Source organism: Bombina bombina, chromosome 7, assembly GCF_027579735.1.
Source record: "Bombina bombina isolate aBomBom1 chromosome 7, aBomBom1.pri, whole genome shotgun sequence".
In the NCBI taxonomy this organism is placed as follows: domain Eukaryota; kingdom Metazoa; phylum Chordata; class Amphibia; order Anura; family Bombinatoridae; genus Bombina; species Bombina bombina.
Genome location: NC_069505.1, coordinates 509927304 through 510071482, shown reverse-complemented (window position 1 = coordinate 510071482; position 144179 = coordinate 509927304). Strand labels below are relative to the sequence as shown.

Sequence of the window (144179 nt, the reverse complement as noted above, 5' to 3'; positions counted from 1 at the left end):
GAGCAAAAGAGGGGGAGAGAGAGCAAAAGAGGGAGGAGAGAGCAAAATAGGGGAGAGAGAGAGCAAAAGAGGGGGAGAGAGCAAAAGAGGGTGAGAGAGAGAGCGCAAAAGAGAGGGGGGAGAGAGTGCAAAAGAGAGGGGGGAGAGAGTGCAAAAGAGAGGGAGGAGAGAGCGCAAAAGAGAGGGGGAGAGAGAGCAAAAGAGAGGGGGAGAGAGAGAGAGCGCAAAAGAGGGGGGAGAGAGCAGAAGAGGGGGGAAGAGAGAGAGCGCAAGCAAAAGAGGGGGGAGAGAGAGCAAAAGAGGGGGCAGAGAGAGCAAAAGAGGGAGGAGAGAGCAAAATAGGGGAAACAGAGAGCAAAACAGGGGGAGAGAGAGAGCAAAAGAGGGGGAGAGAGAGCAAAAGAGGGGGAGAGAGAGCAAAAGAGGGGGAGAGAGCAGAAGAGAGCGGAGAGAGCAAAAGAGAGCGGAGATAGAGATCAAAACAGAGGGGGAGAGAGAGAGCAAAAGAGAGGGGGAGAGAGAGCGCAAAAGAGAGGGGGAGAGAGAGCTCAAAAGAGTGGGAGAGAGAGAGCACAAAAGAGGGGGAGAGAGAGAGAGCACAAAAGAGGGGGAGATAGAGCTCAAAAGAGAAGGGGAGAGAGCTCAAAAGAGAGGGGGGAGAGAGCTCAAAAGAGAGGGGGAAGAGAGAGAGCGCAAAAGAGGGAGGGAGAGAGAGTGCAAAAGAGAAGGGGGAGAGAGAGCGCAAAAGAGGGAGAGAGAGAGCGCAAAAGAGTGGGAGAGAGAGAGAGCGCTCAAAAAAGAGGGGGGAGAGAGAGAGCTCAAAGGAGATGGGAGAGAGAGAGCGCAAACAAGAGGGAGAGAGCGCTCAAAAGAGGGGGAAGAGAGAGAGCGCAATAGAGGGGGGAGGGAGAGTGCAAAAGAGGGGGAGAGAGAGTGCAAAAGAGAAGGGGGAGAGAGAGTGCAAAAGAGGGAGAGAGTGCAAAAGAGGGAGAGAGAGCGCAAAAGAGAGCGGGGAGAGAGCGCAAAAGAGAGGGAGGAGAGAGCGCAAAAGAGAGGGGGAGAGAGAGCAAAAGAGAGAGAGAGAGCGCAAAAGAGGGGGGAGAGAGCAGAAGAGGGGGGAAGAGAGAGAGCGCGAGCAAAAGAGGGGGGAGAGAGAGCAAAAGAGGGGGAGAGAGAGCAAATTAGGGGAGAGAGAGAGCAAAAGAGGGGAAGAGAGCAAAAGAGGGGGAGAGAGAGAGCAAAAGAGGGGGGAGAGAGAGCAAAAGAGGGAGGAGAGAGCAAAATAGGGGAGAGAGTGCAAAAGAGGGGGAGAGAACAAAAGAGGGGGGAGAGAGAAAAAGAGGGTGAAAGAGAAAGAGCAAAAGAGGGGGGAGAGAGCAGAAGAGGGGGGAAGAGAGAGTGCGAGCAAAAGAGGGGGGAGAGAGAGAGCAAAAGAGGGGGGAGAGAGCAAAAGAGGTGGAGAGAGCAAAAGAGGGGGGAGAGAGAGAGCGCAAAATAGGGGGGAGAGAGAGCGCAAAAGAGAGGGGGGAGAGAGAGCACAAAAGAGAGTGGGGAGAGAGAGGGAGCAAGGGTTGGAACCATAGTACTTAAAAAAATTGGCCCGTGTACACAGGCTTTAGGACTAGTATCTTATAATTTACTATAAAAAATTATAAAATATGATGAAAAAATGGAAAAAACACACTTTTTCTAACTTTGACTCCAAAATCTGTTACACATCTACAACCACCAAAAAAAAAACATAATTTATGTAAGAACTTACCTGATAAATTAATTTCTTTCATATTGGCAAGAGTCCATGAGCTAGTGACGTATGGGATATACAATCCTACCAGGAGGGGCAAAGTTTCCCAAACCTCAAAATGCCTATAAATACACCCCTCACCACACCCACAATTCAGTTTAACGAATAGCCAAGTAGTGGGATGATAATAAAAGGAGTAAAAAGCATCAACAAAGGAATTTGGAAATAATTGTGCTTTATACAAAAAAATCATAACCACCATAAAAAGGGTGGGCCTCATGGACTCTTGCCAATATGAAAGAAATTAATTTATCAGGTAAGTTCTTACATAAATTATGTTTTTTTTGGTCGTTGTAGATGTGTAACAGATTTTGGGGTCAAAGTTAATTGGCAAGAGTCCATGAGCTAGTGAGGTATGGGATAGCAATACCCAAGAAGTGGAACTCCACGCAAGAGTCACTAGAGAGGGAGGGATAAAATATAAACAGCCATTTTTTGCTGAAAAAAATTAATCCACAACCCAAAATATGAGTTTATTCTCATAAGTGAAAGGAAAAACTTAAATCATAAGCAGAAGAATCAAACTGAAACAGCTGCCTGAAGAACTTTTCTACCAAAAACTGCTTCCGAAGAAGCAAATACATCAAAACTGTAGAATTTAGTAAATGTATGCAAAGAACAAAGACCAAGTTGCTGCTTTGCAAATCTCATCAACTGAAGCTTCATTCTTAAAAGCCCACGAAGTGGAGACTGATCTAGTAGAATGAGCTGTAATTCTCTGAGGCGGGGCTTGACCCGATTCCAAATAAACTTGATGAATCAAAAGCTTTAACCACGATGCCAAGGAAACGGCAGAAGCCTTCTGACCTTTCCTAGAACCAGAAAAGATAACAAGTAGACTAGAAGTCTTCCTGAAATCTTTAGTAGCGTCAACATAATATTTCAGAGCTCTCACCACATCCAAAGAATGTAAAGATCACTCCAAAGAATTCTTAGGATTAGGACACAAGGAAGGGACAGCAATTTCTCTATTAATGTTGTTAGAATTCACAACCTTAGGCAAGAATTTAAATGAAGTCCACAGATAATTCAGAAACTTCTAGCAGAAGAGATGGCCAAAAGAAACAACACTTTCCAAGAAAGTATTTTAATGTCTAAAGAATGCATAGGCTCAAATGGAGGAGCCTGTAAAGCCTTCAAAACCAAATTAAGACTCCAAGAAGGAGAGATTGATTTAATAACAGGCTTGATACGAACCAAAGCCTGAACAAAACAGTGAATGTCAGGAAGCTTAGCAATCTTTCTGTGAAAAAAAACAGAAAGAGCAGAGATTTGTCCTTTCAAGGAACTTGCAGACAAACCCTTATCCAAACCATCCTAAAGAAACTGTAAAATTCTAGGAATTCTAAAAGAATGCCAAGAGAATTTATGAGAAGAACACCATGAAATATAAGTCTTCCAAACTTGATAATAAATCTTTCTAGAAACAGATTTATGAGCCTGTAGAATAGTATTAATCACTGAGTCAGAGAAACCTCTATGACTAAGCACTAGGCGTTCAATTTCCATACCTTCAAATTTAATGATTTGAGATCCTGATGGAAAAACGGACCTTGAGACAGAAGGTCCGGTCTTATTGGAAGCGGCCAAGGTTGGCAACTGGACATCCAAACAAGATCCGCATACCAGAACCTGTGAGGCCATGCTGGAGCCACCAGCAACACAAACGATTGCTCCATGATGATTTTGGAGATAACTCTTGGAAGAAGAACTAGAGGCGGGAAAATATAAGCAGGTTGATAACACCAAGGAAGTGTCAACGCATCCACTGCTTCCGCATGCGGGTCCCTGGACAGGTACCTGGGAAGTTTCTTGTTTAGATGAGAAGCCATCAGATCTATTTCTGGAAGACCCTACATCTGAACAACCTGAGAAAACACATCTGGATGGAGGGACCACTTCTCCGGATGTAAAGTCCGAAGGCTGAGATAATCCGCTTCCCAATTGTCTATACCTGGGATATGAACTGCAGAGATTAGACAGGAGCTGGATTCCACCCAAGCAAGTATCCGGGATACTTCTTTCATAGCTTGGGGACTGTGTGTCCCACCCTGATGATTGACATATGCCACAGTAGTGATATTGTCTCTTCAACAGAGGCCAAATCTGAAGAGCCCTGAAAATCGCACGGAGTTCCAAAATATTGATTGGTAATCTCGCCTCTTGAGATTTCCAAACCCCTTGTGCTGTCAGAGATCCCCAAACAGCTCCCCAACCTGAAAGACTCACATCTGTTGTGATCACAGTCCAGGTTAGACGAACAAAAGGGGCCCCTAGAACTATACGATGGTGATCTAACCACCAAGTCAAAGAGAGTCGAACATTGGGATTTAAGGATATTAATTGTGATATCCTTGTATAATCCCTGGTTCAGCATACAAAGCTGGAGAGGTCTCATATGAAAACAAGCAAAGGGGATCGCGTCCGATGCTGCAGTCATGAGACCTAAAACGTCCATGCACATAGCTACTGAAGGGAATGACTGAGACTGAAGGTTCCGACAAGCTGAAACCAATTTTAAACGTCTCTAGTCTGTTAGAGACAGAGTCATGGACACTGAATCTATCTGGAAACCTAAAAAGGTGACTCTTGTCTGAGGAATCAAATAACGTTTTGGTAAATTGATCCTCCAACCATGTTTTCGAAGAAACAACACTAGTTGATTTGTGTGAGATTCTGCAGAATGTAAAGACTGAGCTAGTACCAAGATATCGTCCAAATAAGGAAACACCGCAATACCCCGCTCTCTGATTACAGAGAGTAGGGCACCGAGAACCTTTGAAAAGATTCTTGGAGCTGTCGCCAGGCCAAAAGGAAGAGCGACAAATTGGTAATGCGTGTCTTGAAAAGAGAATCTCAGAAACTGATAATGATCTGGATGAATCGGAATATGAACATATGCATCCTGTAAGTCTATTGTGGATATATAATGCCCTTGCTGAACAAAAGGCAGAATAGTCCTTATAGTCACCATCTTGAAAGTTGGAACTCTTACATAACGATTCAAAATTTTTAGATCCAGAACTGGTCTGAATGAAATTTCTTTCTTTGGGACAATGAATAGATTTGAATAAAACCCCAGACCCTGTTCCTGAAACGGACCCAGCATGATTACCCCTGAAAGCTCCAGGTCTGAAACACATTTCAGGAAAGCCTGAGCCTTTACTGGATTTGATGAGATGCGTGAGAGAAAATATCTTCTCACAGGAGGTCTTACTCTGAATCCTATTCGATACCCCTGAGAGACAATACTCAGAATCCATTGATTTTGGACAGAATTTGTCCAAACATCCTTGAAAAATCTTAATCTGCCCCCTACCAGCTGAGCTGGAATGAGGGCCGCACCTTCATGCGGACTTGGGGGCTGGCTTTGGTTTCTTAAATGGCTTGGATTTATTCCAATTTGAAGAAGGTTTCCAATTGGAAACAGATTTCTTGGGGGAAGGATTAGGTTTCTGTTCCTTAATTTGCGAAAGGAACGAAAGCGGTTAGAAGATTTAGATTTACCCTTAGGTCTTTTATCCTGAGGCAAAAAAACACCCTTCCCCCCAGTGACAGTTGAAATAATCGAATCCAACTGAGAACCAAATAACTTATTACCTTGGAAAGAAAGAGATAGCAATCTAGACTTAGAAGTCATGTCAGCATTCCAAGATTTAAACCACAAAGCTCTTCTAGCTAAAATAGCTAAAGACATAGATTTAACATCAATTTTGATGATATCAAAAATGGCATCACAAATAAAATGATTAGCATGTTGAAGCAAGCGAACAATGCTAGACAAATCAGAATCCAATTCTTTTTGCTCTAAATGTTCCAACCATAAAGTTGATGCAGCTACAACATCAGCCAAAGAAATTGCAGGCCTTAGAAGATGACCAGAATATAAGAAGGCTTTCCTTAGATAAGATTCACGTTTTCCTATCTAAAGGATCTTTAAAAGAAGTACTATCTTCCGTAGGAATAGTAGTACGTTTAGCAAGAGTAGAGATAGCCCCATCAACTTTGGGGATCTTTTCCCAAAACTCCAATGTAACTGCTGGCAAAGGATTCAATTTTTTAAACCTTGAAGAAGGAATAAAAGATGTACCAGGCCTATTCCATTCCTTAGAAATCATATCAGAAATAGCATCAGGAACTGGAAAAACTTCTGGAGTAACCACAGGAGGTTTATAAACAGAATTTAAACGTTTACTAGTCTTAATATCAAGAGGACTAGTTTCCTCAATATCCAATGTAATCAACACTTCTTTTAACAAAGAACGAATGTACTCTATTTTAAATAAATAAGTAGATTTGTCAGTGTCAATATCTGAAGAAGGATCTTCTGAATCCGATATATCCTTATCAGAGGAGGATAATTCAGTATGTTGTCGGTCATTTGAAATTTCATCAACTTTTTGAGAAGTTTTAAAAGACCTTTTACGTTTATTATCAAAGACACAACCTTGTGAAAGGACTCGGCGTCGACTAAGACGCCGGAAATGACGAATTTGCGTAATCAAACAATTTCGCGCCAAAAATCTTGCGCCAAAAATGACGCAATATAGTTTTGCATGTTGCGCCCTCGCGAGCCTAATTTTGTCTGCGAATTAAAAAGAACAGTCAATTGAAAAAAGACTATACCCCAGGTAAGAAATTTGTTTCCTAAAAAATGCATTTCCCAGATATGAAACTGTCTGTAAAAGGAAATATACTTAAACCTGACTCATGGCAAATATAAGTACAATACATTTAGAACTTTATATAAATACATAAAGTGCCAAACCATAGCTGAGAGTGTCTTAAGTAATGAAAACATACTTACCAAAAGACACCCATCCACATATAGCAGATAGCCAAACCAGTACTGAAACGGTTATCAGTAGAGGTAATGGAATATGAGAGTATATTGTCGATCTGAAAAGGGAGGTAGGAGATGAATCTCTACGACCGATAACAGAGAACCTATGAAATAGATCTCCCGTGAGGAAAACCATTGCATTCAATAGGTGATACTCCCTTCACATCCCTCTGACATTCACTGTACTCTGAGAGGAACCGGGCTTCAAAATGCTGAGAAGCGCATATCAACGTAGAAATCTTAGCACAAACTTACTTCACCACCTCCATAGGAGGCAAAGTTTGTAAAACTGAATTGTGGGTGTGGTGAGGGGTGTATTTATAGGCATTTTGAGGTTTGGGAAACTTTGCCCCTCCTGGTAGGATTGTATATTCCATACGTCACTAGCTCATGGACTCTTGCTAATTACATGAAAGAAAACACCCATGCTAAATAGTTTCTAAATTTTGTCCTCTTATGTGAATGCATTTTGGCAGTTTTTCATCACTAGAGGGCGTTAGTTCATGTGTGTCATATAGATAACATTGTGCTCACGCACGTGAAGTTACCTAGGAGTAAGCACTAATTGGCTAAAATGCAAGTCTATCAAAAGAACTGAAATAGGGGGCAGAATTTGTGTAATCACAGAGGTAAAAAGTGTATTATTATAACTGTGTTGGTTTTGTAAAACTGGGGAATGGGTAAATAGGCTATTGAGCCTAATTAGATATGCTTTTTAACAAAGGATATCAAGAGAATTAATCAAATTAGATAATAAAAGTCAATTGGAAAGTTGTTTAAAATTGAACGCTATTTCTAAATTATGAATGAAAAATTTTGGGTTTCATGTCCCTTTAAATAAATAAAAATAAAAATAAAAGGGTTTACTTTAAAAGGATGAAAAGGTCAAAACTGAAAATGTAATTTGCAATATACTTCAATTAGCAACAATTCTTCTAGTAAAAGTTATTACTGTTTTAACGGCATATGCACATATGCTACATGTGACTAGAGGATCAGGATTCAAAAAACATGCCTGCTCAGAGTGTGTGGTGTTTGTGTGTTATATGAGAGTGTGTGTGTGGTATATGAGAGGGTGTGTGTGGTGTGTGTGTTATATGAGAGTGTGTGTGGTATATGAGAGGGTGTGTGTGGTGTGTGTGTTATATGAGAGTGTGTGTGTGTGTTATATGAGAGTGTGTGTGTGGTGTGTGTGTTATATGACAGTGTGTGTGTTATATGAGAGTGTGTGTGTGGTGTGTGTGTTATATGAGAGTGTGTGTGTGTTATATGAGAGTGTGTGTGGTATATGAGAGTGTGTGTTATATGAGAGTGTGTGGTGTTTGTGTGTGTGTGTTATATGAGAGTGTGTGTGGTATATGAGAGGGTGTGTGTGGTGTGTGTGTTATATGAGAGTGTGTGTGGTATATGAGAGGGTGTGTGTGGTGTGTGTGTTATATGAGAGTGTGTGTGTGTTATATGAGAGTGTGTGTGGTATATGAGAGGGTGTGTGGTGTGTGTGTTATATGAGAGTGTGTGTGGTATATGAGAGGGTGTGTGTGGTGTGTGTGTGTTATATGAGAGTGTGTGTGTTATATGAGAGTGTGTGTGGTATATGAGAGGGTGTGTGTGGTGTGTGTGTGTTATATGAGAGTGTGTGTGTGTTATATGAGAGTGTGTGTGGTGTGTGAGTCATATGAGAGTGTGTGTGTGTTATATGAGAGTGTGTGTTATATGAGAGTGTGTGTTATATGAGAGTGTGTGTGTGTTGCATGAGAGTGTGTGTTATATGAGAGTGTGTGTGGTGTGTGAGTTATATGAGAGTGTGTGTGTTGTATGAGAGTGTGTGTTATATGAGAGTGTGTGTGTTATATGAGAGTGTGTGTGTGTTGCATGAGAGTGTGTGTTATATGAGAGTGTGTGTGTGTTGCATGAGAGTGTGTGTTATATGAGAGTGTGTGTGTTATATGAGAGTGTGTGTGTGTTGCATGAGAGTGTGTGTTATATGAGAGTGTGTGTGGTGTGTGAGTCATATGAGAGTGTGTGTGTGTGTTGTATGAGAGTGTGTGTGGTGTGTGTGTGTTATATGAGAGTGTGTGTGTGTTGCATGAGAGTGTGTGTTCTATGAGAGTGTGTGTGGTGTGTGTGTTATATGAGAGTGTGGTGTGCGTGTTATATGAGAGTATGTGTGTGTTGTATGAGAGTGTGTGTGTGTGGTCTGTGTTGTATGAGTGTGTGCGTGTTATATGAGTGTGTGTGTGTGTCATGTGGTGTGTGTGTTGTATGAGTGTGTGTGGTGTGTGTGTTATTTGAGTGTGTGTGTGTGTTGTATGAGTGTGTGTGGTGTGTGTGTTATTATGTTATATGAGAGTGTGTGTGTGTTATATGAGAGAGTGTGCGTGGTGTATGTGTTATATGAGAGAGTGTGTGTATGTGTGTTATATGAGAGTTTGTGTGGTGTGTGTGTGTTATATGAGTGTGTGTGTTATATGAGAGTGTGTGTGTTATATGAGTGTGTGTGTGTGTGTGGTGTGTGTGTTGTATGAGAGTGTGTGTGTATGCTATATGAGAGAGTGTGTGTTATATGAGTGTGTGTGTGTGTTGTATGAGAGTGTGTGTGTTATATGTGCATATGTGTGTATGCCACTGACAAACAGTAGTAACTTTTACTATGAGCATTTTTTGCCAATGGAAGTAGATTGCCAAAATGCTTCTTTTGGCAGTGATCACATATTAAAAATAAAGTCTACAAATCGGTTCACCCTGTTCATACGGCAACAAATTGTTGTGCTGAATTATCCTGATGTGTAATTAAAGGGTGTGCTGCCTCAATGAGGCATAGAATATTACATAGCCTATGTTATGTTCATGTTGTTATAGTTAAGAAATCATATATTTTTATGCCATTGTTTTCTAGGCTTCCCTGTGTTTGTTCTGTACTGCCATCTAGCGACCCTTTTTGGTAATGCTCCTGTTTTCTAGAATGTCTTACCCCTGACCTTATTATACATTTCCTTTATGTGTATTGCTCTGCCCTTGTAGTTTTATGATGTTTTCCTGTGTCATGGCTGCAGCTAACAGGCCTCATGTAACAAGCACTCATGTTAATTCATTGCAAGCTACGATCAGTATCATCTTTTGACCGCAAAATACTTTAACCATTCATTCATCTGCTGTATTCATTATCTGCTGTAACCTGATATTCAGAATAAAGCAACTTTGTGGATGAACAAAGTATTGGTGAGTTCAGCTATCTGACAAGGATTGTCTGCAGTGATTGTATCTTCTTATACAGGCCAGGCATAGAGGTCTCAGCAAGGGATAGATCATTATTACAACTATCTGAGTCAGAATAGTCAAAAGATGTATAGAATTCCTACAGCCTGCTATGTATATGTGTGTGTTTAATCTGCAATCAAGCTCAGGGTCATCCGCCATCTTGTGAAAGCACATGTCGCACAAGTTTACTGCACTTCATCTGAATGTTAAAAATTGTTTCTCTGAATTGAACTGTTACCCCACCTGTCTAAGCTGCTGTTTGTCTTCTTAAAGAGACAGCACCATTTTTTGCAAAACTTGAAAAAATGTCTAGACAAGGCTCTGAGCACTCTTTTATAGCCGAACCTACGCAGATGCATCATGCCTCTGAACCCACAGACGTACAGGGAGCAGATCCTGCAGATATTGCTGAACAGAGTGTAAGACCCAAACGTACAATAAAACCGACACATAAACTCAGAGAAAACTATGAATTCACTAGAGATGAGTACTCCAGCAATCTGTCAGACCTATGGGACAGAATTTCACAATGCATGTCAGTTTTGTCACACTTTAATGATCAACCAGACAAATTGAGAGACTCTATAGATCACCTATCTGCTGCATATGAACGCTACCAGCGGTTGTCTGCAAAATTCACAGCCTTCTTACAGGACTTTAATATAGAGGACTCTTCAGCAGAACTGACTAGGACTGATGCACTGGACCAACATAGAGATCTCTTAGTGCAAATGGCTAAAGAAAAGGCAGAGTTCCGCATTGCTCAACTGCAGGAGACCAGATCTCATAGATCCACATCAACTAAGCTCACTGCACGTTCTTCTAGATCCTCTCGCTCCAGAAGTACAACATTAAGCGACAAGCTAATAGAGGCCCGTGCTGATGCAGAATCAAAAAAAGTGCAAAGCTCTTTTATCAGAAGGGAAGCAGAAATGGAAGCAGAAATGGCTGCCCAGCAAGCAAAGGTGGATTCCCAAATAAAGGTTCTGCAAATGGAAAAGGAAGAAGCAGCAGCCCTAGCAAGGCTGAAAGTCCTTGAACAAGCAATGGGAGAAAGTACTAATTCAGATTGCCATATCCCAGCAGATCTGGAAGACCCAGTTGAACGCACTAGTAAATACGTGCTAAAGCATAATATTTGCAACGATACAGAGTCAGCTCCTGTGCCTACTACTAACACCATCGTTCTCAATCTCAACACAGAGACCTCTCAGCACCAAATGCCTGAGCCTCTTCAAATCCACAACACAAGTGCATCTAAGCAGCAAACCGCATCACCTCCCGCTGACAATAAGGTGACTTCCAGTGACAAGCCGCAGCTCAAGCCACAGCTAGCAGAAGCCTTAGAGACTACACCACAGTTGAATGCTCTTGCAACATCATTTTATCCTGGTAAACTTCACCCTTCTTCACCAAAGAACTTTCACACCCAAGGGGTTCCTCAAGTTACTTTGGCACCAAAGAGTGAGAGATCAGACTTGACTGACTTTGCCAGATACATGATACACCGTGAGCTCATTAACACAAGCCTCTCAAGGTTTGACGACTGTCCAGAGAGCTACAGGGCCTGGAGAGCAACCTTCAAGGCTGCTACCGCTGATCTCGACCTTACAACCAAGGAGGAACTTGATTTGCTCATAAAGTGGCTGGGGCCGGAATCTGCAGATCGTGTTAAAAGACTGAGAACAGTACATGTTGACCACCCAGATGCAGGCCTTGTTGCTGCATGGGCAAGACTTGAGCAAGCCTATGGTAGCTCTAAAGCCATAGAAAGCGCTCTGTTCAAGAGACTGCAAAACTTCCCAAAAATAGGAAACAAAGACTATCGCAAGCTCCAAGAATTAAGTGACCTCCTCATGGAGCTAGAGTTGGCAAAGACAGACCCACGTCTACCTGGACTAAGCTTTCTGGACACTGCTCATGGTGTCAATCCTGTGGTGTCTAAACTGCCATATAACCTGCAAGAGAAATGGGCACAACAGGGCTCAAGATACAAAAGAGACTATAACGTATCCTTTCCTCCATTTTCATACTTTTGCAGGTACATCAGCGATCAAGCCTGGATGAGAAACGATCCCAGCTTCAGCTTCTGCGAACACAACTTGCCTGCTTCATCATCCTTACCAACATCATCAAGGTATGATAACACGGCAGCTAAACGTAGATACTTTAATAGAGCAATATCTGTTAAAAGGACAGACATCTCATCACCCGTATCCTCTCCTGCAAACCAGAGTGACTCGGACGAGAGAGATAAAGACCCTAATCGTCAGTGCCCTATTCACAGGAAGCCTCACCCTCTTAAGAAATGTTGTGGGCTTAGGGCAAAGACTTTACAAGAGCGCAGGGAGATTCTCCAGAAACTTGGAGTATGCTATAGGTGTTGTGCTTCTTATGGTCACTTTGCTAAAGACTGTAAAGATGTTATAAAGTGCACAGAATGCAGTAGCGACAGACACGTTACAGCTATGCATCCTACTCCACTTCCAGACAACCCACAGCAGCTTACTGACTCCACCCCTGTCTCAATTCATGGCGGGGAGCAACAAAGTCGTGCTCCAGTCACAGCGAGTGTTTCCTCTGCGTGCACAGAAGTCTGTGGAGAAGGCTTAGACTACAAATGCTGTGCCAAGGTATGTCTAGTCAAGATTTACCCACAGGATCAACCTGAGAAAGTTGCTAGGATGTATGCTATAATAGATGAACAGAGCAACAGATCCCTGGTTAAGCCTAAATTCTTTGAGATCTTCGGCATAGAGGGTCATGCAACACTGTATACTCTCAGAACCTGTTCTGGTCGTATAGAGGCCTTTGGCAGAAGGGCCAATGGATTCATGGTCTCTCATATCAAAGGAAATTAAGGCATACCCCTACTAACATTAGTCGAGTGTGACCAGATACCAGGCGAAATGGAAGAGATTCCTACTCCAGAGGCTGCCTATCACCATCCTCACTTAAGGCACCTTGTTGATGAGATTCCGGCAATGGACATGAATGCTGAAATCTTGGTCCTGCTAGGAAGAGACATTCTCAGAGTACATAAAGTACGCGAGCAGTGCAATGGACATGACAATGCCCCTTATGCACAAAGACTTGATCTAGGCTGGGTGATAGTGGGCGATGTAAGCTTGAATAGTATGCGTATGTCATCTGAGATCCACTCCTTCAAAACTTACATATTAGAAAATGGACGTGCATCCCACTTCAAACAGTGCTCTCGCCATCATGAAGTAAGGGAGAAGCCTCCTGACATCATCCAAATACCTGATGTTACTCCTATCCTTTGTGATGACAATCCGGGTACCACAGTGTTTTGTATTACAAGTGATGACAACAAAATAGCCTTGTCAGTTGAAGACAGGAAATCATCTAAGCCCAAACAATGGCATTATGTTCCATCTGAAATTAATCCTGCAGATCATGCCACCAGGCCAGTGTCTGCAAGTGTCTTTGCAAATTCTTCTTGGTTAACAGGCCCTGAATTCCTGCTGGATCATCCAGAAGAAACCACAGCTGATGTCTTCAGTCTTCTAGAACCTGACAACGATCCAGAGATTCTTCCTGAAGTAAAAACCCTTGTCACCAGAACTGAACAAAGACTCGTCTTGGGCTGTCAACGCTTTGAACATTTCTCCAAGTGGACAAGGCTTGTACATACCATTGCAAGGTTAGTCCACATTGCACACTGCTTTCACACAAAGCCCACAGATGCTCACTGTCAAGATTGGCACGTGTGCCAAAGGTTTCTTTCTGCAAAGGATATTGCTGAAAGTGAACTGTTCATAATACGCAGTGTACAACAGGATGTCTTTGGCTCAGAAAGTAAATGTATCTGTGACAAGAGGGTCATTCCAAAAAACAGTCCTATAGCTAACCTGAACCCATTCTTTGACAATGATCATTCCGAGCCAGCTCCACCACTTCAAAAACTCCAAGAGTGCTGGTACCTGCCTTTCTTCGGAGTGTATCATCCACATAAGCCAAAACTAATAAGGGTAGTGTTCAACTCCGGTGGCCAAGCAAATAGCAAACGATGGGCAGTACTGTTCACTTGCATGAGTGTGCGTGCAGTACACATTGAAGTAATAGAATATATGGATTCCTCAAGTTTCATAAATGCTCTAAGGCGATTCCTTGCCATCAGAGGACCAGTCAAAACATTAAGATCTGACTGTGGAACTAATTTCGTTGGAGCCTGTCGAGAGCTACATCTCAACTCTAGGCCAATTCAAGACCTTTTAGCTGAAAAGGGCTGTACATGGATTTTCAATCCTCCTCATTCTTCCCATATGCGTGGCTCCTGGGAGAGAATGATAGGCATCACACGTAAAATACTGGACTCCATGCTTATGGACTTGAAATCCACAAGACTCACCCATGAGATTCTAACCACCTTCCTGGCAGAAGCATCTGCCATAATCAATTCAAGACCACTTGTTCCAGTTTCTGTAGATCTAGAGGCCCCAACTCTCCTTTCTCCAGCTACTCTCCTTACCCAGAAGCTTGGGTCTGTTCCTGTTCCCCCTGGAGACTTTTAAACAGGAAATCTGTGCTACAATCAGTGGAAGCGAGTTCAACACCTTGCCAACTGCTTCTGGAATCGCTGGAAGATGGAGTATCTCTCTACTCTGCAAGGATGCAGGAAATGGCAACGTCTGAACCCTAACATCAAGGTTGGAGATCTTGTTCTCCTCAAGGACCAGCAAGCTGAAAGAATCGAATGGCCCATGGGACTGATTGTAAAGAGCATTCCTAGTGATGATGGAAAGGTGCGTAAGGTGGAGGTGAAAGTTGCAAGACAAGGGACTATAAAAACTTTCATCAGACCGATCACGAAACTTATCTTGCTCTTGCCCCTTGGAGACTGAACTTACTTATGTATGCTGTTGGATTCTTCCTGTGACTTCAAGAAGGAAGAATCTTGAACTTTAATTGACACTACTTGAAGTTTATATTATAGTAGTTGCATTATATGTATGTTCTCCTTATATCTTTTAGGTCTTCAAGCCATCTCTGCAAATTACATTGTTATGCATAACTTCCATTATGATTTAAATAGTGACATTTATTATGCCAGACGGGGAGTGTGCTGCCTCAATGAGGCATAGAATATTACATAGCCTCTGTTATGTTCATGTTGTTATAGTTAAGAAATCATATATTTTTATGCCATTGTTTTCTAGGCTTCCCTGTGTTTGTTCTGTACTGCCATCTAGCGACCCTTTTTGGTAATGCTCCTGTTTTCTAGAATGTCTTACCCCTGACCTTATTATGCATTTCCTTTTTGTGTATTGCTCCGCCCTTGTAGTTTTATGATGTTTTCCTGTGTCATGGCTGCAGCTAACAGGCCTCATGTAACAAGCACTCATGTTAATTCATTGCAAGCTACGATCAGTATCATCTTTTGACCGCAAAATACTTTAACCATTCATTCATCTGCTGTATTCATTATCTGCTGTAACCTGATATTCAGAATAAAGCAACTTTGTGGATGAACAAAGTATTGGTGAGTTCAGCTATCTGACAAGGATTGTCTGCAGTGATTGTATCTTCTTATACAGGCCAGGCATAGAGGTCTCAGCAAGGGATAGATCATTATTACAACTATCTGAGTCATAATAAAGGGACATTATACACTCATTTTTTCTTTGCATAAATGTTTTGTAGATGATCTATTTATATAGCCCATAAAGTTTTTTTTTCTTAAGTGGATAGTTTTGCTAATTTTTAAATAACATTGCTCTGATTTTCAGACTCCTAACCAAGCCCCAAAGTTTTAGGAGAATACCGACGTATACCTAATCCAGCTTGCTTCTGTTTGTGTAAACGGGGGGGGGGGGGTGTCTGATATTTCCCAGTTGCAGTCAGTGTTCCACTAACCTCTCAAACAGAGCTAAACTGGAAGCTTCTATGTAAGTTTTTAAACAGTTTTATACTGGATTTTTATATCAGTATCTGTACATCTTAGTCTGTATAGTAGTGTTTATTACATGCAGTTATATGAAAATTGGTGCATACTGTCCCTTTAATCATCAATGTATGTTCCTCACGCAATACGGTTGCCAGCTGTCCACTATAAAAATACTAGACACTCTCTAGTTGACTGGGCACCATGATCTAAGGCAGGGTTTTTCAAAACAAGGGTCGAGAGTCGAGACCCATTACTGGGTCGCAACACCATGTTTACTGGGTCGCGACTTGTGTGTGTTTTGTAGCAGAGTGTGTGTGATGTGTAAGCTGTATGAGTGTGTGTGGTGTCTGTGTGTGTAGGAGAGTGTGTGTGGTGTGTGTTGTATAAGAGTGTGTGTGTGTTATATAAGAGTGTTTGTGTTGCATGAGTGTGTGTGGTATGTGTTGTTGTATGAGAGTGTGTGTGGAGTAGTGTGTTATATGAAAGTGTGTGTGGTGTATGTGATACATGAGAGTGTGTGTGTTGTATAAGAGTTTGTGTGGTGTGCGTGTGGTGTATAAGAGTTTGTGTGGTGTGCGTGTGGTGTATAAGAGTTTGTGGGGTGTGTGTGTTATATGAGAGTGTGTGTGATGTGTGTCTATTGCATTAAGAAATGATTAGTGTTAACTGAGAAACACGTAGTGATATACATTGTTTTTGATTGTTTTATATTTCATTTATCCGGGACAGCTTCTCAATGGTTCAGCCTGTCTACACAGCACATTCATATGTGCGCATTTATTTGTGAGTATCATACAATATTGTGTAGGGCAAAGATCGATCAGACATATTGCACTATTGAGCGCCCTCTTTTTTTGTTTCCATGAGAGTGTGCATGTGTTGTATGACAGTGTGTGTTATATGCACGTGTGTGTGTTGCATGAGTGTGTGTGCTGTATGAGAGTGAGCGTGGTGTGTGTATTGTATGAGAATGTTTGTGTGTGTGGTATGAGAGTGAGTGTGTGTGTTTGTGTTGTATAAGTGTGGGGTATGAGAGTGTGTGTGTGTTGTATAAGTGTGTGTTATATGAGAGTGTGTGTGGTGTGTGTGTGGTATGAGAGTGTGTGATATGCGTGTTGTATAAGTGTGTGTTGTATAACTGTGTGTGTGTTGTATGAGAGTGTGTGGTGTGTGTTATATTGTGTTATATGAGAGTGTGTGTGTTGCATGAGTGTGTGTTATATGAGAGTGTGTGTTATTTGAGAGTGTGTGTGTTATATGAGAGTGTGTGTGGTGTGTGTTTTGTATGAGAGTGTGCGTGTGTTATATGAGAGTGTGTTTGGTGTGTGTTTTGTATGAGAGAGTGTGTGTGTTGCATAAGTGTGTGTTATATGAGTGTGTGTGTGTGGTATGAGAGTGTGTGGTGTGTGTGTGTTGTATGTAAGTGTGTGTGTTTGTTATATGAGAGTGTGGTGTGTGTTTTGTATGAGAGAGAGTGTGTGTTATATGAGAGTGTGTTTGGTGTGTGTTTTGTATGAGAGAGTGTGTGTTATATGAGAGTGTGTTTGGTGTGTGTTTTGTATGAGAGAGTGTGTGTGTTATATGAGAGTGTGTTTGGTGTGTGTTTTGGATGAGAGAGTGTGTGTGTTGCATGAGTGTGTACTATATCAGAGAGTGTGTGTGTGGTATGAGCGTGTGTGGTGTGTGTGTTGTATATAAGTGTGTGTGTGTTTGTTATATGAGAGTGTCGTGTGTGTTTTGTATGAGAGTGTGTGTGTTGCATGAGTGTGTGTTATATGAGTGTGTGTGTGTGTGTGTGTGGTATGAGAGTGTGTGGTGTGTGTGTTGTATATTTGTGTGTGTGTGTTTGTTATATGAGAGTGTGGTGTGTGTTTTGTATGAGAGAGTGTGTGTGTTGCATGAGTGTGTGTTATATGAGAGTGTGTGTGTGTGGTATGAGAGTGTGTGGTGTGTGTGTTGTATATAAGTGTGTTTGTTATATGGGAGTGTGGTTTGTTTTGTATGAGAGTGTGTGTGTTGCATGAGTGTGTGTTATATGAGAGTGTGGTGTGTGTTTTGTATGAGAGTGTGTGTGTGTTGTATGAGTGTGTGTTATATGAGAGTGTGTGCGTGTTTTATATGAGTGTGTGTTATATGAGAGTGTGTTTGTGGTATGAGAGGCAGGCAATTGCAAGAGCACTGAGAGTCTTTATTCAGTGGAACACAGACAGGTGCTGTGTATGAGACCTCTCAAAAATGATACCCAAAAGACTCCCTTGCCCCCCCCCCCCCCTTAACAATTCTAATAATTAAACCTACAGTTTAGAAGTGTTGTTGGAGATCTTCTTTAGGATCAGGAACCCTTCCCTGCTAATCAGTTACCAACTTGACACAGACACCAGAGAATACAATGTAACACAGCTCTGTATTGGGGTACTGTTCTCTGCTTAGCCTTGGCTACGAGGGGACCACCACAAGATTCTCCGGCGCTTCGGGGACCAGAAACAACTCACACAGACACAGGGAATGTTTCTTACTAGTTCCGTTTTTTATTAGTATACACAGCAGTTATACAGCAGTCTCACATCACATGAGGCTACAGGAAATGCAGTTAGAGGAAGTAACAGAAAATGCCCATAGACGTCTGTCTGAGAAACATGGTAAAGGAAGTTGTGGGTGCTGTCGCTGTATTACAGACAATCATATGAGTTTCACACTACCCTTATGTGTCGGTTACAAGTTACCCAATAACATAATATACCCATCACTCTGTTTATTCTAGTACAAGGGAAGTTTATATAGCATAGGCATATACATTAACCAACATACATTATTATGTATCCTGTAAGTTATACATCAATATGTTTGCTGGTCAGCAGTTAAGGGGGGAGGGAAACATAACTAAGAGAGGGGAGTGGAGGAGGTGTCACTGAATAGGCAGGCTGTATAGCTAAACCCTGAACGGCTTTATCAGAGTAGAAAAAAAAGTCACAAGTTGTCATAAAATGGAGTCAGCAATGTTAAGGTAAATACAGTAGATTTGCATAATAAACAAATGCATGATAAAAATACAATACAATAGCACTTTGTCTAAACTTTAAATGAGTAAAAAAAAATTCTGACAAATTTTAAAGTTATGTCTATTTCCACTCCCCCTGTATCATGTGACAGCTATCAGCCAATCACAAATGGATACATGAATATTTTTGTGAACTCTTGCACATGCTCAGTAGGAGCTGGTGACTCAAAAAGTGTAAATATAAAAAGATCACATTTTAAAATTGCTGCTCTATCTGAATCATTAAAGTTTTATTTTGACTTGAGTGTCCCTTTAACCCCTTAGTGACCAGACCATTTTTCAGTTTTCTTACTGCTGTAATTTTCCTCTTACTCATTTACAGAATAATATTTATGTATTTTATGTGCTCATTAATTGTTTACACTGTATTTGTCTATATATTTGTAATATTGTATTATGCAAAATCATTTTTAAATATTCTGTTCGTTTTGTGCCTCTCGGATTGTGCATTTCTCTGATGTCACGATTACTCATTATTTATCGTTATTCCATTGGTGGCATTGGTGGGAGTGTCAATACACACCTCCTTTAAAGAGGATTGCACCATCCGAGCCTATCACTCTTGAGAAAGTCCCTACGTTGCTGGGACGAAACGCTATAGCCCCGCCCACTTTTTTAGCCAATTGATCCTGTGAGGCCGCCCTTAGTTCCGAGTCTGCAGCTAGGAACTGTGTGGTTTGAGCGCCTAGGATCTCTTCAATTTCATATTACTATATGTTGTGTTATTATTGCACATGTAGTTGGTAGCTTATCACCCTCTCAGTTTTGCAAAACACTCTATATCTTGGAAACGGATTTTTCATTTGATCCTCTGCCAGCCTGGATTCTGGCGTTCGTGGGATTAACACAGCAGTACATCTGTTTTCCTGGAGCTGTCCTGGTGACACACACGCCGAGGGGATAAGTTATATGGTGTATATAATACACGATACGCTGTTTTATCTTGTACATCTTGTGAGTTGCCATTTGTCTGTGTGAATTTTATTAAAACTTTCTATACTCTGCATTTGAGTCTGCGCTCCTCTCCTCTGTCTTTTAGATCTTTTGTTGAAGAAATAGCAATGCACATGAGTGAGCCAAGCACGAGGCATCTATGTGCAGCCACAAATCAGCAGCTACTGAGCCTATCTAGATATGCTTTTCAGCAAAGGATATCAAGACTATGAAGCAAATTAGATAATAGAAGTAAATTAGAAAACTGTTTAAAATGGCATACTCTTTCAAAATCATGAAAGAAAAAAATCGTGTTTCATGTCCCTTTAAGTCTGTCAGTATAAAAATAAAAGTTTTTTTTTGTTTTGGTTTTATATATATATATATATATATATATATATATATATATATTTATATATTTATGCACGGTAGTATCCCCACTTACCTCCCTGACCCCCCTAAGCAGCTCTCTAACCCTCCCCCCTCTAATTGTTAGGCGCCATCTTAGGTACTGGCAGCTGTCTGCCAGTACCCAGTTTCCAGTAAAATTGAGCTAAATAAAAAAAATTAAAAAACTCAACCTGTTTTTTTCCATAGTGTAGCTGCCCCCCCCCTCAATACCCTACCCTTCTCCCCCCTCCCAGATCCCCTTCTCAAATCGTATTACCCTCTCCCTCCACTTATATGTTCCATAGTGTAGCGGTCCCACATGCTCCTGCCCCATCACACATGCGCGCTCCTGCCCCCCTCGCACTTCCGCACGCACTCCCGGACCTCACACCGGAACTTCGCCAGCGATGGGCCACCCACCCGCCTCCCTGCTATCCCTCCCATGCCATCAACGATCAGCACCATCGCTGGCCGATGCAGAGGGCCACAGAGTGGCTCTCTCTGCATCGGATGCTTAAAAAAGGGTATTGCAGGATGCCTCAATATCCAGGCATCCTTGCAATAACCTGAAAGCGGCTGGAAGTGCCTTGAAAACCCTGAGGACGTCAGGGACATACAGGGAACGTCCTTGTTCATTAAACACCAGTCTTTGTAGGACGTACCGTGTATGTCATTGGTCGTTAAGGGGTTATTAGCAGGCTAAGCTAAGTTACGTGTAATGCATTGCATTTATAATATCTTACACGTAGGGTTACCACCTCGGTCATGTTTTCCTGGACACGTATGAGTTATGCATGCTACATGACCTCAGCTGGGTTAGCCCCCCCCCTAAATTATAATTTTAAAACAAACTTCATTCAGTTTGTTAGATCTTTGTTAGATCAGGTTTGATCAATTATTGTTTTAGTTAGATCCAGCATAAAATGTGCGATATTGACTGAAATTTTGATTTGAGGGGCCTGCCCCCCTAATTTTATAAGAAACCACAAAAAAAACTAAAAACTTCTGTGTGAATAAAATGCCAAAAAACCTCCAAATCTGTTAGGTCTGACTAAAAGCAACAGGTAAAACAATCTAAGCAAAAAAAGAGGTTAGCGCTAGAAAGCTTATTCTATTCCCAGTTAAAATATATTTAATACAAATAAAAATACATACAATTAGTTAAAACAGGAAGCATCCATATAAACAGTGAACATGTTATGATATTTAGTACATATAAAACATGGTATCGTCCAATAAAAATACAGAGTAACTACTTGATGAGATATATAATTAATAAAGAACACTGTTCTTAAACTCCCTGTTACAGTGTAGCAAATTACCGTTATTTTCCATCACGGTTTCTTGATCACATGACACTAGAGGACCAATCACTGGTCCGGTTATCCGGCCAATGGCAATGTGTGTTGATCCAAATTCAAATCTTAGTTGTTGTGTTATATTGTTAGAAGAATATAAAGGAACCTTCCATTTGGCCGAAAGTGCATATCCCTAATGCGGAAATATATTACTTATGCTTGTACCAAGTATCTGGGACTATTCCACTTCTGTATAATCTTGTCAGTGTCAACACAAGATACGGGTTGATGACCAGGAAGGCAATATAACAGCTGGATACGTGACTTGGATGTACAGTTGTGTCTTCTTTATACGGCTTACTCGGGAATAGTTGCAAGGATCTCTATGTCCCTTATCCCATCCCGCCTTAATCTTACTCTGTTCGCAGTCGTTTTAACAACACTGCACGAATCCTTCAGCAGCTTCTGCGCGTTTCAGCCCTCAGGCCCTTCCTGGTCATCAAGGAATAAACAGAAGTTGAATAGTCCCAGATACTTGCTACAAGCAAAAGTAATATATTTCCGCATTAAGGATACACACTTTCGGCCAAATCGAAGGTTACTTTATATTCTTCTAACAATATAACCCCCCTAATTTTATACATAATATCTCTGTAATTATGTTAGCTCTAACAAAACAAGTAGCTGATCATACCTAACAAATATCTATCAAATTAAATAAAGTTGTGTCTAATTTTTTGATAAGGGGGGGGGGGCTGATGACGGGTTAGACTCTTCTCCAAATAATTGTTAAAGGGACACTAAACCCAATTTTTTTCTTTCATGATTCAGATAGAGCAGCAATTATAACCAACTTTCTAATTTACTCCTAATATCAAATTTTCTTCGTTCTCTTGCTATCTTTATTTAAAAAGCAGGAATGTAAAGCTTAGGAGCCGACCCATTTTAGGTACAGCACCCTGGCTAGGGATTGCTTATTGGTGACTACATTCAGCCAACCAATAAGCAAGCGTAACCCAGGTTCTGAACCAAAAATGGGCCGGCTCCTAATCTTTATATTCCTGCTTTTTAAATAAAGATAGCAAGAGAACGAAGAAGAAAAAAATGATAATAGGAGTAAATTAGAACATTGTTTAAAATTACTGCTCTATCTGAATTATGAAAGAAAAATTTGGAATTTAGTATCCCTTTAATACTGTTCATTGTATGCTAGATCTAATGGAAACAACAATTGATCAAATCTGATCTAACAAAGATCTAACCAACTGAATGAAGTTTGTTTTAAAATTTTAATTTGAGGGGGGCTATCCTGACTGATAATAAGTTACAAAATTATTGAGCACAAAAATAAGAGCCATGACTGCACCAAACCCACACAATTCCACCTTAAAATGTGGGAAATTGGATGATCAATGAAAATGAGAGGAATATTTAAAAAGTGAGAGGAAGCAGATTAAATGATGTCTTGATAAAGCCCATGAAGCGGTGAAACGCGTTGACGTATCTACATTTAATAGCTGAAAATCATCTTCTCTAACCCTGAGGAGTTTACAAGGTGAACAAAGGGCAAGAGGAAAAGTATCAATTTTGCAACGGCCGTTGCTACATTGTATTCAGCTAATAATTGGATCCTATTACAACTCTCAGCAAAACAGTGATGTCACGAGTCACATGTGATCCCTCGATGCCGATCAAGCAATGCACAGATGACTGTGAACCTGAACTTAACACATTGGGAATACACCAATGAGGTCTTGGTTTGTACCAGATTTCCAGGTTAAATTACAACTAACGAAAGCTTCAGTTGAGCCTCAGAGAGAAAATATGCTGTAAAGGAGCTAAGAAGCGTAAACCTGATGAGAATCGAAACAAAGCACAGCCGGTAAGCTACCTGTATTTCTCTAAGTGCTTCCACGCATTGTTGTTCACATTGACAATACTGAATGAAAGTATTCCTCTACTTTATTTTTATCCTTGCACACAAGCTACTAAACCAAGTAGAACTTTCATTTGAATTGAAACGTGGATTAGCCTAACTCTCAATTTCTATCCATTCAAATCGAGACTCTGTATATATACGTCACTCACTGGATGTCTCTATTGATTCCAGTGTTTAGATTATGGCATCATCGGCTTCACCTAACCAACAGCCCATGCGCAATATGGGCAGACCAAATGCGCATGCGCTACACAACGAAACAGTCTGCTAATTATATTCATCCAAACAGCCACAGATTGGATGATGAAGACAACGATAGTACAGCCCATATTAGTGGGTTGGCTTGAATGACGTCAGGATGAAAAATATAAACTTAATTTTTAACCCATTAGTGACCACAGCACTTTTCCATTTGTTGACCGTTTGGGACCAGGGCTATTTTTACATTTCTGTGGTGTTTATGTTTAGCTGTAATTTTCCTCTTACTCATTTACATATTATATACTGCTTTTCTCGCCATTAAATGGACTTTCTAAAGATACCATTATTTTCATCATATCTTATAAATTACTATAAAAAATATATAAAATATGATGAATAAAAATGGAGATAAACACACTTTTTCTAACTTTGACCTCCAAAATCTGTTACACATCTACAACCACCAAAAAACAACCATGCTAAATAGTTTCTAAATTTTGTCCTGAGTTTAAAAATACCCAATGTTTATATGCCCCTTGCTTTTTTTGCAAGTTATAGGGCAATAAGTACAAGTAGCACTTTTTTTTTAGTGGACAACCCAAAGTATTGATCTAGGCCCATTTTGGTATATTTCATGCCACCATTTCACCGCCAAATGCTATCAAATAAAAAAAATGGTTCCCAAACTTTAGGTTTCTCAATTAAATTATTTACAAACAGCTTGTGCAATTGTGGAACAAATGGTTGTCAATGCTTCTTTGGGATCCCCTTTCTTGAGAAATAGCAGACATTTATGGATTTGGCATTACTTTTTGGTAATTAGAAGGCCGCTAAATGCCGCTGCGCAGCACACGTGTATTATGCCCAGCAGTGAAGGGGTTTATTAGGCAGCTTGTAGGGAGCTTGTAGGGTTAAATTTAGCGTTAGTGTAGTTTAGTAGACAACCCAAAGTATTGATCTAGGCCCATTTTGGTATATTTCATGCCACCATTTCACCGTCAAATGCGATCAAATAAAAAAAATCGTTAACTTTTTCACAATTTTAGGTTTCTCACTGAAATTATTTACAAACAGTTAGAGCGGTCATGGCACAAATGTTTGTAAATGCTTCTCTGGGATCCCCTTTAGAAATAGCAGACATGAATGGCTTTGGCATTGCTTTTTGGTAATTAGAAGTCCACAAAATGCTGCTGTGTGCCACACGTGTATTATACCCAGCAGTTAAGGGGTTAATTAGGTAGCTTGTAGGGTTCATTTTAGCTTTAGTGTAGAGATCAGTCTCCCTCATGACACATCCCACCCCCTGATCCCTTCCTGACCCCCTCAAACAGCTCCCTTCCCTCCCCCACCCCACAATTGTCACCGCCATTTTAAGTACTGGCAGAAACTCTGCCAGTACTAAAATAAAAGGCATTTTTTCATATTTTATTTATTTATTAGTTATTCTTCAGTGTTGGATCCCCCCTTAGCCCCCAACATCCCTGATCCCCCCCCCCAAACAGCTCTCTAACCCCCCCTCTACCTAGTTGCCGACATCTTGGGTACTGGCAACTGTCTGCCAGTACCCAGTTTGCTGAAAAAAAAACTGTTATTTTTATCTTAAAGATAAATTTTCTGTAGTGTAGCTGCCCCCTCAATTTCCCCTCCCAGATCCCTGGCCAAATATTGATTTCCCCCCTCCCACTCCTAGATGATTTTTGTGAAGATTTTATTGGGCTGCCTCTTAAAATACTGGACTGTCCAGTTGAATATTGGACACCTGGCAACCCTATCCAAGAACCCAGAAGCAATTATAGGAATCATTCAGTCCAATTAACAATACGGTTTTCTAGCTATTTAAAAAAAAAAAAAAAAAAATGTTCATGTGAAAACATATCTATTTTTTTTTTAAATAAAGATTTTTATTGAGGTATACAACATATACAGAAATAAATAACAAGATGTTACAGGCTTATGAGTGTTAAACAGATGTTACTCTTAGGTAGCTATAGGAAGTAGCATTTCTAGATCAACATAGGCTAATTATCTATTAAAAGGCAGAGCTGTCTCAAAGAGAGTCCAAGTCCTTCTTAGAAATATAGTAAAAGAAATAGGATAGCTTCTGGAATACTATAAGGAGTGATAGGTAATTAAATCATAGAGCCTGAATGTTTAAAACCTCATTTTTTCTTTAATTTACGAAATATTGGGGTAACTACTATGCGGGTCACAGCTGGACCAGTTAAGTGTAGAAATAAATGTTAAATGTCAGTTACATGAGTAAGATAGGAGTAAGGGAAAAATGCAGCGGGCCAGAGCCGCTCGAGTAGGGGTTTCTGGTATCTAGGGTTATAAAGGCATTAAAATAAAGGAGCAGTAGGAGGGATTAGAGAATTGGGGATAAGTCAGAACGCTGAGATATGTTGTCTAGAGCTATGTATGAGGAAAACCCCTATATCAATTATTAATCTTTGGTAGGAAATGTGCCTTAACTATCTCTAAATGAAGTGGTCCCCTGGGGTGGTGTAATATTGGTTGGTGCCCAAAAATATGTAGTCATAGGGTTATAGGTATAGGTGTGTATAATAGGAGAGCATGAATGGGAAATTTAAAACTCGAGTAACACCCATTAATGAATGAGTAAAGTCACTGATCTAAACTTTGTAGCTGTATGCATGGGATTTGTAAGGAGTCAAGTTTCAACTGTAAGGGGTCATTTCTAGATGAAAATAGCGATTTCAACCATCTCTATTATTTCAGCTAATGTTCTAGGGGCTCTCCTATCTACATAATAGTTGTTACTGTAAGAGTATAGTGTTAGTGGTGTTGAAAGAGCTTTCTGAGTCAAATCTTTAACACTTAAGAACAATTTAAATACTTAAATATCCCCCATCAAGTAATATGTGGAAAAAAAACAGTCATAGCAGACACTGTTAAAACTACAGCCTGTTAAATAAAATAGAAACACACAATATAACTTAACGGTGTTGTTGCCTGTAAGAGACTGGTAGCATAACATAGGAAGGGAAAAGGATTGTTTAAACTTGGAGATAATTAATGTCAAGTACACCACTTAGAAGCAAATATGAGGCTATGAGTTCGTCTAGCCAATACCAGATTTTGAATCCTCTAAGCCAAATCGATGAAGTTTATACATGAGGCTCAGAGTTTGTCCCAGTACCCTTCCGAGTTCAAGCAGAAGGGCAGAGAAGACCCCCGTGGGATGGCGATAGGAGCTGCTAGGTTCATTAAATGAAAAAAAACAGCAAAAAGGCAAAGTACAGTCCAGCTAGAATATGCAGACATTTCGTCAGGAGCTCTGGGAATTCAAGTCCAGGAAAATTCTTAGGGACAAACATGATTATGACCATCATTCTGTTTACAGATGGGATTCTAATGAGAATGGGGATCCTAAAAAGAGAAGGAGGTGGTATAGAAATAAAAGTAAATCTAAAAAGCAGGTCACTTTCTCTGACACTGAGTATGAAATAGAGTCTTCAGACGGTGAGAATTATGTTGAGGAACTCACCCCCACGGTTCTACAAACTACACAAGAAATGCCATCTACCAGTGCCTCAAAAAACGACCAGCGAGAGACTCTACCAGCAGTAAAAAAGAAAACATACATAGAGGCAAAAGGGGGAAAGGCAAAAAAACAGACTGTGGACAAGGGGGGAGAGGAGAATGTAGAAGAGACCCTAAAGAAACAATCGAATCCTTATCAAACGAGAGCAGGAAATCGGCAAAAGAAATATGCATAAAGGACAATAATGTTTTGAATTTGTCTAGTGTACAACTTACTGATATAAAACAAAAAGTATTGTCTAGAGGTTTGAACTTTGTCCCCTCTCAGCATTTTAATTTGTTCAACACAATTGTGGACATTAACAAATTTGTGCGCAAATTAATTTTGCGTAAACATTTTATAGATGCTGAGAGGACACAGGATGAAACCACTAACTTAGTGAGTACACGATCAGAGGGAGCTATTTACCAAGACAACCTGACATTTTCTGATATTTGTTGTGTCACTGATTTACAGGAACTTTTAGATAAAGATGTTGTGAATACTGAAGGTTTAATAACCGAAAAAAATATCAATTTGAGTAAATTTAAGAAAAAAAGTGATTTCTATCCTGTACATTCAAGATCTAATGCAGTGGAAATTTTTCAAAAAGTGGTTGAGGACAAACTAAAGACATTAAATAGTAAACCTAAACACAACAGAATGAATTTGTCCTTTAAGGAAAGAGCTGCCTTAGACAAATTAAATCAAAATGACACCATTACTATTAGACCATCTGATAAGGGGGGCAATGTAGTGGTCCTGGATAGGGTTAACTACATAAAAGAAGCTAACAGCCAGCTACAGGATAGGGATGTGTATATTAAACTAAAGGATAATCCCACTCAAAATTTCAAAAATAAATTGGAAGAGCTAGTTATATACGCAAGGTATAATAACATTATTACTGAGGCCATTAAAGATATGTTGGTTCCTGAACATCCTGTCACTCCTATATATCATTACCTACCCAAGATTCATAAGGACATTGTTAACCCCCTGGACGTCCTATTATAGCCAGCATTAATTCTCTAAACGAACCCCTTTTCGATCTGATTGACAGGTTTCTCCAACCAATTGTAAAAGCACTTCCTAGTTTTATACAGGACACTACCTCTTTACTCTTAAAGCTTAAGACTGTGGAATGGAAATCTAATTATAGATTCCTGGTGGTGGATGTGGCATCTCTATACACCTCAATTACACATGTTAAGGGTCTACAAGCAATAGATTTTTTTCTAAACAACAAAAGTAATTTTAATCCAGCGACTAAACAGTTTTTGCTTAACTCTATTGAATATCTTCTGTCTCACAATTTTTTTATGTTCGATGGGGGTTTCTATCTCCAGAGACGTGGAACTGCTATGGGGGCTAAATTTGCCCCCTGCTACGCCAATCTCTTTATGGGATGGTGGGAGCTTTTCCACTTCTTTGGGGATAGGAACCCCTATCGACATAATATTGTGTTTTTTGCCAGATACATTGACGATCTTATATTTATTTTGGACTGTGCGGAGAGCACAGTGGATGATTTTTGCACATATCTTAATGATAATGACCATAACATCAGATTGGTGGGCGAACAAAGTGAAGACAGAATTAACTTTTTGGATATAACTATCATTGGTAATATAGACACAGGGGTGATAGAAACTGATTTGTACAGGAAGGTAACAGCAGGTAACACTATCCTTGACTTTAACTCTTGTCATCCAAGGCATACATTACAAGGAATCCCTAAAGGTCAATATATTAGGGCCAAGAGGAATTGTACAAACGAAAGTAATTACAAGAGGCAAGCAGACATAATTACACAGAGACTTAAAGAAAGAGGATACAATGAGACTACTTTGGATAAAGCACGAAAAGAGGTAGATACCATACCTAGGGACAAATTACTGCAATATAAGAATAAAAATAGAGATCATCACGAAATTGGCAAACCGAAATTCATCACGACTTATAGTCTTGAATATAATAAAATCTGTAAAATAATTAGGGAATGCCTACCTATTTTACACACAGATCCAATCCTTAAAGGGATAGTCAGTGAAGGTTGCCATTTTATCTCTAAAAAAGGAAAAACTTTGGGCAATTATGTATCTCCTTCTGATTTACCGAGAGCTAATCACAATTGTTGGCTCAAACAGAGGAAAGGCTTTTTTAAATGTAGACACAGAATATGCAAAACTTGTGAATCTGTTAGTGAAGGTGAATTTTTTACCTCTACAAATACTGGAAAAAGTCATCAAATCAAGTTCTACATAACCTGTGTTACTACACATACCATTTATCTTTTGACATGCAGGGGGTGCTCCAAACAGTATGTGGGGAGATCTAAAAGACCCCTAAAAGAACGTTTCCTAGAACATGTGCGTTCAATAGAGGATCCGGAATCTGACACCCCGATTGCGAGACATTTTAAAACATTTCATAATTCTGATGCGTCACTATTGTCCTTGCAAGGTATTGACCATATTCCACGATGGAGAAGAGGGGGCAATAGACAAAATAAACTTAATTTAAGACAGGTATATTGGATATTCACTCTGAATACATCCATGCCTCATGGTCTAAATCTAAGAAGAGACATAGATCTTTGCATATAGGGATTTGTATATATAAATACATTTAATTGGGTTTATTGTGATTAAAGTAATACATTATTAAGTGTAAAGATAAAATAAGTTTAAGAACGATTATTGATATACTAATTGGGATATCCTTTCATAGAATGCAGTGAGGAGCATGAATAGTTGTGGATTCCTTTTGTAAGCTATGTAATTTCATGAATCATAGCTTTCTCTTTACATTCTTTTAAAATCATAATGTAACTATAATTTTCAAATTACATATGCCCTTTACTGCTGTTATTTTATGTTATTTTGCTAGATGTATATACATACAATTTATACACTGTTCAAGAGGGAAATAATTATTTTGAATATTTAAATCTATCTAAGTGTTATATACCTTTAAATTTTAGTTTGTGCTGTGCTCTAGCTGGACTGTACTTTGCCTTTTTGCTGTTTTTATGCATGAAGAATAAAGTTGGAACTTTTTATCCTATACCGGTATTGGAACTACTGTTTGTATTTTGGATCACCTGTTTATCTGGCGTATAGAACGGATACGCCGCTGTTCCTTTACTGGCTCATGTGACTCATACGTCATCCCCACTCTCCTGTGTGCCGAATACCGGAAGTACTATCATATGTGGTGAGGGCAAGAAAGAGCGCACTGCTCGTTTGTTTGTTTGTTTGTTTCATTAAATGAAACCAAGTCCCCAATGAGTATTTTCTCTCCATCACAGCTGAAGATCACTTGAGGAAGGGGAGTATGCGGCTCAATCGTAGTTGTGGGTGTGTGTAGTGTGTCATTTGGCCCGCTATTAGGTATTGTCCCGGTGTCTAGGAACTTAATGTGGGGCAGCTCACCCACAAACTCTGAGGGACTCTGGCCAGTAGATGCTTCACCCTCTCTTGGGGTCCGTATTCTAGTGATCCGGAGGGGGATCTCCAGGCTTCCGTGTTGTAGGGTTGTCTGTGAAGCTTGTGGCAGATGTCTTGCTAGTTCCATTACTGCTAGCAAGCTTTGTCGGAGGTCAGCAAAATGATCATCTAAGCGTTGGAGTATCATGAAATCCCTCTCTTCTCTGCGTTCCATGTGTTTGTTGAGGTATGAGGGACATACAATGCCAGCCATCGACAGGGGTTGCAGAGATCGTTATCTAATATGCTCCGTTAGCAAAGCTGTGGCCCAGATACCAGTAAGGGAAACAAAGAAGGGGGGGGGGTTCGGCGGAAATTTTCTCCCACTAGTCTATCCACCTGTTGCTCGTTTTGCAGCCTTATGCTAAAATATTCCACTTCACTGTGTTGCAGAGAGAGGCTTAAGATGGCGTCTTAATTCTGAGAGCCTCAGAGCTGCTTCATGTAGGAGCCTTGCGTCGGAGCTATGTCCTTAGAGTATCTGTCTAATGAACTGGAGTAGATTCGCAGCAAATACAAGTTGAGGTAGAGCAGGAGTTGGTTATTTTCTGAGTGAAAAAACAGCTTTTTGGTCATTTAATATAACGCTTGGTTCAGGAGCTCTACATGAAAGTGTCTACTCCATTCGGCAGTTGGCTCCGCCCCCCAAAACACATCTATTTTAAAGTGGTTGTATCACATATAATATTCCCATCCTACATTTTAAATCTTTCTTAGAAATCCCTTATGGATAGGAAATTGGTAGCATATAACTCTACTCCAAGTAATGGGAAATTCAATGTGAATAAGAACGTAATAGAGAGGAATATACAATTCTATTATATGGTCTATGTCTCCATCTAGTGGTGATTTATATAACTAATTTTAAAATACATATAGATTACACCAGGTTTTTTGGATTTTGGTAAGTGCTTTTAATTAACAGAAACACTTATTTCATATACAAAAATAAACATAAAGGAACAATTTTCCATACATTTATACTCTGCTGCTTGTATAACAAGTCAATGGAAACCACATTAAAATATGAAACCCAATTTTTTTTCTTACATGATTCAGATAGAGCAGCAATTTTAAGCAATTTTCTAATTTACTCATATAATCATTTTTGTCTTCATTCTCTTGCTATCTTTATTTGAAAAATAAGGCATCTAAGCTAAGGACCCAGCCAATTTTTGGTTCAGACCCTGGACAGCACTTGTTTATTGGTGGGTAAATGTATCCACCAATCAGCAAGAACAACCCAGGTTGTTCACAAAAAAATGGGCCGGCATCTAAACTTACATTTCTTGCTTTTCAAATAAAGATACCAAGAGAATGAAGAAAATGTGATAATAGGTGTAAATTAGAAAGTTGCTTAAAATTGCTGCTCTATCTGAATCATGAAAGAAAAAAATTGGGTTCAGTGTCCCTTTAAGTGGGCGAGCCTCTGTAACAGACGAGGATTTTCAGGCCCAAAGGCAACCATTCAACCCTTTATTGAATTTAATTTGCTTTCCTTAACCAAAGTGTACAGATTATAAACATATTAATTGTGAGGGGGTGGAAGTCTTAGTGAGTTCACACACTTTTTTTTGTAGGACTTGACCCCTAGTTTCTAAGCCGTTGAAAGACGCCTCTTATCTCAGTGCATTTTGACAGTTTTTTCCCAGCTAGAGAGCACTAGTTCATGTGTGTATATAGATTAGATTGTGCTCACTCCTGTAGAGTTATTTATGAGTCAGCACTATTTGGCTAGAATGCAAGCCTGTCAAAAGAACTGAGACAAGGGGCAGTCTGCAGAGGCTTAGATACAAGGTAATAACAAGTATATTAATATAACCGACCCGTGTTGGTTAAGCAAAACTGGGGAAATGGGTAATAAAGGGATTATCTACCTTTAAAAACAATAACAATTTTGGAGTAGACTGTCCCTTTAACACTTACATTTAGGTGTCCAGTATTTTTGTGAAGATTTTACTGGGATGCCTCTTCAAATACTGGACTGTCCGGTTGAATACTGAACACCTGGCAACCCTATTATCCAAGAACCCAGAAGCAATTATAGGAATCATTATGTTGTCCAATTAACAATACAGTTTTCTAGCACAACCAGAAGTGATGTGTGCAATTCAAATCCATGTCAGCTTAGCACAATATCTTTAATAAAATAATATATTCCACCAATTATATTAATATTATGTTTTTACAAGTGAAATAATAGCATAGCCCTGGATGTTAAAACAAATGAATAATTTCACTTATTTTTTGTGTTCATGTGAAAACATTTCTATTTTAAAGTGGTTGTATCACATATAATATTCCCATCCTACATTTTAAATCTTTCTTAGAAATCCCTTACGGATAGGAAATTGGTAGCATATAACTCTACTCCAAATAATGGGAAATTCAATATGAATAAGAATGTAATATAGAGGAATATACAATTCTATTATATGGTCTATGTCTCCATCTAGTGGTGATTTATATAACTACTTTTAAAATACATATAGATTACACCAGGTTTTTTGGATTTTGGTAAGTGCATTTAATTAACAGAAACAATTATTTCATATACAAAAATAAACATAAATGAACAATTTACCATACATTTATACTCTGCTGCTTGTATAACAAGTCAATGGAAACCACATTAAAATATGAAACCCATTTTTTTTCTTTCATGATTCAGATAGAGCAGCAATTTTAAGCGATTTTCTAATTTACTCCTATTATTGATTTTTCTTGGTTCTCTTGCTATCTTTATTTGAAAATCAGGAATATAAGCTTAGAAGCCAGTCCATTTTTGGTTCAGCACCTGGGTACTACTTGCTGATTGGTGGCTAAATGTAGCAAGCGCTACCCAGGGTGCTGAACCAAAAATGGGCCGGCATCTAAACTTACATTCTTGCTTTTTTAAATAAAGATACCAAGAGAATGAAGAAAATTTGATAATATGAGTAAATTAGAAAGTTGCTTAAAATCTGAATCATGTAAGAAAAAATGTGGGTTTTGATATCAATTTACCTATGTGTTTAAACTATTTGCAAGCGTTAAACACATAAATATATGCAACTAATAGTGCAATAATAAAAGGCTATAACTTATTGTCTTTTTGCCCTTTTATGGCATTACATAAAGATTTGCATACAAAATAAATGTTTTGAAGACATTTAAAACTGGAATTTTGTTAGCAAAATCTACATAGTTTTGCAGGTTTGAGGCATAATCTTGAGTATGTTTATTTTATTGCCTCTGTCATAGCAAAATAAGTTATAAATGAGCTTCTGCATTGATCAAGCAATCACTGCGTAGAATGTCCAATTTATCCTAACTCTGCACCTGCCTTAACCACACCCACAACCTCCCATCTATTATTTTTGTATTTCCTGTCATTGCCACACCCATAATTCTCAATCAGCATAGGTCTCTCAGTCCTATGCAGTTTGTATTTAACATGCGGTGAGATGGACTGTTAGCCCTGTTGCACTGTGGGACTGTTAATTTAAACACTTTGCGATGGTAAAATAAAATGAGGATATTAAACACTTTGCGATGGTAAAATAAAATGAGAAACCATACATATATATATATATATATATATATATATATATATATATATATATATAAAAGAAACCTCTGCAATATACTTTTATTTATTATTTTGTCCCCTTTTCCTGTAATTCCATTATGAAACTGTGAGCTTTTCAGTTGCTGTTAGAAATGGAAGTGCAGAACACAGTCATTGGCTGCACACTCTAGTGACCTATTTATAAATGTCTCTAATTGGCCACAGTAGAGAAGGTAACCTAAGTTACAACATGGCTGCTCCCATTGTTTTATAGACACTAACACTTTACACTTATTTTGTCAATATTTAAACAGCTAATGAAACTTTATAAAATACATCTACATGTTATTCTCAGACTAATCTTTTCTTTGAATGCATCATTCCATCTAGCATTTATTTAGTGTTTAATGTCCCTTTAAGTTTGTAAACATATACTGTCTGTAAAAAGTCATATTAGAACATAATAAAGGTCCATGAATGATGCTACTAACACATGAGTTTATTGTGGAAATATAAACTCTATGTGAAAAATGTGTAACCTTGTGCAGGAACATTCTCTTATTTGTTTCACATTTGTCAGAGTGGTCTGTTGCATTGTGGGACTGGTAAGCCGGTAGACAAAGTCTGTCAGTAGAAAGGTCTAATAGAATACAATTAATGCCCATAAGTGATACTAATAATTAGTACTGAGTTCATTGTGCAACTATACACTTTATGTGGAAAGCTTGTAACCCTATGTGCAGTAACAAACTCTTACGCGTTTCACATGAACACACCTATGCTTTGAAAGATCATGTTGTACTGTGGGACTGGTATAGCCTGCGGACGGATCCTGTTATCAGGTTCTAAAAGTATACAATAAATGTTCAGAAGAGATAATAATAATATGTACTGAGTTTATTGTACAACTATACACTTTATGTAGAAAGCTTGTAACCCCATGTGCAGTAACAAACTCTTACGCGTTTCACATGGACATGCCCATGTTTTATGAGAGAGGTCCTGTTGTAGTGTGGGACTGGTAATCCTGTAGACATATGTTGTCAGTAGAAAGGCCTAACAGAATATAATTAATGTCCACAAGTGATACTATTAATATGTACTGATTTTATTGTGCAACTGTACACTTTATTTGGAAAGCTTATAACCACATGTGCAGTAACAACCGCTTACGCGTTTCACATGGTCACGCCCACTCTTTGTCAGAGACGTCCTGCTGTACTGCAGAGGCATCCTGTTAGCAAGTCCTAATAAAATACAATAAATGTTCAGAAGAGATAATAATATGTACTGAGTTTATTGTAGAACTATACGCTTTATGTGGAAAGCTTATAACCCCATGTGCAGTAACAACCGCTTACGCGTTTCACATGGACATGCCCACTCTTTGTCAGAGACGTCCTGCTGTACTGCAGAGGCATCCTGTTAGCAAGTCCTAATAAAATACAATAAATGTTCAGAAGAGATAATAATATGTACTGAGTTTATTGTAGAAATATACACTTTATGTAGAGAGCTGTAACCCCATGTGCAGTAACAACGCCCATGCTTTGTGAGAAAGGTTCTGTTGTACTGTGGGGCTGGCATATATACTTCTGTGGACGCATCCTGTTATCAGGTTCTAATAGAATACAATAAATGTTCAGAAGAGATAATAATAATATGTACTAAGTTTATTGTAAAACCCCAGAGGCAGAACTTATTTTCATTTTCTATGAGATTTTATTTTAGTGAAAATTTTTCTGCAGTGTCTCTAAAGAGCTGGTATTGCTGTGTTTGTTGTCCTTACTCGTGTGCATGAGGACAGGTTCATGTACAGCCTCGCTGATGTCTACTGTACGTTCCCACAGTGTCAGAACCTGCTCTACTGTACTGCTGGGGTCTATATGCTTATTTTGGAGGGGCTGCTGCTCCATGCTTATACTGCTGATGTATATGATTAACACACACACACATTAACACACACACACGCACACATATTCACACACACACATTAACACACACACTCATTAACACACACACATTAACAAACACACACACATTCACACACACACACATACACACATATTCACACACACACACATTAACACACACACACACACACACATATTCACACACAAACACACACATTAACACACACACAGATTAACACACACACACATATTAACACACACATATTAACACACACACACACATTAGCACACACACTAACACACACACACTAACACACACACACACACACACACATATTAACACACACACATAAACACACATTAACACACACACATTAACACACACACATAAATCACACACACAGACATATTAACACACACATTAACATACACACACACATTAACACACACACATTCACACATTAACACACACACACACATATTCACACACACACATTAACACACACATAAATCACACACACACACATACATTAACACACACATATTAACACACACACACACACTTCTATATATTAACACACATTTATTTAAAAAAAAAAAATCTGTCTCCTAAGTATATTGGTTGGCTCCTAGAAAAGATTTGTTAAGCCCTGACTTACCTTTTCTGCAATGTGCTGTTCCTTGTACCGCACTGGAATTCAGGAGTAGTAGGAAATTGAAAAGAGAGGAACGTAGGAAATATTTACACTGTGACAGTAACACCTGCAGGTAAAAATTAAAAGTGCAGGCAATTTTTTTGTTACTGTCACGGCCGGTCTCTTTCTGCAGACACACTGCATTTTCTGCGATGAGATTGCACATTGCACACTGTTCTGCCTTGGGGTGTAAAACTATACACTTTATGTAGAAAGCTTGTAACCCCATGTGCAGTAACAAACTCTTACGTGTTTCACATGGAAACGCCCATGCTTTATGAGAGAGGTCCTGTTGTACTGTGGGACTGGTATAGTCTACGGATGTATCCTGTTATCAGGTTCTAATAGAATACAATAAATGTTCAGAAGAGATAATAATATATACTGAGTTTATTATACAACTATACATTTTATGTAGAAAGCTTATAACCTCATGAGCAGTAACAAACTCTTACGCGTTTCCCATGGACACTCCCATGCATTATGAGAGAGGTCCTGTTGTAGTGGTCAGCCTGTAGACATATTTTGTCAGTAGAAAGCCCTAACAGAATATAATTAATGTCCACAATTGATACTAATAATATGTACTGAGTTCACTGTGCAACTATAATATATATGCAGAAAGCTTGTAACCCCATGTGCAGTAACAAACTCTTACGTGTTTTACATGGACACTCCCATGCTTTATGAGAGAGGTCCTGTTGTACTGGTAAGCCTGTAGACATATTTTGTCAGTAGAAAGGTCTAACAGAATATAATTAATGCCCACAAGTAATACTAATAATATGTACTGAGTTCACTGTGTAACTATACACTTTATGCAGAAAGCTTATAACCCCATGTGCAGTAACAACCTCTTACGCGTTTCACATGAGACGGCCTGTTGTAATGTGGGACTGGTAGCCTGTGGATACATAATGTAAGAAGAAAGTCCTACTAGAATACAATTAATGTTCACATAGAATACAATAAATGTTCACAAGTGATACTAACAATATACACTGTGTTTATTGTGGAACTATTCACTTTATATGGAAAGATTGTAACCCCAAGTGCAGTAACAAACTCGTACGCGTTTCATAGGCACATGCCCAGTCTTTGTCAGAGACGTCCTGTTGTAATGTGGGACTGGTAGAATGTTAAAATGAAACTTTCATGATTCAGATAGGGCATGCAATTTTATATAACTTTCCAATTTACTTTTATCGTCAAATTAGCTTTGTTCTTTTGGTATTCTTTTTTAAAAGCTAAGCCTAGGGAGGCTCATGCTGAAACTGCCTCTTATCCCCTGTGCATTTTGACAGTTTTTAACAGGTAGACAGCGCTAGTTCATGTGTGCCATATAGATAAAATTGTGCTAACGTCGTGGAGTTATTTATGTGTCAGCACTGATTGGCTAAAATGCAAGTCTGTCAAAAGAACTGAAATAAAAAGGGCAGTTTGCAGAGGCTTAGATACAAGGTAATTACAGAGGTAAAATGTGTATTTATATAACAGTGTTGGTTATGCAAAACTGGGGAATGGGTAATAAAGGGATTATCTATCTTTACATATGGAGTTTATTGCGGAACTATTTATATATGTGCAGTAACAACTTTCTAGGATTTTTTACGTGGAAATAAATCCAGTTTGTCAAAGAGGGCCTATGGATAAATCCTGTCAGTAAAATGTCCTACCAAAAACATGTAAAACTTAAAGGGACATGAAACTCAAAATATTTCTTTTACAATTCAGATAGAGAAATACAATTTTAAACAATGTTTCAATTTACTTCTTTTACCTAATTTGCTTCATTATTTAGATATCATTTGTTGAAGAAATAGCAATGCACATGGATGAACCAATCACAAGAAGCATATTTGTGCAGCCATCAATCAGCAGCTACTGAGTCTATTTAGATATCCCAAAGGATATCAGGAGAATGAAACAAATTAGATAATATAAGTAAATTAGATAGTTGTTCGAAATTGTATCCTCTATCTAAATGATGAAAAGAAACAATTTGGGTTTCATGTCCCTTTAATCCCACTTAGTATTCTTACAGCAGTCTATACTCAAGTTATTAACACCAGGCTGCCCCGTCCCTCATTTGAGCCATCCCTATCTGCCCCAACCCTCAAATGACACCCGCTCTTTCAGTCAAACAAGCTATTTTATCCTTTGCCACAAGGTGTAGTTTTAACACCTGCACGGATATTGAACTTATTACCTATGTGTGTGTGGAAAGTAAAAAAAACATAAGACTACAGTTCCCAAAATGCCTTACTCCGACCACCAAAAATAAAGCAGATCAGGAGCGCTGATTGGTGATTTTGATTCGCTGTGTGCGTCACTCTCTGCCCTCTAGTAAGAATCAGTAGCCCCAGTGTAATAAAGCTAACGAAGCAAACTGCCCTTAACAAATATGGCGGGTTCGACACAACTAATTGGAGAAAGTATTTTTTTTTTTTTTACTGCTTTACCCGGAAGTGTTTATCTGAGCTGTCAGAACAACAACTTCCTTGTGGTTTCAAGCGACTGGATAAACTGTGTGATGTGAAAGGTGTGTGTCTCTCATGTACACTGAGGGCGGGGTTATATACAGCGGTATATGAGGGTAAAATCTACTTAGTCCACAGAAGTGTGTGTATATATATATATATATATATATATATATATATATATATCTCTGAAATGGTTCTTCTCTAGTGACTAAAATATGATTACTATTTGGGGTGCAAAATTACACAATTTCAGAGACTGGCTGGTAATCCAATAAAACAAATATAATCAAAACTATTTTTGAATTAAATTTAAAATTCCTGTTTCATGCATTCCCTATCACTCTGGTGTTCTACTGCCTTGCTAAACTGCATACAAATTTGTAAAACTCTGGATCGTCCAATAACTGCAGCCTTAGGAAATTTAACAGAAAAAAATGGGAATGAATAGCTTTACAGGCTAGGAAAGGCTTGGGTTGGGGATGAAAATATCCCTAAAAGCCAGTATCATCAATGCACAGCTTTGCAACACTTTACCATATTTGTTCTCTTAAAACATCACTTTGCTCTGGCTGCACTAAGCAAAATTTATACAGTGCAGCCAGAGCATAGAGCTGTTTAAAGAAAAAAGCCTGCTATGGAGCAGAGCTGTGAAGCAAAAGCACAAACGTTTCCTGCATGTGTCCTGTCCTTTCTGCTGCATTTTCTGCAATTACATCTCAGATCACAGCATGTTCTGCCTTGGGGGGTCAGTACAGAACTGAAAAACTTAAAGGTATAGGGAAGTCAAAATCATACTTTTATGATTCAGATGGAGCATTTCATTTTAAGACACTTTTATTTTTAAATTAGTTTGTTCTTTTTGTATCCTTTGTTTAAAAATAATATGTATATATTTTTCACTACTGGAAGGTAGCTGGTGATTGGTGGCTACATATGTGTCAGTAGTGCATTGCTGCTTTGTAACAGACTTTAACTCTGTGTTTAATCTCTTTGGTTTTCTTTTAGTAAACACGAAAATGTCTGGGAAGAACATAAACCAAACCACAGATTTTCATAATGAATATAAAGGTAAAAAAAAGGTTATAACTTTATTAGCCTATTATCAAACGTGAGCATCAGAAGGAGATGTGATCTGGAATAAAAATTAAAAAAAACAGTAAAAGTAGAAAACTCATTGTGCTGTTTGTGACGGACACCCTGATACCCAGACTGGGTATCTCCGCCAGAGAGATCTTCCTCAATGCTGGAACATTTATAAGTGAAGCTAGCAAGTGATATTAGCAATATTCCACCAAATGACCAGACAAGACCAGTATTAAAGTGAAGGTCAATTTTGATGATTTAGTGCCTGTTTTTTTACAATCCTAATAAAAACAAGGGCACTTTAATCAAAATTGACATTTAATTTGTTTTCTTCAAAAACCTTTTAATCCTGACAGCCGCTGCAGCGCTTCCTCCGCCCGTCGCAAGCCCTCTTTGCGGGTCCAAAATGACGAATCCGGCTTCCTCCAATCAAGGCGTTATTTCAGGCCATGATTCCCCCGGGGGGAAGCCGTGATTGGAGGAAGCCGGATTTGTCATTTCTGACGTATGAAGAGGCTTCCGACGGCTGGGAAATCGCTGGAGCGGCTGTCAGGATTAAAAGGTAAGTTTTTGAAGAGAACTAGTGAAATGTCAATTTTGATGAATTAAAGTGCCCTTGTTTTTAATAGGATTATTAAAAACCGGGAGGTTCATATGCTTATTTCTTAGACCTTGAAGGCTGCCTCTAATCTGAAAGCATTTTGACAGTTTTTCACCACTAGAGAGCGTTAGTTCATGTGTTCATGTGTTTCACATAGATAACATTGTCAGCACTGATTGGCTAAAAATGCAAGTCTGTCAAAAGAACTGAAATAAGGGGGCAGTTTGCAGAGCCATAGATACAAGGTAATCACAGAGTTAAAAAGTATATTATTATAATTGTTGGTTGAGCAAAACTGGGGAATGGGTAATAAAGGGATTATCTACCTTTTTAAACAACAAACATTCTGGTGTTTACTGTCCCTTTAATGACTCAGATAGAGTAGCAATTTTATGCAACTTTTTAATTTACTCCTATTATCAATTTTTCTTCATTCTCTTTCTATCTTTATTTAAAAAGCAGGAATGTAAAGCTTAGGAGCCGGCCCATTTTTGGTTCAGAACCTAGGTTACGCTTGCTTATTGGTGGCTAAATGTAGCCACCAATAAGCAGGCGCTATCTAGGGTGCTGAATCTAAAATGGGCCGGCTTCATTCCTGCTTTTTAAGTAAAGATAGCAAGAGAACAAAGAAAAATTGATAATAGGAGTAAATTAGAAAGTTGCTTAAAATTGCATGCTCTATCTGATTCATGAAAGAAAAAAATTGGGTTTAGTATCTCTAAAAGGAAAGTCTAGTCACAATGAAACTTAGACAGATTATGCAATTTTAAACAACTTTCCAATTTACTTTTATCAAATTTGCTTTGTTCTCTTAGTATTCTTAGTTGAAAGCTAAACCTAGGTAGGCTCATATGCTAATATCTAAGCCCTTGAAGGCCGCCTCTTATCTCAGTGCATTTTGACAGTTTTTCGCAGCCAGACAGTGCTAGTTCATGTATGCCATATAGATAACCTTGTGCGCACTCCCGTGGAGTTATTTATGAGTCAGCACTAATTGTATATAATGCAAGTCTGTCAAAAAGAACTGAGATAAAGGGGCAGTCTTCAGAAGCTTATATAGAAGGTAATCACAGAGGTAAAAAGTGCATTAATATAACAGTGTTGGTTATGCAAAACTGGGGAATGGCTAATAGAATGGCTAATAAAGGGATTATCTGTCTTTTTAAACAATAACAATTATGGAGTAGACTGTCCCTTAAAAGGGATAGTAAACACTTTGTAATTAGAGTTTTCAGCAGTCTAGCCACGGTGGATTTAATGTAAATCAAATTAAAATCACGATTTAGATCACTAGTCAGACTCATGGTTTTCTACGTAAAGACTCATTTTTGCTGGCTATTATAATCCTAATACTTGCAATCAGCTTCTTGGTTCATTTTTAAAATCACTTTTTAGATGAGTTTTACAGTCATATGAAAAGTACTGCTTCATATTAGGACAACGTTTCTGCTGTACTTTATTAGTTGTATTAAACTAAAGCAATAACATACTGTATATATAGGTTTCATTGTCCATCTTGTCCACTTATCTCTTTGTGCAGATCTATTCAATTCCAAGCAATCTTTTCACATATTTGCTATTCATTAAACAGCCACTAAAGTCAAATTAAAGTTTCATGATTTAGATAAAGCATTACATTTAAAAAACAACAACTTTCCAATATGCTTCCTTTATCAAAACGTGCACAACCTTTTTATATGCACACATTTTGAGCCTCCATCTCCTACTGAGCATGTACAAAAAAACTGCACAGTATAAACGTATATATGCATTTTGTGATTGGCTGATGGCTGTCACATGATACTAGGGGACAGAAAATTGGATTAACTTTGAAATTTGCTAGAAAATATTCTACTGCTCATTTTAAATTCAAAGTAAGTGCATTGTCTAGTACCACTTAGTGCAGTAGAATTACACAATTAACAAGTGCGTAATAAAGACAATGATTTAACACCTACTCTGAATTTCAAATAAGAATTAGATTTTTTTCTGACATTTTTATTCTCTCATTTTCCTGCCAGACATCAGCTAATCACAGACTAGTATACGTATGCCCTGTGAGCTTGTGCACATTCTCATTAGGATCTTGTTCCCCAGAAAGTTGTTAATATAAAAAGACTGTGCAACATTTGATAATTGAAGTAAATTGGAAAGGGTCTTAAAACTGTTGCTCTATCTGAATCATAAACGTTTATTTTGACTTGAGTGTCCCTTTAAATGCAGTAGAAATGCATAATCGACAAACACTAGATATTCAAAAGGAAAAGAGCCTTGCTGCATGGAAACTCATGGAAGAATGGGTCAGATTAAAGATGTTATAGTTTACACAACATTTCTGTGAAGTCTTCAGGTGTCTTAAACCCCTTGCAGGATGAAATGGCAACTAGAAGTTCTTTCTCAGAAACAGAAGTTCATAAAGTTTGAATCTGGTCATTATAAAGGGGTGGTAAGTTCAAAGTTGAGCAAAAGGATCTGATGGTTTCGAATGAAGGAAAGGGGGGGGGATCATCTTTTAGATAAAGTAAGGAAGAATCATTTTCTACAAAAGCTTCCCTTGTGTCCACAGGATTACAGAAATTCAGCCCCTTGTAATTCTAAAGAGGGAATTCTTGCTTGAACTACATGACATCATAGTTTACTTGCTTTATTTCCTTTCAAAGTAGCTTCACTCTAATATGAGATCTTATGAGCTCCATTTTTTTTTTTTTTTTACCTTTATTTATTCTCACTCAAGAATCATATACAATAATCATCAAATAAGGAGGTCAACAGCATGATAACAGAACAGAGAGAAAAAGACAAAAAAGGACACAAACATAACTTTGGTGCATATCTTGCAATAATAACATAAAACAAATTTGTCTATATGTCACAATTTGAACTTATTATGAACTATACCTGCTACATGACCTCCTACAATAGCAGTTGAGATATTTTCTAATTCGTAAAACAAATGTAATAAAACAAAACAAATAAACAGACAAAAAAAAAAAAAAAAGGGGAGGGAGTTCCTTCCTCTCACTCAGCAGCCCCCCACCCACCGTCCCCTACCCTACCTCTCTAAAATTTGAAACCCACATCGGTGGAAATTCATTCAAGACTACCAAGTCAGCAAAACATTTGGAGCTAAGAAAAGGGTTAAGAATATGTGTTTGAATCTCTTTAAGGAATGCCCCCATAGAGGGCGCTTCTTGGGCCAGCCAATTTTTAATGATGAGATATCTTACTGTTAAAATAGAGATTTTAACCACATATTGAAAATGCACTGGCATATCCTTGGATAATTCAAAGAAAAATATCTGCTCTGGAGATATTTGCCATGATTCTTTAAATGTCTGGGTAATCCAATACTGGATTTTTTGCCATAACTGAAATATTTTAGGACAAAGCCAAAAGATGTGTAACATATCCGCTTTAGGGTACCGGCAGCGATTACAAACAAAAACCTGGTTAGGGAAGAAACGTGACATCTTGAAAGGTGTCAGATAATAATTATTAACAAGTTTAAAATGTGACTCTTTCCAGCTTGTAGGAATAACACATTTATCCAAAGAATCAAAACTCTGCTTAATGGTGTCTGCCTCGCACCTAGGCAATATCTTCATCCAACTATTACATAAATTCTCTAACACAGGCAAGCTTTGTTTAGCCAACAACAGATCATATAATAAAGAGATAGATGTATTACCATTCCTAAATTTATTAATACAGATGCCAAGGTCTGCCCATTTATCCACTGCGTCCATAGCGAGATTCTGTTTATAGCAAAAATGAGCTAGCTGGAGATATGCAAAATCATTACTCCTATCCAAGCCATATTGACTAAAGAGGGTTTCTCGCGGAAGCATTTCCATGTTTTCATTAAGTGCTTGGATTACATTAATAAGCCCTTTCTCTTCCCATAATCTGAACATTTTATATTGGCACCCTGGCTTAAAGTCTGGATTCCCAATTATAGGTAAGAATTTCGAAAAGTGTGGTTCAATTTGCATGATATTACAGAACCTTTGCCACGCTATAACAATATTTTTAATTGTAATCATTGATCTAACCTTAGATGTAAGTGACTTTAAAGTACAATGTAACAAAGCTTTTAAAGCAAAAGGTTGTATAAGAAAACTTTCTATATCAATAGTTGCAAAATTATTAGAATCTGTAATCCAATCTAACGCTATTTTAGCTAACGTAGCCAAATTATAAAATCGAAGATTGGGAAGAGCTAAGCCTGCCGCGTTACGCTTCTGCATTAGTTTATTTAAAGAAATACGTGGGGTTTTTCCTCCCCATATAAACCTGGATACAGATCTTTGAAAACACTGTATATCTCTATTGGCAAGCAGTAGAGGTAGATTCTGTAATGGATATAAAATACGTGGAAGCATAATTGATTTGATTAAATTGATTCGAGCAGAGATAGATAGAGGAAAGGCGGCCCAGAGCTCTAGATCTTTCTTTGCCTTCTCTAAAATTGGATGAAAATTTAAATTATACAATTTTTGTGGATTTTTATGCAGTATGATACCTAAATATCTAAAGGACTCTACTATTTTAAAAGGATGAGATTGACAGCTCGCCCTAAATTTATTTACCCATAAAAGTTCGCTTTTTTCAAAATTTATTTTATAGCCGGAGATAGAACTGAATTCGGCTAACATGAATTGAATTAGTGGCATAGTTTGTGGGGTATTCTCACAAACTAGTAACAAGTCATCCGCATACAGTAATACTTTCATCGTGTGAGAACCAAAAGAGACCCCCGATAAATTATCCCTCAACCAGATTGCGAGCGGTTCAAGTGCCATATTAAATAGTAGAGGGGATAATGGGCATCCCTGCCTAGTACCCCTTTCGAGTGTTAATTTTGGTGACAAAGTATCATTAACTATAAGATAAGATATCGGGGAATCATATATTTTGCGGACAAAGAGCATAAATTGATCCTTTAAACCGAATTTTTCCATAGCCTGAAATAAATAACACCAGATGATCGAATCAAACGCTTTTTCTGCGTCAAGCGTGAGTAGTGCGAGATCAGTAGACCTCTTGCTCAATTTACTCTTTTCCAAATTCCAGAAATAGTCTAATAATAAAGTAACCTTACGGATATTTTTTAGTGAACTCCTGGCAGTCATAAATCCCGTCTGATCGGGATGTATAATATATTCTAACCCTTTAGCAAGCCTAGTCGCGATAATAGAAGTTAAAATCTTATAATCACTATTCAGTACAGAAATCGGTCTATAAGAGGCCGGATTTTCCGCATCTTTATTTTTTTTCAGGATTAAAGAAATATTAGCCGCCGCGAAATATTTAGACATAGGATTATTAGAGCAGAAATAGTCATTGTATAATTTTTCCAACGAAATTTTAATTTCATCTGCTAAGATTTTATAATATTCTGCGGGTAACATATCCGGGCCCGCCGCTTTACCCTTTTTCATTTTTTCTATTGCTTTGAGAATTTCTTCCCCTGATATCGGCGCATTTAAAATTTTAAGATGTTCAGACGGGATTATAGGCACTTTTATCTTTGTCCAGAATTTTACTAGGTTATCCATATTGATATTGACCTTATTATAAATTTTCTTATAAAATGCATGAAAAACTTGACTAATGTTTTCCGAATCTAAATATCTATTGCCTTCTGTTTTGATTGCGGGTATAAAATTCCGACTCTTTCTATTTTTAACTAACCTAGCTAAGTGTTTGGCTGAGCAGCCGAATGAACCTTTAAATTGAATATTAAGTTTTACCTCCTCCCGATAAGACTTTTGCTTTAACATAATATCACGGTCTTTTCTGGCTGCACAATATATTTCCCAATTTTCTTTGGATCTCTCATTACAAAATTTTCTATAAGCGTTCCTTATCCTATTAGCAGCTTGAATTTCACTTGCCCTATTTTTTTTATTCCAGGCGTATAAATACGCCTTGATTTCCCCTCTTAACACGTCTTTAGAGGCCTCCCAGAAAGTCTCAATTTTATTAAAGCTGGCAATATTAAAGGAGACATAATCTTTCCATTTCTGCTTTAACCAAAGAGTAAATCTAGGATTATTTACCCAGAAACGAGGAAAGACGAAATTTTGAGAGCCATTTTTAGTTCTTATCAGGGCAGGAAAAATTATGTTGAAAATATTTTATTCAAAAATTTTCATATATACAATAAACAATAAACATTGGTCACAAATCTCAGTATTTAAAGGTCATTCGATACATTGAAAAAGCTCTACATTCCCATGTATATAGTTAACAGATTCTAAAGATGTCTCTACACCCCCGAGGGGGTTAATGGTGTTGTTTCTGAAATGCTTTGCTCAGCCCGGTCCACTTCCACCCCTTCCCCTCTCCTCATGGTTTCATAGTAATGTATAAAGGGTTCCCATTGTTGAAGGAATGGTTTTTTATCATCTAGATATTCTGCTGTGGAGCTCGCCATATCAAAATGGAATATCATCTTTTGTTTTATCCTTTCAAAACTAGGGGGAGTTTTTTTCCAAAATTGGGCTATGCCTAGTCTAACAATTGTACATATCCACCTAGCTAACTTATTATTATACTTAGATATGCCAGGGATCGGAAAGTGGAGTAAAGCCTGTTCCATAGTCAAGATGATTGGTTTTTGGAAGATATCGCTCAGAAGAGCAGATGTATGGTTCCAGGTTTCTCTAACGCTTCTGCATTCCCACCACATATGTGGGTATGTCCCAAGTTCGCCACAGCCTCTGTAACAGAGGTTGGATGATGGGTCTCCTCCATTTCCTGATCTAGTTGGGAATAGGTACCATCTGAAAGCTACCTTAAGGAAATTTTCCCTTAGGGTCGCGTTTTGCGAGAAAGATAAGCCATTAGCTAGGGTCTCTCTCCACGTCTTAACTGACCAGGTTTTCCCTGTGTCATTTTCCCATTTTAGCATTATAGGTGGTTTACTGTCTTGAGGTTCGCTGCTGAATAGAGTGTACAAGGTGGATATGCCCCCTCTGATTTGATGATCCGTTAGGCAGAGCCTCTCTAGTGTGGTGTTTGTTGGGACCCTCTCCCCCCCTAAGACTTGCTGTGCTCTAGATTTTAATTGTAGGTAGTGATACCAAATATTCTTGTCTTCGTGATCTAGAGCCTGATATTGTTCATATGTAATCATCCTACCTCCTTTATATATATCTGCAATTCTATAGAGTCCTCTATTACGCCATTTTTGTTGAGTGGTTTTATCAAAAGAGGTATTATTAGTTATCAAAGGGGTGATCATAGATCTCCTATTGAGTAAGGGGAATTTAGAGTTTAATGTTTTCCAAATGTGTAGGGTGTGTTGGATTGTGATATATTCGCATCTTTTGGTGGTAGATGTGGTGTCAGGTGTCCATAAGAGGTTAGATAATGGGATGGTATTCATAACACTTGATTCAATATTTACCCATTGTGAATTATTGTTGATATTGAACCAGTGTAGGGTTTGGGCAGTGCGGGCTGAATAATAATACGATATTAGATTTGGGAGACCTATCCCCCCATCTCCCTTAGCAGTACACATAAGTTTCTTATTGATTCTCGCTCTTTTACCTTGCCACACAAATTTTAAGATGTCCTTCTGGAGTTTTTGCAGGTCTGATAAGGGGAGAGATATGGGTAGGGAGCGGAATAAGTAAAGTAACTTAGGTAATAAGGACATCTTAGTCGAGATAATTCTTCCATAGAATGAGATTTTGAGTTTCATCCATTTTGTAATTAAGGCTCTAATGTTTTTAAACATAGGAAGGTAGTTTAGCTGGTATAGAGAGTGTATGTTATTAGATAAGTTGATTCCTAAGTATTTAATGGATTTCTTTGGCCATTTAAATGAGAAGTTAAGTTCCATTAGTCTTTTAGTGTGGCTTGGGATACTGACTCCAAGGGCTTCGCATTTCTCATCATTTATTTTATATCCCGAAAGGGATCCAAATTGTTGTATTAGTTTATAAACTGGAGGGAGGGAGAGTAAGGGTTTAGTCAATGTCAGGATTATGTCGTCAGCAAATAGGGAGATCTTATGTTCTGTTTGGCCTACCTGTATACCAGAAATATCCTGGTTTTCCCTTATCTTGATAGCTAATGGTTCTATGCTTAAGGCGAATAAAAGCGGGGACAGTGGGCAGCCTTGTCTGGTTCCATTATTAACATGTATGGGGTTCGATTGGTAGCCTGACAATTTGACATAAGCTGTTGGGTGTGAGTATAATGTTTTGATGGCATCGTAGAAGGGACCTGTGATGCCTACTTTTTCTAGAACCGCAAACATATAGTCCCAGTTAATTCTATCGAATGCCTTCTCTGCATCCAACGAGAGGAACAGAGAAGGCATTCTTTCAATCGTGGCTATATTAATCAAATTGATAATTTTCCTCGTGTTATCTGGGGCTTCTCTTTGCGTGATAAAACCTACTTGGTCTGGGTGGATTAATTTAGTAAGAAGTGGGTTGAATCGGTTTGCTAAAATTTTGGTAAATAGTTTAATGTCCTGATTGATAAGAGAGATGGGCCTGTAGTTTTGGCAATGCTGCTTGTTTTTACCCGGTTTTGGGATCACTGTGATTCGAGCCATCAGCATCTCTCTGGGGATGTCCTTACCTTGCATCATAGCATTAAAAACTTTGACTAGTTGGGGTACTAAGATAGGGTGTAATATTTTGTAGAATATGGCAGAAAAGCCATCGGGTCCTGGGGCTTTGGATCGTTTGAGGTTCTTTATATTGAGTATTATCTCTTCTGGGGTTATGGGTTTATTTAGGGAGTCAAGTTCGTCTGTGGTGATGGTTGGTAGAGTGCTATCCCCAAGAAAGGACAATAGATCAAGGGCTCTGTTTCTCTCTGTATGTGTTGTTGTTAAGTTATATAGTTTACCATAGTAGTCTGCGAATAAGTTCGCTATGTCTTGAGGGTCATTGGTGGTCTTGTTATTTGGGGCTTGTATCTGTGGGACTGTCGTGGTTTTCACTATATCTTTCAGTTTGTTAGCTAGCATTCGGTCTGGCTTATTGCCGTAGATGTAATATTGGGTGTCTACTATTTTTATTGATCTAGCTGCCTCTTTGGTTAGAAGTGAGTCTAGCTCTGCATTTTTGGCTTTAAGCTGATTGACTAAAGATCGGGAGGGATTAAGCCCGAGTTGTGATCTCAGCCTGTTAGTTTCTGCTTTTAATTCTAGTGTTTTAGTTTCTCTGAACTTATTTTGTCTTCTGGTTTCGGCCATGAGTAAGCCTCGTGTGTAAGCCTTCAATGCTCCCCATTCAAGGGTAGGGTTTTGTGTGGAGTTATTGTTAATGGTAATGAATTCAACTATTTGCTGTTTTAACTTTTCTAGTTCCGGCCCTTCCCTGAGCAGAGATGCATTTAGGGTCCAAGATTTAGTCCTATGTGGATTAATCAATCCTGCTAGAGTGATTTCCATTATGGAGTGGTCGGACCAGGAGCAGTTTGTGATTGACGCGTTGTTAAGCAGTGGTACTAAAATTTGACTTACTAAGATATAGTCTATTCTGGACTGTGAAGAGTGCATAGGAGAATAGTATGTGTAGTCTCTAGCATCCCTATTCCGGGCTCGCCAGCAATCTATTAAGTTGTGGTCTAATGTAAAGTCTAATAAGATTCTGCTCGGTTTTGTAGGTGTGTTGTGAGATGTGTGTGCTTGTGAGGATCTGTCGATTTTGTCATTCATAGTGATATTAAAATCACCACCTACTATAGTTTTATATCTTTTCCATAGGGTAAGGTGCTTGCTTAGTTTAGAGATAAAGTTAGCCTGCGATTCATTGGGGGCATATACGTTAACTAATAGGAGTGGGGTGTTTTGTATCGAGCCTTGTATTATTAGATATCTCCCTTCTTTGTCTCTTATTACCGATTCTTCTTGGAAATTTAGGGATGAGTGAATTAGTATGGAAACTCCGCATTTTTTTTTTGGGCCTATAGCATGAAATTGCGTGGGGTATGCCTTATCCCAGTAAGTGGGCGTATAAGCTGATGTGAAATGTGTTTCCTGCAACATTATTATCTTAGCCCCCAGTGCCTTATATTCCATGATTGCTTTTTTCCTTTTGATGTTAGAATTTAGCCCTCTGACGTTATGTGATATTATTTTTATGGGCATGTTGTAGTGTCGGGGAGGACTGCTTTAGAAAAGTACCTGTGAGTCTGTGAGAGGAGGATCGTGGTCTCTCTGAATTGGAGGAGGGGTTTCATGGACCAGGCCGAGCTCAGCCTCAGTAGAGGAGTTGTAATCACGCCTTCATGAATGAGAGAAAAGAGGTTTAGCACAACATACATTGTTTCTTCAGGCTTCACAAAATCAACAACAACTTTCTGAACCAACTCACCATAAAGAAGTGACCAAAGGACTAGTGACCAAAATTGAAACATAAATAAAATATAAATAAATGTTAGAGATAAAGACTTATGCATGACTTATCATATAAGTGTTACATCTCATTCTACCTGATCAGGTGCTTAACATGAGCGTGGGAAAGGGAGGGGGAGGAGGGGGGAGACAAAAAAGGGGGGGTCTGGGTGAGGGGGGGTATTGAACATATCCTAAGAGTATATATTATTTGTGTAACAGATGACATTGAACAGTAAAATCCAACGTTTTAGTGAGGGTTAAAGGGTATAAATCCCTGAGGTCCCTTTTGAGGTAGATTGGTAGTTAGGGGTGAGAGGGGCCAGTAATGACTCTTATCTAAAATTTTAGCGTAGGAGTTTCGTAGGGGCAGGACTTAGCTGTGGAAAGCGGGGAGCTGGAAAGGGGGCTTTACCTCACCTTAGCGAGTTATGCCTCAGGGACTTAACTTATGAACATTATAACCTAGAACTGGTTAATAAAACAACTTGAACACAAAACCCAGTAACCATGAGTCTGCCACAGAAAAACATTACCATGTAGGCCTTGTCCCAATTCAATGGGATAGACCTTACATCTTGAGATTTAGTCCTGAAAGACTCACAGCTTCTTATATTAGCATTGGTCTCATGTAGGTGAGTCAGTAGCTTCGTCGGAATCTTCTTCCTCTAGATCTTTGTTAGGGGTAATCTTCTGTTTCTTTGCTTTTCCATTCCTCCCGACTGGTGTCCACTCTTTTTGAAAAGCTTTTCTAGGAGGAACTGAACTTGTGGGAGTAATAGTGATGTCATTTTGAATTTGTAGTCGGTCTAATAGAGCCTTTCCTTCCTCTAGGGTGGTACAGCTGTAATTCCCATTCTGGTGTGTGAAGGTTAATTTAAAGGGAAAGTTCCATCTGTATTTTAAATGTTCCTTTGTGAGAGCGGCAGTGATGGGTTTCAAATCCCTTCTTTTCCTGAGTGTAATTGGAGCAAGATCCGTGTAGATTTGGATATTATGTCCTTCAAATTCTATACATCTTTTGTCTCTTGCAGCTTTCAAAATCCGTTCTTTAACGTGATAGTAATGTAGTTTTAAGATGACATCCCTGTTGTTATTTTGTTGTGGCCTTGTGAGAGCCCTATGGACCCTGTCCATCAGCAGCATGGTTGGTTCTATATCTGGAACTAATTGTACAAATAGCTCAGTAACTGTTTCCTCTAGATTACTATAAGACTCTGGAAGATTTCGGATTCTTAGGTTAGATCTGCGTGATCTGTTTTCCAGATCTTCTATCTGCTCTTCGAGTCTACGGACATATGCAGAGTTATCTTGTATCGAGTTTCTGAGGATGGGGATTTCTTCGGTCACACTGTCCAGTTTTTCTTCCAAATCAGCAGTTCTCCCACCTATCTCTCTGAGGTCTTGTTTGATCTCAGCTAGAGCCATTTTAAATTCTTCTTGAAACAAAGACTTAATTTGGGATAGAAGCTCTTTGTTGGTTTCCTCTGTTCTGGGTTCCCCAGGTTTCTCAGTGCTCTGTGTTGGTGAGCTAGGTGCCACAGGGGAATTACCTTTATCTATACCTTTTTGTTTAGATTGGGATCTCGATAGGCATTCCTTTACTGTTTGTGATTTATTCTTCATTTTGAGAAGTTTGATAGAGGGTATCTCTTGTTTGGGGTTTTCGGTTGTGGGGAACCTAGGTGTTCAGTATGTCTTGCGCTTGTTTACTCTTAGGATTTATAGGGACTTTTTAGGGTTATACGCTCATGTTGATAGGAACCCTCTATTTATAGGGTGCATGTGAATCCAATGTCAGGCAGAATAGATGTTAAGATTGCAGTCTTTATCACATTGTGCTTTTAAGGAGGTGAGATAGATGTGTTAAGTGGTCTCTCTTGTCAGATGACTTAAAGGCTCCTGCAAATTCTCTATAAATATTCCCAAGCCGCTGCTACAAAGTTTCACAGCCCAGGTATAGAGTTTGGAGATAGGGAGCCTTGTAAGGAGACTGTCCATATATAAAGAAGGTTGCACTCACATTAGGTCTTGTTACAAAAAATGGCGACTTTTCCCGCCTGTTAGGTCTTCCTCACTGCAGACCCCTTTACACTCTTGAATATTTCCAAGCTGTCAGCGCTAACTGTGAGAGCTCTTATATGGAAGCTGATGCCTGCATAAATCGTTCTTTCCCAATAATGTCCTTAATGCAATATCTTTCTGTTAGCCAAAGTGCATCGCAATGCCCTGTGCTGTAACGTGCAGGCCGCTGTCTGAGATATGTATTATCGGGTGTGTGAAGGAGTAAAATGTCTTACCCTCTCTCTGTGATTTGATTACTTGAGTAGATTCTTCTCTCTCGTTCCGGTTACAACCGGATTGATATGCCACTGTTCTTTTAGACGATCCGTTCTTATGTTGTCTCAGATGCCGGTATAGGCCGAAGCCCCGGACTTTCCTGTCACCTCCTCCGGTACTTCAGATCGGCCTGGCTCCGGATCCTCTCTTGCAATAAAAATACCTCTCAAGAAAGCTATCTATGGGCTCTCAGATACTTCTCTATTGGCATTGTTGGTATTTTAGCGCTTATTAATGTTGTAATTAATACTTTAAAAGGCTTTTTGTTCACGAGCTCTGTGTTAGCACGTCTGCTCTGCAGCTCACCAAGCTCCGCCCTCCAGGGCAGGAAAAATTAAAGAGATAATGGCATGATCCGATATTTCTATATCATTTATCCGTGGAATTATATTCATGATAGAGAGTGATTCTGAAACAAATAAGAAGTCAATCCGAGAAAACGTTTTATGGGACTTGGATTCGCAAGTGTAGACCTTAGCATCTGGGTTATTAATCCTCCAAATATCAAACATCTTAAGTTTAGAAAGAAAAGATTTAAAAGTTTTTGCAATCCTATTATAATCATGCATCTTTTTCTTTGATAATCTATCCAGCTCCGGAACAGGGGACATGTTAAAATCACCTCCAATTATGAGATTCTGCCCCTTAAAAGGATATAATTTTATTTTTAATTTTTCCCAGAATAGAGGGCTATGTATATTAGGGCCATAGAGATTGCATAGTACAAAGCGAACACCATTAATTAAAACTTGAGCAATAATGTATCTAGCTTCCATATCCAGGTCTGTATTGATGACTTTAACCTCTAGATCTTTATGAAATAGAATTGCCACTCCAGCCTTCCTGTTTCTAACAGGTGTAGCTATTAGATCACCTACCCACTTCATCTTGAGTTTAGGCAATTCCACTTCAGAAAGATGTAGCTCTTGCAGAAATACCACATCCGGTTTATGTTTGGCTAAACATTTAATTATGAGTTTAAACTTTCTTGGCGAAGACACTCCACCAACATTCCATGACAGGAAGTTCACATTTTTACTCTGATTAAAACTCATCATCTCTTCTCTATTTTGAGTAGCATTTTTACTGTCAATATCAAGCCGTTAAATCATGGAGAGGGGGCAGAAGGGGGGCTCCATTTATGAATCTCCGATATGGGCTTCATAGCTTTACTTCTTAACCCACTTCACCACCTGTTATGAGATTATCCCATTCCCCCAGACTTTTCTGACCAGGGAGATTGCCAGCCCTTACTCATGCGTGAGCAGGGGGTGGAGTTACACTCTAGCTGTAGCTTTATTTCTGACTTAAAATGTAATACAATGTTTTCTTAATCGCTAATCTACTTCATTTTATGTTTACTTGTACATTATGTATACATTTTTAGCAGACTGTACTGTATCTTTAATTTCCTGTCTTTATTTACAGGGATTCCTGAGCAAAACTCAGGTACTTCATTATTAAATGTAAAGGAAGAGGTGGAAAAAGGTGAAATGAAAAACTGTAAGAAAGAGCTTCATTCAGATTCCTGTGCCAGTGAGTAATACATTGTCTGTGATATACTGTTAGGTGTGGGCACCATTAGTAAACGTTTTACCATCACATTTTGGTATTTGGTTTTTAACAGTAGTTTGCAACATGAGGTAAAGAGACACTGTACCAAAGGTGAAGGTATGTGTGTGATGTGAAATACACAGGGCACAGTGAGTGTATGTGTGTCGTGTCTGAGGGATACAAGTGAGTGTATGTTTGTCGTGTCTGAGGGATACTAGTGAGTGTATGTGTGTCGTGTCTGAGGGATACAAGTGAGTGTATGTTTGTTGTGTCTGAGGGATACAAGTGAGTGTATGTGTGTCGTGTCTGAGGTGATACAAGTGAGTGTATGTGTGTTGTGTCTGAGGGGCACAAGTGAGTGTATGTGTGTCGTGTCTGAGGGATACACGTGAGTGTATGTGTGTCGCGTCAGAGGGATACAAGTGAGTGTATGTGTGTCATGTCTGAGAGACACAAGTGAGTGTATGTGTGTCGCGTCAGAGGGATACAAGTGAGTGTATGTGTGTCATGTCTGAGAGACACAAGTGAGTGTATGTGTGTCACGTCAGAGGGATACAAGTGAGTGTATGTGTGTCTTGTCTTAAAGACACAAGTGAGTGTATGTGTGTCGTGTCTGAGAGACAAGTGAGTATGTGTGTTGTCTCTGAGAGACACAAGTGAGTGTATGTGTGTCTGAGGGATACAAGTGAGTGTATGTGTGTCTGAGGGATAGAAGTGAGAGTATGTGTGTCGTGTCTGAGGGACACAAGTTAGTGTATTTGTGTCTGAGGGATACAAGTGAGTGTATGTGTGTCGTGTCTGAGAGACACAGGTCACAGGTGAGTGCATATGTGTGGCATTTCTGACAGACACAGCACACCCAAGTGTGTATGTCTGACATGTCTAGAAAGTGAGTGTACATGACTGATGGACATAGGGCACAAGTAAGTGTAATTGTGTGATGTGTCAGGGATGCAGGGCACAGGTGAAGTGTATGTGTGTGATGTGTCTGAGGGATACAGGGTACAGGTGAGTGTATGTGTGTGATGTGTCTGAGGGATACAGGGCACAGGTGAGTGTACGTGTGTGAAGTGTCTGAGGGATGCAGGGTACAGGTGAGTGTACGTGTGTGACGTGTCTGAGGGATGCAGGGTACAGGTGAGTGTACGTGTGTGATGTGTCTGAGGGATACAGGGTACAGGTGAGTGTACGTGTGTGATGTGTCTGAGGGATGCAGGGTACAGGTGAGTGTATGTGTGTGACGTGTCTGAGGGATACAGGGTACAGGTGAGTGTACGTGTGTGATGTGTCTGAGGGATGCAGGGTACAGGTGAGTGTATGTGTGTGACGTGTCTGAGGGATACAGGGTACAGGTGAGTGTACGTGTGTGATGTGTCTGAAGGATACAGGGTACAGGTGAGTGTATGTGTGTGATGTGTCTGAGGGATGCAGGGTACAGGTGAGTGTACGTGTGTCGTGTCTGAGGGACACAAGTGAGTGTATGTGCGTCGTGTCAGAGGGATACAAGTGAGTGTATGTGTGTCATGTCTGAGAGACACAAGTGAGTGTATGTGTGTCGTGTCTGAGGGACACAAGTTAGTGTATGTGTGTCGTGTCTGAGAGACACAGGTCACAGGTGAGTGCATATGTGTGGCATTTCTGACAGACACAGCACACCCAAGTGTGTATGTCTGACATGTCTAGAAAGTGAGTGTACATGACTGATGGACATAGGGCACAAGTAAGTGTGATGTGTCAGGGATGCAGGGCACAGGTGAAGTGTATCTGTGTGATGTGTCTGAGGGATGCAGGGTACAGGTGAGTGTACATGTATGACGTGTCTGAGGGATGCAGGGTACAGGTGAGTGTATGTGTGTGATGTGTCTGAGGGATACAGGGTACAGGTGAGTGTATGTGTGAGATGTGTCTGAGGGATACAGGGTACAAGTGAGTGTATGTGTGTGATGTGTCTGAGGGATACAGGGCACAGGTGAGTGTATGTGTGTGATGTGTCTGAGGGATACAGGGCACAGGTGAGTGTACTTGTGTGATGTGTCTGAGGGATGCAGGGTACAGGTGAGTGTACGTGTGTGACGTGTCTGAGGGATGCAGGGTACAGGTGAGTGTACGTGTGTGATGTGTCTGAGGGATGCAGGGTACAGGTGAGTGTATGTGTGTGACGTGTCTGAGGGATACAGGGTACAGGTGAGTGTATGTGTGTGATGTGTCTGAGGGATACAGGGTACAGGTGAGTGTACGTGTGTGATGTGTCTGAAGGATACAGGGTACAGGTGAGTGTATGTGTGTGATGTGTCTGAGGGATGCAGGGTACAGGTGAGTGTATGTGTGAGATGTGTCTGAGGGATGCAGGGTACAGGTGAGTGTACATGTGTCGTGTCTGAGGGACACAAGTGAGTGTATGTGCATCGCGTCAGAGGGATACAAGTGAGTGTATGTGTGTCATGTCTGAGAGACACAAGTGAGTGTATGTGTGTCGCGTCAGAGGGATACAAGTGAGTGTATGTGTGTCATGTCTGAGAGACACAAGTGAGTGTATGTGTGTGCGTCAGAGGGACACAAGTAAGTGTATGTGTGTCATGTGTGAGACACAAGTGAGTGTATGTGTGTCGCGTCAGAGGGATACAAGTGAGTGTATGTGTGTCATGTCTGAGGGACACAAGTGAGTGTATGTGTGTCGCGTCAGAGGGATACAAGTGAGTGTATGTGTGTCATGTCTGAGAGACACAAGTGAGTGTATGTGTGTGCGTCAGATGGACACAAGTAAGTGTATGTGTGTCATGTGTGAGACACAAGTGAGTGTATGTGTGTCGCGTCAGAGGGATACAAGTGAGTGTATGTGTGTCATGTCTGAGGGACACAAGTGAGTGTATGTGTGTCGCGTCAGGGATACAAGTAAGTGTATTTGTGTCATGTCTGAGAGACACAAGTGAGTGTATGTGTGTCACGTCAGAGGGATACAAGTGAGTGTATGTGTGTCATGTCTGAGAGACACAAGTGAGTGTATGTGTGTCACGTCAGAGGGATACAAGTGAGTGTATGTGTGTCATGTCTGAGAGACACAAGTGAGTGTATGTGTGTCACGTCAGAGGGATACAAGTGAGTGTATGTGTGTCTTGTCTTAGAGACACAAGTGAGTGTTTGTGTGTCGTGTCAGAGGGATACAAGTGAGTGTATGTGTGTCGTGTCTGTGAGACACAAGTGAGTGTATGTGTGTTGTGTCTGAGAGACAAGTGAGTATGTGTGTCGTCTCTGAGAGACACAAGTAAGTGTATGTGTGTTGTGTCTGAGAGACACAAGTGAATGTATGTGTGTTGTGTCTGAGAGACACAAGTGAATGTATGTGTGTCTGAGAGACACAAGTGAATGTATGTGTGTCTGAGAGACACAAGTGAATGTATGTGTGTCTGAGAGACACAAGTGAATGTATGTGTGTCTGAGAGACACAAGTGAATGTATGTGTGTCTGAGGGATACAAGTGAGTGTATGTGTGTCTGAGGGATACAAGTGAGTGTATGTGTGTCGTGTCTGAGGGACACAAGTGAGTGTATGTGTGTCTGAGGGATACAAGTGAGTGTATGTGTGTCTGAGGGATAGAAGTGAGAGTATGTGTGTCGTGTCTGAGGGACACAAGTGAGTGTATGTGTGTCTGAGGGATACAAGTGAGTGTATGTGTGTCGTGTCTGAGAGACACAGGTCACAGGTGAGTGCATATGTGTGGCATTTCTGACAGACACAGCACACCCAAGTGTGTATGTCTGACATGTCTAGAAAGTGAGTGTACATGACTGATGGACATAGGGCACAAGTAAGTGTAATTGTGTGATGTGTCAGAGGGATGCAGGGCACAGGTGAAGTGTATCTGTGTGATGTGTCTGAGGGATGCAGGGTACAGGTGAGTGTATGTGTGAGATGTGTCTGAGGGATACAGGGCACAGGTGAGTGTATGTGTGTGATGTGTCTGAGGGATACAGGGCACAGGTGAGTGTATGTGTGTGATGTGTCTGAGGGATACAGGGCACAGGTGAGTGTACTTGTGTGATGTGTCTGAGGGATGCAGGGTACAGGTGAGTGTACATGTGTGATGTGTCTGAGGGATGCAGGGTACAGGTGAGTGTACGTGTGTGATGTGTCTGAGGGATGCAGGGTACAGGTGAGTGTATGTGTGTGACGTGTCTGAGGGATGCAGGGTACAGGTGAGTGTATGTGTGTGATGTGTCTAAGGGATGCAGGGTACAGGTGAGTGTATGTGTGTGACGTGTCTGAGGGATACAGGGTACAGGTGAGTGTACGTGTGTGATGTGTCTGAGGGATGCAGGGTACAGGTGAGTGTATGTGTGTGACGTGTCTGAGGGATACAGGGCACAAGTGAGTGTACGTGTGTGATGTGTCTGAAGGATACAGGGTACAGGGGAGTGTATGTGTGTGATGTGTCTGAGGGATGCAGGGTACAGGTGAGTGTACGTGTGTCGTGTCTGAGGGACACAAGTGAGTGTATGTGCGTCGCGTCAGAGGGATACAAGTGAGTGTATGTGTGTCATGTCTGAGAGACACAAGTGAGTGTATGTGTGTCATGTCTGAGAGACACAAGTGAGTGTATGTGTGTCGCGTCAGAGGGACACAAGTGAGTGTATGGGTGTCGCGTCAGGGATACAAGTGAGTGTATTTGTGTCATGTCTGAGAGACACAAGTGAGTGTATGTGTGTCACGTCAGAGGGATACAAGTGAGTGTATGTGTGTCGTGTCTGAGAGACAAGTGAGTATGTGTGTCGTCTCTGAGAGACACAAGTAAGTGTATGTGTGTTGTGTCTGAGAGACACAAGTGAATGTATGTGTGTTGTGTCTGAGAGACACAAGTGAGTGTATGTGTGTCGTGTCTGAGAGACAAGTGAGTATGTGTGTTGTAGGGATACAAGTGAGTGTATGTGTGTCTGAGGGATACAAGTGAGTGTATGTGTGTCTGAGGGATAGAAGTGAGAGTATGTGTGTCATGTCTGAGCGACACAAGTGAGTGTATGTGTGTCTGAGGGATACAAGTGAGTGTATGTGTGTGGCATTTCTGATGGACACAGCACACCCAAGTGTGTATGTCTGACATGTCTAGAAAGTGAGTGTACATGACTGATGGACATAGGGCACAAGTAAGTGTAATTGTGTGATGTGTCAGAGAGATGCAGGGCACAGGTGAAGTGTATCTGTGTGATGTGTCTGAGCGATGCAGGGTACAGGTGAGTGTACGTGTGTGACGTGTCTGAGGGATGCAGGGTACAGGTGAGTGTATGTGGGAGATGTGTCTGAGGGATACAGGGTACAGGTGAGTGTACGTGTGAGATGTGTCTGAGGGATACAGGGTATAAGTGAGTGTACGTGTGTGATGTGTCTGAGGGATACAGGGCACAGGTGAGTGTACATGTGTGATGTGTCTGAGGGATGCAGGGTACAAGATGTGTCTGAGGAATGCAGGGTACAGGTGAGTGTATGTGTGTGACGTGTCTGAGGGATACAGGCAGGGCCGCCATCAGGGGGTGACAGGGGTGACTTCTGTCAGGGGCCCAATGAGCCAGGGGGGGCCCAATGAGCCAGGGGGGGGCCCATGAGGCAAGAACTAAAAATAATTTTTTTTTTTTTTTTTTTTTTTTTTAATTTTGGCAGCCACCAGTGGGTACTACAGCAGAGTGCTAATTGATCATGGGAAATGTTATTACAAGTAGTAAAGTATTAGCATTTGAGAGGATTTCTTAGTGTGCACTAAACCACTATGCTCAGTGTGAGACAGACTTGGCACTTTGTACAGTGTGTGCCTGAGTCAGACGGCAGATCACTTTCATTTGAAGAGGAGGTAGAATGTTTTTTATTTCTTTGTGCAATTTTGGATTGTAACTTCAGTGTGGTAGTAGTTGTATGGTGGGGCCAGGGGTCCATAAAAACATTATTTTTTTTTAGCAGCAGTGTATTTATAATTATTTGACAATGCTGTAGAAATTCTATATTTAAAACCATGCAGAAATGTTTCCTCCTCAATACACAAATGGCAGATGCCCTTTTGGCAGATATGCATTTTATATATATATATATATATAAAATATTATATATATATATTACATTCCAGTTTACTGCCCCTTTATGCAAGGACTTTCCAGATGCAAGGAGGCATTTTATCTAAGATTTTTACATCTGCATTAAATGTTATACTCTCAGACTAAGATTGCTCAGTGTTTGAAATGAGACAGATTAACTTAAAACTGTTCAGTTTACACTACAGCTGACTTAGTTTTGAAATACATACCAACAAGCCTAAATCGTGCATTTAACCAGATCTAATGGTATGAGTACCACAGCTTATGGTCTCACCAAGACCATATAGAGTACAGCATTTTCAAAATCCATAAGTACAGCTGACAGATGGGAAAATTTGTACACTATATTTGAAGTGGTGTTCTTGGTTGGGGAAAATGGGGAAAAAAAAAAACCAAACATATATCAACCTTTTAAAGGTACTTTTCTTCATCTAGCCATCTACCCAGCTCATTAATGTACAATTTTGAATTCACAGAATTATTTTTGTTTGCACATTTACAAATATGATTCTTTAAAAAGTGATCTCTTAATTTCTGCATTTTTTTATCATGCATGTCACACACTGTTGATTTAGGGGATGCAAGGTGCATAAATGTTTCCTCCTGTGAGTGTTTCTGTGGGTGTATGTGTTTATGTCTTTGTGCTTTGGTTTATGTCTCTATGTGTATGTATTTTTTATCTGTAGGTCTCTCTGTGAGGGAGGGTGTGTATGTCTTTGAGCATTTTCTGTGGATGTCTGTGAGGGTGTGTGCATATGTCTTTAAACTTTTTCTATGGGTGTTTCTGTGATGGTGTTTGTGTGTATGTATGTATGTCTGTGTTTTCTGTGGATGTCTCAGTGAGGGTGTGTGTATGTACAGGGAGTGCAGAATTATTAGGCAAGTTGTATTTTTGAGGATTAATTTTATTATTGAACAACAACCATGTTCTCAATGAACCCAAAAAACTCATTAATATCAAAGCTGAATAGTTTTGGAAGTAGTTTTTAGTTTGTTTTTAGTTATAGCTATTTTAGGGGGATATCTGTGTGTGCAGGTGACTATTACTGTGCATAATTATTAGGCAACTTAACAAAAAACAAATATATACCCATTTCAATTATTTATTTTTACCAGTGAAACCAATATAACATCTCAACATTCACAAATATACATTTCTGACATTCAAAAACAAAACAAAAACAAATCAGTGACCAATATAGCCACCTTTCTTTGCAAGGACACTCAAAAGCCTGCCATCCATGGATTCTGTCAGTGTTTTGATCTGTTCACCATCAGCATTGCGTGCAGCAGCAACCACAGCCTCCCAGACACTGTTCAGAGAGGTGTACTGTTTTCCCTCCTTGTAAATCTCACATTTGATGATGGACCACAGGTTCTCAATGGGGTTCAGATCAGGTGAACAAGGAGGCCATGTCATTAGATTTTCTTCTTTTATACCCTTTCTTGCCAGCCACGCTGTGGAGTACTTGGACGCGTGTGATGGAGCATTGTCCTGCATGAAATTCATGTTTTTCTTGAAGGATGCAGACTTCTTCCTGTACCACTGCTTGAAGAAGGTGTCTTCCAGAAACTGGCAGTAGGAATGGGAGTTGAGCTTGACTCCATCCTCAACCCGAAAAGGCCCCACAAGCTCATCTTTGATGATACCAGCCCAAACCAGTACTACACCTCCACCTTGCTGGCGTCTGAGTCGGACTGGAGCTCTCTGCCCTTTACCAATCCAGCCACGGGCCCATCCATCTGGCCCATCAAGACTGAATACGACAGGTTGTACAGGTGTCCCGCCAATAGCTTTCAAGGCTTAATTTTCTTTATTCGCATTATTTCTCCATAAAGGCATCAAGTATTGTTCAAGTGCCTTTGTGTGTTGAAATTGATGTGTCCATTTTATTGTCGATATGTGATCGCCAACTTGTGGTCAGAAGGATTGTGATTGCTGAAGCCATTACTGTCCATGCATCATATGGGAACCTGTTAAATCACCATCACCAAGGACCACAACTGATACGTGAGATACATCAGTGAGCTGGACCACTGAGAGGCTCCAGTCTGCTTCAATAGCACCATTGGATGCGTCTCCTTTGTGAGTATCCAATTGCTACCCTGTGAATTGTTATATTTGGTATCTGGCTATACTAGGCCATGTTTGGCGCCTCTGTGTTTTCTTTTTTTCTAGTTACCCATCTTTCAGGAAGACCATCCTAAGACCGAGAGCTGCCTACTACTGTTTTTTTGGACTTACCACTGATTGGGACTATATCTATATCACTTACTGGACTTTATGTTGGTACACTTTTATATATATGTATGTTTCTGTATATATATATCTCTTACAAGTATTAATTTAGTTAACTGATATTGTTTGAACATATGTTTAGTTGTTAGGCTATAGGAGGCGCCCCCTAAGGGCAGTAATACACATTGATGTGTATTACACCCTCATTTCATCCTCTTTTTTTCTAGTGGCCCATCAAGACTCACTCTCATTTCATCAGTCCATAAAACCTTAGAAAAATCAGTCTTGAGATATTTCTTGGCCCAGTCTTGACGTTTCAGCTTGTGTGTCTTGTTCAGTGGTGGTCGTCTTTCAGCCTTTCTTACCTTGGCCATGTCTCTGAGTATTGCACACCTTGTGCTTTTGGGCACTCCAGTGATGTTGCAGCTCTGAAATATGGCCAAACTGGTGGCAAGTGGCATCTTGGCAGCTGCACGCTTGACTTTTCTCAGTTCATGGGCAGTTATTTTGCGCCTTGGTTTTTCCACACGCTTCTTGCGACCCTGTTGACTATTTTGAATGAAACGCTTGATTGTTCGATGATCACGCTTCAGAAGCTTTGCAATTTTAAGAGTGCTGCATCCCTCTGCAAGGTATCTCACTATTTTTGACTTTTCTGAGCCTGTCAAGTCCTTCTTTTGACCCATTTTGCCAAAGGAAAGGAAGTTGCCTAATAATTATGCACACCTGATATAGGGTGTTGATGTCATTAGACCACACCCCTTCTCATTACAGAGATGCACATCACCTAATATGCTTAATTGGTAGTAGGCTTTCGAGCCTATACAGCTTGGAGTAAGACAACATGCATAAAGAGGATGATGTGGTCAAAATACTCATTTGCCTAATAATTCTGCACTCCCTGTATGTCTTTCTGTGTTTTTCATGTGGTTGTCACTGTGTGTGTGTATGTCTTTGTGTGTTTTCTGTGGGTGTCTCTGTGTGTGTATGTGTGTATATGTCTTTGTGTGTTTTCTGAGGCTGTCTCTGTTGGTGTTTCCTTGGGTGTATGTGCAAGTTTGAGTTTGTGTGTGTGTGTGTCCATTGTCTGTTCCTTTTTAGGACATTTTGACCTTACTACTAATTATTCACATCTTTCTACAGACTTTGAGACTAACAAGACCTTTCCGGAAGTAACCACTCCACCATATAACCTTTAAATTATTGTTTAGGCAGTTCAGGGCCCTTCCTTTCGGCCACTGCATGCTGTTTTCATAATTTAGTTGGTATCTTCCTTTACAAAAAGATAATCAGAACTCCATATTTTGTTTTCTAAATCTCCTTTTTTTACAAAACTGTAGTTTGCCTCATTACTTGTCAGGTCAATGTAAACAAGTGCTAAGTGCCTGTTTGGGTTTCTGTGTCTGAGTGTGTTTCTTTGCGTGTCTGCTAGAGTGTCTATATGTAAATCCTTATGTGTGAGTGTGTTTGTGTGTTTCAGTGTATGAGTGTGTCTGTATGTTACTACCTTTACAACATTTCCAAGTTTAAATAGACAATTAAGAATAAAGTGCATATACGTTTTAGTCACTTGGTCAAAAATTGCACATGTCAAGGAGGGGGGGGGGGGGGCCCTGATCAATGGTTGAGTCAGGGGCCCCAAAATTTCTAGTGGCGGCCCTGGATACAGGGTACAGGTGGGTGTACGTGTGTGATGTGTTTGAGAGATACAGGGTACAGGTGAGTGTACGTGTGTGATGTGTCTGAGGGATGCAGGGCACAGGTGAGTGTACGTGTCTGAGGGATACAGGGTACAGGTGAGTGTATGTGTGTGATGTGTCTGAGGGATACAGGGTACAGGTGAGTGTACGTGTATGATGTGTCTGAGGGATACAGGGTACAGGTGAGTGTATGTGTGTGATGTGTCTGAGGGATACAGGGTACAGGTGAGTGTATGTGTGTGACGTGTCTGAGGGATACAGGGTACAGGTGAGTGTAGGTGTGTGACGTGTCTGAGGGATACAGGGTACAGGTGAGTGTACGTGTGTGTGATGTGTCTGAGGGATACAGGGTACAGGTGAGTGTACGTGTGTGTGATGTGTCTGAGGGATACAGGGTACAGGTGAGTGTACGTGTGTGATGTGTCTGAGGGATACAGGGTACAGGTGAGTGTACGTGTGTGATGTGTCTGAGGGATGCAGGGTACAGGTGAGTGTACGTGTGTGATGTGTCTGAGGGATGCAGGGTACAGGTGAGTATATGTGTGTGATGTGTCTGAGGGATACAGGGTACAGGTGAGTGTACGTGTGTGATGTGTCTGAAGGATGCAGGGTACAGGTGAGTGTACGTGTGTGTGATGTGTCTGAGGGATACAGGGCACAGGTGAGTGTATGTGTGTGATGTGTCTGAGGGATGCAGGGTACAGGTGAGTGTACGTGTGAGTCATGTCTGAGGGATGCAGGGCACAGGTGATTATTTGTGTGACATCCCTGCCTGAGTGTCATTTTCATCTATTAGGTTGCAGAGTGAAAGGGACATGAAACCTAAAAAAAATATTTTGTGATTCAGACAGAGCATACAATTTAAAAAAAAAAAAACAGTTTTGCTTCGATTATCAAATTAGCTTTGTTCCCATGGCATTCTTTGTTGAAGAGATACGTGTGGTAAGTGTGGTGCAATACATGGCAAGGAATAGTGCTGCCATCTAGTGGTCTTGCAAATGGATAACATTAAAATTTGCTGCCATATAGTGCTCCAGGCATGTGAACTCTGCTGAGCTTACCTCCCTGCTTTTCAACAAAGGACACCAAGAGAACAACGGGAAAAAAGTTGTTTAAAATTGTATTTTCTGTCTGAATCATGAAAGCAAAAAAAAGAAAATTTATGTTTACCTGATAAATTTATTTCTTTTTTGACATGATCGGTCCACGGATCATCTTAATTACTAATGGGATATTCACCTCCTGGTCAGCAGGGGGCGGCAAAAAGCACCACAGCAAAGCTGTTAAATAGCTCCTCCCTTCCCTCCCACTCCGGTCATTCGACCGAAGTTAAGGAAAGAAAGGAAAAACCAAGGTGCAGAGGTGTCTGAAGTTTATAATAACCAACAACCTGTCTTACAAAAACAGGGCGGGCCCATAGACTCATCGTGTCAAAAAAGAAATAAATTTATCAGGTAAGCATAAATTTTCTTTTCTTTTTTATGACATGATGAGTCCACAGATCATCTTAATTACTAATGGGATTCAATACCCAAGCTAGAGTACACAGATGATACGGGAGGGACAAGACAGGGAACCTAAACGGAAGGCACCACTGCAGGAAGAACCTTTCTCCCAAAAGCGGCCTCAGCTGAGGCAAAAGTGTCAAATTTGCAAATCTGTTCCGCAGAAGCTTCATTTTTGAATTCCCATGAGGAAGCGACAGCCCTTGTGGAATGAGCTGTAACTCTCTCAGGAGGCTGCTTTCCAGCAGTCTCATATGCAAAACGTATGATACTCTTCAGCCAAAAAGAAAGAGAAGTTGCCGTAGCTTTCTGTCCCTTACGTTTTCCTGAAAAAATCACAAACAAGGAAGACGACTGACGAAAGTCCTTAGTCACCTGTAGGTAAAACTTTAAAGCCCGGACCACATCCAAATTGTGCAGAAGACGTTCCTTCTGAAAAGAAGGATTAGGACACAAGGAAGGAACAACAATTTCCTGATTAATGTTCCGATCAGAAACAACTTTAGGAAGGAATCCTAATTTGGTACGTAAAACTACCTTATCCGAATGGAAAATCAGATAAGGAGACTCAAACTGTAATGCCGAGAGCTCTGACACTCTCCGAGCGGAAGAAATAGCAACAAGAAATAAAACTTTTCAAGATAACAACTTAATATCTAAAGAATGCATGGGCTCAAACGGGAGCCCCTTGAAGAACTTTGAGAACTAAATTAAGACTCCATGGAGGAGTAACTGGTTTGAACACAGGCCTGATCTTTACCAAGGCCTGACAAAAAGATTGCACATCTGGGACATCCACCAGACGTTTGTGTAACAAAATAGATAAGGCCGAGATTTGACCCTTTAGGGAACTTGTTGATAATCCCTTCTCCAAACCCTCTTGGAGAAAAGACAAAATTCTACGAATCCTAACTCTACTCTATGAGTAGCCCTTGGATTCACACCAATAGAGATATTTACGCCAAATTTTATGGTAAATTCTTCTAGTTACAGGCTTACGAGCCTGAATCATGGTTTCTATAACAGAGTCAGAAAAGCCCCGCTTGGATAAAATTTAAGCGTTCAATCTCCAAGCAGTCAGCTTCAGAGAAACTAGATTTGTGTGAAGGAAGGGCCCCTAAATCAGAAGGTCCTTCCTCAACGGAAGTCTCCAAGGTGGCAGAGATGCCATCTCCACCAGGTCGACATACCAAATCCTGCGAAGCCAGGCCGGTGCTATGAGGATCACCGAGGCCCTCTCCTGTTTGATTCAAGCAATAGGTATGCTAGACTGAAGGTCCAAGGGACCGCCAGAGCATCTATCAGTTCCGCCTGGGGGTCCCTGGACCTCGACCCGTATCTCGGGAGTTTGGCATTCTGTCGGGATGCCATGAGATCCAATTCCGGCTGGCCCCACCTAAAAATCAGGCTGGAGAACACTTCCGGATGGAGTTCCCACTCCCCCGGATGAAAGGTCTGCCTGCTCAAGAAATCCGCCTCTCAATTGTCCACCCCTGGGATGTGGATAGCCGACAGACAGCAAGAGTGGGTTTCCGCCCACTGGATTATTTTGGTTACTTCGGTCATCGCCAAGGAACTCCTCGTTCCTCCCTGATGATTGATGTAAGCCACAGAAGTTATGTTGTCCGACTGGAACTGGATAAACCGGACCATGGCTAACTGGGGCCAGGCCAGAAGAGCATTGAAAATCGCTCTCAGTTCCAGAATGTTTATAGGAAGAACAGACTCTGACCGAGTCCAAACTCCCTGAGCTTTTAGAGAGCCCCAGAGTGCTCCCCACCCTAGAAGGCTGGCATCTTGTCACAATCTCCCAAGATGGTCTGCGAAAGCAGGTTCCCTGGGAGAGATGCTCCAGAGACAACCACCATTGGAGAGAATCCCTGGTCTCCTGCCCCAGTAGTATTCGAGGAGACAAGTCCGCATAATCTCCGTTCCATTGCCTGAGCATGCTTAACTGCAGAGGTCTGAGATGGAACCGAGCAAACGGGATGATGTCCATTGCTGCTACCATCAGCCCAATTAACTCCATGCACTGAGCCACTGACGGCCGAGGAGTGGACTGAAGGACTCTGCAAGTATTGATAATCTTTGATTTCCTAACTTCTGTCAGAAAAATCTTCATAGACAGGGAGTCTATTATGGTTCCTAAGCAAGTCACCCTTGTATTTGGGACTAAGGAACTCTTTTCCAAATTTACCTTCCACCCGTGAGATTGTAGAAAGGACAACACCAAGTCTGTGTGGGATCTTGCTAGTTGAAAGGATGGTGCCTGGACTAGGATGTCGTCCAGATATGGCACCACTGCAATGCCCCGTGATCGAAGCACCGCCAACAAAGATCGCAGAACCTTTGTGAAAATTCTGGGAGCTGTGGCAAGACCGAAAGGAAGAGCCACGAACTGGAAGTGTCTGTCCAGAAAGGCAAACCTTAGAAACTTGTGATGATCCCTGTGAATGGGAACATGTAGGTACGCGTCCTTTAAATCCACCGTTGTCATAAATTGTCCCTCTTGGATCAAGGGAAGAATGGAACGAATAGTTTCCATCTTGAAGGACGGTACCCTGAGAAACTTGTTTAGACTCTTGAGGTCTAAAATTGGTCTGAAGGTTCCCTCCTTTTTGGGAACCACGAACAGATTGGAATAAAACCCCAGACCCTGTTCCTGTACTGGAACGGAACAATCACTCCCAGGGCGGAGAGGTCTCCTACACAATGTAAGAACGCCTCTCTCTTTGTCTGGTCTGCAGATAATCTTGAAAGTAGAAACCTGCCTCTGGGAGGAAAACTTTTGAACTCCAATTTGTATCCCTGAGACACTATTTCTATTGCCCAGGGATCCTGAACATCCCGCACCCAAGCCTGAGCGAAGAAGGAAAGTCTGCCCCCTAGCAGATCCGGTCCCGGATCGGCGGCATGCCCTTCATGCTGTCTTGGATTCAATAGCAGGCTTCTTGGATTGTTTTCCCTTATTCCAAGACTGGTTGGGTCTCCATGCAGGCTTAGATTGTTCCTGCTTAGAAGAGGAAGAATTTCACTTTTTGTTTGTTTCTCTTATCTTGAGGGAGAAGATGACCCTTACCTCCCGTGATATCAGAGATAATTTCCGTCAGACCAGGTCCAAACAATGTCTTCCCCTTGTAAGGAATCGCTAGAAGCTTAGACTTAGATGACACATCCGCAGACCAAGGCTTTAACCATAAGGCTCTGCAAGCAAGAATAGAGAAACCCGAAACCTTAGCTCCCAGTTTGATAACTTGAAGGGAAGCGTCCGTAATAAAGGCATTAGCTAGTTTAAGAGCCTTTATCCTATCTTGGATCTCATCCAAAGAAGTTTCTGTCCTGAAGGCCTCAGACAGTGCATCAAACCAATAGGCCGCCGCATTAGTGACGGTGGCAATGCACACAGCTGGTTGCCATTGCAGACCCTGGTGTACATATATCTTCTTGAGTGAACCCTCTAACTTTTTATCCATAGGATCTTTGAAGGCACAACTATCCTCTATGGGAATAGTAGTTCTCTTAGCTAAGTTGGAAACGGCCCCTTCCACCTTAGGTACTGTCTGCCAAACCTCCTTGATAGAGTCGGCTACTGGAAACATTTTCTTAAAAATAGGAGAGGGAGAAAAAGGTATGCCCGGTCTCTCCTATTCCTTAGTAATTATCTCAGAAGCTTGGTCGGGGACCGGAAACACGTCTGTCGAGGAATGGACCTCAAAATATTTGTTCAGCTTACTATGTTTTTTAGGGACAACCACTATTGTGGAGTCACTGTCGTCCAAAGTAGCTAAAACCTCCCTAAGTAACAGACGGAGGTGATCTAATTTAAATCTAAAAGATACAACTTCAGTATCAGCAAGAGGAATTACACTTTCTGAATCAGAAATTTCACCTTCAGATGCTACAGCAGTATCCTCCTCTTCAGGCCTCTGGTAGGGGACCTCCGAAATTGCAACAATTGCGTCAGAAACCTCACTTACTGAATGTTTTGCTTTTTCTCTTACGCTTTCCCTGCAACATTGGCAAAGCAGACAACGCATCAGAAATAGTAGAAGACATGAGAGAAGGGACTATAGCTGAAGCGCAGGGCACTGCTTGTGAGGGCGGTAAAATTTGGGACGCTTGAGGAGAAAGCTGCGGCATATATTGAACCTCATCATTAGACTCTTGGACAACATCCGCCTTAGAGGAGATTGGCTCAGAAAAATCCTTTCCCTATAATTCAAAGTCCTCTCAATACATGAGGGACAGAAAGGGATTGGTGGTTCCACATTGGCGTCAAAACATAAGGAGCAAGTAACATCTTGCAAATCCCCTTGGTCCATGCTCGTTCTGCAAATATTAAAAAGAGAAACTGTTACTGTCTCTTTAAATTCAAAACGGTTTATTTTTTACTGCAAACTGTTCCGCTTAGCAAACTACGCTGAAGTAAAATGGCACACCTCAGCTACTCTGCTGAGGTGCTCCTACCTGACTGAAGACCAGAAAATTTTCCCCTGTAATCAGCTCCAGATGATCCGTTTAGCGCTGCTGAAGAGGAAATACCGCTCCAATACTAGAAACGCATGCTCTGCACGGACCATGCGTCTCTAGAACAGACCGGATGAATCCTTCCTAATGTCTCTCAAAAACTGAAACGCAGCTAAAGTGGCGCGCAAACCAGGAAGATCTGCCCATCGTGTGCATTAACATATGCCAAAAACTACCCGTTCGTCACATAGTCAGTAAAAAGTGTGAAACCACCAGAGCCATAACAGCCTTACTACAGCCCCAGTGCCTGCCAAGTAACGCTGCCAAAAGTACTCTCCACCCCAGGAAAGATTGTAATGTCCCTAACATAAAGAGCGACCTTCCTTTTCACTGCCCCTTATGTTCAGAGTGTGCTTACTTTTTTTTTCTAAGTCTCCTTACTGTTTCAATGTGCCCCAGAAAATTAAAGTGGCAGCAAGGCAGCTCCCAGGCTTGAGAGGTCCTCTCCCTCACATCAACCTGAGGAGAATAAAATGCTGAGTAAATGTTTACCTCAGACTAAAGGATATAGGGCAGCAAGAAAACATGGGAGGTGCAGTGAGAATTATGTCCCACAAATTCCCATTTCTCTAAAGCCACCAATGCTCTACTGAAGAGACTGATATGGACTACGGCTACACCCTAGGGCAAAGCAGCACAATCCTGTACCACTTTAAAAATAATAAACTCTTGGTTGAAGAATTCTAACTAACACCTCACTTTACCACTTCCTATCACTAACGTAGGCAAAGAGGATGACTGGAGTGGGAGGCAAGGGAGGAGCTATTTAACAGTTTCTTACTAGTTCCTTACTAGAGCTATTTAACTAGTTTCTTACTAGTTCTGTTTATTATTAGTATACACAGCAGTTATATAGCAGACTCACATCACATGAGGCTACAGGAAATGCAGTTAGAGGAAGTAACAGAAAATGCCCATATACGTCTGTCTTAGAAACATGGTAAAGGAAGTTGTGGGTGCTGTATTACAGACAATCATATGAGTTTCAAACTACCCTTATGTGTCGGTTACAAGTTACCCAATAACATAATATACCCATCACAGTGCTTGCTGGTCTGACTGCTAGAGCAACAGTAAGCAGATAGGTGAAAACGTAACAGTTCTTTAACCCTTTGAGTACTAACGACGGCTCTGAGCCCACGCAAATTTTCCCAGTCAGGTGCTGACGACGGCTCTGAGCCGTCGCTAGCACTCACCCACCTTGAGGGCAATTTGGGGGCTCCTATCGACTCCCATCCTGGCGATCGGGCCTGTATAGTGAGAGGCATCGCCAGGGCTTCACGTTTTGCTCGGTGACGTCACATGCAATGACGTGATGACGTCACTGCGCAACTTTATTGAAAATTTAGAATGGACAGTATAGGGAAATGGGGCATGCTGCTTAGTGTAATGATTCGTGATAATATGTAAAGCTCTGTGATATGCAGCAAGTATTTAAGTAAACTTTTAAGACCTCTAAACAGGATAAATAATTGTGGAGTGTTACAAGTTACTAAGTGTGCTTGCTAGTAAGATAAACACTAACTTAATCACTTGTTTTAATTTAGCCTGAGGGATAAGACCCAATAATATGAGTAGTACTAATGAGCTTTATCTTAGGCAGGTCTTATATAGTGCAACAGGAAGCGTTAGGGTTAAACATAAATAGTATAAGTCTGTAAAGACAGATTCACTGGTGACAGGTGAAATATGGAACCCAGACTGCACAGACACAAACAGGAGTTTTACCTTCAATTCAACTGTTGTTTAAAGAGTAATGTCAAATGAGTAAACAGACTTAAGCACTCTATATACAGAACCTTAATTCAGAAGCTGAGCCTGAGAGAGGAATCCCAGGTGCGGGTAGGTAGAATACTTGCAGGGATTAGTGAGCGTGCAGCGTGGTAATGGCTCCGTGTAGCTGGGATTCTGTATGCAGTCTGTTTAGACAAGGAGAGTGTGTCAGAGCGGTAGCGTGAATCGGCGCTGCGGTGACGTCAGCGGCTGTGGCAGCTTGAAGCAGGAGCTGCTTGTAACGGCAAAAGGTTTCTCTGATCAGGAGAATCTTGTTTTGGTACTCTAGGTAAGGAGTTGAGCTGCTTTACTTTGGCAATAAACTTCAATAAACCAGCAATGCATCTTGGTTACAAGGAGATTAAATAAGGAACCCTGATCAGCTTAATTGAAATAAAAGGTGGTATGACAGGTTAGATACACTGTGTAAGGTGGAATGGATTTAGACATGACATATCCCCCCTGCAAAGGAACCCCAAAGGTGTCAAGGCGCGGGTCTTTCTGGATGGCGCCTATGGAAAAGGGACACCAGACGGGGTGCAGAGAGATTGGAGGCCGGCTCCCAAGAATCCTCAGAAGAATCGAATCCAGCCCAATGCACTAGGTACTCAAGTTGACCATGGCAACGCCTAGAGTCCAAGATAGAGTGGACTTCATACTCAGGATCGGGTGCCGGGGAAGACGGTGGAGGGAGAGGCAGACATCGGGAGGTGTCACAAGGCTTGATGAGGGAGATGTGGAACGTTGGATGGATGCGGTAGGAAGAGGGCAACTGCAGAGTGACCGTGAGAGGGCTGCTGATGGAGATGATGGGAAAAGGCCCCACAAAAAGGTTGTTGAATTTCCTACAAGGAGTAGGTATCCTGAGATTTTTAGTGGCTAACCAGACCAGGTCACCAACCTTGTATACGGGAGGAGCCCGATGTCGGAGGTCATAGGAGCGTTTCTGGGTGGCTTGAGCTTGCTGAATGTTATCTTTGATTACGGTAAATGTTTGTTTGATAGAATTGATCAGGTCATTAACCTGCGGACAAGGAGTATCAGTTGGAGGTAACGGATGAAAACGTGGGTGGAGTCCGTTGTTGGCATAAAAGGGTGAATACCCCGTAGAGGTGTTGGTAGTGTTATTAAAGGCGAATTCAGCGTGTGGAAGGAAAGATAGCCAAGAGTCCTGTTTGTTGGAGCAAAAGCATCTCAAATATTGTTCCAACCACTGATTGGTTCTCTCACATAACCCATTAGATTGCGGATGGTATGCGGTGGTAAGATGTTGTTGGATAGAAAGAGATTGACAAAGATATTTCCAAAACTTGGAGGTGAATTGTGACCCTCTGTCACTGAGGACGGATGTTGGGAGTCCATGTAGTCTAACAACCTCTTTGATGAACAGTTCTGCAGTTTTTTGAGCAGTCGGTAGTGATTCAATTGGAATAAAATGTGCCATTCGTGAGAATAAATCAACAACGACGAAGATAAGTCATGCCGTCGGATTTTGGAAGGTCCACTATGAAGTCCATGGACACACTAGCCCAAGGGCGTTCAGGAATAGGTAAATTCTGTAATAGCCCCAGAGGCAGTTGATGTGACGGTTTACAAGTCTGGCATGTGGTCAAGACTTGACATAATTGTTAACAGACATTCTCATAGATGGCCACCAGAAATATCTGCGAAGTAGATCTAGGGTCTTGTGTATACCCAAGTGACCAGCTAAGGAAGAGTCATGGGAGAGCGATAGGGCTTTATTGCGGAGCGAAGGAGGTATATAAAGTTTGGAGTGGTTGCGGAGAAGTCCGTTGTCATCAGGTAAGAGAGGGTAAGAAGATTTTGTTGTATCCATCTGTTGTTGCGTTTTTAGTTCAGCAAAATCCTTGGAGAGGAGACCTATGATGTGGGACTTGGGGATAATAGTTGAGTAGGATGGGGTTGTCTGGGGTCTAGCATCCTTACGAGAGAGGGCGTCAGCCTTCCCGTTTTTAGTTCCAGGACGGTAAGTGATGGTGTAGGAGAATCGGGAAAAGTAAAGACTCCAGCGGTGCTGACGGGCTGAGAGCGTACGGTTGGTCTGGAGGTATTGCAAGTTCTTATGATCCGTGTAAATCACTATGGGTTGTTCTGCGCCCTCCAATAAGTGTCTCCACTGGTCGAAAGATGACTTAATGGCCAAAAGCTCCTTTTCACCAACCGGATAGTTCAACTCCGCTGGTGTCAGAAGTCTGGAAAAGTAACATACTGGATGGAGTGAGTCTTTTGGAGAAGCTTTTTGTGAGAGAACGGAGCCGATAGCGTAGTCTGATGCATCCACCTCTAGGACAAACTGTGCTTTGCTATTAGGTAGTTGTAGAACTGGGGATGTGATAAACCGCGATTTTAGGAGATCAAAGGCGTTCTGTGCCTGGGAAGTCCATAGAAAAGCAGAAGTGGTTTTGGTCAAATTAGTGAGGGGTTTGGTGATGGCTGCAAAATCTTTAATGAACCGTCTGTAAAAATTTGCAAAGCCTAAAAAACGTTGGACATCTTTTATATTGGAGGGTCTTGGCCAGGAGGTGATAGCTGTAATTTTACTGTCCTCCATCATGATGTTACTTTTACTAATATTGTAGCCCAAGAAGGAAACCTGCCTGACATGGAAAAGGCATTTTTCCAGCTTAACATACAATTTGTGTGTCTGTAGTCTGGATAGTACAAGCCTGACGTGATTGATATGTTCTGAGTAAGAAGAAGAGTAGATTAGGATGTCGTCAAGGTAGACCACCAGAACAGTGTCAAGAATATCCCTAAAGATATCATTAATGAAGTTTTGAAATGTTGCCGGAGCATTACAGAGACCGAACGGCATAACGGTATACTCGAAAAGACCATACCTGGTCCTAAATGCCGTCAGCCACTCGTCTCCGGCCCTTATTCTAACAAGGTTGTATGCGCCCCTTAGATCCAGTTTCGTGAATATAGTTGCGCCTCTTAACCTCTCAATCAATTCTGGGATGAGAGGTAGTGGGTATCGGTTCTTTACAGTACGTTTATTGAGTTCCCGATAATCAATTATGGGACGTAAGGACCCATCCTTGTTTTTAACAAAAAAGATGCCGGCTCCGGCAGGGGAAGTGGATGGACGGATAAACCCCTTCTTTAAATTCTCAGCAATGTAAGACTTTAGATGGATTAATTCGGGTCTTGAGAGGGGGTAAATATGCCCATAGGGTATGGTTACCCCAGGGAGAAGGTCAATGGGGCAATCGTATGGCCTATGTGGAGGCAATGTGTCAGCCTCCTTTTTGTTGAAAACCTCAGAGAAGTCAAGATAAGGAGAAGGAATGGTAGGAGTAGTTGTGGAAAGTAAGTTGGAATTAGGAAAACACGTGGAAGTACAGTAAGGTGATGAGAAGGATAAGGTGAGAGAATCCCAATGAACCGTAGGTTGGTGTTTTTTGAGCCAAGATATACCCAGAACGATAGGATAAATTGGAGAAGAGATGATATCAAAAGAGATAGTCTCAGAATGACCAGAAGTAGATGTAACAAGGAGAGGGATGGTTTGTTGAGAGACTGGACCTGATGCTAATGGTGTACCATCAATGACTTTAAGAGGCATAGGTGTGCTTTTGAACAAAAAAGGTATTTTATTAGCTTCAACTAAACTTAAATCAATAAAGTTTGCACATGCTCCGGTGTCAATCATGGCGTTACAGTTTATCCTGTGTCGGTCCCACTGCAAAAGTAAGGGTAAAGTAAGATAGGTGGTAGATAAGGTTTTTGTATGTAAGCAATGTTTAGTTGTGAGTGCCTTACCTAACTTCTGCTTTGTGAGTAAAGGACATTCTTTAACTGTATGTTCAGTCCCCCCACAATACATACAGAGATTGAGTGTACGGCGTCTAGCCTTCTCTTGTGGGGAAAGAGGTCCTCTGAGGAAACTGATATCCATAGGCTGTTCAGCTGAAGAACTGGAAGTAGGAGGTGTGGGTAAAACCCTGCGAACAGGAGTAGTAGAAGGGTTTCTTTCTTGTCTCCTCTCCCTAAGCCTACGGTCTATAGTGATAGTAAGAGCGTATAAGTCTTCAAGGCGGTCTGGTATGCCTACCCTGGCTAGTTCGTCCTTAATGTCCTCCGCCAATCCTAGGCGATACTGGTTTTTTAAAGAGACCTCATTCCAGAGGGAATCCCTGGCCCAGATCTTAAAGCGGGTGATATACTCCTCTACCGTTGTTTTTAGCTGCCTGAGGTTTCTTAGTTTACCTTCTGCAGTAACTTGCCGATAGGGGTCGTCATAAAAGGTAGATAAAGCTTTGAGGAATGCTTCTAAAGAGTTTAGGATAGGATCCTGTGTCTCATAAAATGAATCTGCCCAGGCCCTAGGTTCTCCCCTCAAGTAGGACAATATAGTGAGCACCTTGCTGCGGTCAGTAGCATAGGTCCTGGGACGTAAGTCAAACAATAGTAGACAGGCATTTCTAAACTGTCTGAAAGTGGAGCGATCACCAGAAAACTTCTCTGGGTATGAGACCTGAGGTTCAGCCTGGTGGTCATTTCCGGTATTTCTGTTAGATAAAACTTCCCTAAAACAGGCTTTGAGGCTCTGGTTCTCTACTTGCAGCTCTCTAAAAGCCTGGGTCAGATTATCTAAACGTTGGTTAAGGCTGTGTAGTTGTGGGGTCACATCAGAAGGCTCCATTTTAATATGGCTGGTTTATTATGTAATGATTCGTGATAATATGTAAAGCTCTGTGATATGCAGCAAGTATTTAAGTAAACTTTTAAGACCTCTAAACAGGATAAATAATTGTGGAGTGTTACAAGTTACTAAGTGTGCTTGCTAGTAAGATAAACACTAACTTAATCACTTGTTTTAATTTAGCCTGAGGGATAAGACCCAATAATATGAGTAGTACTAATGAGCTTTATCTTAGGCAGGTCTTATATAGTGTAACAGGAAGCGTTAGGGTTAAACATAAATAGTATAAGTCTGTAAAGACAGATTCACTGGTGACAGGTGAAATATGGAACCCAGACTGCACAGACACAAACAGGAGTTTTACCTTCAATTCAACTGTTGTTTAAAGAGTAATGTCAAATGAGTAAACAGACTTAAGCACTCTATATACAGAACCTTAATTCAGAAGCTGAGCCTGAGAGAGGAATCCCAGGTGCGGGTAGGTAGAATACTTGCAGGGATTAGTGAGCGTGCAGCGTGGTAATGGCTCCGTGTAGCTGGGATTCTGTATGCAGTCTGTTTAGACAAGGAGAGTGTGTCAGAGCGGTAGCGTGAATCGGCGCTGCGGTGACGTCAGCGGCTGTGGCAGCTTGAAGCAGGAGCTGCTTGTAACGGCAAAAGGTTTCTCTGATCAGGAGAATCTTGTTTTGGTACTCTAGGTAAGGAGTTGAGCTGCTTTACTTTGGCAATAAACCTCAATAAACCAGCAATGCATCTTGGTTACAAGGAGATTAAATAAGGAACCCTGATCAGCTTAATTGAAATAAAAGGTGGTATGACAGGTTAGATACACTGTGTAAGGTGGAATGGATTTAGACATGACACTTAGAAGCCTATATCTAAGCAGCTACAGACCCCCAAGACCCACCATTGGAAAGGTAATCGCCTAACCCAACGGTAGAAGTCTTGGGGATCTGAAAAAAAATTTATTTAAAAAAATAAAAACCCCTCAAATCCAGCTTAGCACCCAGGTGGGAAATTGCTTAAAGGGACAGTCTACACCAGAATTTTTATTGTTTTAAAAGATAGATAATCCCTTTATTACCCATTTCCCAGATTTGCATAACCAACACAGTTATAATAATATACTTTTAACCTCTGTGATTATCTTGTATCTAAGCCTCTGCAAACTGCCCCTTTTTTCAGTTCTTTTGACAGACTTGCAGTCTAGCCAATCAGTGCCTGTTCCCAGATTACTTCACGTGCACGAGCACAGTGTTATCTATATGAAATATGTGAACTAACACCCTCTAGTGGCGAAAAACTGTTAAAATGCAATCTGAAAGAGGTGGGCTTCAAGGTCTAAGAAATTAGCATATGAACCTCCTAGGTTAAGCTTTCAACTAAGAATACCAAGAGAACAAAGCAAAATTGGAGATAAAAGTAAATTGGAAAATTGTTTAAAAGTACATGCCCTATCTGAATCATGAAAGTTTATTTTGGCCTAGACTGTCCCTTTAACACTCAAAGGGTTAATATACACATAGCATACTTTTAAAGGAGAGATTAACTGCGCAGAGCAGGTTTGGTTTGCTGGTGTAACCTCTGAAGTAGAAGCAGGCTGTATTTATAAAAGTGAAACCGTTTCTTAATTGCATAGGAGGGGAGAAGCAATATGCATAAATCCTGAATAGAATTTAATCTGTAAAGCTGATAGAAGATTAATTAATTACATAGGTAAGAACTGAGACAGAAACTAAAGGTGGATTAAAGGAATATAACATCTAGGCTCTGAAAAATATTCTTCCCTCTGAACCCTCACAATTGTATCCCATAGTTTGCTCATACATCTCTTAAAACAAGAGGCCATGCACCCCCATACGGTTACTAGGCATTGTTAATTTACATTATATAATAAATAAAACATATTTAGCGCATAGAATTGAGAAGGCATCATATAATAAACCTGCCCCTCAAAATCCTGCCCTAGGCACAAGCAAATATGGCGTAGTTTAACATAAGCATCTCTGGCATATCTGAGCAGGTACAGACTGGCCTACTGGGATAGCAAGAGATTTTTTTTATATAGGCCATGCTTGTCTGAGACCATTGTGCCTACTGACGTGTCTCAAACACTTTTTTTATAATTTTAGTGGTATTCACGTGCCTACCTTACCCGGTCTCTTCCTTATCAAATAATTCTCTTTCTTGTATCTCTTCTCATCTGATTGGCTCTCTAGCCCTCACCTTTGTATCTCTCACACTCTTCTGTTACCAATAAATTAGTAGAGCATACAGCCTTGTACCTTCATAGAGCAGGTAAAAACTACAAATCCCAGAAGTCTTTAGTGCACCTTAATGTCCTACATATTTCTCTCTTTACTTAATGCCACCAATAGTTCTGTTTCTTCCTATTTGGATTTTGGTTGCTTTGACTACACATCTGTGTGAGAAAAGGAGTGCTAAAGAGCTAAAATCTTTATGTGTTTAGTGAAGATATATAGATAGATAGATAGATAGATATAGATAGATATAGATAGATAGATATAGATAGATATAGATAGATAGATCTAGATAGATATATAGATATAGATAGATAGATATAGATAGATAGATATAGATAGATAGATAGATAGATATAGATAGATAGATATAGATAGATAGATATAGATAGATAGATATAGATAGATAGATATAGATAGATATAGATAGATAGATATAGATAGATAGATAGATAGATAGATATAGATAGATATATATATATAGATATATATATATATATATATATATATATCTCTGAAATAAGTCACCAGATAAAAAAAACAATAATGGTAAGCTTAATTGATATACAATATTGGTGATCTTAAATAATAAAACATAAGTCATAATCCAAAACGGCCAAAGATTGTGTTATAAGAATTGTTTAATATAAATAGAAAATTAAAAAAAAAATCATGAAAACTCTATGATAATGTTCCTCAAATGAGCCCATGTATAAAATATATAAACACAACAGGAATTAATATGATAATAGAAAATAAAACAAAAACTTTTAAAAATTGTATGTCCTGTCTGAATCGTAAAATAAAAAGGTTGGGTTTCATATCCCTTTATTTGCTGACATTATTATTTTAAAAGAACATTGAACTTGAAGTTTTATTCCCATAAAATGTTTTAATAAAAAAATGTGCAATGCTTCATTTTACCAGCTTTTTACTGTTTTTTTATTTTAAGTTTAAATTTTTTAATCTGAAAATTGTGGTATGTCCACTCCCTCCAGAGACACAGGTGTGCATTCCGTGGAATACAGAACACTGACATTCCTACATTCTGCACATTGATTGGTTGATACGTGCTGGAGATTATTTAAATCTGTCCCTGATTGGCCACGGTATAAAACATTCAAGGGGTGTGTTCAGGGACTAAACAAGAATGCATATTTTACAAACAAAATTATATTATTAAAGGATACTTTACAGATGTTAAACACTCTGCTTAGCAACTTTATCCAAATGAATGCACTCGGTGTTATTGAAAATAAAGCTTCTTTATTCAGTTAAATTTCTAATAAAAAAAAAAGTTTTTACTTATTTCATCTTCAAATATCACATTTTATTTACCCAATATATGTTATTTTTGCATATACATTAGACCAGTACATGCTCCCTAATGAAGGAGCTTTAGCTTTATATGATTATCACATGTCCAAGCAGCAGACAGCCCCTTCCAAAACGATGGAAAACCGGTCTGGTTTTAGTAATCTAGCAGTATGCTATTGTGCCCAAGCATGTGAGCTAGAGATGTAAAAATTTCTAGAAATTTTGAAGCCATGGGGGAAAAAAAAGAGCCTGTAATTACTTGGTCATCTAGAAAAGGAGCAATATTTTCCAGCCAGTGCTGAGGCTCTTACTACTGCTTCTCTCAGTTGTCCCTCCATGGTGCTACATGTCACCCTGCTCTGTCAGCACACCGGAATGCCACCTACACTAAGCAAGCTGAGCAGTGAGGTGCAGGAGGAAGATGTGACCAACTTGTGGGGAGAGTGGGTCTCTTAGTCTTCCTGCTCTTGGACCTGCAGTGGTGGAGTTACAAACACCTGCTCTAAACCAGACAGACAGAATCACAGGTGCACTTTGGAACTCTACCAATGAGGAGATGGTGGTGGTGTATATCAGCTGGGGCTGCTTGACCACTCTAAGCAGTAAGGTGCGGGATGAAGATATGACCAAATGGTGGGGTGACTGGTGCCCTTACGCCACATTCTCTTGGACCTGCAGTGGTGGAGTTATGTCCCCACAGAGGCAAAACCTACACCAGACAGACAGAACCACAGGTGTACTTCGGAATTATACCAATGAGAAGAGGGTGGTGTGTATCATCTGGGGCTGCTTGACCACTCTATCAATCCAAAGTATGATAATAAAGGTTGTCGAGTGGCAAGTCTACTGGCCTCACATCCAACCACTTAATCCACATTCAAACCCAGAGTCATGTCTCCTGTGATGTTATAATCAGTTGTAACTTTGTACGTGTTGCAAATCATCTGTTAATGTGTGTCGGATATCTCAATACTGTATCCTTGTATATTTTTTTAAAATATTTAACTATACAATATTTCAGTGACAAAACCAATACCCAAAGCCAACAAATTCAGTATGAATGTTATGCTGTATTTTTATTACTGCCTTCTGTGACTCTGTATGTGTGTTGGCTTCATGCATGTGCTACAAGCTGAGGATGTCATAGCATGTATGATACTTGAGCCAGACTCATTGCCAGCAGTTTGGTTTCAAACAAAGGAAATCGCATTTTAAGACTCATAAACTTGCAAGACATTGTAGACTGGGGAAGTAACCTGCATGAAACAAAATCACTGTGACAACCAGTGCGTTAATATGATTGGTTAGCATAACAAGTGTTCTAAGATCCCATCTTTGTTTCGGCACATTTACTTGCTAGCATGCATGCTCGCTCACAGTAGCTATGTGCGCACATGCACGTATAATTTGAATATGCTATCAGATTGGTTGTAGGGGTGATTTATCTTTTGTGGGTGCTCAGCCTATTTCCAAGGGTGTCCCTGCATCGTTGAATGACGTTAACATTTTTAGTTAAATATTTCCAAAATTTATATTCACTTGCTTAATCAATATCTGGGCATTGTACTGTTTATTACTGCAATACTACATTCTGATGCTTTTTAGTAGAATACATTGTCGGTTTAAGTGTTGAAATAAAGCCTTTAAATGTAATATATCAAGTTATATGGCGGCATTTACTGTGGGTTTGATTGTGAATTAAACTGCCTTTGCCAGAGGCTCCTGTCAGTTATTTTCTTATGCTGTCAGCTGTTCTTGAACATTTTGGTCATATTCCTGGTGCACAATCTCTGCATTCAATTGCAGGATATTACATCAACTGTGATTACATGTATTACTGCAAGGTATCATTCTGTTCACTTTTAACTCAACCTGTAATGTATTAAATCTGATCTTCTATAGGCTGCTGTGTCTCAAACAGAATGACAGTGGCAATGATGTTGCCTTGTCCACAGTGACCTTGTGCAGGAGCTGTGCATACTTACAGAATTCTACCTCGGTAGCACTCTGATATGACTCGCATAAGGGGGCCGATTTATGATGCTGGGAATGCAGCAGTTTCCACGCAAACCTTTAGGCTCGCCAGAAATGTAAGTTAAGAAGCAGCGGTCATAAGACCGCTGCTCCTTAACTCGGCCGCAACCTCTGAGGCGGCGGACAGCAATCCTCTCGATCGGATACCCACAAGCATTTCACTATAAATGCTTGTGCAATGATAAATGCCGACAGCATACGCTGTCTGCATTTATAATTGCACAAACCAGTGAATATAAATTTTGAAAATATTTAACTTAAATTGTCGACGTCATTCAACGTTGCAGGGACACCCTTGGAAATAGGCTGAGCACCCACAAAAGATAAATCACCCCCACAACCAATCTGATAGCATATTCAAATTATACGTGTCAGCCGTATAGAATCAGTCCAGGATTAGGCCCAATTGCTAGAGTGATAATTGACACACACGCTAACACATTGAGAAAAACCCAGGACGTGACCCGCTCAGGAAAGAAAAAGTTAGCATGCAGGAAAAAGAAATCCTGAGTATTCACAAATGATGCAGGACCATGGAAAACTGAATACTTGATGAGAAGATTGGAAAAACAATGTACTGTAGCTTTAAAGCAGGCAGAGGATAATCCGTTAGAGTGGTTAGGCAAAGCAATGGTCAGTATCACTTTAAAACAGGTAGAAGATATTCTGTTAGAGTGGTCAGGCAAAGCAGAGGTCAAAGACACTTTTAGCAGGTTTAAGGATATTCCAATAAAGTGGTCAGGCAAAGCAGAGGTCAAAGACACTGTAAGCAGGTTTGAGGATATTCCAATAGAGTGGTGAGGCAAAGCAGAGGTCAAAGTCACTTTCAGCAGGTTTGAGGATATTCCAAAAGAGTGGTCAAACAAAGCAGAGGTCGGTAACACTTTTAGACAGGCAGAAAACAAACTCACAAATGAAGCACGTAGCCAGGAAGCAGGAAGACGATCCAACGGGCATCGAGGAAAAGTCCAGCTGGAGATTTAAAGAGCCGTGTGACGTCATGGAGGTGTGTCAAAGAGAGACCACGTCACGTTACTAGGCAACATGATGCGGCAGAGGAAGAAGACAAGCCGTGGCGACACAGCAATGATTGGAATCATGACAGCACCTCCTCCTCAAAGACCCCTCCAGGGGATAGGACCGGGCTTGGAATGATGGGCCTTATGAAAAGCCTTGATCAAAGCAGGTGCATGAACCTGACGGGCTGGTTCCCAAGAACGGTCCGTGACAGGATAGCCTTTCCAGTGGATAAGATGGTACAAAATCTTGCCACAAAGTTTGGAATCTATTATATGACTGACTTCAAACTCAAGTTGTCCATCGACTAGAAGAGGTGGAGGATTGGTTTTTAGTTTGGAATATTTATTGTGGATGCTCGACTTAAGGAGAGAGATGTGGAATACCGGATGGACTTTGAGAGTCTTAGGTAGAGCTACATGTTAAGCATTGGAGCACACTTGACTCATGATACGGAAAGGACCGACATAGCGGGGACCCAGTTTAGTTGAAGGTTGTTTGAGATGAAAATGTCGTGTGGAAACCCAAACTTTCTCCACAACGGTATTTGGGGGCCTTTTTCCATTTGCGATCAGCATAGTATTTATATCTTTTAGAGGCTTTGGAGAGGAGAAGGCGGGTATATTCCGCCATTGACGATACAGTCTGCGAACAGAACGATCAGCAGTGGGTACTTCAGTGGATGAGGTGTTAAGAGGAAATATTCTAGGCTGGAATGAGTAAGCTGCTTTAAAGGGTGAGGTGTTCAGGGAAGCATTGTAGCGCGCATTATGAGCCAATTCAGCAAGAGGCAAGAAGTAGGTCCAATAAGAGTGGTGATTAGAGTGGTGATTATCTACATAATGTCTAAGATATGTTTCCAAGCACTGGTTGACCCTCTCAGTTTGGCCATTAGACTGTGGGTGATGAGATGTAGACAAAGAAATGGTAGTGCCAAATTGTTTACAAAGAGACCTCCAAAGCTGAGAAACAAACTGTACCCCTCTGTCAGAGACGATATTGGAAAATCATGCAATCTCACAACATGCTGAATAAAAAGTTTGGAAAGAGATTTGGCAGAGGGCAACCCAGACAAAGGAACAAAATGGGCAGATTTAGTGAATCTGTCGACTATGACCTAAACAGTATTGTTTCCGGCTGAGAGAGGGAGGTCAGGGATGAAATCCATGGACAAATGGGTCCAAGGCTGGTGAGGAATTGGTAGAGGTTGAAGCAAACCAGAAGGAAGATGATGTGGTGTCTTGTTAGATGCACATACAGTGCAAGCAGAAACATAATCCTTGGCATCTTGTTCTAAAGGGCGCCTTCAGACGTATTGCTTGAGTTTCCATGAAGTATTGCTGATCCCAGGATGTCCAGAAAGGAGATTGTCATGGTCCAATTGTAACAATTTAGAGCGGAGGCGCTCAGGAACAAAAAGTAGGCCAGCAGGAGGTTTGCAGTCGGAAGGGAGATTCTCTTGAGCAGCTTGTATATCTTGCAAAATAGAGACTGATAGTTGAGCTATGATATCATGAGGGTGGAGGATATTACCAGGTTCTTGAAGTAGAGAATTAGTGGATTGAAACAGTCTTGACAGAGCATCTGCTTTGATATTTTTCGTGCCGGGTATGTAGGATAGAACATAGTGGAAACGGGAAAAATATATAACGACCACCAAGCCTGACGGGTATTTAAGCGTTTGGCAGTCTGGAGGTAGAGAAGGTTCTTATGATCAGTAAGAATTGAGAAGGGCTGAGTAGTACCCTCTAACCAATGTCTCCATTTGTCCAAGGCCATTTTATAATAGTCAACAACTCTTTGTTGCCCACATAATAATTTAATTCAGAAGAGGTGAACTTCTTGGAGAAACCGACGGGATGACTCTTGAAAGACTCTGGAATACGTTGAGAAAGGACTGCACCTGCGGCTACTGAGCAAGCATCCACTTCCAGGATACACTGGAGTTCAGGATTAGGATGATGAAGAATGGGGGCAGAAGAAAAAGCCTTTTTAAGAGCTTCAAAAGCCTGAATAGCATCCGGAGACCACTCTTTGCAATTTTGTCCCTTTCTTGTTAGGGGAAGTAAGAGGTACCGTAATGATGGCAAAGCCTTTGATTAACTTCCTGTAATAACTGGCACCCCAGGAAACATTGGAGAGCTTTAAGGGAGTTGGGTCTAGGCCATTCGATAATGGCCGATAGTTTATTAGGATCCATTTCAAAGCCTGTCTTGGATATATTACGTATCCCAGGAGGGAACAGTATCCTGGTGATAAGAACATTTTTCAATCTTGGCAAAAAGATTATTATCTCTAAGTCGTTTAAGTACTTTCCTGACATGGGATACATGGTCTTGGTAAATTTGAGAAAAGATGAGGATATCATCAAGGTAGATAATTACAAAGATATTCAAATAATCTCGGAAAATTTCATTCACAAAGTGTTGGAACACTGCGGGGGCGTTGCAAAGCCCAAAAGGCATGACCAGGTATTCATAATGCCCAAAGTGAGTATTGAAAGCTGTCATCCATTCATCCCCTTTGCGCATTCGGAAGAGGTTGTATGCGCCTCGAAGAACCAATTTGGTAAAAATTGTAGCGCCTTGCAGGTAACTAAACAGTTCGGGGATAAGTGGTAGAGGATAGCTGTTTTTTACAGTAATCTGATTTAGACCTCTTTAATCTATACAGGGCCGAAGGCCTCCATCCTTTTTTTTTTCCACAAAAAAAGAAGCCAGCCCCCACTGGTGATAACGGTCTTATGAAACCTCTAGCCAGGTTGTCCTTGATATATTCCTCCAGGGCGAGGTTTTCGGGTCTGGATAGTGGATAGGTCTTTCCACGGGGCAAAGGAAGGCGTTTTTTGGAAAACACATCAAGAAAGTACAGATAGGAAGTCGGTAAGGAACTAGGAGATTCCATGGCATGTGCTATAGTGACAGGAGGTTTGGCAGGATAATGTAAACAGTTGTGAAAACATGTAGATCCCCAAGAAGTGAGTTCGCCTTGAGCCCAGTAAAATGTTGGGTTGTGTAACTGGAGCAAGGGTCGACCCAAAATTATGGGAAATTGAGGAGTCGGAATGATGTAAAAACTGATTCAGAGTGGAGAACTCCTACGGAAAACCGTAAAGGTTTAGTAGAATACTGAATGAGTCCAGAATCCAACGGATCACCGCTGACAGTGGAGACTTTGACCGAATAACCCTTAGAACGTAGAGGTATCTTCTGTGTGGATACAAAGGTAGAATCTATGAACACACCTCCAGCACCGGAATCAATAAGGCCTTGGGAATAGATCTTGCGGTCTCCTGGGTTCAGTTACGGGCACAAAGAGCTTGTTGTTGAGGGAAGAAAATTATAGTTGGCTTAACTCCCTCGAACAGGAGTTAAGCTCTGGCTTTTACTGGTCTTGTGGGGCATTCCCTCAATAAGTGTCAATTAAGGCCACAGTATAGACATATAGACCAAGTGAGCGTCTTCTCTGGCGTTCGGTCTTTGTTATTTTATGGTACCAACTTCCATAGGTTCCGTTTGATCTGAAGAGGAGGGAGAAGAGGATATTAGATTGGAGAAACGGGGTGCTAGACGGAAAGAAGGGACAAAGGCTTGCAAGTTCTCTCTCTTTCTTGTTGTCGTTCGCTATACCTTGCGTCAAGCCTGATACAAAGATTGATTAGATCCTCAAGTGATTCTAGGAGATCCAGAAATACAAGTTCGTCTTTGAGACGTTCAGAGAGCCCTTTACCAAATGCTGCTCTTAGGGCTCCCGGATTCCAAGAGGTCTCGGCCGCAAGAGTGTTGAATTCAATAGCATCCTGAGCCATCAACTGTGTTCCCTGACGTAGATCCAAAAGGCCGGCCTCAGCAGCCGAGGATCTCCCAGTCTTGTCAAAAACAGAAGAAAATATGGACAGGAAGGAATCCACATCTTGGAGAATAGGATCATTCTTTTCCAATAAAGAACATACCCAGGCCAGGGCTTTTCCTTTCATCAAAGAAATAAGAAATGTTATTCTAGAGGAAGGTGTAGTAAACAGCGCAGTGCTGTTACGAAAATGAAGGCGGCACTGATTCAAAAAACCAAGACAGTCCTCAGGATTGCCATCATATTTCAAACGAAAGAAAAGAGAGAGACTAAATAGCACTACTATCCGGTGTCCTTGAGATGCTCTATAATAATTGAGGCAGGTAATTAACCTTGCTATAATATTAGAGTTGGGTGCTGTGTACTTTTTTGTACTACAAAAGAGTGGTGTAACTAAATACTATATCCTGATTTCAACATTAGCAGTTAAAAAAGTTTGGCTTAAAGCCTAACAACATATTCAAAGCTTTGAATATGTTGTTAGGCTTTAAGCCAAACTTTTTTAACTGCTATTGTTGAAATCAGGATATAGTATTTAGTTACACCACTGAAACCTTAGCGTTACAATTACGGAAGGCGCACTGCCAAGTTATAAGTAAAAAGGTTGAAGTTAGGTGTATTACGTTTTAGAGGACATCAATATAGTTTAGCTCACTAGAAAACTACTATAGTGACTAGCCTACACCTAAGCATTATAGAACGGCTAGCAAGCCAAGTGTATGAATGTAAGGTGGACCGCCACATAAATGAAAATATTGAACTAACTATAAATATAAAGCTAACCGTAGTATATCTTACGATTATAGCAAGTTATGCTAATGGGATTTAACTAATAGTTGCTGACTTTGTGCAGCTCTTGGGCATTTGAGTACGAATGATGAATGAATGAGTGCATTATTAAATTAAAAGATTAATTGTACTAAAGTTCTAGCTAATAGCAGCACAATTGCTGATATCAGTGCAAGATATCCATAGCATTGAAATACTTGATATTGTTGGCACCAAGCACCAGGGAATATGCGCTAAATACCCTCAGAGAAACATAGCCTAACAATCGGAATAATCCGAATACAAATTGACATTGTGTTAATCTGCATAACGCAGAGTATAAAATACTGGGGGATAAACAACAAATACCTCCATAAAAACATAGACCAATAATCTGGATACAATTCACACTGTGTGGACTTGTATAACGCTATGTTCTAATAGTAACATTTGTATCAACGTTGAAAATTGCATACAGCCCTATAATAGCTATATATTTATGTTAAATAACGGAAAATTACATAGCTAATACTATTAGGGCATACCTTTTAGTTATGCAAATTCAATAGGTTATCTTATCTGTATTAAGAACTTAGCCAAATTAACCCTTCGAAATGGGAGGTATATAACAAGCTCACGATAGCAACTATATGTCCAGAAAGTGATAATTCAACAGTATCACAATAACTAGTGCTATGCATTAATAATATCACTGCTTTAGCAGCATTAATATCAAAGAACCAAAAGCACATGCCCGAGAAGCATATACAATTATATTTATAGGTACTATACTGCAAAATAAATTTATTTTCAAAAGATTTTTGAGACCATGAATAACTACAATATTTGAACCAGGAAATAGTACCATTATTTTCACAAGCATTATATATCACATACAGCAGTAGCTATAACTAGGAGACATCCAGGGAACCAGGAATACCCCTAATCATAAGCCTGGAGATAACTCTCCTTACAGACAGCTACGTTTAGCATCTATATCCTCTTGATATTATCCTCCTCAACATTAAGTGTTTTTAATTCACATATGTTTATGTTTGTTTTGTGGAATCTTTTTTAACAATCCTAATAAAGGTTATATTTTATTTTTACGGCATAGACCGTCCCCCCTTTTGGCACTAGAGGTTCTAAATTTAAAGCCACATCACCACGAGATGTGAGTGCTAATAAGTGTACACGCTTCAATCCTTGTATTGAATCAACCCCTCTTTTGTTGCCATCATATTTGTCGGGAAGGGGTATCCTGGGGCTTACATGCCCTTGAGGAAGGACAGCTGTTATGGTAGGAGTGGAAGAAGCTAGTGAGGTAGGGTTAGTTTGTATTGGGGTAGCCAAACTTTGTAGCAAAGCAGCAATTTGATCCAATTTGGAATCCAGGGATTGTAAATGTGTAGCATGAGATCCCAATCATTGTCCCTGGTGGGTCATGGCTCTGGGTAGCTCAGTGGGGTCCATGTTCTGTCAGCCGTAAAGAATCAGTCCAGGATTAGGCCCAATTGCTAGAGTGATAATTGACACACGCTAACACACTGAGAAAAACCCAGGATGGGACCAACTCAGGAAAGAAAAAGTTAGTATGCAGGATAACGAAAACCTGAGTACTCACAAATGATGCAGGACCACGGAAAACTGAATACTTGATGAGAAGTTTTGAAAAACAATGTACTGTAGCTTTAAAGCGGGGAGAGGATAATCCGTTAGAATGGTCAGGCAAAGCAGAGGTCTGTAACACTTCATAGCAGGCAGAGGATAATCCGTGGTCAGGCAAAGCAATGGTCAGTATCACTTTAAAACAGGTAGAGTGGTCAGGCAAAGCAGAGGTCAAAGTTACTTTCAGCAGGTTTGAGGATATTCCAATAGAGTGGTCAGGCAAAGCAGAGGTCGGTAACACTTTTAGACACAACAAAAAAAGATATTCCAAAATCATAAATCAGGAGAGTATGAGCAAGTTAAAACGTCCATTTTATTGGAAAATCTTAAAAAGAATGAAAGGGCACAGCAAACAGATTGCAGCTGACGCGTTTCCTGCCTTAACAGGACTTCATCAGAGCTGTCAGACAGGTGAAGTTGCAAGCATTAAATTGCAGGTGCGGTTGCTCACCAAAACCAATGATTGGCCAGATACACTAGTATCTCTCAGTATATTCAAATTATGGTGAAACACACACACCTGCAATTTCAGATGTATAACGCTGCTGCAATAACACATATAAAAAAATACCTCAAAAACAACTACACACTAAAAAATGTTGAATTATGTACATACATACCTAAAATCTTGGGAAAGAAATTCATATATACTTAAATCACATACAAGACCGGGTCATTAACTTTTAGTGTGTTACCAACTATGATGTTAAATAGCAAATTGAGTTTCGATTCTATAAGTAATACTATCATAGGCGCTTAAACATAGTAGTGTATAAAAGATAAATGCACTTGATAATTATGAATTACCCTTACATAGTGCACTTAATACATTTCGTTAGATCCTTAATTCCAATTGCCAAATAGGAAAAGTACTTGAAGTTGTAATACTAAATTGAATAATATAGAAAATTTAGCTCCGGTCTATAAACAGTTTAACATCACTGCTTTTATTAATACCTATAGGATTTCCTGTTTGGAGAGTGTAAATAAAAAAAACTTATTTTATATCAAGAGCCAAATATCTATCACCTCCTCTCACATTTAGCATCACTTGTTCTATACCTTGAAATTTAGAGTGAAGAACCCCCAACATGTTTGGCAAAATGTTTTGCCACTGGAATTTTAGGAACCTCTGCTTCTAATGACAGCAGATGCTCTCTAATTCTATCTTTTAAAAATCTTGAAGTGAGTCCTACTTATTGAAAATTGCAACAACCACAAGTTATGAAAAAATGACATATGTTGAATTGCAATTAATTCTATTTCTAATTTTATACACTTTGCCTGTATTAGTGGATGTGAACGTGCCACCAGTTGAAGCATAATTACAACTTTTACAGGGTCTGCCTCCACATTTGTAAAAATCTGCCTTCTGTAAAAGCCAGTTATCAGTATTAGTTTCTTTTTTAGTTGAAATATTTGTTGCACTTTTAGACTGGCAGAAAACAAACTCACAAATGAAGCACATAGCCAGGAAGCAGGAAGGCAATCCAACGAGCATCGAGGAAAAGTCCCGTCAAAGATTTAAAGAGCCGTGTGACGTCATGGAGGTGTGTCTAAGAGAGACTGCGTCACGTTACTAGGCAACGTGACGTGGCAGAGGAAGAAGACAGATCCGAGAGCTGTGGCGACACAGCAATGATCCGAATCATGACAATACGTGCATGTGCGCACATAGCTACTGAGTGGGCAGGCTACTGTGAACGAGCGTGTGGATATGATCGGGATGATTGACACCCCTTGCTAGTGAATGTGCAGGGGGCGGCATTGCACAAGCATTTCACTAGAAATGCTTGTGCAATGATAAATGCAGACAGCATATGCTGTCAGCATTTATTGATGTGCGGCAGACATGATCCGCTACAGCGAATCGTGTCTGCCAGCACAATGTTAAATCGGCCCCAATGAGTCCAACAGATGGCTTTGAGAAGTTTGCAATTTAAGATCAAAAATATGATTAACAGAGAAAAAATTCAAAATAAGTTATTTCTTCTTTGTTGAATTTGCATCATACTTTTACATGATCTAAAAAAAGATTTTGATCTCCTTTTAATTACTTTTAAAACATTTATTTTGCATGCAGATCTTTTGTAATATTGGGAATATGCATATGAAATTTACTCTAGGTATATATTTCTTTTTAACAGATTTATTGATTGCCATAAATGCATCTACCAGTGAGCGCAATCCACCTTATTTTGTGATGAAAGCTAACAGTATGTGTGTGGATTATCAAGAAGCAAATCATACTACAAATGATATAAAGAAATCAAATATAATTAAGGAAGAGGAATATCCAGACACTTATTTGGACCAGCACATCAATAAACAGACTGAGACAGAGGAAATAAATAAGAATTTCACAGCGATAAGGTCTAATTCATGTACATTTATTTGTTCTCAGTGTGGGAAATGTTTTAGTTACAACTCAAATTTTCTTAAGAATCAGACAATTGACCCAGATGACAAAACAATTGCGTGTCCAGAATGTAGGAAGTGTGACACCGGAAACTCTATATCAGAAAAAACGTTTTCATGCTTACAGTGTAAGAAATGTTTCTCTAAAAAATCGGACTTTATTCTACATAAGAGAAAAAAACACTCCAACAAAAAAACATATTCACGTTCGGAAAATGGGAAATTTGGTAAAAACTCAATGCATGTTGTAAATAAAAGATTGAATATCTCAGAAAAACACTTTGCAGGTTCAGATTATGGCAAACGTGATATTACAAAATCCCATTATAGTAATTATAATAGAATTCATGCTGGGTGTAAACCATTTGTATGCTCGGAATGTGGCAAATGTTTTAGCGATAAAAAAACTCTTATTAGGCATCACACCATACACACAGGAGAGAAACTTTTTACATGTGCTGTATGCGGGAAAGGATTTGCTAGTAACCCAGAGCTTGTTGTTCATAAGAGAATGCACACAGGAGAAAAGCCATATTCTTGCTCTGAATGTGGAAAACGTTTTAGTAGTAACTCAAATTGTGTTCGACATCAGTCTATGCACAGAGGAGAAAAAACATTTCCATGTTCTGAATGTGGGAAATGTTTTGCAAGAAATTCATATCTTTTACAGCATATTAGAGTTCACACTGGAGAGAAACCATATGCATGCCCTGAATGTAAAAAAAGCTTTGCCAGAAACGCAGATCTGTTCAAACATAGAAGAGTTCACAGAAGAGTTAAAAAATATGCTAAAAACTCCATGCATGTGTTGGATGAGGTATCGGAAAAAACATTTGCATGTTCGGATTGTGGGGAAAGTTTTAATCAAAATTCTGATCTTTTTAAACATAATGCAATTCATACAGGACAAAAAGTATTTGCATGCTCGGAATGTGGGAAATGTCTTAGTAGTAACTCAAGTCTTGTTAGACATCATACTTTGCACACAGGAGAAAAGCTATTTTCATGTTCTGTATGTGGGAAATGCTTTGCTAGTAATCGAGAGGTTGTTGTACATAAGAGAATGCACACAGGTGAAAAACCATACTCTTGCTCCAAATGCGGAAAATGTTTTAGTAAAAACTCAAATCTTGTCCGACATCAGGCCATACACACCGGTGAAAAACCATTCCCATGTTCCGAATGCGGGAAATGTTTTGCTAGAAATTCATATCTTGTACAACATCTTAGGACTCACACTGGAGAGAAACCATATACTTGTTCTGAATGTGAGAAATGTTTTACCAGAACCTCAGATCTTTTTCACCATAGAAGAGTCCACCACACAGGAGAAAAACCATATGAGTGTTCTGAATGTGAGAAATCTTTTGGCAGAAAATCGGATCTTTTTCAACACAGAAGAGTTCACACAGGAGAAAAACCATTTGCGTGTTCTGTGTGTGGCAAAGGATTTAGTCGAAAATCATTACTGGTCATGCACAGTAGAAGACATGTAAGAGAAAAGTAATTATCTTGAAGCTGCAAACTAATAATGTAATCAATGTTTTGGTAGTGATTCAGGCCATGCAAATGTAGAGACATTAAAATGTTATTCATAAGAGAGAAAACCCCAGTATTTTAATGAATTCATTATTTATTTTATTTAATGATACAGATAGATTATACATTTTTTTATATATTTTTAAACCTGTTTCCAATTTACTTATCAATTTTGCTTCATTCTCTTGGTAAATTTTATTGAAGAAGCAGCAATGCACTTCTGGGAGCTAGATGAACACATTTGTAGGCATATAAGTCCAGTTACCAATTAGGCTCAGGAGCTCGGTGCTAGTTGCTATCTAGATATGATTTTCAACAAAAGCTACCAAGAGAATGAAGCAAATTAAATAATATAAGTAAATTGGAATGTTGTTTAAAATTGCAAGCTTTATCTGAATAATGAAAGAAAAGTTTTGGATATCATGTTCCTTTTAATTTTAAAATGTAATACATTTTGAAATGTCATCTTTTGGATGCAACAAATTAAAATTACTTTATTGTTCCTTTCAAATAAAAAATTTACATAATCATTTTCAATGTTTTTGAAAACAGGAAATATTTTGGTTAAAAAAAATAAATCTTGAAATAAATTGGGAAATCTTCTGTATATTCTAAAAGAATATAAATATTTGCATGCAAATCTGAGTTTTTGGGCATCAAGCATTGTACCATGAAAGGCAATATTCTAATGTTTAGCCATGAGTAATATTTTGGAAGTTCACAGAAAAGAAACATTTTTGTGTTTGAAATGTGACAAATATTATATTTTGAATTCAGTTTTCTAAACTGAATAAAATCAAGACAAAAAAAGCGTTGAGTGTATGTAATTTCTTTGGTAAATCATTTTAAACTTAACTTTTAAGTTTAAATTTTCTTTAATCTTTGATATGTTTTACCAATATATTATTTTACTACTTATTACAATATATATCAATATATGGCTTAGATTTAAAGCAAAAATGAAAGAGTTAGTTACTGCATCTGGTCAAAAGGGTTATTAAGCCCAGGAACCACGTCAAGGTCTCTTTGCTCCTGGGTCCCTAACTACAGCCAAACAATGCAAGCTTTCAGTCAAACAAACTGGAAACCACACAAGGGTTCACACAGAAATGGACTGCACTCTCAAACTGGACTTGGTACACATCCTATGACCCTTCAAAAAGTTTGAGAGTGCAGTCAATTTCCCTGTTATATATATATATATATATATATATATATATATATGTATATATAAATATACCAGCTCAAAAGGTTATAAATTTCCTCAAGTAAAATGATTCCTGAGCTTTAAATACTGTTAGGTCACCTTAGTGCATGGAGTCCTCAAATAAATTATTGAAAATATTAAAGAAAATGTCTAGATGGACTTATCCAGCACATACATACATCCACCACAGAAATTGAAAAAGGTACTGGTGTGCATGTAATCACGAGGAGCCCAAATTCTCAGCAAAACAGAAAAATATTTATTAAGCATAATTATTTAAACATAATTAATGCAGCATAAGATTCTATACATACTACTGACAGATATTGAGCCTTTGTTAAAGGTTACTGGTATAAAAGTCCAGAAGTATACCACATATATTTGACACAGTGGTTATATTGTCCACAAGAAGTATAAAGAAGTAAGCTTGTGTCCAGCAAATGTTCAAATGGATAAACAAGGCAGTTTGTTGGTCAAGCAAAGCAAAGATTGATTAGTTATGCAGGGTAATCCTTTAGCAAACATAACGGAACGTGTACACACATAACAGTCCTGCGTCAGGTGTTAGTAAAGCACAGTAATAGAAGCAGAAAGTAAAATTCCTCCTAGAGTGCACATTCAAGACCAGGTTCAAAAGGCATATGAAGCCCACAGCTCACCGGACCATATAATCGTTATAATAACATAGTAAATAGTAGATGAGGTTGAAAAAAGTCCATCGAGTTCAACCTATATAAATCTAAAATCTATACAAAAAGCTCCAGTTAAGCTTAAATAATCCCACTAAAAGGTGACCCATTTAATACAAGCAATCATATCCATGAATTTTGTTTATAGACAGAAATGTATCCAAATTATTTTTAAATGTATCTAGGGTATTGGCATTCACTTTCTCCTTTGGTAATGAGTTCCAAAGTTTTATTGCTCTTACAGTGAAAAAATGTTTCCATTGCAGGAGATTAAATCTCCATTCCACAGTCCTCCCAGAGCTGCCGCTCCGTCTTAACACTCACCGGATTCAGACAGGTATGTAATTGAAAAGTTCTCTGTTCATACGGCTTGTTACAAAGTTCACCGTTTACTGCAAAGGCACTTCAATGCTGAAAATGGACACTTGTTGTACTTCTTTCAGGGTGACAAAAGTTACCAGACTCCATTGTCGTCTACATGCAGGCGTAACACGCCACCTTTCAAACAGGGGCGTGACTTACAGCGCTTCACACGTTTCACCCTTCTCATTAGTCTAGGGCTTTCTCAAGCGTCATACTTAATTGACAATGCAGGCAGGCTTTATATCGTCTGTAAATAGACACAGTGAAATGGACCAATCGGATTGCTTATATGTCAAAAATGCTCATACAAAATCACAGACAGGAAATTCATAACAGAAAATTCTACTTATGTACAAGTTAGTCTTACGTAACATTAAGTAATTATATTAAAGGGACATTAAACACTTTGAGGTGGTAACATAAAATGATAAATCATATATATAGAAAAAACTATGCAATATACTTTCATTATTTAGTTTGTCACCTTTTCCTGTAATTCCATTCTAAAATTGTGAGCTTTTAAGTTCTTGTTAGAAATGGAAGTTCAGAACACTGTTATATTCCACCCAGCCATTGGTTGCACACACTAGTGACCTATTTATAACTGTCCCTAATTGGCCACAGCAGAGAAGGTAACCTAAGTTACAACATGGCAGCTTCTATTGTTTTATAGACACTAAAACTTAACACCCCTAGATTTAGAGTTCTGCGTTAGCCGTCAAAACCAGCGTTAGGGGCTCCTAACGCTGGTTTTGGCCGCCCGCTGGTATTTAGAGTCAGTCAGGAAAGGGTCTAACGCTCACTTTGCAGCCGCGACTTTTCCATACCGCAGATCCCCCTACGCCATTTGCATATCCTATCTTTTCAATGGGATCTTTCTAACGCTGGTATTTAGAGTCTTGGCTGAAGTGAGCATTAGAACTCTAACGACAAGACTCCAGCCGCAACAAAAAGCCAGGAGCTAAGAGCTTTCTGGGCTAACGCCGGTTCATAAAGCTCTTAACTACTGTGCTCTAAAGTAGACTAACACCCATAAACTACCTATGTACCCCTAAACCGAGGCCCCCCCACATCGCCGCCACTCTAATAAAAATTTTTAACCCCTAATCTGCCGACCGCACACCGCCGCAACCTACGTTATCCCTATGTACCCCTAATCTGCTGCCCCTAACACCGCCGACCCCAATATTATATTTATTAACCCCTAATCTGCCGACCGGACCTCACCACTACTATAATAAAGTTATTAACCCCTAATCCGCCTCACTCCCGCCTCAATAACCCTATAATAAATAGTATTAACCCCTAATCTGCCCTCCCTAACATCACCGACACCTAACTTCAAGTATTAACCCCTAATCTGCCGACCGGACCTCGCTGCTACTCTAATAAATGTATTAACCCCTAAAGCTAAGTCTAACCCTAACACCCCCCTAAGTTAAATATAATTTTTATCTAACGAAATAAATGAACTCTTATTAAATAAATTATTCCTATTTAAAGATAAATATTTGCCTGTAAAATAAACCCTAATATAGCTACAATATAAATTATAATTATATTGTAGCTATTTTAGGAATAATATTTATTTTACAGGTAACTTTTTATTTATTTTAACCAGGTACAATAGTTATTAAATAGTTAATAACTATTTAATAGCTACCTAGTTAAAATAATTAAAAAATTACCTGTAAAATAAATCCTAACCTAAGTTACAATTAAACCTAACACTACACTATCAATAAATTAATTAAATAGAATACCTACAATTATCTACAATTAAACCTAACACTACACTATCAATAAATTAATTACATACAAATACCTACAATTAAATACAAATAAAAAAAAATAAAAAAAATAATTTACAAACATTAGAAAAATATTACAACAATTTTAAGCTAATTACACCTACTCTAAGCCCCCTAATAAAATAACAAAGCTCCCCAAAATAAAAAAAATGCCCCACCCTATTCTAAAATAAAAATAGAAAAGCTCTTTTACCTTACCAGCCTTTAAAAGGGCCTTTTGCTGGGCATGCCCCAAAGAATTCTGCTCTTTTGCCTGTAAAAAAAAAACCATACAATACCCCCCCAACATTACAACCCACCACCCACATACCCCTAATCTAACCCAAACCCCCCTTAAATAAACCTAACACTAAGCCCCTGAAGATCTCCCTACCTTATCTTCACCACGCCGGGTATCACCGATCCGTCCAGAAGAGGCTCCGAAATCTTCATCCAAGCGGGGGCTGAAGAGGTCCATCATCGGGCTGAAGAGGTCCATCATCGGGCTGAAGAGGTCCATCATCGGGCTGAAGAGGTCCATCATCCGTCTGAAGTCTTGATCCAAGCGGGGGCTGAAGAGATCCATCATCCGGCTGAAGTCTTCTATCAAGCGGCATCTTCAATCTTCTTTCTTCCGGATCCATCTTCATCCCGCCGACGCGGAACATCCATCCTGGCCGATGACTTCCCGACGAATGACGGTTCCTTTAAATTACGTCATCCAAGATGGCGTCCCTCGAATTCCGATTGGCTGATAGGATTCTATCAGCCAATCGGAATTAAGGTAGGAAAATTCTGATTGGCTGATGGAATCAGCCAATCAGATTGAGCTCGCATTCTATTGGCTGTTCCGATCAGCCAATAGAATGCAAGCTCAATCTGATTGGCTGATTGGATCAGCCAATCGGATTGAACTTGAATCTGATTGGCTGATTCCATCAGCCAATCAGAATTTTCCTACCTTAATTCCGATTGTCTGATAGAATCCTATCAGCCAATCGGAATTCGAGGGACGCCATCTTGGATTACGTCATTTAAAGGAACCGTCATTCGTCGGGAAGTCGTCGGCCAGGATGGATGTTCCGCGTCGGCGGGATGAAGATGGATCCGGAAGAAAGAAGATTGAAGATGCCGCTTGATAGAAGACTTCAGCCGGATGATGGATCTCTTCAGCCCCCGCTTGGATCAAGACTTCAGATGGATGATGGACCTCTTCAGCCGGATGATGGACCTCTTCAGCCCGATGATGGACCTCTTCAGCCCGATGATGGACCTCTTTAGCCGGATGATGGACCTCTTCAGCCCGATGATGGATCTCTTCAGCCCCCGCTTGGGCTTGGATGAAGATTTCGGAGCCTCTTCTGGACGGATCGGTGATACCCGGCGTGGTGAAGATAAGGTAGGGAGATCTTCAGGGGCTTAGTGTTAGGTTTATTCAAGGGGGTTTGGGTTAGATTAGGGGTATGTGGGTGGTGAGTTGTAATGTTGGGGGGGTATTGTATGGGTTTTTTTACAGGCAAAAGAGCAGAATTCTTTGGGGCATGCCCCGCAAAAGGCCCTTTTAAGGGCTGGTAAGGTAAAAGAGCTTTACTATTTTTATTTTAGAATAGGGTAGGGCATTTTTTTTATTTTGGGGGGCTTTGTTATTTTATTAGGGGCTTAGAGTAGGTGTAATTAGCTTAAAATTGTTGTAATATTTTTCTAATGTTTGTAAATTATTTTTTTATTTTTAGTAACTTAGTTCTTTTTTTATTTTTTGTACTTTAGTTAGTGTATTTATTTGTATTTAATTGTAGGTATTTGTATGTAATTGATTTATTGATAGTGTAGTGTTAGGTTTAATTGTAGATAATTGTAGGTATTTTATTTAATTAATTTATTGATAGTGTAGTGTTAGGTTTAATTGTAACTTAGGTTAGGATTTATTTTACAGGTAATTTTTTAATTATTTTAACTAGGTAGCTATTAAATAGTTATTAACTATTTAATAGCTATTGTACCTGGTTAAAATAAATAAAAAGTTACCTGTAAAATAAATATTATTCCTAAAATAGCTACAATATAATTATAATTTATATTGTAGCTATATTAGGGTTTATTTTACAGGTAAGTATTTAGCTTTAAATATGAATAATTTATTTAATAAGAGTTCATTTATTTTGTTAGATAAAAAATATATTTAACTTAGGGGGGTGTTAGGGTTAGGGTTAGACTTAGCTTTAGGGTTTAATACATTTATTAGAGTAGCGGCGAGGTCCGGTCGGCAGATTAGGGGTTAATACTTGAAGTTAGGTGTTGGTGATGTTAGGGAGGGCAGATTAGGGGTTAATACTATTTATTATAAGGTTATTGAGGCGAGAGTGAGGCGGATTAGGGGTTAATAACTTTATTATAGTAGCGGTGAGGTCCGGTCGGCAGATTAGGGGTTAATAATTGTAGGTAGGTGGCGGCGACGTTGGGGGCGGCAGATTAGGGGTTAATAAATATAATATAGGGGTCGGCGGTGTTAGGGGCAGCAGATTAGGGGTACATAGGGATAATATAGGTTGCGGCGGTGTACGGAGCGGCAGATTAGGGGTTAATAATAATATGCAGGGGTCAGCGATAGTGGGGGTGGCAGATTAGGGGTTAATAAGTGTAAGGTTAGGGGTGTTTAGACTCGGGGTTCATGTTAGGGTGTTAGGTGCAGACTTAGGAAGTGTTTCCCCATAGGAAACAATGGGGCTGCGTTAGGAGCTGAACGCTGCTTTTTTGCAGGTGTTAGACTTTTTTTCAGCTCAAACGGCCCCATTGTTTCCTATGGGGAAATCGTGCATGAGCACGTTTTTGAAGCTGGCCGCGTCCGTAAGCACCGCTGGTATTTAGAGTTGCAGTGGCGGTAAATACGCTCCCTTTTTGGAGCCTAACGCAGTCCTTCTGTGAACTCTAAATACCAGCGGTATTTAAAAGGTGCGGGGGAAAAAAGCATGCATAGCTAACGCACACCTTTGGCCGCAGAACTCTAAATCTAGCGGTTATTTTGTCACTATTTAAACAGCTAATGAAACTTTAAAAAATACATCTACATGTTTTTCTCAGACTAATCTTTTCTTTGACTGCATCATTCAATATATTATATTTATTAATAAATAATATATTTATTAAGTGTTTCATGTCCCTTTAATCATAGAGAGTGGGATTTAAAGAAAACATACATCATTTATTTTATTTGAAAATTTACATTACTGTCAGTAAAGGGATTATTTTACATCTTGTACCTGCTACATATATACAAGCAAACCTAAGTTAACCTAGTGATCATATATTTTGTTAAACTTTTTAAAGAAGTGAAATTGCTTCACATTACATCCAGAATAAATCTACATTTTGTCGGAAAATAGCTGGAACATAATTAAGTCAAAAAAGAGGCATAATTAATTTCTTCATTCAAACCAGCAGGTTTAAGCGAGTTCAGATTATATATCCATTTACACTCTGCTTTAAGGAGCAAGTTGTCAATGTCACCATCTTTGGTTTTTAGATCTATTAACTCTAAACCCATCCATCTTAGATCTCTATCCTCACTATTGTGATATTCCAAAAAATGTCTAGCTACCCCGCTACTTTTTATCTTTTTGTTTAAATGGTCTCTCCTATGCTCTTTTATTCTTTCATAGATTTCTCTTTAGGTTTTCCCAATATAAAACTTTGGACATGTACAGGTTACTAGATATATGACTCCAACACTTTTACAGTTTAAATATCCCTTTACTTTGAAACGTTTCCCTTCAAGATTGGTAATTTTGTTTCCTTTCATCATGAACTTACAAATTACACACTTGTCCCATATAAAATAACCATTTTTTTCCTTCTTCTTAGCCAACCAATTTACATTAATACTATAATCCACAACATGACTATTGACTAGTTTATCTTTAAGTGGTGGTGCTCTTTTAGCTGTGAGTGAAGGAAATTCACCCACTATATATTTTAAGTCTGAGTCTATAGTAAGCAGATCCCAATGCTTTCTAAGTATAGCTCTAATATCCTTCCATCTATCATTATATGTTGAAATATATCTAACAATAGGTTTCTTTCATTCTTTATCTTCATAAAGGAGAATATCACACTCAGATTCCCTAGTTCTTTTATAGCCTGTTTGAAAGGTGGCGTATTACGCCTGCATGTAGACGATAATGGAGCTTGGTAACTTTTGACACCCTGATTGAAGTACAACAAGTGTCCATTTTCAGCATTGAAGTGCCTTTGCAGTAAACAGTGAGCTTTGTAACAAGCTGTATGAATGGAGAACTTTTCAATTACATATCTGTGTGAATGTGGTGAGTGATAAGACGGAGGGGCAGCTCTTAGAGGACCGTTGAACTGATTATAACGATTATATGGTCCGGTGAGCTGTGGGCTTCATATGCCTTTTACAACCCGGTCTTGAATGTACACTCTAGGAGGAATTTTACTTTCTGCTTCTATTACTGTGCTTAACTAACACCTGATGCAGGACTGTTCGGGTATGTTTGCTAAAACACAAGGATTACCCTGCATAACTAATCAATCTTTGATTTGCTTTGCTTGACTAACAAACTGCCTTGTTTATTCATTTGAATATTTGCTGGACACAAGCTTACTTCTTTATACTTCTTGTGGACAATATAACCACTGTGTCAAATATTTGTGGTATACTTCTGGACTTTTATACCAGTAACCTTTAACAAAGGCTCAATATCTGTCTACTATTTAGGATTGCTCACATTATGTATTATTTCAGTAGTATGTATAGAATCTTATGCTGCATTAATTATTTTTAACTAATTATGCTTAATAAATATTTTTCTGTTTTGCTGAGAATTTGGTCTCCTTGTGATTACATGCACACTAGTACCTTTTTCACTTTATGTCCTATAAATAAGTATGTATGTGCTTAATTAGTCCATCTAGACATTTTCTTTAAATTTTTTCAAAATATATATACATATATATATATATATAGATCCAAGAGAAGGTAAAATATAGAGGCGCTTAGTGTAAGGAGCTAGTTACAGTATCTATAATAAGACACATAAAGTACAAAGAGTTACAATAATGCACTGCTAATTAATATTAGGGGAAAAACCCAGATACATATAAAGCTATCACAGAGTTTGCAGTAGTAATGTTTACAATTATGTTGCTAATATAAAATAATGTTGCTAATATAAAACACCTGCAGCTATCTGTATAATATATAGAGATACTAGTCTAGCAAATAATATTGATATTACTAGAACACCACAGATGACAAAAAAGTATCGCAGTACATACAGTTAGTACAGGCAATTTACCAAAGAAAAACCACAAGAATGTGCATGCAGTTAGAGTCCATATGTGATACTGTTGTGAAAAAAAGGAGAAAAAAGGTGGAAATCCCAAGGTGGCGGATCACACTGTCCCCTCAAGGGGTTCTACTTACTCTCCTTTACCTCAATCTGTATGAGGTGTCGCGTGAGGTAAGTAGAAAATCCTTCCTTGTAGTGGCAAGTATCCTATGGCTTGTTTCCTGTCTTCCAACGCTTTCACTCACATAAATGAGATGGAAAAAAAACAGAAAGGTGGTAATAGTGCAACCCCGTTAATAAGGATATATATGCACAATTCTGTATAGAATAACACTCACACTAGACAACCTCAAATGGATATGAGGTATTTTATTAGCATAATAGGATAAAACCAGGTATTGGCATGAACAGTATTCATATTTTAAAAACAGTTCAGTGCAAGATAAATATAGCATATAGAAGTCCTAACGCGTTTCAAAGGTCTACACACATACACGACCTTCTTCTTCAGAGGAAAAGTGATTACCGACTGTAAGTAAATCCTTCGGCTTTAAAGCGGAGCTGCGACACGCCCCTATGGACTCCAATTGGATCCTCAGATCACATGGCCTTCAGTAACAAGATACGGAGTGAAGAAAAGGCTGCCGTAGTTGTTACTGGCATTAATGCAAAAGTATTGGCTGTTCAAAAAGTCCGATGGAACAACACTCTGGGGCTTATAATAAATTGAGAGATACAATAATTTAGAAAGCCGTCCATATAGGCGTTGTTTACATTTATGCAACTGGCAGATTAGAACGCTCTTGATAGACAACCAATAGCACATGAGCTTATAAAAGTTATATCGGAAGCATACATTAGTACGTAAGATTAATAAATACATAAATTAAAATTCTTATAGTAAATATGGTACAGTACATCTCAGTATTTCACAATTGCATAACATTCCAATAAATAATTAATAATATTTATATAAAAAACATGATGGTCATAGTTAAATATATTAAGAAATTAATATACTACTTAATATGATATAAATATGGTATAAAAATATATATACAAATCAGTTTTAAAAAGGAAAAGAAAAAAAGACTGTTTTAAAGGACCTATATTTTTATTATAAATAGGGAACCTCAATACATCTACTAAATGAATAAATATAATGAAAAATTGTAATGGGAAAATGAATTGGAAAATTAAATGTATAAAGAGAAGAAAATTTTTTTTTCAGAGATCAATGAGAAATGCATACGAACTAATATTGGTTAAAAGGTTGTTAAAAAACTTTAATAAATACATATATGCACACTAAAATAATCTTTTTAAAAAATATATATATATACTAAGAGAGAGGGTTTCGTGAACCAAGGAACCAGGATTGCAGGGTCACAAAAATCCAATGAAAATCCAAATTAGAATTGGAAAGTCGAAATACAGATTAAAAATCCAGATGGAGTGGGAGGCTGGAAGGCCATAATATTTGGGATTAGAAAAAAGGAGGGAGTATATTCTTATTCTGGTGAAATTTATATGATTTAAGTTAAGATGCTAAGTTAAAAAGGCCGCCAGATCGATATCCTTATTAAGACCTTTGGGATTCAGGGAACCTAGAGTATAGATCCAGTATGTTTCCCTTTTTCTGAGTTTAAGTTCTCTGTCCCCCCCTCTTTTATCCTGTTGTACACACTCGATTATTGTTCCTTTGAGGCAAGATGGTTTTTGATTATGTTTTTCTCTGTAGTGGGCCGACAAACTATGGTTCTTCTCACCATTTTCAATATTATTGATATGTTCGAGTAGCCTCTTCTTAAAGGGTCTTGTGGTTCTACCCACATATTGAAGGCCACACCCACATTGTAGTAGATATACAACAAAATCCGTCCGGCAGTTACAAAGGCTTTCAATTTTGTATTTTTTATTAGTCACCGTGGATATAAACTCCTTAGTTGGTTTATTTGATGAAAAATGGTGTGTACAGGCTATGCAATTTTTTCTATTGCATTTGAAATAGCCAGTCGTCTCTTTGTTCAGCCAATTGGTTTTTAAATGGCTCTTGGACTTCAACTGGCTTGGGGCCAGGATATTCTTCAGATTTTGGTTTTTTCTATAGATTAGTCTTGGCTCCCTCCTTGTAATAGAGTCAAGAAAGGAATCTTTTTTCAGAATATGCCAATGCTTTTTTATTATATTCTTTACTTCCCATGTTCCTTCATTGTATGTTGTCACAAAATTAACATTTCCTGAATATTCCTTTTCTGTTTCGTGTTGTTTTGTTGTTTTAGAGACTTGTTTGCCTGTATTGAGGAGTCGTTTTCTATCCATGGTATTTACTTTTTTCATTGCTTCCGATAGATTATAGGTGTTATATCCTCTTGCTTTGAATCTTTTACTAAGATTCTTAGCCTCTCTATCGTAATCCTGTTTTTTAGAACAGTTTCTTTTCAGCCTTTGGAACTGTCCCATAGGGATATTCTGGATCCATTTCTTGTAGTGGCCGCTTTTAGCATGGAGATATCCATTGCTGTCTGTGGCCTTCTTGTAGAGTTTGGAATGGATCTCATTGTTTTCCTGGAAAAGAATGACATCTAAAAAGTCTATCTCATGGGGGTTTTATCCTATTATGCTAATAAAATACCTCATATCCATTTGAGGTTGTCTAGTGTGAGTGTTATTCTATACAGAATTGTGCATATATATCCTTATTAACGGGGTTGCACTATTACCACCTTTCTGTTTTTTTTCCATCTCATTTATGTGAGTGAAAGCGTTGGAACATGGGAAGTAAAGAATATAATAAAAAAGCATTGGCATATTCTGAAAAAAGATTCCTTTCTTGACTCTATTACAAGGAGGGAGCCAAGACTAATCTATAGAAAAAACCAAAATCTGAAGAATATCCTGGCCCCAAGCCAGTTGAAGTCCAAGAGCCATTTAAAAACCAATTGGCTGAACAAAGAGACGACTGGCTATTTCAAATGCAATAGAAAAAATTGCATAGCCTGTACACACCATTTTTCATCAAATAAACCAACTAAGGAGTTTATATCCACGGTGACTAATAAAAAATACAAAATTGAAAGCCTTTGTAACTGCCGGACGGATTTTGTTGTATATCTACTACAATGTGGGTGTGGCCTTCAATATGTGGGTAGAACCACAAGACCCTTTAAGAAGAGGCTACTCGAACATATCAATAATATTGAAAATGGTGAGAAGAACCATAGTTTGTCGGCCCACTACAGAGAAAAACATAATCAAAAACCATCTTGCCTCAAAGGAACAATAATCGAGTGTGTACAACAGGATAAAAGAGGGGGGGACAGAGAACTTAAACTCAGAAAAAGGGAAACATACTGGATCTATACTCTAGGTTCCCTGAATCCCAAAGGTCTTAATAAGGATATCGATCTGGCGGCCTTTTTAACTTAGCATCTTAACTTAAATCATATAAATTTCACCAGAATAAGAATTAGAATATACTCCCTCCTTTTTTCTAATCCCAAATATTATGGCCTTCCAGCCTCCCACTCCATCTGGATTTTTAATCTGTATTTCGACTTTCCAATTCTAATTTGGATTTTCATTGGATTTTTGTGACCCTGCAATCCTGGTTCCTTGGTTCACGAAACCCTCTCTCTTAGTATATATATATATATTTTAAAAAGATTATTTTAGTGTGCATATATGTATTTATTAAAGTTTTTTAACAACCTTTTAACCAATATTAGTTCGTATGCATTTCTCATTGATCTCTGAAAAAAAAATTTTCTTCTCTTTATACATTTAATTTTCCAATTCATTTTCCCATTACAATTTTTCATTATATTTATTCATTTAGTAGATGTATTGAGGTTCCCTATTTATAATAAAAATATAGGTCCTTTTTTAAACTGATTTGTATATATATTTTTATACCATATTTATATCATATTAAGTAGTATATTAATTTCTTAATATATTTAACTATGACCATCATGTTTTTTATATAAATATTATTAATTATTTATTGGAATGTTATGCAATTGTGAAATACTGAGATGTACTGTACCATATTTACTATAAGAATTTTAATTTATGTATTTATTAATCTTACGTACTAATGTATGCTTCCGATATAACTTTTATAAGCTCATGTGCTATTGGTTGTCTATCAAGAGCGTTCTAATCTGCCAGTTGCATAAATGTAAACAACGCCTATATGGACGGCTTTCTAAATTATTGTATCTCTCAATTTATTATAAGCCCCAGAGCGTTGTTCCATCGGACTTTTTGAACAGCCAATACTTTTGCATTAATGCCAGTAACAACTATGGCAGCCTTTTCTTCACTCCGTATCTTGTTACTGAAGGCCATGTGATCTGAGGATCCAATTGGAGTCCATAGGGGCGTGTCGCAGCTCCACTTTAAAGCCGAAGGATTTACTTACAGTCGGTAATCACTTTTCCTCTGAAGAAGAAGGTCGTGTATGTGTGTAGACCTTTGAAACGCGTTAGGACTTCTATATGCTATATTTATCTTGCACTGAACTGTTTTTAAAATACGAATACTGTTCATGCCAATACCTGGTTTTATCCTATTATGCTAATAAAATACCTCATATCCATTTGAGGTTGTCTAGTGTGAGTGTTATTCTATACAGAATTGTGCATATATATCCTTATTAACGGGGTTGCACTATTACCACCTTTCTGTTTTTTTTCCATCTCATTTATGTGAGTGAAAGCGTTGGAAGACAGGAAACAAGCCATAGGATACTTGCCACTACAAGGAAGGATTTTCTACTTACCTCACGCGACACTTACCTCATACAGATTGAGGTAAAGGAGAGTAAGTAGAACCCCTTGAGGGGACAGTGTGATCCGCCACCTTGGGATTTCCACCTTTTTTCTCCTTTTTTTCACAACAGTATCACATATGGACTCTAACTGCATGCACATTCTTGTGGTTTTTCTTTGGTAAATTGCCTGTACTAACTGTATGTACTGCGATACTTTTTTGTCATCTGTGGTGTTCTAGTAATATCAATATTATTTGCTAGACTAGTATCTCTATATATTATACAGATAGCTGCAGGTGTTTTATATTAGCAACATTATTTTATATTAGCAACATAATTGTAAACATTACTACTGCAAACTCTGTGATAGCTTTATATGTATCTGGGTTTTTCCCCTAATATTAATTAGCAGTGCATTATTGTAACTCTTTGTACTTTATGTGTCTTATTATAGATACTGTAACTAGCTCCTTACACTAAGCGCCTCTATATTTTACCTTCTCTTGGATCTATATTTCTTCTGTTAAGTGTGATCAGTCCACGGGTCATCATTACTTCTGGGATATTACTCCTCCCCAACAGGAAGTGCAAGAGGATTCACCCAGCAGAGCTGCATATAGCTCCTCCCCTCTACGTCACTCCCAGTCATTCTCTTGCACCCAACGACTAGATAGGATGTGTGAGAGGACTATGGTGATTATACTTAGTTTTATATCTTCAATCAAAAGTTTGTTATTTTAAAATAGCACCGGAGTGTGTTATTACCTCTCTGGCAGAGTTTGAAGAAGAATCTACCAGAGTTTTGCTATGACTTTAGCCGGAGTAGTTAAGATCATATTGCTGTTCTCGGCCATCTGAGGAGTGAGGTAAACTTCAGATCAGGGGACAGCGGGCAGATGAATCTGCATAGAGGTATGTAGCAGTTTTTATTTTCTGACAATGGAATTGATGAGAAAATCCTGCCATACCGATATAATGTCATGTATGTATACTTTACACTTCAGTATTCTGGGGAATGGTACTTCACTAGAATTACATTGTAAGAAATACATAAAGCTGTTTAATAACTAGAGATTATGTTTAACGTTTTTGCTGGAATGTAAAATCGTTTTCATTTGCTGAGGTACTGTGTGAATAAATGTTTGGGCACTATTTTTCCACTTGGCAGTTGCTTAATCTGTTTTTCTGACAGTTTCTGTTCTCCCTCACTGCTGTGTGTGAGGGGGAGGGGCCGTTTTTTGGCGCTTTTTCTATGCATCAAATATTTCAGTCAGCAACTCATTGTATTCCCTGCATGATCCGGTTCATCTCTACAGAGCTCAGGGGTCTTCAAAACTTATTTTGAGGGAGGTAATTTCTCTCAGCAGAGCTGTGAGAATTATAGTTTGACTGAGATAAAAAACGTTTATTCTGTAATTTGTTTCCTGCTTTCAGAATTTGTTATCTTTGCTAATGGGATTAAACCTTTGCTAAAGTTGTGTTGTTTACAAGGATTGAGGCTATAACTGTTTCAATTTATTAATTTTCAATTGTCATAGATCTTCTGTGCTTCTTAAAGGCACAGTACATTTTAATATTATTCTAATTGAATTGTATTTCCAAGTTGCAAGTTTATTTGCTAGTGTGTTAAACATGTCTGATTCAGAGGATGATACCTGTGTCATTTGTTGCAATGCCAAAGTGGAGCCCAATAGAAATTTATGTACTAACTGTATTGATGCTACTTTAAATAAAAGTCAATCTGTACAAATTGAACAAATTTCACCAAACAACGAGGGGAGAGTTATGCCGACTAACTCGCCTCACGTGTCAGTACCTACATCTCCCGCTCAGAGGGAGGTGCGTGATATTGTAGCGCCGAGTACATCTGGGCGGCCATTACAAATCACATTACAGGATATGGCTACTGTTATGACTGAGGTTTTGGCTAAATTACCAGAACTAAGAGGTAAGCATGATCACTCTGGGGTGAGAACAGAGTGCGCTGATAATATTAGGGCCATGTCAGACACTGCGTCACAGGTGGCAGAACATGAGGACGGAGAACTTCATTCTGTGGGTGACGGTTCTGATCCAAACAGACTGGATTCAGATATTTCAAATTTTAAATTTAAACTGGAAAACCTCCGTGTATTACTAGGGGAGGTGTTAGCGGCTCTGAATGATTGTAACACAGTTGCAATACCAGAGAAAATGTGTAGGTTGGATAAATATTTTGCGGTACCGACGAGTACTGAGGTTTTTCCTATACCTAAGAGACTTACTGAAATTGTTACTAAGGAGTGGGATAGACCCGGTGTGCCGTTCTCACCCCCTCCGATATTTAGAAAAATGTTTCCAATAGACGCCACCACAAGGGACTTATGGCAAACGGTCCCTAAGGTGGAGGGAGCAGTTTCTACCTTAGCTAAGCGTACCACTATCCCGGTGGAGGATAGCTGTGCTTTTTCAGATCCAATGGATAAAAAGTTAGAGGGTTACCTTAAGAAAATGTTTGTTCAACAAGGTTTTATATTGCAACCCCTTGCATGCATTGCGCCGATCACGGCTGCAGCGGCATTCTGGATTGAGTCTCTGGAAGAGAACATTGGTTCAGCTACTCTGGACGACATTACGGACAGGCTTAGAGTCCTTAAACTAGCTAATTCATTCATTTCGGAGGCCGTAGTACATCTTACTAAACTTACGGCGAAGAATTCAGGATTCGCCATTCAGGCACGCAGGGCGCTGTGGCTAAAATCCTGGTCAGCTGATGTTACTTCTAAGTCTAAATTGCTTAATATACCTTTCAAAGGGCAGACCTTATTCGGGCCCGGGTTGAAAGAGATTATCGCTGACATTACAGGAGGTAAAGGCCATGCCCTGCCTCAGGACAAAGCCAAAGCCAAAACTAGACAGTCTAATTTTCGTTCCTTTCGTAATTTCAAAGCAGGAGCAGCATCAACTTCCTCTGCACCAAAACAGGAAGGAGCTTTTGCTCGCTACAGACAAGGCTGGAAACCTAACCAGTCCTGGAACAAGGGCAAGCAGACTAGGAAACCTGCTGCTGCCCCTAAAACAGCATGAATTGAGGGCCCCCGATCCGGGATCGGATCTAGTGGGGGGCAGACTTTCTCTCTTCGCCCAGGCTTGGGCAAGAGATGTTCAGGATCCCTGGGCGCTAGAGATAATATCTCAGGGATACCTTCTGGACTTCAAATACTCTCCTCCAAGAGAGAGATTTCATCTGTCAAGATTGTCAACAATCCAGACAAAGAAAGAGGCGTTTCTACGCTGCGTACAAGAGCTCTTGTTAATGGGAGTAATCCATCCAGTTCCACGATCGGAACAGGGACAGGGGTTTTACTCAAATCTGTTTGTGGTTCCCAAAAAAGAGGGAACTTTCAGACCAATCCTGGACTTAAAGATCCTAAACAAATTCCTAAGAGTTCCATCGTTCAAGATGGAGACTATTCGGACAATTTTACCTATGATCCAAGAGGGTCAATACATGACCACTGTAGATTTAAAAGATGCTTACCTTCACATACCGATTCACAAAGATCATTATCGGTACCTAAGGTTTGCCTTCCTAGACAGGCATTACCAGTTTGTGGCTCTTCCATTCGGATTGGCTACAGCTCCAAGAATCTTCACAAAGGTTCTGGGTGCTCTTCTGGCGGTACTAAGACCGCGGGGAATCTCGGTAACTCCATACCTAGACGACATTCTGATACAAGCTTCAAGCTTTCAAACTGCCAAGTCTCATACAGAGTTAGTGCTGGCATTTCTAAGGTCACATGGATGGAAGGTGAACGAAAAGAAAAGTTCACTCGTTCCACTCACAAGAGTTCCCTTCCTGGGGACTCTTATAGATTCTGTAGAAATGAAGATTTACCTGACAGAGGACAGGCTAACAAGACTTCAAAGTGCTTGCCGCACCCTTCATTCCATTCAACACCCGTCAGTGGCTCAATGCATGGAGGTAATCGGCTTAATGGTAGCGGCAATGGACATAGTACCCTTTGCACGCTTACACCTCAGACCACTGCAACTGTGCATGCTAAGTCAGTGGAATGGGGATTACTCAGACTTATCCCCTTCTCTGAATCTGGATCAAGAGACCAGAAATTCTCTTCTATGGTGGCTTTCTCGGCCACATCTGTCCAGGGGGATGCCATTCAGCAGACCAGACTGGACAATTGTAACAACAGACGCCAGCCTTCTAGGTTGGGGTGCCGTCTGGAATTCTCTGAAGGCTCAGGGACAATGGAGTCAGGAGGAGAGTCTCCTGCCAATAAACATTCTGGAATTGAGAGCAGTTCTCAATGCCCTCCTGGCTTGGCCCCAGTTGACAACTCGGGGGTTCATCAGGTTTCAGTCGGACAACATCACGACTGTAGCTTACATCAACCATCAGGGAGGGACAAGAAGCTCCCTAGCTATGATGGAAGTATCAAAGATAATTTGCTGGGCAGAGTCTCACTCTTGCCACCTGTCAGCAATCCACATCCCGGGAGTGGAGAACTGGGAGGCGGATTTCTTAAGTCGTCAGACTTTTCATCCGGGGGAGTGGGAACTTCATCCGGAGGTCTTTGCCCAAGTACTTCGACGTTGGGGCAAACCAGAGATAGATCTCATGGCGTCTCGACAGAACGCCAAGCTTCCTCGTTACGGGTCCAGATCCAGGGATCCAGGAGCAGTCCTGATAGATGCTCTGACAGCACCTTGGGACTTCAGGATGGCTTACGTGTTTCCACCCTTCCCGTTGCTTCCTCGATTGATTGCCAGAATCAAACAAGAGAGAGCATCAGTGATTCTAATAGCACCTGCGTGGCCACGCAGGACTTGGTATGCAGACCTGGTGGACATGTCATCCTGTCCACCTTGGTCTCTACCTCTGAAACAGGACCTTCTGATACAGGGTCCCTTCAAACATCAAAATCTAACTTCTCTGAAGCTGACTGCTTGGAAATTGAACGCTTGATTTTATCAAGACGTGGATTTTCTGAGTCAGTTATTGATACCTTAATACAGGCTAGGAAACCTGTTACCAGAAAGATTTACCATAAGATATGGCGTAAATACCTATATTGGTGTGAATCCAAAGGTTACTCTTGGAGTAAGGTTAGGATTCCTAGGATATTGTCTTTTCTACAAGAAGGTTTAGAAAAGGGTTTATCTGCTAGTTCATTAAAGGGACAGATCTCAGCTCTGTCCATTCTGTTACACAAACGTCTGTCAGAAGTTCCTGACGTCCAGGCTTTTTGTCAGGCTTTGGCCAGAATTAAGCCTGTGTTTAAAACTGTTGCTCCACCATGGAGTTTAAACCTTGTTCTTAATGTTTTACAGGGCGTTCCGTTTGAACCCCTTCATTCCATTGATATAAAGTTGTTATCTTGGAAAGTTCTATTTTTAATGGCTATTTCCTCGGCTCGAAGAGTCTCTGAATTATCAGCCTTACATTGTGATTCTCCTTATTTGATTTTTCATTCGGATAAGGTAGTCCTGCGTACTAAACCTGGGTTCTTACCTAAGGTAGTTACTAACAGGAATATCAATCAAGAGATTGTTGTTCCTTCTTTATGCCCAAATCCTTCTTCAAAGAAGGAACGTCTACTGCACAACCTGGATGTAGTCCGTGCTCTAAAATTTTACTTACAGGCAACTAAGGAATTTCGACAAACGTCTTCTCTGTTTGTCATTTACTCTGGGCAGAGGAGAGGTCAAAAAGCTTCCGCTACCTCTCTTTCTTTTTGGCTTCGTAGCATAATTCGTTTAGCTTATGAGACTGCTGGACAGCAGCCTCCTGAAAGAATTACAGCTCATTCTACTAGAGCTGTGGCTTCCACTTGGGCCTTCAAGAATGAGGCCTCTGTTGAACAGATTTGCAAGGCTGCAACTTGGTCTTCGCTTCATACTTTTTCCAAATTTTACAAATTTGACACTTTTGCTTCATCGGAGGCTATTTTTGGGAGAAAGGTTCTTCAGGCAGTGGTTCCTTCTGTATAAAGAGCCTGCCTATCCCTCCCGTCATCCGTGTACTTTTGCTTTGGTATTGGTATCCCAGAAGTAATGATGACCCGTGGACTGATCACACTTAACAGAAGAAAACATAATTTATGCTTACCTGATAAATTCCTTTCTTCTGTAGTGTGATCAGTCCACGGCCCGCCCTGTTTTTAAGGCAGGTAAATATTTTTTAATTTATACTCCAGTCACCACTTCACCCTTGGCTTTTCCTTTCTCGTTGGTCCTTGGTCGAATGACTGGGAGTGACGTAGAGGGGAGGAGCTATATGCAGCTCTGCTGGGTGAATCCTCTTGCACTTCCTGTTGGGGAGGAGTAATATCCCAGAAGTAATGATGACCCGTGGACTGATCACACTACAGAAGAAAGGAATTTATCAGGTAAGCATAAATTATGTTTTTTTGGGCTCTATTAGTCTTGTGGGGTTTGGGGATCCCACTTTTCTAATAAGTAATTTTGGGGCTGCATAGTGAGCTAACTACACTTCATTTATAATTATAATTATAATATTCCAATATAATAATATTTATCTTCAGGTAATTCATTAGCACTACCTATACTTGCGCCGGTGTCACAATCTTTCTCTTTGTCCATATATATATATATATATATATATATATATATATATATATATATATATATATATATATATATATACTGTATATATATATATATATATATATATATATATATATATACTGTATATATATATATATATATATATATATATATATATATATATATATAAATTAACACAAACATACTTAGACAGTAGGGTGCAAATGCCCATTATCAACAACTGGTTTTGTTATCTCTTATTTTAAGTAGTAAAACATTGTAGTTAATTGAAATTATTCACGTGTACCTTATTTAGCTCTGAAAAATAATATATTTTTTTATCTCTTTGTTAAATTTATAAATGTATCTGAAAATCCTTTTCACACTTCATTTGCATAGACATTTTTAAAACTATTGTGACACTATATTACATTCAGAGTGTAACATCGTTAGCACCCATGTGAGTTGTATTTGTCTTTTTACAATTATGTATGGTCCTTCTAGTGTTTGAACTTGTACTTTTGTTAGGACTTTAGAAGAAGGTCATTTCATTGTAATAATTGTAAATGAGTTTAGGCAAGTAATTTAAGGACTTATTGTTTTCCTGAGTGCTGAAAAATATCCATAGCACCAAATTACTAAGTTGAATATTTCTAAGGGGGCAGTACACCCTGAAGAGATATTTTTAAACCAAATTATTTTCAGCCAAAGCAAGACCAGGCAGACCTAAAGTGATCACACCATCATAAGACCAGCATATAAAGCTAACATCATTATGGAATATAATAGCATCTGCATTCACTTTTCATACCAAGCTGAAACAGGAAGCCCTAGTTCAGTAAGCACAAATACAGTATTTAAACTGTCTCTTTAAAAAAAATAAGTCAAAATGTTTAGTGTAGGCCAAAAAATACATACATTTCAGAACAAGTCCAGAAACATAGTCTAAAAAGTACTTGGCAAAATTAAAATCCAAAATTTTAAAAACAGTACAATATAGATCATACTTTAACCCCTTGCACCAATAGGACGGATATATACTTCATGCGGTACATAGCCAAATCAGGGGGGAGACCCCTACACTAGAGGAATTTACGGCTAGATTACGAGTTGTGCATTAGATTAAAAAAGCAGCGTTAAGAGGTCCTAACGCTGCTTTTTAACGCCCGCTAGTATTACGAGTCTTGAAGGTACAGGCTCACCGCTCACTTTTTTGGCCAGACGTGGAAATACCGCAAATACACTTACGTATATTGCGTATCCTCTTTTTTCAATGGGACTTGCATAGCGCCGGTATCACTAGTCTGCCAAAAAGTGAGCGGTAGACCCTCTCCTGTCAAGACTGGTACCGCATTTTAAAGTCAGTAGTTGAGTTTTACACTACAACGCTGTAGCATAAAACTCTTAACTAAAGTGCTAAAAAGTACACTAACACCCATAAACTACATATTAACCCCTAAACTGAGGCCCTCCTGCATCGCAAACACTAAAAAAAATTTTTAACCCCTAATCTGCTGAACCGGACATAGCTGCCACTATAATAAATATATTAACCCCTAAATCTCTGCACTCCCACCTTGCAAACATTAGTTAAATATTATTAACCCCTAATATGCCGTCCCTAACATCACCGACACCTACCTACATTTATTAACCCCTAATCTGCCGTCCCCAACGTCGCCACCACTATACTAAAGTTATTAACCCATAAATCTAAGTCTAACCCTACCTAACTTAAATATAATTTAAATAAATCTAAATAAAAATTACTATAATTAACTAAATTATTCCTATTTAAAACTAAATACTTACCGATAAAATAAACCCTAAGATAGCTACAATATAACTAATAGTTACATTGTAGCTATCTTAGGGTTTATTTTTATTTTACAGGCAAGTTTGTATTTATTTTAACTAGGTAGAATAGTTATTAAATAGTTATTAAGTATTTAATAACTACCTAGCTAAAATAAATACAAAAGTACCTGTAAAATAAAACCTAACCTAAGTTACAATAACACCTAACACTACACTATAATTAAATGACTTACCTAAATTAAATACAATTAAATAAAATTAGCTAAAGTGCAAAAAACCCCCACTAAATTACAGAAAATAATAAACAAATTACAAGATTTTTAAACTAATTACACCTAATCTAATTTCCCCCCCAAAATAAAAAAGCCCTACCCTACACTAAATTACAGATAGCCCTTAAAAGGGCCTTTTGCGGGGCATTGCCCCAAAGTAATCAGCTCTTTTACCTGTAAAAATTTTTTACAAATCGCCCCCAACATTAAAACCCACCACCCACACAACCAACCCTACTCTAAAACCCACCCAATACCCCCTTAAAAAAACCTAACACTAACCGCTTGAAGATCACCTTACCGGGGAAAGTCTTCATCCAACCGGGCCGAAGTCCTCAACGAAGCCGGGAGAAGTCTTCATCCAAGCCGGGCGAAGTGGTCCTCCAGACGGGCAGAAGTCTTCAGCCAGACGGCATCTTCTATCTTCATCCATCCAGCGCGGAGCAGGTCCATCTTCAAGACATCCGACGCGGAGCATCCTCTTCATCCGACGGCTCTTCTGGAATGAAGGTTCCTTTAAATGACGTCATCCAAGATGGCGTCCCTTCAATTCCGATTGGCTGATAGAATTCTATCAGCCAATCAGAATTAAAATAGAAAAAATCCTATTGGCTGATGCAATCAGCCAATAGGATTGAGCTTGCATTCTATTGGCTGATTGGGACAGCCAATAGAATGCAAGTTCAATCCTATTGGCTGATTGCATCAGCCAATAGGATTTTTTCTACCTTAATTTCGATTGGCTGATAGAATTCTATCAGCCAATTGGAATTGAAGGGACGCCATCTTGGATGACGTCATTTAAAGGAACCTTCATTCAGTGTTAGCCGTTGGATGAAGAGGATGCTCCGCGTCGGATGTCTTGAAGATGGACCCGCTCCGCGCCGGATGGATGAAGATAGAAGATGCCGTCTGGAAGAAGACTTCTGCCCGTCTGGAGGACCACTTCGCCCGGCTTGGATGAAGACTTCTCCAAGCTTCGTTGAGGACTTCAGCCCGGTTGGATGAAGACTTCTCCCGGTAAGGTGATCTTCAAGGGGTTAGTGTTAGTTTTTTTTAAGGGTGTATTGGGTGGGTTTTAGAGTAGGGTTGGTTGTGTGGGTGGTGGGTTTTAATGTTGGCGGGGGATTTGTAATTTTTTTTTACAGGTAAAAGAGCGGATTATTTTGGGGCAATGCCCCGCAAAAGGCCCTTTTAAGGGCTATTTGTAATTTAGTGTAGGGTAGGGCTTTTTTATTTTGGGGGGCTTTTTTATTTTGTTAGGGGGATTAGATTAGGTGTAATTAGTTTAAAAATCTTGTAATTTGTTTATTATTTTCTGTAATTTAGTGGGGGTTTTTGTACTTTAGATAATTTAATTTAATTGTATTTAATTTATGGAAATAATTGAATTATAGTGTAGTGTTAGGTGTAATTGTAACTTAGGTTAGCTTTTATTTTACAGGTACTTTTGTATTTATTTTATCTAGGTAGTTATGAAATAGTTAATAACTATTTAATAAATATTGTACCTAGTTAAAATAAATACAAACTTGCCTGTAAAATAAAAATAAAGGGTTAATAACTTTAATATAGTGATGGCGACGTTGGGGGCGGCAGATTAGGGGTTAATAAATGTAGGTAGGTGTCGGCGATGTTAGGGCCGGCAGATTAGAGGTTAATAATATTTAACTAATGTTTACGAGGCAGGAGTGTGTTGGTTTAGGGGTTAATATGTGTATTATAGTGGCAGCGACGTTGGGGGCGGCAAATTAGGGGTTAAAAGTGTAGGTAGGTTGCGGCGACATTGGGGGCGGCAGATTAGGGGTTAATAAATATAATGTAGGTGTCGGCAATGTTGGGGGCAGCAGATTAGGGGTTCATAAGTATAATGTAGGTGGCGGCGGTGTCCAGAGCGGCAGATTAGGGGTTAATAATTATAATGTAGGTGTCGGCAATGTCAGGGGCGGCAGATTAGGGGTTAATAAGTGTAAGATTAGGGGTGTTTAGACTCGGGGTTCATGTTAGGGTGTTAGGTGTAGACATAAAATGTATTTCCCCATAGGAATCAATGGGGCTGCGTTAAGGAGTTTTACGCTGCTTTTTTGCAGGTGTTAGACTTTTTTTCAGCCGGCTCTCCCCGTTGATTCCTATAGGGAAATCGTGCACGAGCACGTTACACCAGCTCACCGCTAACGTAAGCAGCGCTGGTATTGGAGTGCGGTAATGAGCAAAATTTTGCTCAACGCTCACTTTTTGTCTAGTTTGTAAAAACCCGTTATACCAGCGCTGTCTGTAAGTCGGCGGTGAGTATAAACTGCTCGTTAGCACCGCACAGCCTCTAACGCAAAACTTGTAATCTAGGTGAAAGTAATTAATACATTATAAAAATCTATAAACTGGGTACTGGTGGACACTGTTAGGAGCGGGAGGGTTACTGCGCTGTTTGGAAGGGATCAGGGAGGTGGGAGAGTAAGGTGAGATCCTACACTTCAGACAATATCTAAATTAAATAATATAATTTATTTTAAAAAAAAAACTTTGTATCGGCAGACTGGAAGTACTTAAGATGGCGGTCATGAAAGTGGGTATGGGAGGCATCAGCGGAGTGGGAGGTGTCAGGTGAGAGGGTAATCCCTGTATTAATTTTTTTTTATAACCCTTACCAGCTAAATAATTTAACCCCTTCAAGGACAGGAAATTCATATGCAATTAGTGGCCTTCTTATAACTAAAAATAAATTGCAAAGCCATGTGTCATGGTCACCGGGCTGAAAGGTTAAACCCTACCCCCTACTACCTCACCCCTGTTGTTTTGGGCTCCTTAGAGCAACCACATTTTCTAGGATTCTTTGTGTGCTTGTTGTTGTGTTCCTACCTTGTCAGAGAAGAGCTGGTCTCTGACTGGAAAAACCCTCCTAGGCTGGCCAGGCTCCTGGAACCCTCGGTCAGCCGCCTCACAACGGACACCTGTCTAACCCTTCTCAGGCTGGCCGGGCTCCTGGAACTCCCGGTTGGCCACAGAACAGCAGGACACCCGCTAACTTTGCCCCTGGTCGCCCCAGCGGCCCTTTGCCCCAGAGCTCCGCTCTTTTGGGGATGGGTAGCCCCTTGGGGGGACAAGGGGTAGTGGAATTGCCGGAGGGGAGCTACTTGGGGAACTGGGGGTTTTGGACACCCCTACCCCCCAATCTTTACCGGGCTTTAACTCCGGTCCCCAGTAACAAATCACACCGATTTTTGGGAAACCCCCACGAAACCGCCGCCCCTAGGTACTGGGACTCTATGGTACTGTGGCTGCTATGGAGGCGCCAGCCTGTCTGGAGGGGCGAGAATGTCAGGAAAATTGTGGGATTGTCCTTTGTCTTATCAAGATGAGTTCCTGTATAAATGTTGTGTGTTTGTCCCAATAAAGTGTTCTTCTTTGTTCCACCTAAATGCTAGTTGTCTAGTTATTTAGGTAGGCATTGCTGAAATCACTCTCTCTCCACTACATAGTGGCTGGTTCCAGGTGTTGGAAGATCGTTTCGGTGGAGCTACCCAGTCGGGGTAGCAGGGGATCCGTCACAGTGGTGGCAGCGGTGGGATGCTTCCATATACCTGCAACGTTCAAACCACCACCTGAAGACTTCTGTGGATGGAGCGCTATTATCAGCTCCGGAAAGAAGCACTGAAAGCCTTGCTTGCGTACTAGAGGGATAGCTACCGGCAGCAAGACAAGAGAAGCCATCATAGCCGAGCTGATGGCAGATGACCAGGCTAGGACCCCCGATATGGAAGCGGGTGGTAGCAGAGACTGACACACCATGGACACCTCCTCCCAGGGGACTACGACATCCAGTCTGGATGATCAAATCCGATGTAGAATATCCCTCCTGGGACCCAACCCGTCCCCAGAAGCTGTCGCTAGGACTATATTCGAGGCCAGCCAGATTTGCATGCTGGAGCTCCAGAAAGATCTGGGGGGAGCCATGTTAGCCACCCAAGAACCCGAACCAAGACCCAGGAAGCTACCTTACGAGGCCATCCGGGCATTTAAGATGATGGGGCCAAAGAGGTCGACTGCTACCTCCAGTACTTCAAGACCCAGTGCAGGTTGCATGGGATTGCCACCTTAGACTGAGTCCCAATCTTGGCTGGAAAGCTGGCCGTCAAGGCAGCGGAAGCTTTCCAGACTGTTCCTCCCGAGGAGGAGAAAGACTATGACCGGGTGAAGGAATGCATCTTTACGGTATGGGCTTACCCCAGAGGCCCATCGACAAAAGTACAGGGATCTAAACAGACAAGATGGGCAATCGTATACCAAGTGGACCCACCGGTTAGCCCACTCCTTGAACTCCTGGATTACCGGTTGCGACGTAACCACACTGGAGGAGGCACTGCAGCTCATCCTCCTGGAGCAATTTTACTCCTGCATCTCGGCTGAGATCTGGGACTGGATAAAGGATAGAAAATCAAGGACTGCTGATCAGAAGGCCGTCCTGGCCGACCAATACGTAGATGAGCTTCGCCAGACCTGCGCCACCCTGGCTCCAGGCCAGGCCACAGTACCTATCCAACAACCAAAACCCTGTTCTGATCCCTGCTTCCCAGGTCGGACTCACGGACTCCTGCAAGTGTTTTGAATGCGGACAGGTGGGACACCTCCGATACCACTGCCCGCACAAGACAACCACAGCCTCGCCAAACCTGCAGCCAAGGCACCCCCAAACCCTGCAGTGGGCTCGAGCTACAGCCCCAGGATACTAAGCAGCCGCCCACTACACTTATGAAGACCACCCCGACCCTTCTGTCGAATGGGTCAGTGAGGAGATTGGGGTCCTGCAGGAGGTGGGAACAGCATCCGTGGACAATCGCCAGCATCATTGCCAGGAAGTTCTGGTCTATGGACAGGCTGCCCAGGGTTTAAGGGACACTGGGGCTACTCTCACCTTGATCCAGCCTCACCTGGCACCCCACTCCAGCTGCTCAGGGAAAACCATCGGTATCCGAGTGGCTGGCGGCACTGTTGTCCAGGCTCCCATAGCACACTATTTGAACTGGGGTGCAGGTGCCCGTGCTGTGCAGGTGGGCATTATGAGGAAGTTGATGGCCAAGGTACTTTTAGGCAATGACCTCGGCCACCTCCGCCTTTGCGGGAGATACTCTCCCGGACATGGCTGCAGTTGTCACTCGACAGCAAGGCATTTCTCCAGGACTGGGACCACAGGTAAGACCAGTTTCCCCGACTACCTCTCATCCCCGTCCCCCATCCCGACCTCCTTTCCAGCCTCTACCCATCCCCGACGAACCGCCCTGACTAACCCTTGCCTCAGCCTCCAACCGCAGACCTACTGCCTTACCAGCCTATTATTCCCCCTGACCAACTTCCCTGGGCGTCCCTGTCCGACTTTGGCCAATCACCCAGAGTGACCCGACCCTAGCCCCATACAGAGACTGAGTAGGGTCCGACCCCCAGTGGGTGGGAGGGCTCCTGTACCGGATCTCCAAGAGACGGAAGGGTCAGGTGCCTAAACGACAGCTAGTTGTACCGGAAAAATTCCGGTCCGACCTGCTACGAATAGGACATGACTTTCCCCTAGCCGGGCACTTAGGAAAGACCCAAAACCCATCACTGCCTAGATCAGATCTATTACTGACCCAGAATCGGAACAGAAATTAAGGAATATTGTAGAACGTGTGAAGTATGCCAGAAGGTAGGAAAAAACGGCCAACAAAAGAAAGCTCCCTTGCACCCCCTCCCCATTATTGACGGACCCTTTAGCAGAGTTGCTGTGGATATAGTAGGTCCATTAGCCTGACCCAGTCCCTCTGGAAATAAATATATTCTCACCGTGGTGGACTATGCCACCTGGTACCCGGAGGCAATCCCTCTGGCCAATATCCAGGCGGAAAACGTGGCAGATGCCCTGCTCCGGATATTCAGCAGGGTAGGATTCCTCCGGGAAATGATCTCCGATCAGGGAACACAGTTCACTGTGGAAATTACTAGGCACCTATGGAAGCTGTTCAGCATTAAACCCCTGCACAGCTTGCCATATCACCCCCAAACTAATGGGTTATGCAAGAGGTTTAAAATGGAACCTTAAAGCAGATGCTGAGGACCTTCTCCGCCACCCACAAAGACTGGGAAAGATTCTTGCTGCACCTCCTTTTTGCCTACAGAGAGCTTCCCCAGGAATCCACAGGGTTAGTTTACGGTAGGCAAGTACAGGGACCCTTGGACCTTGTTAGACAGCACTGGGAAGAGGGCTCCGAGGAGGAAGGACACTCCATTGTGGAGTACGTCCTCCGCCTCCGGGATAGACTGAAGGATCTCACCAACCAAGTTCGGGGGAACCTTCAGAGTGCTCAGAGTAAGCAGAAGCGGTGGTACAACAGAAATGCTCGTATTCGCACACTGATAGTGGGACAGAAGGTGCTTGCCCTAAAGCCTATCAAAACAGACAAGTTACAGGCTGCCTGGCAAGGCCCTTATCGGGTAGTAGAGCAGATTAATGACACCAACTACCTAGTAACCAAACGCTGAGATGGCAGGATCCAGAGAACCTTCCATGTGAACATGCTGAAGGCATACTCCGGGCGAGCCCAAGATGTGGCCACTATATGTGCTCCGGCTGTGGAGGACTCAGAGAGTCTCCCCATGCCGGAGCTTCCCCTACCCAACGAAACCCCCAGGGAATAGCTGATATCGCCCTAGATGAGAGGTTAGCGGATGCCCAGAGGCAGCAAGTCCAGCACTTAGTAGAAGACCGACAAGAGATGTTCTCTAATGTCCCCGGGTATACCACAGCAACCATACACTATAGAGACTCCGGGACAGACCCCCCTGAGGCAGGCAGCTTATAGAGTCCCCGAAGCAGTCTGAGACAGTATGCACCGGGAGCTCCGGGAAATGTTGGACCTCGGTGTTGTTGAACTATCCAACAGTCCCTGGGCCTCCTCGGTGGTACTGGTATCCAAGAAAGATGGCACTACCCAGTTCTGCATTGACTACAGTAAGCTCAATGACAGAACCACCACCGACGCCTACCCCATGCCCAAAGTTGATGATCTTTTGGACAGAATTGCCCAAGCTCATTTCCTGACCACTCTTTACCTCTGCAAGGGATACTTGCAGATCAATCTAGACCCGAGTCAGCCCCCAAGTCTGCCTTCATCACCCCTTTCGGCTTCTACCAGTTCACGGTAATGCCATTCGGAATGAAGAATTCTCTAGCCACCTTCCAGAGAATGGTGGATCGCCTGCTGGATGGCTTCCAGGACTGTGTCTGCGCTTATCTGGACGACATCGCCATCTTTAGCTACACCATTTGGTCCACCTAGGCATCGTCCTGGATCGCCTCAGGGCAGCCGGGCTCACTCTGAAGCCCAACAAATGCTTTATAGGGCGCTCGGAGGTCCAGTACCTGGGCCACTGAGTGGGCTATGGGAAGCAGTGGCCAGAGTCGGCCAAAGTTGAGGCAGTGGCAAACTGGCCCACCCCTCGAACCAAGAACCAAGCTTTAGCATTCCTAGGAACCGCTGGTTATTATCGACGGCTCCTCCCTAATCACAGTACCTTGGCAAAACCCCTGACCGACCTGACCCATAAAAGACTGCCCCGACAGGTCCTGTGGTCCCCAGAATGTGAGACTGCCTTCCAGAGCCTCAAGGCTGCTTTGGTCTCTGCCCCTGTCTTGGCCGCTCCTAACGCCAACAAACGTTTTTGTGTTCATACAGATGCCTCAATGTTTGGGTTGGGAGCAGTCCTAAGCCAAGTGGATGAAGGAGGACAAGACCACCTCGTAGCCTACATCAGTAGGAAGCTGTTACCCTGAGAGGTAGGCTACGCGATGGTGGAATAGGAATGCCTGGCCCTGGTATGGGCCCTCAAGAAACTGCAACCGTACCTATATGGAAGGCCTTTCACTGTCCTCACAGACCACAACCCTCTGGTGTGGCTGAACTGAATATCGGGCGATAATGGACGCTTGCTAAGGTGGAGTTTAGCTCTGTAGCCCTTCAACTTCAACGTTCAGTACGGGCCAGGAAAAAGCAATGGAAATGCTGATGGACTTTCCTGGCAGACTGAACTAGAGTGCTCCTCGAACAACCTCAAGTAGACCCGTGTGGATCTAGCCGGCTCTGCCAAACTGGAAGGAGGGAGTTGTCACAGGCACCGGGCTGCAAGGGTTAAACCCCTACCCCCCTACTACCTCACCCCTGTTGTTTCTCAGTGGATTAGGGCTCCTCAGAGCAACCGCAATCTCTAGGAGTCTTTGTGTGCTTGTTTTTGTGTTCCTACTTTGTCAGAGAAGAGCTGGTCTCTGACCGGAAAAACCCTCCTAGGCTGGCCTGGCTCCTGGAACCCCCGGTCAGCCGCCTCACAACGGACACCCGCCTAACCCCTCTAAGGCTGTCCGGGCTCCTGGAACTCCCGGTCTGCCACAGAACAGCAGGACACCCGCTAACTTTGCCCTTTGCCCCAGAACTCCACTCTTTTGGGGATGAGTAGCCCCTAGGGAGGACATGGAGTAGTGGAATTACCGGAGGGGAGCTACTTGGGGAACTGGGGGTTTTGGACACCCTTACCCCCCAATCTTTACCGGGCTGTAACTCTGGTGCCCAGTAACGAATCACATTGTTTTTTGGACTGGCATCTTGGGACCGATAGCTTTAAAATGACACCTTGGAATTACCGCCGCTCCACCGGGATCACCCTGAAACCGCCACCCCTGGGTACTGGGACTCTGTGGTACTGTGGCTGCTAATGAAACGCCAGCCTGTCTGGAGGGGCGGGAAAATTGTGGGATTGTCCTTTGTCTTATCAAGATGAGTTCCTGTATAAATGTTGTGTGTTTGTCCCAATAAAGTGTTCTTCTTTGTTCCACCTAAATGCTAGTTGTCTAGTTATTTGGGTGGGGATTGCTGAAATCACTCTCTCCGCTACATAGCGGCTGGTTCCAGGTGTTGGAAGATCGTTTCGGCGGAGCTACCTAGTTGGGGTAGCAGGGGATCCGTCACACCATGCATGTCTGTTATTACCCCAGAGAAAGTTTTACAACCATTTGTCTTATGTTCGCATTTTTTTTTAATCTGATCGCATTTGGCTACATAACAGTGGTATGAACTATTCTAAAATGAACCTAGATCAATACATTGGGTTGTAAGCTAATATATATATATATATATATATATATATACATACAGTTTTGACAGGTAAATAAAAAAATAGCAATGCTCTATTTCTGTTAAATTGGAGTGATAGCAAAACTGCTAAAAGTTCTTTAGTATTTTGGGCAATCTTCCCTCTGATATTCCTGGTAGAGAAGGGGTGAATACATGGTTATTACAGTTACGGTCTAGCACATTCGATCATTCCTGGCTGTAATTATAGGCCAGAAATACCAAAACACGTCAGACGATAACATTTTGGGGACTCCATTTCCCGATACCGCTTGACTTGCAACTGATCTTCTTTACTCATTGATCCAGAGGTGTGTGTATTACTCATATTAGTGGTGGTTTGTATCTAGAAGCCAAGAATAGCTCAAGCAATCTGGAGTGCTTCCAGTGGGTTTCAACATGGAAGGCAGAGATGAGAGTTTATTTATTTGGTTCTGGCTCTTTGGTGTTTCCAGGATGGGAGGGGTTGAGTTTACATACAAGAAGTGCTGGAGTAATGTGGATTGTAAAATTTTCCACAAACACTAGAATCAATGTTAAGACAGCAGTCGTTAAAGGGATGATAAATTCAAAATTAAACATTCATAACGTCGATAAGGGTGGATTTGGTTTAAATAGACAGTCTACTCCAAAAATGTTATTGTTTAAAAAGATAGATAATCTCTTTTTTACCCATTCCCAAGTTTTGCACAGCCAACATGGTTATATTAATATACCTCTGGGAATAACTTGTATCTAAGCCTCTTCTGACAGCCCCCTTATAACATGGCTATTTATTTATTATATATTGACTTGCATTTTAGCCAATTAGTGTTGTGTCATGCACAACTCAACAGAAGTGAGCACAAAGTTATCTATATGGCAAACATGAATTAGAAGTCTCTTGTGAAAAGCTAATAAAAAAGCATGTAATAAGAGGCTGTCAGTAATGGATTAGAAAGAGGCAGACATTTAGAGGTTTAAATGTTATAAAGTATATTAATATAACAATGTTGGTTGTGCTTACATTTGGGAGTTACATCACTTGGCCACCAGGAGGAGGCAACAAACACTCTACCCAAGAGTTTTAACTATACCTTCTACATCCCCAGCGGTGGGATGCTTCCATATACCTGGAACGTTCAAACCACCACCTGAACACTTCTGTGGATAGAGCGCTATGATCGGCTCCGGAAAGAAGCACTGAAAGCCTTGCGGTGTACTAGAGGGATAGCTACCAGCAAGACAAGAGAAGCCATCATAGCTGAGCTGATGGCAGATGACCAGGCTAGGGCCCCTGATATGGAAGCGGGTGGTAGCGAGACAGCGACACCACAGACACCTCCTCCCAGGGGACTACGACATCCAGTCTGGATGATCAAATCCGATGGAGAATATCCCTCCTGGGACCCAACCCGTCCCCAGAAGCTGTCGCTAGGACTGTATCCGAGGCCAGCCAGATTCGCATGCTGGAGCTCCAGAAATATCTCTGGGGAGCCCTGTTAGCCCCCCAAGAACCCAAACCAAGACCCAGGAAGCTACCTTGCAAGGCTTTCCGGGCATTTAAGGATGATGGGGCCGAAGAGGTCGACTGCTACCTCCAGTACTTCGAGACCCAGTGCAGGTTGCATGGGATTGCCGCCTCAGACTGAGTCCCAATCTTGGCTGGAAAACTGGCCGTCAAGGCGGCGGAAGCTTTCCAGACTGTTCCTCCCGAGGAGGAGAAGGCCTATGACTGGGTGAAGGAACGCATCCTTACCCGGTTTGGGCTCACCCCAGAAGCCCATCAACATAAGTTCAAGGATCTACACAGACAAGACAGGCAACCGTATACCGAGTGGACCCACCGGTTAGCCCACTCCTTGAACTTCTGGATTACAGGTTGCCACGTAACCACACTGGAGAAGGCACTGCAGCTCATCCTCCTGGAGCAATTTTACTCTCGCATCTCGGCTGAGATGTGGGACTGGATTAAGGATAGGAAACCAAGGACTGCTGATCAGGCGGCCGTCCTGGCCGACCAATACGTGGATGACTGGCACCAGACCCGTGCCACCCTGACTCCAGGGCGGGCCCCAGTACCTACCTGACAAACGCAACCCCGTTCTGATCCCTGCTTCCCAGGTCAGACTCACAGACTTCTGCAAGTGTTTTGAATGCGGACAGGTGGGACACCTCCGATATCACTGCCCGCACAAGACAACCGCAGCCTCTCCACACCTGCAGCCAAGGCTCGAGCTACAGCCCCAGGATACCAAACGGCCACCCACTACACTTATGTGAGGATGTTTAATAGAAATGAATGAGAACCCAGTTATATCTACTCCACTCAGTCTCACACCAAACCTCGGGAACCTTGTTAAACTAGGAACCCTGTTATGCTCATAGACTGAGGGTGACCTATTAGGTCAAAAGAAAATACAACTTGATTAAGTTGTAGGAGATAAGCACATATTTCAGATTCCAGAGAATATACACTGAATGTGCAAGAACTCTCCAATGAAAATGAAGATTAAATTAAATGTCAATAATATTGTGAAATGCCTTATTCCCAGGAAATGAGTTTTATATATATCAAGAATACAACTGTGGCAATAAAGTTAGTCTCCCTTTAAGACATCCAAAGTTCAATAAGTTCTGTTACAATTCTTTAGTTAGTTAATGTGGAAATAATAAAGTCTTTGTTAATCTAAAGAACCAGCAGAGAGATTTAATAAGCTTTTGGAAACAGTAGCAGCATGATTAACCTTTGTAGGAAGAAGTAGATATTAGAGCTAATGAAACAGCAGTATCGTGTAAGCTGTGAATATGTTTAGTAAGCGTATGCAGTCTCTGAAGCAGAAATTATCACAGTCTCCGTTAATACAATAATTAGTGAGATGTAAGGTACCGTAATCTTGCAGGGCTGCAGATCAGTTGTTCCTTACTGTATTAGTAATTGAAGCTGTCCGGAGGTGATTGAATAAGTGCTGCTGTATATTCGTAATCTGTGAAACAAAAGAATATAGGCAGATGCCGATTTAGTGAAATTACTTGGTCTTGTACACATAGATTCTTGGCTCAGGAAAACATCTCCTCAACATGTTCAAATTACCTAGCAATGTTGAATTAGAGAGGCGTGCTTAAATAGGCATAATGGTCATGTGATGTTATGCTTAAAGAAACAGCAAGATGTGTTATACTTAATTTAAAGATACAGTGTCTGGAATATGACAGAACACCCCCCTTAACGATCAGCTCTGCGGATCATCAGGGTTTAGGACGGTCTGGAAATCTACAATGAAATAATGACACCAACTTTGGAGCTGATAAATTTATAGATGGTTCCCAAGAATCCTCTTCAGGTGAATAACCTTTCCATCGAACTAGATATTGGAGAGAATTCTTGTAAAATCTTGAATCTAGGAAAGACTCAACTTCATATGTTACATTATCATGAATCAAAGTTGGATCATGACTAGTCTGGGCAAAATCTCTGACTGGAAAGTAAGGTTTTAAAAACGAAACATGAAATGTTGGATGTATCTTGAAGGTGGATGGAAGTTGTAGAGTGACAGCATTAGAATTAACAATCCTAATAATCTTATAAGGTCCAATAAACAAAGAACCAAGCTTTTTACTGGGAATGTGAAGTTTCAAGTGTTTAGAAGATAGCCAGACTAAGTCTCCTATCTTATACTCGGGTGGTTTTGTCCTCCTAAGATCATAATAATATTTTTGTTTTACTTGAGCTTGTTGTAGAATTTGTTTAGGTTGAGTAAAACCTTCAGCAATCTTATTCACTGTATCATTCACCAAAGGACAAGCACTTTCAGATCTTTGTAATAGATGGTAGGAAGGGTGATACCCATAATTAATGAAAAATGGAGTTGAATTAGTAGATGAATTAATGGTATTATTATAGGAGAATTCAGCGGTAGATAGTAGAGAAGTCCAGTTGTCTTGTTGAAGAGAACAGTAGCAGCGTAGATATTGCTCTAAGGTTTGGTAAGTCCTTTCAGTTTGTCCGTTTGTTTGTGGATGTTAAGCTGAAGTCAAACGTCGGTCAATCTGTAAACTGGAACAAAGTTGTGACCAGAATCTGGAAGTAAATTGCGTACCCCTATCTGTTGTAATGGAATTAGGTAACCCATGTAATCTGACAATATGTTTGATGAATAATTCAGCAGTCTCAGAAGCAGTTGGCAAAGTATGGACTGGTATAAAATGTGCCATTTTAGAGAAAAGATCCACGACTACCATAATAACTGTGTTATTAGAGGAAGGAGGTAGTTCGACAATAAAGTCCATAGAAATATCTTGCCAAGGTCTATCTGCAATTGGAAAAGATAACAGTAAGCCATAAGGATGAATTCTTTGAGGTTTACATTTAGTACAAATGACACAACTTTGAATATATTGCTTAACTGATTTATTCATATGTGGCCACCAGAAATCTCTTTGAATTAAATGAAGAGTCTTTTTGAAACCAGGGTGACCTGAGATTGGACTATAATGTGCCATAGCTAATATATCTCCCCTAAGAGATTCTGGAACATACAGTGCACGACCATGGTAGAAAAATCCATCTTTGTCTTTATGAATCCTGGAGTCATTGATCAATGGATCATTTCGTTGTTGATTCTTAAAAAAATTGTTGTTTTCTCCACTAAAAGACCAATGAATTTCTCTGATGGTATGATAGAATCTGGTTCAGAAGACTCAATTAATGGAGTTGGATATCTGGATAAAGCATCCGCCTTAGTATTCCTTACACCCGGTCTGTAAGTGATTAAAAAATCAAATCTAATGAAAAATAAGCTCCATCTTACTTGTCTGGAAGAAAGATTTTTATTGATTTTTAGAAACCTGGCCCCTTCTAATAGATGTCTCCAGAATTCTAATGCAGCCTTGATGGTAAGAAATTCCTTTTCCCCAATTGGGTAATTAATTTCTGCAGAATTCATAACTCTGGAATAATAAGAGACAGGATGAAGAATGTTAGTAGAGGAATCTCTTTGAGATAATATAGCTCCAATAGCAAATTCAGAGGCATCAACTTCTAATATATATTCTTTTGATGGATCTGGGAATTTTAGGATAGGAGCAGTAGTAAAACTTTGTTTAAGAGAATTGAAAGCATTATCAGCCAGCGGAATCCAATGGTATTTATAATTCTTTTGAGTAAGCATTGTAAGAGGTTTAGCAATGGTTGAAAATCCCTTGATGAATTTTCTATAAAAATTTGAGAATCCTAAAAACCTCTGGAGCTCTTTCTTAGATTTTGGAATAGGCCATTTGGTGATGGCTTGCACCTTATTATCCTCCATTGAAATAACTTTAGGTGAAATATGATATCCAAGGAATGAGATGGAATCAGAATTGAATATACATTTCTCTGGCTTTGCGTATAAATTATTTTGCCGTAACCGAGATAGCACTGTTCTGACATGTTTTATGTGGTCCTCTTTAGAATTCGAATAAATGAGAATATCGTCTAAATAAATGACAATGTATGTGTCTAGTAGGTCTCTGAAAACATCATTAATAAAAAACTGAAAAGTTGCAGGTGCATTGCACAAACCAAATGGCATAACACAATTTTCATACGGCTAGATTTAGAGTTCGGCGGTAGCCGTGAAAACCAGCGTTAGAGGCTCCTAACGCTGGTTTTAGGCTACCGCCGGTATTTGGAGTCACTCAAAATAGGGTCTAACGCTCACTTTTCAGCCGCGACTTTTCCATACCGCAGATCCCCTTACGTCAATTGCGTATCCTGTCTTTTCAATGGGATCTTTCTAACGCCGGTATTTAGAGTCGTTTCTGAAGTGAGCGTTAGAGCTCTAACGACAAAACTCCAGCCGCCGGAAAATAGCAGGAGTTAAGAGCTTTCTGGGCTAACGCCGGTTTATAAAGCTCTTAACTACTGTACCCTAAAGTACACTAACACCCATAAACTACCTATGTACCCCTAAACCGAGGTCCCCCCACATCGCCGCCACTCGATTAAAATTTTTTAACCCCTAATCTGCCGACCGCCACCTACGTTATACTTATGTACCCCTAATCTGCTGCCCCTAACCCCGCCGACCCCTGTATTATATTTATTAACCCCTAACCTGCCCCCCACAACGTCGCCGACACCTGCCTACACTTATTAACCCCTAATCTGCCGAGCGGACCTGAGCGCTACTATAATAAAGTTATTAACCCCTAATCCGCCTCACTAACCCTATCATAAATAGTATTAACCCCTAATCTGCCCTCCCTAACATCGCCGACACCTAACTTCAATTATTAACCCCTAATCTGACGACCGGAGCTCACCGCTACTATAATAAATGGATTAACCCCTAAAGCTAAGTCTAACCCTAACACTAACACCCCCCTAAGTTAAATATAATTTTAATCTAACGAAATTCATTAACTCTTATTAAATAAATTATTCCTATTTAAAGCTAAATACTTACCTGTAAAATAAACCCTAATATAGCTACAATATAAATTATAATTATATTGTAGCTATTTTAGGATTAATATTTATTTTACAGGCAACTTGGTAATTATTTTAACCAGGTACAATAGCTATTAAATAGTTAAGAACTATTTAATAGTTACCTAGTTAAAATAATAACAAAATTACCTGTAAAATAAATCCTAACCTAAGTTATAATTAAACCTAACACTACCCTATCAATAAATTAATTAAATAAAATACCTACAATTACCTACAATTAACCTAACACTACACTATCAATAAATAAATTAAATACAATTGCTAAAAATAACTACAATTACATAAACTAACTAAAGTACAAAAAATAAAAAAGAACTAAGTTACAAAAAATAAAAAAATATTTACAAACATAAGAAAAATATTACAACAATTTTAAACTAATTACACCTACTCTAAGCCCCCTAATAAAATAACAAAGACCCCCAAAATAAAAAAATGCCCTACCCTATTCTAAATTAATAGAGTTAAAAGCTCTTTTACCTTACCAGCCCTGAACAGGGCCCTTTGCGGGGCATGCCCCAAGAAGTTCAGCTCTTTTGCCTGTAAAAAAAACCATACAATACCCCCCCCCCAACATTACAACCCACCACCCACATACCCCTAATCTAACCCAAACCCCCCTTAAATAAACCTAACACTAAGCCCCTGAAGATCTTCCTACCTTGTCTTCACCATCCAGGTATCACCGATCCGTCCTGGCATCCGGTGCTGAAGAGGTCCAGAAGAGGCTCCAAAGTCTTCCTCCTATCCGGCAAGAAGAGGACATCCGGACCGGCAAACATCTTCTCCAAGCGGCATCTTCGATCTTCTTCCATCCGGTGTGGAGCGGGTCCATCTTGAATCAGCCGACGCGGATCCATCCTCTTCTTCCGGCGTCGGAACAGCCAATAGAATGCGAGCTCAATCTGATTGGCTGATTGGATCAGCCAATCGGATTGAACTTGATTCTGATTGGCTGATTCCATCAGCCAATCAGAATATTCCTACCTTAATTCCGATTGGCTGATAGAATCCTATCAGCCAATCGGAATTCGAGGGACGCCATCTTGGATGACATCCCTTAAAGGAACCGTCATTCGTCGGGAGACACAGAAAGAAGAGGATGGATCCGCGTCGGCTGATTCAAGATGGACCCGCCCCGCACCGGATGGAAGAAGATCGAAGATGCCGCTTGGAGAAGATGTTTGCCGGTCCGGATGTCCTCTTCTTGCCGGATAGGAGGAAGACTTTGGAGCCTCTTCTGGACCTCTTCAGCACCGGATGCCAGGACGGATCGGTGATACCTGGATGGTGAAGACAAGGTAGGAAGATCTTCAGGGGCTTAGTGTTAGGTTTATTTAAGGGGGGTTTGGGTTAGATTAGGGGTATGTGGGTGGTGGGTTGTAATGTTGGGGGGGGGGGTATTGTATGTTTTTTTTTACAGGCAAAAGAGCTGATTTTCTTGGGGCATGCCCCGCAAAGGGCCCTGTTCAGGGCTGGTAAGGTAAAAGAGCTTTTACATTTATTAATTTAGAATAGGGTAGGGAATTTTTTATTTTCGGGGTCTTTGTTATTTTATTAGGGGGCTTAGAGTAGGTGTAATTAGTTTAAAATTGTTGTAATATTTTTCTTATGTTTGTAAATATTTTTTTATTTTTTGTAACTTAGTTCTTTTTTATTTTTTGTACTTTAGTTAGTTTATGTAATTGTAGTTATTTGTAGAAATTGTATTTAATTTATTTATTGATAGTGTAGTGTTAGGTTTTATTGTAGGTAATTGTAGGTATTTTATTTAATTAATTTATTGATAGGGTAGTGTTAGGTTTAATTATAACTTAGGTTAGGACTTATTTTACAGGTAATTTTGTTATTATTTTAACTAGGTAACTATTAAATAGTTATTAACTATTTAATAGCTATTGTACCTGGTTAAAATAAATACAAAGTTGCCTGTAAAATAAATATTAATCCTAAAATAGCTATAATATAATTATAATTTATATTGTAGCTATATTAGGGTTTATTTTACAGGTAAGTATTTAGCTTTAAATAGGAATAATTTATTTAATAAGAGTTAATTAATTTCGTTAGATGTAAATTATATTTAACTTAGGGGGGTGTTAGTGTTAGGGTTAGACTTAGCTTTAGGGGTTAATCCATTTATTATAGTAGCGATGAGCTCCGGTCGTCAGATTAGGGGTTAATAATTGAAGTTAGGTGTCGGCGATGTTAGGGAGGGCAGATTAGGGGTTAATACTATTTATTATAGGGTTAGTGAGGCGGATTAGGGGTTAATAACTTTATTATAGTAGCGCTCAGGTCCGCTCGGCAGATTAGGGGTTAATAAGTGTAGGCAGGTGTCGGCGACGTTGAGGGGGGCAGATTAGGGGTTAATAAATATAATATAGGGGTCGGCGGTGTTAGGGGCAGCAGATTAGGGGTACATAGGGATAACGTAGGTTGCGGCGGTGTACGGAGCGGAAGATTAGGGGTTAAAAATAATATGCAGGGGTCAGCGATAGCGGGGGCGGCAGATTAGGGGTTAATAAGTGTAAGGTTAGGGGTGTTTAGACTCGGGGTACATGTTAGAGTGTTAGGTGCAGACGTAGGAAGTGTTTCCCCATAGGAAACAATGGGGCTGCGTTAGGAGCTGAACGCTGCTTTTTTGCAGGTGTTAGGTTTTTTTACAGCTCAAACAGCCCCATTGTTTCCTATGGGAGAATCGTGCACGAGCACGTTTTTGAGGCTGGCCGCGTCCGTAAGCAACTCTGGTATCGAGAGTTGCATTTGCGGTAAAAATGCTCTACGCTCCTTTTTTGGAGCCTAACGCAGCATTTTTTTGAACTCTCGATACCAGAGTTAATTTTATGCTGCGGCCAGAAAAAAGCCCGCGGAGCGTTAACAGCCCATCTACCGCCAAACTCCAAATCTAGGCCATAGAGTCCATACCTAGTACGAAAGGCAGTGAGCCATTCATCCCCTTTGCGAATTCTAATTAAATTATAAGCACCTCTCAAATCAAGTTTAGTAAAGATAGTAGCTCCTTGTAACCTTTCGATAAGCTCTGGTATAAGAGGTAGGGGATATCTATTTTTTATTGTGCAGTTGTTCAATTGTCTATAATCTATTAAAGGCCTAAGACTGTCATCCTTATTCTTGACAAAGAAAATACCTGCGCCAGCTGGAGAAGTAGAAGGGCGAATTAAACCTTTTTTAAGATTTTCTTCAAGGTATTCTTTGAGATGAATGAGTTCGGGTTCTGAAAGTGGATATATACGTCCATATGGAATTTTACTGTCTGGTTTTAAATCAATAGGACAGTCATATGGTCTGTGAGTAGGTAGTGATTGAGCTTCTATCTTGTCAAAGACATCACTATAGTCCAAATAATCTGTAGGTATGTTTAATGTATCAACCTGTAAGAGAGTCTGTGTTTGTAAACAGTGTGTGTTACAGTATGGTGAATCAAAGGATATAGAATCACTGTTCCATAAGATAGTCGGCTGGTGTTTCTTTAACCATGAAAGTCCTAAGATTATAGGATATAAAGGAGAATGAATAACCTCAAAAGTACACAATTCTGAGTGACCAGATGGGAATGATAAAAGTATAGTAACAGTATGATGAGTGACTGGACCTGAATTAATGAAAGAACCATCAACAACTCGTATAGGTAGTGAAATTAATTTCTTTATTATAGGAATCTTGTGAATTTCAACAAAAGAAAAATGAATGAAATTGTTAGTTGCTCCTTAGTCTATTACCACCTGGGTGTTAAGTTGATGGAGATCCCACTGTAGACAAACAGAAAGAGTAAAATGAGATGAGTTTTTTATAACAGTCTCATTAAAATGAGATATCTCTTGCTTACCCTTTTTAGACCTGAGCAAAATTGGACAATCCTTTACCCCATGATCTTTGGCAGCACAATATAAACATAGGTTATGTTGTCTACTCTACGTCTAGCCTTTTCTTCGGGTTTGAGTGGTCCTTTGACAAACCCAATCTCCATAGGCTAATCAGGTGGTAGCTGTAGAAATGGAGTGAGAGAAGTGGGGTTTCTTGATAGATGTTTCTGATGATCCTTTTTCAATCTTCCTCTCCCTCAAACGACGATCAATGGAAATTGATAAAGTCATTAGATTTTCTAAATCCTTAGGAATTACTACACGAGCCAATTCATCTTTTAAACAATCTGAAAGACCAATACGGAATTGATTCCTCAGAGCTGGATTATTCCACTGAGTATCAGGTTTCCATCTTTTGAAATCTGTAATATACTCCTCAACTGGGCGTCTTCCTTGTTTTAAATTCCTGATAGATATTTCTGCTGATGCTTGTTTATCATGATCTTCATATAGCATAGCCATAGCGTTGAAAAAGGAATCTAAAGAATTTAAGATGGGGTCTTCTTTTTCATAATATGCATTTGCCCAAGCCTTAGCTTCACCAGTGAGATAAGATATTACAGTTAATACCTTAACCTTTTCAGTAGGATAAGTTCTGGGTTTTAATGTGAAAAGTAATGTACATGAGTTTTTAAAGTCCCGAAACTGAGTCCTATCACCAGAGAATTTTTCAGGTGGACATATTTGAGGTTCAGGTAGTACAGGAAGTGTAGGAGTTGTTTGAGCAGGTACATGTTCTCTAACATATTTATGTAATTGCTCATTTTCTGCTTGTAGGTCCCTGAGACCCTGGATCATTAAATCCATATTCTGGGAAAGGGTTCCAACACGATTAGTTAATTCTGTAACATCCATTATAGATATAAGTGGGTTTACTTATTTTTATTTGGCTAGGTAATATGTGAAGATGTTTAATAGAAATGAATGAGAACCCAGTTATATCTACTCCACTCAGTCTCACACCAAACCTCGGGAACCTTGTTAAACTAGGAACCCTGTTATGCTCATAGACTGAGGGTGACCTATTAGGTCAAAAGAAAATACAACTTGATTAAGTTGTCGGAGATATGCACATATTTCAGATTCCAGAGAATATACACTGAATGTGCAAGAACTCTTCAATGAAAATGAAGATTAAATTAAATGTCAATAATATTGTGAAATGCCTTATTCCCAGGAAATGAGTTTTATATATATATATATCAAGAATACAACTGTGGCAATAAAGTTAGTCTCCCTTTAAGACATCCAAAGTTCAATAACTTCTGTTATAATTCTTTAGTTAGTTAATGTGGAAATAATAAAGTCTGTGTTAATCTAAAGAACCAGCAGAGATTAAATAAGCTTTTGGAAACAGTAGCAGCGTGATTAACTTTTGTAGGAAGAAGTAGATATTAGAGCTAATGAAACAGCAGTAGCGTGTAAGCTGTGAATTTGTTTAGTAAGCGTATGCAGTCTCTGAAGCAGAAATTATCACAGTCTCCGTTAATACAATAATTAGTGAGATGTAAAGTACCGTAATCTTGCAGGGCTGCAGATCAGTTGTTCCTTACTGTATTAGTAATTGAAGCTGTCCGGAGGTGATTGAATAAGTGCGGCAGAAGAGAGGAGCTGAGAGACAAACACCGGAGAGTGATGATGTCAGACCCTGAGCTCGGGTTCACACGCTGAGTCCTTGCTTGAGCTCTGCTGCTGTATATTCGTAATCTGTGAAACAAAAGAATATAGGCAGATGCCGATTTAGTGAAATCACTTGGTCTTGTACACATAGATTCTTGGCTCAGGAAAACATCTCCTCAACATGTTCAAATTACCTAGCAATGTTGAATTAGAGAGGCGTGCTTAAATAGGCATAATGGTCATGTGATGTTATGCTTAAAGAAACAGCAAGATGTGTTATACTTGATTTAAAGATACAGTGTCTGGAATATGACAACTTATGAGGACCACCCCGACCCTTCTGTCGAATGGGTCAGTGAGGAGATTGGGGTCCTGCAGGAGGTGGAAACAGCATCCGCGGACAATCGCCAGCATCATTGCCAGGAAGTTTTGGTCAACGGACAGGCTGCCCGGGGATTAAGGGACACTGGGGCTACTCTCACCTTGATCCAGCCTCACCTGGCACCCAACTCCAGCCGCTCAGGGAAAACCATCGGTATCTGAGTGGCTGGCAGGGCTGTTGTTCAGGCTCCCGTAGCACAAGTCTATTTGATCTGGGGTGCAGGTGGGCATTATGAGGAAGTTGCCAGCCGAGGTGCTTTTAGGCAATGACCTCAGCCACCTTGTCTCCGCCTTTGTGGGAGATACTCTCCCGGACATGGCTGCAGTTGTCACCCGACAGCAAGGCGTTTCTCCAGGACTGGGACCACAGGTAAGACCAGTTTCCCTGACTACCTCTCGTCCCCGTCCCCCATCCCAACCTCCTTCCCAGCCTCTACCCATCCCAGACGAAGCGTCCTGACTACCCCCTTACCTCAGCCTCCAACCCCAGACCTACTGCCTGACCAGCCTATTATTCCCCCTGACCAACTTCCCTGGGCGTCCCCGTCCGACTTTGCCCAAGCCACCCTGAGTGACCTGAGCCTAGCCCCATACAGAGACCAAGTAGGTTCCAACCCCCAAGGACCCGGTGAGGAGCACTTCCAGTGGGTGGGAGGGCTCCTGTACCAGATCTCCAAGAGATGGAATGGTTAGGTGCCTAAACGACAGCTAGTTGTACCGGAAAAATTCCGGTCCGACCTGCTACGAATAGGACATGACATTCCCCTAGCCGGGCACTTAGGGAAGAACCGAACCCATCACCGCCTAGATTAGATCTATTACTGACCTGGAATCAGAACAGAAATTAAGGAATATTGTAGAACGTCTGAAGTATGCCAAAAGGTAGGAAAAACCGGTGACCACAAGAAAGCTCCCCTGCACCCCCTTCCCATTATTGACAAACTCTTCAGCAGAGTCTAGCCGGCTCTGCCAAACTGAAAGGAGGGAGTTGTCACGGGCACCGGACTGCAAGGGTTAAACCCCTACCCCCCTATTACCTCACCCCTATTGTTTCTCAGCAGATTTGGGCTCCTCAGAGCAACCACGATCTCTATGAGTCTTTGTGTGCTTATTTTTGTGTTCCTACTTTGTCAGAGAAAAGCTGGTCTCTGACCGGAAAAACCCTCCTAGGCTGGCCAGTGTCCTGGAACCCCCGGTCAGCCGCCTCACAACGGACACCCGCCTAACCCTTTTCAGGCTGGCCAGGCTCCTGGAACTCCTGGTCGGCCACAGAACAGCAGGACACCCGCTAACTTTGCCCTTGTCCTTTGCCCCAGAGCTCCACTCTTTTGGGGATGGGTAGCCCCTAGGGAGGAAAGGGGGTGGTGGAATTGCTGGAGGGGAGCTACTTGGGGAACTGGGGGTTTTGGACACCACTACCCCCTAATCTTTACCGGGCTGTAACTCTGGTCCCCAGTAACGAATCACGCTTTTTGGACTGTGGCATCTGGGGACCGAGAGCTTTAAAATGACACCCTGGAAGTACTGCCTCTCCACCAGGATCACCCCAAAACCGATACCCCTGGGTACTTTGGCTGCTATGGAGGTGCCAACCTGTCTGGAGGGGCGGGAATGGCGGGAAAATTGTGGGATTGTCCTTTGTCTTATCAAGATGAGTTCCTGTATAAATGTTGTGTGTTTGTCCCAATAAAGTGTTATTCTTTGTTCCACCTAAATGCTAGTTGTCTAGTTATTTGGGTGGGGATTGCTAAAAACACTCTCTCTCCACTACATAGCGGCTGGTTCCAGGTGTTGGAAGATCGTTTCGGCGGAGCTACCCAGTCGGGGTAGCAGGGGTTCGTCATACCATGCATGTCTGTTATTTCTAAACAAAGGGGACCCCAGAGAAACTTTTACAACCATTTGTCTTATGATTGCATTTTTTTTTTAAATCTGATCGCATTTGGCGACATAACAATGGTATGAAATATACTACAATGAACCTAGATCAATATATATATATATATATATATATATATATATATATATATATATACAGTTGTGCTCATAAGTCTACATACCCTGGCAGAATTTATGATTTCTTGGCCATTTTTCAGAGAATATGAATGTTAACACAAAAATGTTTCTTTCACTCATGGTTAATGTTTGACTAAAGCCATTTATTATCAATCAACTGTGTTTACTCTTTTTAAATCATAATGACAACAGAAACTACCCAAATGACCCTGATCAAAAGTTTACATACCCTGGTGATTTTGGCCTGATAACATGCACACAAAGGGGTTTGAATGGCTATTAAAGGTAACTATCCTCACTTGTGATCTGTTTTCTTGTAATTAGTGTGTGTGTATAAAAGGTCAATGAGTTTCTGGACTCCTGACAGACCCTTGCATCTTTCATTCAGTGCTGCACTGAGGATTCTGAATTCTGAGTCATGGGGAAAGCAAAATAAAAGAAAGAGACCATGGGGGAGAACAACACATAAGGAGAGAGATGGATAGAGAGAGAGACACACACACAAGGGGGGGACCACTGCATTTTAAAGTAATAAAACAGCAGAGCTACAGAGAGTTCAGAAAATTAGTCTATAATTTAGTGTGAAGTACAGAGGCAAGCTGCTAAGTTAGTGGGTGTAAAGTTTGAGTAAACAAAATACAAAAACGACCCTGCTGTAAAAGAGTAAAAAACACTAAACCACATTCATTAAATTATCATTTTCACTAACAGAATCCCTTACAGTAAAATCTTACTTCAATAAGATGTGGCTGAACAGAAACATTGCTCTCTGTGCCTCTCTCTTCCTGCTCTGTAAGGATTCAGGAAGTGACAGTGGCACATTCCACTGCACTTAGAGGGGAAGAACAGAACTCTCTTTTTCACTTTAACAAAGCTAGCAGGTTCACAGGACAGCAACAAAATATATGAAAGTTGTTTTTTTCCGTTTTTGTTTTGTTTTATATGATTTAACATCCAGCCCCAACCCTATGTTCCACTTACTAATGCCTCTCGCTGGATTGGTTCAGCCCTAATAGGACTGCCTCAAATAAAGCACTTATGGGCCATGCAATGATCTTAACCACTGTCATCCAGTAGATGGCGCAGCATGTTGTGTAATGGTGGGCAGACCTGCTTGTGCCTCTCCATTGCACAACATCTAGCTGTGAAAAAAAATGCTGGGGAAAAAAAATTACAATTTTTTTTTTTTAAAGCCAATAAAAAAAAATATATTTTTGCCCATATGAAAGGTGAAGCACTGCCTCACCTGCCTCTAGTGACTGCACATCACTGATAAAAAGATATCCAAGGAATTGAGAATGCAAATCAGCAGTGTTCAAACTCTAATAAAGAAGTGGAAAATGAGGTGTTCTGTTGAAACCAAACCACGGTCAGGTAGACCATCTAAAATCTCAGCCACAACTGCCAGGAAAATTCAGGATGCAAAAACAAGCCCTCAAATAACTTCAGTTGAAATACAGGACATGTGGTGTGGCTGTTTCAAGATGCACAATAAGAAGGCACTTAAAGAAAGATGGGCTGCATGGTCGAGTCGGCAGAAGAAAGCCATTACTACGCAAATGCCACAAAGTATCCCGCTTACAATACGCCAAACAGCCTCAAACCTTTTGGCACAAAGTCATTTGGAGTGATGAGACCAAAATTGAGCCTTTTGGCAACAACCATAAACGCTACATTTGGAGAGGAGTCAACAAGGCCTATGATGAAAGGTACACCATTCCTACTGTGAAACACGGAGGTGGATCGCTGATGTTTTGGGGATGTGTGAGCTACAAAGACACAGGAAATTTGGTCAGAATTGATGGCAAGATGAATGCAGTATGTTATCAAACAGGACGCCTCATTTTCCACTTCTTGATTAGATTTTGAACACTGCTGATTTGCATTCTCAATTCCTTGGATATCTTTTTATATCCCTTTCCTGTTTTATACAGTTCAACTACCTTTTTCCCATAGATCCTTTGATAATTCTTTTTCTTTCCCCATGACTCAGAATCTAGAAACGTCAGTGCAGCACTGGATGAAAGATGCAAGGGTCTGTCAGAAGTCCAGAAACTCATTGACCTTTTATACACACACACACTAATTACAAGAAAACAGATCACAGGTGAGGATAGTTACCTTTATACACACACACTAATTACAAGCAAACAGATCACAGGTGAGGATGGTTACCTTTAATAGCCATTTAACCCCCTTTGTGTCAACTTGTGTGCATGTTATCAGACCAAAATCACCAGGGTATGTATACTTTTGTTCAGGGTCATTTGGGTAGTTTCTGTTGTCATTATGATTTAAAAAGAGTAAACACAGTTGATTCATAATAAATGGCTTCAGCCAAACACTAACCATGAGTGAAAGAAAAGTGTTTGTGTTATCATTCATATTCTCTGAAAAATGGCCAAGAAGTCATAAATTATGCCAGGGTATGTATACTTATGAGCACAACTGTGTGTGTATATATATATATATATATATATATATATATATATATATATATAGTTTGGACAGGTAAATAAAAAAATAACAATGCTCTATTTATGTTAAATTGGAGTGATAGCAAAACTGCTTAAAGTTCTTTAGTATTTTGGGCAATTTTTCTTTCTGATATTTCTGGTAGAGAAGGGGTGAATACATGGTAATTACAGTTACGGTCTAGCACATTTCATCATTCCTGGCTGTAATTATAGGCCAGAAATACCAAAACACGTCAGACAATAACATTTTGGGGACTCCATTTCCCGATACCGCTTGACTTGCAACTGATCTTCTTTACTCATTGATCCAGAGGTGTGTATATTACTCATATTAGTGGTGGTTTATATCTAGAAGCCAAGAATAGCTCAAGCAATCTGGAGTGCTTCCAGTGGGTTTCAACATGGAAGGCAGAGATGAGAGTTTATTTATTTGGTTCTGGCTCTTTGGTGTTTCCAGGATGGGAGGGGTTGAGTTTACATACAAGAAGTGCTGGAGTAATGTGGATTGTAAAATTCTGCACAAACACTAGAATTAATGTTAAGACAGCAGTCGTTAAAGGGATGATAAATTCAAAATTAAACATTCATAACGCCGATAAGGGTGGATTTGGTTTAAATGGACAGTCTACTCCAAAATTTGTATTGTTTGAAAAGATAGATAATCTCTTTTTTACCCATTCCCATGTTTTGCACAGCCAACATGGTTATATTAATATACCTCTGGGAATAACTTGTATCTAAGCCTTTTCTGACAGCCCCCTTATCACAT

At 40.3% G+C, this 144179-nt stretch overlaps 1 protein-coding gene across 1 annotated transcript; it reads left to right on the top strand.

Moving 5' to 3' along the window:
• The first annotated feature begins 39310 nt into the window (after positions 1–39310).
• LOC128666914 (gastrula zinc finger protein XlCGF26.1-like) lies at positions 39311–95149 on the top strand. Its single transcript, XM_053721729.1, has 4 exons — positions 39311–39370; positions 40317–40379; positions 55133–55240; positions 92807–95149. Exons 2-4 carry the CDS (start codon positions 40328–40330, stop codon positions 94582–94584), a joined length of 1938 nt encoding a protein of 645 aa, XP_053577704.1. The 5' UTR covers positions 39311–39370; positions 40317–40327; the 3' UTR covers positions 94585–95149.
• The last annotated feature ends 49030 nt before the right edge of the window (positions 95150–144179 follow it).

What these genes read in the sequence shown, in the direction of transcription:
- LOC128666914 (XM_053721729.1), top strand. Translation starts at nt 40,328, where the DNA reads ATGTCTGGGAAGAACATAAACCAAACCACAGATTTTCATAATGAATAT. An exon ending in TTTTCATAATGAATATAAAG is followed by an intron (nt 40,380 to 55,132) that starts GTAAAAAAAAGG and finishes CTTTATTTACAG; the next exon opens with GGATTCCTGAGCAAAACTCA. An exon ending in TCATTCAGATTCCTGTGCCA is followed by an intron (nt 55,241 to 92,806) that starts GTGAGTAATACA and finishes TCTTTTTAACAG; the next exon opens with ATTTATTGATTGCCATAAAT.